Raw genomic sequence first — 125898 nt, 5'->3', positions numbered from 1 at the left:
GTATTTTTAGTAGAGATGGGGTTTCACCGTGGTCTCGATCTCCTGACCTCGTGATCCACCCGCCTCGGCCTCCCAAAGTGCTGGGATTACAAGCGTGAGCCACCGCGTCCGGCCCATTTTACATTTTCATCAGCAATGCACAAGTGTTCTAATTTCTCTACGTCCTTGCTAACAGCTGTTATTTTTCAGGATTTTGTTTAGAAAAGTGTTATAGCCATTGTAGCTGCTATGAAGTGGTATCCCTTTCTAGCTTTGATTTACACTTCCCTAATGATTAGTAATGTTGAGCAGCTTATGTGCTTATCAGCCATTTGTATATCTTGTTTGGAGAAATCTCTGTGCAAGTCCTTGCCCATTTTGGGGTTGGTTTTTTGTTGTTGTTGAGCTTTAAGAGTTCTTTATATATTCTGGATATGAAGCCCTTATCAGAGACCTGATTTGTAAATATTTTCTCCCATTCTGTGGGTTGCCTTTTCACTCTGTGAGTAGTGTCCTTTGATGCACAAAACTTTTTAATTTTGATGAAGTCTCATTTATTAATTTTTTTCTTTTCTTTCTTTCTTTTTTTTGAGACAAAGTCTTGCTCTGTTGCCCAGACTGGAGTGCAGTGGCATGACCTTGGCTCACTGCAACTTCCCTATCCACGCTCAAGAGATCCTCCCACTTTAGCCTCTGGAGTATCTGGGACTACAGGTGTGCATGCCACCATGCCCAGCTAATTTTTTTGCAGAGATGAGGTTTCATCATACTGCCCAGGCTGGTCTTAACTCGTGGGCTCAAGTGATCCTCTCACCTCAGCCTCCCAAAGTGCTGGGATTACAGGCATAAGCCACCAAGCCTGGCCAATTTTTATTCTTTTGTTGCCTGTGTTTTTGGTGTCATATCTAAGAAATTATTGCCAGATCCAATGCTATGAAGCTCTTTCCCCTACATATTTTTTCTTTAAAAAAAAATCAACTTTTATTTTAGATACAGGGGGTATCCGTGCGGGTTTGTTACATGGGTCTCCTGCATCCAGGTAGAGAGTACAGTACCCAATAGGTAGTTCTTGAAGCCATTCCCCCTCCCTCCCCCACTCCCAGTAGTCTGCAATGACTATTGTTCCCTTTTTTTTTTTTTTTTGAGATGGGGTCTCTATCTGTCACCAGGCTGGAGTGCAGTGGCGCGATCCTGGCTCACTGCAACCTCCATGTCCAGGGTTCAAGCGATTCTCCTGCCTCAGCCTCCTGAGTAGCTAGGACTACAGGCACGCATCACCACGCCCAGCTAATTTTTGTATTTTTAGTAGAGACGGGGTTTCACCATGTTGACCAGGATGGTCTCAATCTCTTGATGTCATGATCCGCCCACCTCGGTTTCCCAAAATGCTGGGATTACAGGCATAAGCCACTGCGCCTGGCCTTGTTTTGTTTTTTGAGACAGAATCAAACTCTGTTGCCCAGGTTGGAGTACAGTGGCACGATCTCAGCTCACTGCAGCCTCCACCTTCTGGGTTCAAGCTATTCTCCTGCCCCAGCCACCCAATTAGCTGGGATTACAGGTGCCTACTACCACACCCAGCTTATTTTTGTATTATTAGTAGAGATGGGGTTTCACCATGTTGGCCAGGCTGGTCTCAAACTCATGAGCTGAAGTGATCCACCCATCTCAGCCTCCCAAAATGCTGGCGTTACATGCGTGAGCTACCACGCCTGGCCTATTGTTCCCACGTTTATGTCTATGTGTGCTCAATGTCTAGCTCCCACTTAGAAGTGAGAACATGTGGTATTTGGTTTTCTGTTCCTGAGTTAATTCACTTAGGATTATAGCCTCCAGCTGCATCCTTGTTGCTGCAAAGAACATGATTTCATTCTTTTTCATGGCTGTGCTTTCTCCCCTACATTTTCTTCCAAGAGTCTTATAGTTTTTGTTCTTATGTTTAGGCCTTTTTCCCATTTCGAGTTAGGTTTTGTATATGGTATCAGGTAAGAGTCCAACTTTATTCTTTCGCGTGTGGATATCCAGTTTTCCCAGCATAATTTGTTAAAAAAAGGCTGTCTTTTCTCCGTGGAATGATTTTGGCATCTTTGTCAAAAATCATTTGACCATATATACAAGAGTTTCTATCTGGGCTCTCTATTCTACTTCATTGGTCTATGTCTATCTCTATTTCAGTACCACACTCTTTTGTTTCCTAAGGTAAGGTTCGAAATCAGCAAGTTTGAGTCCTCCAACTGTCCTTTTTCAAGATTGTTTTGGCTATTCAAGGACCATCAAGATTCCACGTGAATTTTAGGATGAATTTTTGTATTTCTGCAAAAAAAATCCCTGGGAATTTAATAGGGAATGCTTTCAACCTGTAGATCATTTTGGATAGTACTGACATTTTAACAATATTAAGTCTTCTTGGCTGGGTGCTGGGACTCACATCTTTAATCTCAACACTTTGGGGCACCAAGACAAGAAAGATGACTTGAGCCCAGGAGTTCAAGACCAGCGTGGGCAACATGGCAAGACCATTGTTGGCACAAAAAATTTAAAACTTAACTGGTTGTGATGGTGCACGCACCAGTGGTCCCGGCTACTCAGGAGGCTGAGGTGGGAGGATGGCTTGAGCGCAGGAGGCTGAGGCTACAGTGAGCTATGATCGCACTATTACACTCCAGCCTGGGCAAGAGAATGAGTGAGACCCCATCTAAAAAAAAAAAAAAAAAAAAAGGCTGGGTGTGGTGGCTCACGCCTGTAATCCCAGCACTTTGGGAGGCGGAGGAGAGTGGATGACTTGAGGTCAGGAGTTTGAGACCAGCCTGGCCAACATGGTGAAACCCCGTCTGTACTAAAAATACAAAAATTAGCTGGGCGTAGTGGCAGGTGCCTGTAATCCCAGCTACTCGGGAGGTTGAGGCAGGAGAATCGCTTGAACCCGGGAGGCAGAGGTTGCAGTGAGTCGAGATTGCACCTCTGCACTACAGCCTGGGTGACAGAGCGAGACTCTGTCTCAAAAATAAATAAATAAATAAATAAATAAACAAACAAACAATAAAATAAAAATAAATTAAAAATTAAAAAATTCAAAGCAAAAGCAAACAAACTAAAAAACAGTATTAAGTCTTCCAATTCATGAACATGGGATGTCCTACCACTATGTCTTCTTTAATTTTTTTCACCAATGGTTTATAATTTTCAGTGTACAAGTCTTGAAAGTCATATTTTAAATAATACCATGCCAGTACATTTGGGCCGAGGGCAGCCCTCTAACACAGGTTTGAGAATTCTGTGAGTAATGCTTCAAGTGTCATGATAGAGAAAATTTCCAGTGCTGCTGAAGCCTAACAGAATATTTATCATGTCTTGTTTTTTCCCTAGATAAAATCTGAGCTCCTTAAAGTCAAGAAAAGTGCCTTCGCTGCCTTCTCTGAGAATACCAAAGACACACCAATTAACATCCAACCAGTAGCCCCTGTGACTATTTAAAAATGCAAATTTAATCAGCTTTCCCTACTCTAAACTATTCAAAATCACTGCTGTTAGGACAGCTGGTATTAGTGTGTTCACCAAAGCCCTGTGAGACAGTTCCTGCCAAAATCTCCAATCTTAGTAGGAAGTCCCCTTCCTACTCCCTCCCCGCTCTCCAATCATTCCAGCCTTCTTTTCATCTTGCTAAAAAGATGTTTTCAAACATTTCCAAATGCAGCCCACAGTAAGAAATTTATTTTACATTGCAACCTTGTTGATATATATAATGAACAAAAGTTTTGCAAACCAGTACTTAGCTTTACTACTTTTATACACTGTATTCTAATATTTTTCTTATTTATTATTATTATTTATTTATTTTTTAGACGGAGACTCGTTCTGTCACCCAGGCTGACGTGCAGTGGTGTGATCTCAGCTCACTGCAACCTCCGCCTCCCAGGTTCAAGTGATTCTCCTGTCTCAGCCTCCTGAGTAGCTGGGATTACAGGCACGCACCACCATGCCCAGCTAATTTTTGTATTTTTAGTAGAGACAGGGTTTCACCATGTTGGTCAGGCTGGTCTCGAACTCCTGACGTCAAGTGATCCGCCCACCTCAGCCTCCCAAAGTATTGGGATTACAGGCGTAAGCCACCACGCCTGGCTATTTTTCTTATTTATTGAATAGACTTGGGGTCTCACTTTATTGGCCAGAGTGGTCTTCAAGTTCTGACCTCAAGTGATCCTCCCACCTCGACCTCCCAAAGTGCTGGGATTACCGGTGTAAGCCACCGCACCCAGCCTTTTCTCTTTTATTATTATTTTTATTATTTTAGATCACTCTTTTATTATTTTATAGAGCAATATTTTATATTTTGGGCCTGGCACAGTGGCTCACGCCTGTAATCCCAGCACTTTGGGAGGCCGAGGAGGGTGGATTGCTTCAGCCCAGGCCAACATGGTGAAATCCCCCATCTCTACTAAAAATACAAACATTATCTGGGCACGGTGATGGGCACTTGTAATCCCAGCTACTCCGGAGGCTGAGGCAGGAGAATCGCTTGAACCCCGGGGGCAGAGGTTGCAGTGAGCCGAGATCAAGCCACTGCACTCCAGCCTGGGCAACATAGTGAGACTTTGTCTTAATAAATAAATAAATAAATATAGATAGATAGATAAAATTCTAGTTCTTTATTTTAAATAAAGTTTGTATCCACTAAATTGATACTGTGACCAATTAGTGGGGTACAACATACAGTTTAAAAAACAGTGCTCTGGCCGGGGGCAGTGGCCTTTGCCTGTAATCCCAGCATTTTGGGAGGCCAAGGCGGGCGGATCACCCGAGGTCAGGAATTTGAGACCAGCCTGGCCAACATGGTGAAACCTAGTTTCTACTGAAAACACTAAAATTAGCCAGGCGTGATGGTGCACACCTGTAATCCCAGCTACTCGGGAGACTGAGGCACGAGAATCTCGAACTGGGGAGGCGGAGGTTGCAGTGAGCCGAAATCGCCCCACTGCACTCCAACCTGGGTGACAGAGTGAGACTCCATCTCAAACAAACAAAACAAAACAAAAAAAACACCAACAAAACAAAAAAGAGAAAAACAGTGCTCTAAGCATTTTCTTTGCCTCAGGGCCATTGCGAATGCTACACCGTCTGGAAAGTGTTTCTTGTATCCTCTTCACCTGGATAGATTTTTTTATTCAGCCCTTCAGAAAGTACACCTAGATAAATCTTAATCATTTTTTTAAGGTATGAAATCTAAGGATACCCCCTCTCTGGAGCTGCCTGCCTGTGTTTGAATCCTGAAGATCGTGATGGCGTGAGTTAATCCGTGCTAAGAATTCGCAACAGTGAGTAGCAAATCGTAAAGCTGCTTCTTATAGTCAAGTTAGAAATGACACGACTGTTTGTGTAACTATTAATATGTGTCTTCTCACACCTCCCACACTCGAAACACAAGAAGCCACAGAATTTGGTTAATTTCTGTTTATGTCTTTGTTTTTTTGTTTTGTTTTTGACAGGCTCTCACTGTGTCGCCCAGGCTGGAGTGCAGTGGCACGATCTCCGCTCCCTGCAACTTCGCCTCCCGGGTTCAAACAATTCTCCTGCCTTAGCCTCCCAAGTAGCTGGGATTACAGGTGCCCACCACCAGGCCCTGCTTTTTTCTTTTTTTTTTTTTTTTTTTTTTGTATTTTTTGTAGAGAACGGGGGGTTTCGCCATGTTAGCCAGGCTGGTCTGGAATTCCTGACCTCAGGCGATCTACCCGCCTCGGTCTCCCAAAGTGCTAGGAGTACATGGTGTCCAGGCTGATTCTGTTCATCTTTATATTCCTAGCGTCTCACTTGGCCTGGCATGGAAGAGGCGCTCGGAATCCAAACGGAGAGAGACTGGGAGTGGAGCCAGCTTCGGAAGTCACTGCGGAGGGGCGGGGGCGGGGGCGGGGGCGGGGCCTCGCCCACCAGGCGTGCCGTCGGTCACGCGGGGCCCAGCTGGACTGCCGCGGGGGATTCTGGGCCAAGATGGCAGCAATGAGGAAGGCGCTTCTGCGGCGACTGGTGGGCTTGGCGTCCCTCCGGGCTGTAAGTGCCCCGAGCCGCCGAGGCGGCGGCCCTGCAGGCACTCTGACTGTCACGGTCGGGGGTTTGGCCCGTGGTGGCTGCTCTCTTAGAGGCGAGGCCGGACAGCTCTCAGGCCAGAGTAGGGAGGGCGTTGGAGTCCTGGACCCTCCCTTATCCCCTCAAATCCTTTGAAGGGGTTGGGAAAACTGAGGTCCGGAGGGGTGGAGTGACTTGTCTGGGTCGTGGAGACCTGGGACGCCATCCTAGGCGTCCTGATTCCCCGCCCAGGGCCCTTTCCGATGACCCTGGCCTCTTTCTCCCTCTAATTGAACTTCAGACCTCTCCAACTCTTCATTAGTGAAAATCACGAACACCCTTCCATTTCCTTCGTCTCCATTTCCAACTCTTGTTGCTTTTAGAGATGCTTGGGGAACTATCCCACCCTGCCGAGCGGGACTTGCGTTGATTGGAGCCAAGCTGTGATTCCCTTAGAATTGCACTTTGATCCTGTTCGATCCTGATGTTTTCCCCTCTCCCATTCTTAGCGCAGAAAAAGTGTGGGAGACGTAGCTGTATGGAGCAGAAAAAATAAAAGCTGAAGCTAGGGTGTCCCAATAGTTTTGCCACTTTCTAGACTTAATGACATAGTTATTTACTTTCTCTAAACCTCAGCTCTTTCATCTGTAAAACGGACAACATTCCCTTGGGGTTGTTTTGGAAATTAGAGAAAATGTAAGTAATACATTTGGCAGTGTTCTGGCTCCTAATAAGTGATGAGTCGGGGTGGTATTTTTACCTTAGAAAGTTGAGAAGGAGTTATAGCTGTATAGAGGGAAAAATACACTCCTGGTACTGGGTCCCTCTCAGAAAGCCACGTTAATATCCTTACTTGGCCATTCACCTGCACCCCCTGCTCATGTGTAAAATGAAGATGGCAATTCCAACTTGGAAAGTTCAGAAAATTAAACGAAATAGTAGATATTAATAAGCTTTTAAGAGATATTTGGTGTAATGAGATGGCCCTCTATGGGGTTCCAAGCATAGGAACCAGTATTAGTATTAGAACCAGATATGGGTTCAAGTCCAAGCTCTGTCACTTTCTAACTGTGAATTTTGGGTAACCTTTCTGAGGCTTAATTTCTTCACCTACAGAGTTGGGATAATAATAGTCCCTGGCCTGTAGTTTAACACTGGGTTTAGTCAGTATTCGCTGTTGGTGTTGATGTAGGTACACCATACCTCAGGACACTGTGGCACAGTACTTGTGTGGTTAGGGTGACCCTCTCTGAGCGGAGCTTTACAGAGGAGGAACGGGATGTTAAACCAGGAGAAGAGAAGACTGTGGACCGAACAGTGGTAAAGAGGCAACAGTGGCCCAGAGGTTAGGAGCTTGCGCTCTAGAGCCACACTGCCAGGTTTAGATACTGCCTCAGTGACTAGCTCCCCATGTCATCTCGGGAAGGTTACTTAATCTCTTTGGGCCTCAGATTTCTTTTCTTTTTTTTTTTCCTGAGACGGTGTCTTGCTCTGTCATCTGTCACCCAGACAGGAGTGCAGTGGCGCAGTCTCAGCTCACTACAACCTCTGCCTCCCAGGTTCAAGCGATTCTTCTGCCTCAGCCTCCCAAGTGGGGCCTTAGATTTCTTACAGTAAAATGGGGATGATGATAGTTCCTACCTGATAAGATTGTTGAGGGGACAGTATGGGTTAATATATAAATGGCTCACCAGGCGTGGTGGCTCATGCCTGTAATCCTAGCACTTTGGGAGGCTGAGGTGGGTGGATCACTTGAAGTCGGAAGTTGGAGACCAGCCTGGCCAACCTGGTGAAACCCTGTCTCTACTAAAATACAAAAAATTAGCCAGGCGTGGTGGTGCGCACCTGTAGTCCTAGCTACTCGGGAGGCTGAGGCAGGGGAATCACTTGAACCTGGGAGGTGGAGGTTGCAGTGAGCCAATATCGCGCCACTGCTCTCCAGCCTGGAGACAGAATGAGACTCTATCTCAAATAAACAAATAAATATGTAAATGGCTCTTGTATGTGCCTGGCAAATATTAAGTGTTAAAAACTGTGAATTATGTGAAGAGCTGTTACGGGGAAGGAAGGAAGTGGAATTGAGTTTATAATGTTCTAATAAAAGCAACTTGGAAGCAGGTTTCAGAATCTTTTTTTTTTTTTTTTTTTTTTTTTTTTGAGATGAAGTCTTGCTCTTGTCCCCCAGGCTGGAGTACAATGGCACGATCTCAGCTCACTGCAACCTCCTCCTCCTGGGTTCAAGCAATTCTCCTGCCTCAGCCTCCCGAGTAGCTGGGATTACAGGCGCCTGCCGCCACGCCCAGCTAATTTTTTTTTTTTTTTTTTTTTTTTTTTTTTTTTGAGACGGAGTCTCGCTCTTTCACCCAGGCTGGAGTGCAGTGGCGCAATCTCGGCTCACTGCAGGCTCCGCCCCCCGGGGTTCACGCCATTCTCCTGCCTCAGCCTCCTGCGTAGCTGGGACTACAGGCGTCCGCCACCTCGCCCGGCTGATTTTTTGTATTTTTAGTAGAGATGGGGTTTCACTGTGTTAGCCAGGATGGTCTCGATCTCCTGACCTCGTGATCCGCCCACCTCGGCCTCCCAAAGTGCTGGGATTACAGGCGTGAGCCACCGCGCCCAGCCCTAATTTATGTATTTTTAGTGGAGACAGGGCTTCACCATGTTGGCTAGGCTGGTCTTGAACTCCTGACCTCCTCAGGTGATCCGCCCACCTCGGCCTCCCAAAGTGCTGGGATTACAGGTGTGAGCCACCACGCTCGGCCTGAAGCAGGTTTTAGATTATTTCAGCAACACTCAACTGTTATTTATCAAGCCCCTATTATGTCCCAGGGCCTTAGAAATACAGCATTGAATAAAACAAAGTCCCTGTCTCATGAAACTTATGTTCCAGTGAGATAGTTTTAGGGTGATATACTAGCAGAGGCTGAACATCCTTGTTGGAGGGAGATTCAAGTTGCAGGGACCTTCCAACTTAGCCTGTTGACTTCATGAAATCCAATGGCTCATTGCCTTAGTCTCTAAGAAGCCTTGTTGGCTAAAACGAGGCCAGTCAGGTGAGTTGTACATGTTCCAGCTGCTTCCTAGCAGGGAATTCCTGGGGGGCTTCAGGGGGTTGAGATCCTTAGCAGATCACACAGTGTGCCTCCCGCTTTGCCCTGTTGTAGTATATTTATCCAGATTAAATCTGTAAAACAAAGTTGATTTGAAAAGTTACAGTATCAAGACAGGTAGAGGAAAGAGGAAAAGAAAAGTATTGTGTTACTTGAGAGGGAAGACTAAGATTTTGAGCTGACTTTATATAGAGGAGACTCAGGGCATTTTGTAAAAAAATGTCTTCAGCTACTGGGGGTGTCACCTCCCCTTATTCCCATGCTTGTCATTACCCAGCCTATGACTGTAACAGAATAGAGCCCTCCTGCATCTTGTCCATACCCCGAAAAGTCCAGGACTGACTACTTCTCCCCATACTCAGTAATTGCACTCTTCTGGGACAGCTATGTCCTTCATGGTTTATGTGTTATTTTAATAACATTAAAGAGTGGCTACTTTGTATCAAACACAGTGCCAAACACTAGGGATGAAGTGGAGTTGAGACAGACAAGGTCCCTCAAAGAGCTTATGTTCTACTGGAAGAGACATTGAGTAGGCACTCTTTATCGTGCTTTGAAGGAAATAATTATAGCTCTGCAATAGAAAATAATGGGGGTGGGAGGAATGGCAGCTTTGCAAAGGGTGGTCAGAGGAAGCCTCTCTGCAACTGAAAGATGAGAGAGAGATGTGAGAGAGCCAGTTTTTTTTTTAAAAAAAAGCCAGATGAGGAACCCTGGGGCAGAGGGAAGAGAAGGCAGGGAGCTTAGCAACCTGTTGGGTGGAGGTTGGGAGTGGACAGTAGGGGCAAGTAATGATTCCAGGAGGTCAGAGGAGCCAACTCATACAGCCTTCTCCTTTTCTTAATTGGAAAGCATCAAGTGACATATAGAGTCATTTAATTTTTTTTTTTGTTACGGGGTCTCGCTCTGTTGCCCAGGCTGGAGTGTAGTAGCACAGTCATAGCTCACTGCAGCCTCAACCTTCTGGGCTCAAGCGATTCTCCCACCTCAGCCTCTTGAGTAGCTGGGACTACAGGTCCATTCCACCACGCCTGGCTAATTTTTCTATTTTTAGTAGAGACGGGGTTTCTTCATCATGTTGGCCAGGCTGGTCTTGAACCTCTGACCTCAAGTGATCTCCCTGCCTTGGCCTCCCAAAGTGCTGGGATTACAGGCATGAGCCACCGTGCCTGGCCTTTTGTTTTTTTTTTTTTTTTTTTGAAATGGAGTCTTCCTCTGTCACCCAAGATGGAGTACAGTGGCACGATCTTGGCTCATTGCAACTTCCACCTCCCTGGTTCAAGCAATTCTCCTGCCTCAGCCTCTTGAGTAGCTGGAATTACGGGCGTGCACCACCACACCTGGCTATTTTTTGTGTATTTTTAGTAGAAACAGGGTTTCACCATGTTGGTCAGGCTGGTCTCAAACTCCTGACCTCAAGCAATCGCCCACCTCGGCCTCCCAAAGTACTGGGATTACAGGCATGAGCCACTGTCCCCAGCAATACCCGGCCTTTTTAAACTACTTACATACATACAGCAGCATACGGAGTCCTATAGGCCATGGTGAATAGGTGAAAGGGATCAATGAAGTTCTGGCTTATGCAGTAGGGTACATGCGATGCCTTTTAGAGAGATGGAAAGGATGGAGTCAGACGGGCTTTAGGAGAAATTAGAGTTCTGTTTCAGGACTGCTAAATTGAAGAGATGCAAATAGAGCTGTCAGGTAGGCAGTGGAAAAGCAGTCTGGACTTCAGGGGAGAACCTCTACTGGAAGGATAAATCTCTTGCTTGTTCCTGTTACTCAGTGAAATTTTCTTTTTGTTCTTAATTCTAAAATAGACCAAATGTGAATTAAATGGTGAGAAATATTTCTTCTTGTCTCATTATTAGTGAAGATAGTTCCATTCTTTCATATTGGTCTCCCTGGGAATTGTGGCAATCTCTTCCTCATACTTTTTGTTTCCTCTTTTAAACCAAAGGTCAGCACCTCATCTATGGGCACTTTACCAAAGCGGGTGAAAATTGTGGAAGTTGGTCCCCGAGATGGACTACAAAATGAAAAGGTAAAGTTGGAAATGAGCCCAAAAAAGTTTTTCAAGCATCTGCTTTGAGTACTATGTGTGATAGGTGCAATGGCAGTGGACAGAACTATGCAAGATGTGATTCCTTTGCACAAGTTAGGGGAGAGTAGAGGAGGCCAAACAGGGACAGGTACCTGTGACAGTTAAATGGTCTAAAATGGTGGGGCAAGCTGGGTGGGTGGCTCATGCCTATCACCTCTAATTACTTGGGGGGCTGAGGTGGGAGGATGGCTTGAGCCCAGGAGTTTGAGACCAGTCTGGGCAATATAGCAAGACTCCGTCTTATTAAAAAATATATGTATATGCATAAATTGAATGGTGGTACAACAGGTTTGGTGTCCCCAGGTCCACAGCCCAGTGGGGTGGGGTAGACCCAGCAATTCCATGTAAGGAGATTTATCTTACAGGATCAATTTATAATAAATTTATTATTTAAATTTAAATAAATTTTAATTTAAAAATAAATTTAATTTATAAATTTATTTAAAAATAAAATAAATTATTATTAAAATTAAATTTTAATTTAAATTTAAATAAATAAATACTTACTGTAAGATTTATCTTACAGCAAGTCATGAAGGCCAAATGTAGAGATTTAGCCTTGGGGGTGTTCCTTACAAACCTGTTGGTAAGTGCAGAACAGTTGGAAACAACTTAAATATTTAGTATGAGGAAAGTTGGGTCAGATACATTATGGACTTTTTTTTTTTTTTTTTTTTTTTTTTGAGAGACGGAGTCTTGCTCTGTTGCCCAGGCTGGAGTGCAGTGGCGCGATCTCGGCTCACTGCAAGCTCCGCCTCCCGGGTTCACGCCATTCTCCTGCCTCAGCCTCTCCGAGTAGCTGGGACTACAGGCGCCCGCCACCACGCCCGGCTAATTTTTTGTATTTTTAATAGAGACGGGGTTTCACCATGGTCTCGATCTCCTGACCTTGTGATCCGCCCGCCTCGGCCTCCCAAAGTGCTGGGATTACAAGCGTGAGCCACCGCGCCCGGCCAATCATTATGGACTTTTTATAAAATGAAATATTATGAAGCCATTAATAACATAGGTGTATATAAAGTGACTCAAGCAGGTTATAAAATAGTGCATGTGGCTGGGCATGGTGGTGGCTCATGCCTGTAATCCCAGCACTTCAGGAGGCTGAGGCAGGTAGATCACTTGAAGCTGGGAGTGTGAGACCAGGCTGACCAATATAGTGAAACCCTGTCTCTACTGAAAAAAAAAAAAAAAAAAATAGCTGGGTGTGGTGGCACACATCTGTAATCCTAAGGCTCAGGCATGATAATTTCTTGAACCTGGGAGGCAGAGGTTGTAGTGAGTTGAGATCGTGGCATTGTACTCCAGCCTGGGTGATAGAGCACAATTCTATCTCCAAACAAAAACAAATAGTGCATGTGCGTGTGCGTGTGTGTGTGTGTGTGTGTGTGTGTATGTGTGTGTTTTGGGAGATGGCATCTCACTCTGTCACCCAGGCTGGAGTGCAATAGCGCAATCTCGGGTCACCTCAACCTCCACCTCCCCAGTTCAAGTGATTCTCCTGCCTCAGCCTCCTGACTAGCTAGGATTACAGGCCCCCGCCAATATGCCCAGCTAATTTTTGCATTTTTAGTAGAGATGGGGCTTCACCAGCTTGGCCAGGCTGGTCTTGAACTCCTGACCTCAGGTGATCCACCTGCCTCAGCCTCCCAAAGTGCTGGGATTACAGGCATGAGCCACTGCGCCCAGCCATGTATTTTTTAATCTTAAACTTTTATGTAAGAAAAAAGTTTATATACGTATGGGAGCATTTATCTAGACTAGGACCTAGGCCAGCACTTTCTGTGAAGACGGAAATATTCTGGACCTGAGCTTTTCCATGTGGCCACTACACCCATGTGGCCCTTGAGAATTTGAGATGTGACTAGTGTGGCCAAGGAATTGTATTTTTATTTTTATACAATTTTTATTAAATGTAAATAACCACATGTGACTAGTGACATATTGGGCTGCACAGATCTAGAAAGTTACACACCAGGATGTTAATAGTGTTATCAATGGGAGGTTAAGGGTAGTTTTCTTTTGTTTTTGGCATGTTTTTCTGAAAGAATCATATATTGATTATTTTTTCAATAAGAAAAGCTTTTTTCTTTTTTTTTTTTTTTTTTTTTTTTTTTTTTTTTTTTTTTTTTTTTTTTGAGACGGAGTCTTGCTCTGTCACCCAGGCTGGAGTGCAGTGGTGCAATCTTGGCTCACTGCAAGCTCCGCCTCCCGGGTTCACGCCATTCTCCTGCCTCAGCCTCTCCGAGTAGCTGGGACTACAGGCGCCCACCACCACGCCCGGCTAATTTTTTTGTATTTTTAATAGAGACGGGGTTTCACCGTGGTCTCGATCTCCTGACCTCGTGATCCGCCCGCCTCGGCCTCCCAAAGTGCTGGGATTACAAGCGTGAGCCACCGCGCCCGGCCAGCTTTTTTCTTTTTCTTTTTTTTTTTTTAGCACATCCATCTTAGCTTTAATAGTGAGTGCTTGTTGGAAACAATAGTGTGTAAGTTCCCGAAGGGCAGAATCCTGTCTGTTCTGCTTCTGCTTATTGCTATATCCCCGGCACCTAGCACAATGCCTGCAACATGGAGAGCTTTCAAAAATTATTTGACAGGCCGGGCATGGTGGCTCATGCCTGTAATACTGGCACTTTGGGAGGCTGAGGCAGGCAGATCACCTGAGGTCAGGAGTTTGAGACCAGCCTGGCCAGCATGGTGAAACCCCATCTCTACTAAAATAAATGAGCCGGGATGGTGGCATGCTCATGTAATCCCATCTACTCTGGAGGCTGAGGCAGGAGAATCGCTTGAACCCAGGAGGCAGAGGTTGCAGTGAGCCGAGATTGTGCCACTGCACTCCAGACTGGGCAACAGAGTGAGACTCCATCTCAAAAAAAAAAAATTTGTGGAATAGAGTAAGTTAGAGCAGTGGGAGAGAAACTGGGGAAGGCAGGCGAGGGGAGGACCTAGTGAGAAGGACCTGGAGTTTTTTTGTGTGTTCTTTTTGTTTGAGACAGGGTCTTGCTCTGTGTCACTTAGTGCAGTGGCACAATCATTGCTCACTGCAGCCTCGACTTCCCAGGCTCCAGTGATCCACCTCAGCCTCCTGAGTAGCTGGATCACAGACATGTGCCACCACGCCTGGCTAATTTTTGTATTTTTTTGTAGAGAGGGGTTTTCGCCATGTTGCCCAGGCTGGTCTCAAACTCCTAAGTTTAAACGATCTGCCTGCCTCAGCCTCCCAAAGTGCTGGGATTACAGGCGTGAGCCAATGTGTCTGCCTGGACCGGGAGTTCTTAGAATTTTTTGCCTAATCCTGTAAATATTAGGGAGCCATAGAAAGCTTTTGATGCAAGAGAATGGAAGATTGGAAGCTGCATTTTAGGATTCCTGTGTAGGATGAATTAGTGGCTTGAGACTGCGCCATGTTGTATACAGGATAATGATGGTAGATTTGGAAAGAGGAATCCGTAGAATCTGTTGAGCTACTGGACATGGTGGGGAGGAAGATAAAGAAGCTATACGCTGAACACATGAGGCTGAAGTCCTATGCCAGTTGGGAGACAGAAGCGAGGAGTGTGTGATACTTTGGGGGCCCTATCCCATACTCCCCAGAGGGTTAGTCATCTCTGCCCTTTCAGGCCATCACACACTGCTCTCAGTTTGTTTATGATGGGATTATAAATTAACACACATTTACTTACGGGAAAGCCTGCATGGCAGAATAATGTTTCCATGTAAATAACTCCTTTTCAGGTGAGAAGCTGCATCCACTGCAAAAAATTATCTATAGTACTTGAACTAACAGGTACTGCATTCTGAGGCTGTTTTATTACTAACTTTGCTGCCTTGGTGTTTCTCTCTCCACTATAGAATATCGTATCTACTCCAGTGAAAATCAGGCTGATAGACATGCTTTCTGAAGCAGGACTCTCTGTTATAGAAGCCACCAGCTTTGTGTCTCCTAAGTGGGTTCCCCAGGTGAGCCCTAGCCCTCAGTGAGAGGCCTTTCTCCAGGGATGAAAAGTTTTGCATTTGCCTTTGAAGCAAGTACAGAACATAGGTTTCCAAGCCCCTGGCTTTGAGAGGTCTCAGGTGATTCATAGCACTGTGTTGCAGCAAAAGAACCTGACCCAGGATTCAGGGCCTTGAGTTCAGTCTTGGCTGTGCTCTGACTTGCTCAGTGACATTGCTAAGGCCTTTCCCCTCCTCGATGTTAGAGATGACCTCTTCTAGCCCTAAAGTCTAAAACCCTGTATGCCTGTCTGTGGTTTCTTTGTTTGTAAAAGAGGAAGACTGACAACTCCTGCTTCACAAAGATAGTTAAGTGGAGAAGAAACATCCTGTTACAGAGGAGTGTTTAACACAGAGCTGAGCTCAGTGCCTGGCCCAGAGTACATTCTCAATAAATGGCTGGTAGTAGTATTCCTGCTGTTTCTGCATATGTAAAGCTGGCAGTATGGGCCATATGGAGAAATTGGGATCTCACCCAGACCAAGGGCCCTTCTGAGCCATCAGCAGTCAAACAAACAGTAAAAGTATTGGAGAGACTCAGCTCTGCAGAAGGAATTACTCGCTAAGAGTTCTGGAGAACAGAGGTTTTGTGATGAAAAGGTTTTCTCTAACTGAACTCTCTGCCCGCTCTTGGTGATGACTTGGCAATGTCTCCCTTGGTTCCTAGATGGGTGACCACACTGAAGTCTTGAAGGGCATTCAGAAGTTTCCTGGCATCAACTACCCAGTCCTGACCCCAAATTTGAAAGGCTTCGAGGCAGCGGTAAGAGGATAGCTAGTTGGTGGGGGCTTCTGAAATGAGATTGATGGCACTGGTCCCTGCCTTGTCTTGGGGCCTCAGTCCCCTGTCCTGGGATGTCCATCTGAACAGCTTGTCTGTCAGCCAGACCCTGGGGCAAACCTGGCCCTGCCAATCACTGCTCTGTGATCCTGACAAGTTGACAAGCCTATAAAATAGGGCTAAATGACAGTACCTGAAGTTGTGAGCATTTCAGAAGATAGGATGCATGTACATTGCTTAGCAAGAGCCAGATAAAAGGTAACTGCTTAATAAATGTCAGCTCTTTTGATTATCCACTTCTTTAGAGAAAGGTAACCAAACTCTCCACAAGAGTTTCAACAGTAGTTGCTGGCATCTGCCAACTTTCTTACAATTTTAGACAAGAACATCTTTGGAGATGTTGGTTCTGTATTTAGGCAAAAACCTTTTTTTGGCTGGGCACAGTGGCTAACACCTATAATCCCAGCACTTTGGGAGGTTGAGGCAGGAGAACAGCTTGAGGCCAGAAGCTTGAGATAGCCTGAACAACATAAGGAGACCTTGTCTCTACAAAAAAAAAAAAAAAAATCAATTAGCTGGCTATGATGGCATACACCTGTAGTCCTAGCTGCTCGGAAGACTGAGGCACAGGATGGCTTGAGACTAGGAGTTCGAGGCTGCAGTAAGCCATGATAATACTGCTGCACTCGCCGGGCGCGGTGGCTCACGCCCATAATCCCAGCATTTTGGGAGGCTGAGGTGGGCGGATCACAAGGTCAGGAGATCGAGACCATCCTTGCTAACACGGTGAAACCCCGTCTCTATTAAAAATACAGAAAATTAGCCGGGCGTGGTGGCAGGCGCCTGTAGTCCCAGCTACTCGGGGGGCTGAGGCAGGAGAATGGCATGAACCCGGGAGGTGGAGCTTGCAGTGAGCAGAGATCAGGCCACTGCACTCCAGCCTGGGCAACAGAGCGAGACTCCGTCTCAAAAAGAAAAAACAAAAACAAAAAAAAATACTGCTGCACTCATCCAGCCTGGGTGACAGGGCAAGAAAAGAAAAAAGCTTTTTCTCAAGAGTGACTTCCAGGGTGGTCATGGCGGTGGTGGTGGTTTCCTTGGGGAAAGTCAAAGTTTTTTTTTTTTTTTTTTTTTTTTTTTTTTTTTAAGAGAAACTACTGTGTTTGTTTCCTAGTGCTACTGTAAGAAAGTACTACAAGCCGGGCACGGTGGCTCACGCCTGTAATCCCAGCACTTTGGGAGACCAAGGTGGGTGGATCATGAGGTCAGGAGATCGAGACCATCCTGGCTAACACGGTGAAACCCCATCTCTACTAAAAATACAAAAAATTAGCTGGGCATGGTGGCAGGCGCCTGTAATCCTAGCTACTTGGGAGCCTGAGGCAGGAGAATCACTTGATCCTGGAAGGCAGAGGTTGCAGTGAGCCAAGATCATGCCACTGCATTCCAGCCTGGGCGACAGAGTGAGACTCTGTCTCAAAAAAAAGAAAAGAAAAGAAAAAAAGAAAGCACTACAAATTGGGTGGCTTAAAAACAACGGAAATTTATTCTCTCACAGTTCTGGAGGCCAGAAGTCCCAAATCAAGGTGTCAGCAGGATTGGTTCCTTCTGAGGCCTCTGGGAGAATCTGTCCCATGCCTCTCTGCTGGGGTCTGGTGGTGGCCAGCAGTCCTTGGCATTGCCTGGCTTGTAGATGCATCTCTCCAGTCTCTGCCTCCCTTTTCCCAGGGCCACGTTTTCTGTGTCTCTGTGTCTTCACATGGCCATCTTTTGTTTTTGTTTTTTTTAGACAGAGTCTTGCTCTGTCGCCCAGGCTGGAGTACAGTGGCATGATCTCGGCTCACTGCAAGCTCCGCCTCCCAGGTTCAAGTGATTCTCCCACCTCAGCCTCCCGAGTAGCTGGGACTACAGGCGTGTGCCACCACACCCAGCTAATTTTTTGTATTTTTAGTAGAGATGGGGTTTCACTGTGTTAGCCAGGATGGTCTCGATCTCCTGACCTCATGATCTGCCTGCCTCGGCCTCCCAAAGTGCTGAGATTACAGGCGTGAGCCACCGCGCCCGGCTGGCCATATTTTTTTAAGGTCACCAGTCGTATGGGATTAGGGGCCTACCCTATTCCAGTATGGCTTCATCTTAACTAATCATATCTGCAATGACGCTGTTTCCAAATAAGGTCACATTCTGAGGTGCTGGGTTTTAATCCTTCAACATATCTTTTTAGGAGGACACAATTCAACCCATAACATTCACGTAACATAAAATTTACCTTAAGATAAATTTTTTGCCATTCTCTGTCAGTATTCTTTAAAGAGAAAAGTGCTGTCCAGGCGTGATGGCTGACACCTGTAATCTCAGCACTTTGGGAGGCTGAGGCGGGTGGATCACAAGGTCAGGAGTTTGAAACCAGCCTGACCAACATGGTGAAACGCTGTCTCTACTAAAAATACAAAAATTAGCCGGACGTGGTGGTGGGCTCATATAATCCCAGCTACTCAGGAGGCTGAGGCAGGAGAATCGCTTGAACCCAGGAGGTGGAGGTTGCAGTGAGCCGAGATCGGGCCACTGCACTCCAGCCTGGGTGACAAAGCAAGACACCATCTCAAACAAAAAAAGAGAAAAGTGCTGAAAGGAATTCACCTGGATGTTGGCAGGTTGCTGCTGGAGCCAAGGAAGTAGCCATCTTTGGAGCTGCCTCAGAGCTCTTCACCAAGAAGAACATCAATTGTTCCATAGAGGAGAGTTTTCAGAGGTTTGACGCAATCCTGAAGGCAGCGCGGTCAGCCAATATTTCTGTGCGGGGGTGAGTCAGAGCACATTGGTATCCTTTCCTCTGTACCGTTCTGGAATGGGGCTAGACTCTGACTCAAGTGGTCCTCCTGCCACAAACTTCTTACCCTGGGTGGGGGCAGCTCGAGCTCCACACCTAGACATCTTTTCCCAAATAAGTGTGGTCAGAAGAAATCCTAGCAAGTACCTTCTCTCAAACCTGAATTTTGGGTCAGTTTACCAGCTAGCCATGATAGCATGCGCCTGTAGTCCTAGCAACTTGGGAGACTGAGGCAGAGGATGGCTTGAGACCGGGAGTTCGAGGCTGCAGTGAGCCACGATAGCACCACTGCTATCATGCTAAAGGAATCTAGCAGAACAGGACACTAATGGGTTTCTGGAGGTCAGTTGAGTCCTGGCTTTATCACTATCTCTTCACACATCCCTGGAGAATTACCTAGGTTTCTATGTTTCCAACATCACGTCTCTAATATCAGTGGTTCCAGGCATTGTGTGTGTATTATCTGTAATAAGCCCAGCAGGAAGTAGGTTATCCCCACTTTATAAATTACAAAACCAAGGCCCAGGAAGGGCAAATAGTCTACTGTAAGGTCACACTGCTGTGCAAATTGCAGCCAGAGGCCGGGCATGGTGGCTCACACCTGTAATCTCAGCACTTTGGGAGGACAAGGCAGGTGGATCACCTGAGGTCAAGAGTTCAAGACCAGCCTGGCCAACATGGTGAAACCCTGTCTCTACTAAAAATACAAAAATTAGCTGGGCGTGGTAGCGGATAGAAACCCTGTCTTTACTAAGAATACAAAAATTAGCTGTAATTCTAGCTACTTGGGAGGCTGAGGCAGGAGAATCACTTGAACCTGGGAGGCGGAGGTTGTTGTGAGCCGAGATCACACCACTGTACTTCCAGCCTGGGTGACAGAGCAAAACTCCGTCTCAAAAAAAAAAAAAAAATTGCAGCCAGAATGATCGTTTAAAAGTGCACATCTGGGCTGAACATGGTGGCTCATGCCTGTAATCCCAGCACTTTGGGAGGCCAAGGCAGGCAGACCACCTGAGGTAAGGAGTTCGAGACCGGCCTGGCCAACATGGGGAAACCCCATCTCTACTAAAAATACAAAAATTAGCTGGGCATGGTGGCATGCATCTGTAATCCCAGTTACTCAGGAGGCTGAGGCAGGAGAATCACTTGAACCCAGGAGGCAAAGGTTGCAGTGAGCCAAGATCACGCCACTGCACTCCAGCCTATGTGACAGAGCAAGACTGTCTCAAAAACAAAAACCAAAAAAACCCCACAAAAGTGCACATCTGATCACATCCCTCCTGGTTAAAAAGCTTTCAGTGACTAATCAAGTGCAGACTTTTTAATGAGGTTTACAAACCCTGCATGATTTGGTCCTGGCTCTTTTCTGTAGCCCTACTGTTCAAGTTCCCTTCTGGCCTCTGTTGCCTCTTCATGGTACACTCCAGCCCAACTGGAACTTCTTTCTGTTTGTCACATGCCTCCACTCTTGCCTCTGGGTCTTTGCACATGCTTTATGTAGACTCAGAACAACCTTCCTTGGGAGGCCAAGGTGGGCGGGTTGCCTCAGCCCGGGAGTTTGTGACCAGCTTGGGCCTGGGCAACATGGTGAAACCCCAGCTCTACAAAAAAAAAAAGGCCAGGTGTGGTTGCATGTGCCTGTAGTCCCAGCTACTCAGGAGGCTAAGGTGGGAAGATCACCTGAGCCTGGGAGGTCCAAGCTGAAGTGAGCCAAAATCATGCCACTGCACACTAGCATGAGTGAAAGAGTAAGACTCTGTCTCCAAAAAATAAAAAAGAACACTTCCTCCACATCATGCTTCTTGGGGATAACTCCTGCTCATCCTGGCTCTTGCGGGAGTCAGTTCCTCTGAGAAGCTGCTGCAGTCCTTCAGGTGGAGTTAGCGCCCTTCTCTGGGACCCCGTAGTGTCGGGACATCCTCTAAATGTAGCAGTTAGTGGCTTGTTAAATTCCCTCCCTGCTCTACCCCACTAGACCGTGCACTCCATGAGGGCAAAGCCCACATCTCTCCCAGTCCTTGGGGTGCTCCACTCTCCCAGCTTGGGGCCTAGCACACAGTGGGCACTCAGTCACTGACGGGCAGGCGGACGAATGGGGAAGCAGGTGCTCCAGTAACATCGGCCTGACTCCCAGATCTGTGTCTTTTTAAGCATTCTTACCTTTTTCTTGCTCAGCGGTGGTTGGAGAGTAAGTGGGAGCATCGAAATGGAAAAGTACACCGAGATCTTTGAGTCTGAAATTATTTATCTGTTGAACATTTATTATGCCTCTTAATATGCAGAATTTGCTTGACTCTAAAGGGTTTTAAAGACAGCTCCAACAGGGCGGGTGGGAATAGAAGTCACCTACATCCCAAATCCACCCTCCTTACCATAGCCCTAAGACCCATGATCAGACCTGTGCCCACCTCGCTGACGTCCTCATCTCATACTTCCTTTCCCCTTGCTCTCTCTGCCTCAGCTATCCTTTGTTCTGTCTGGCTCTTCTGTCTCAGGGCTTTCCCCAGGTCTTCTCTCTGCCAGGAATGCTCTTCTCACAGACCCCCCCGGCTTCTCTCGGCTCCAACATCCTGTCCTCAGAGGAGTCTTTCCTGGACCTTCAGTACAGTTGGCCTCCTCCACTTGTTCCTGTCATTTCCCATCTTTCCTCTGTAGCACATCACTTCTGAGATTTTCTCCATTACTTACTTGGTTGCTTTTTTATTGGTCATCTCCCTAACTTGAGATAAGCTCTGAGAGGGCAGGAACCTTATCAGTCTTGCCCACTGCTCTGTGCCAGTGCCTGGCACATAGCAGGCAATTCAGTAAACATCAGGCAAATAAATGAATGAATGAATCCTCTAGCAACTCACTGGGGCAGCTCATCCCTTGGTCCTCAGGCCAGCCCAGCCTGTTACTGACTCTTATCCAACTCAGCTCTTGTTCTGAATTTGGTTTTACCCAGTCTTTGGTCTCCTTCTGGAGTACTGGCCCCAGCTCCCCTGGCACGTAGTTTTGCTCCGTCTCCCCACCGTACAACCCAGCTGCTTACTCTCCTTGCCCTCTCTGGCTCCTCCTCCACTTATTGTAAATCCTTGGCTGCCTCTCCTGAGGCCTGTGCAACTTCTGCTTCCTCAATTGTAGGTCCATTGTCCCCCAGTTCCCTGCCATTGCTCTCTACTGCCTCCTCCTGGCACTGAGTTGTACCATCCCTGCCCTTACTCTGCCCAGCTGCAGGTGTTGATTGCACACTGATCAGAAATGTGTGTTAAACAGCCCTGCCTTAGTTCTGCTAGCCAAAAAGCTCAGGACACTGACCTCATTCCTCCCCTGTCTTCCCACAGGTACGTCTCCTGTGCTCTTGGCTGCCCCTATGAAGGGAAGATCTCCCCAGCTAAAGTAGCTGAGGTGTGTGCATGTGTCAAGGTGGGGGGTTTGGTGAGGGTTGGCCACCTTGTCTGCCCCTGAGCACATAGGTTCCTCTCCCCACCCTTTCCTGCAGGTTCCTGACTTCATTCATTCACCCAGCTCCTTCATTAAGCTCCCTGCTGTGAGCACAGCCCTGCACTTGCTCCTTAGAGGCCCCCCTCCTAGCCGAACATGTAGTCCTTGAATCCCCTGGCCTCTACCCAGCCTGAAAACCTCCGATTCAGTTTCCAGTCTGGTCATTGAGGTGATTCTCTGAGGAGGGGCTGCTTACCCAGGAGTTCCCACAGTTCCTTGTAGTGATTGAAAGGCCACAACCCTGATGTCCTCTGAACAGTCACCAGGTCAACACTGAGAAGAACACAGCACGGGAATTGAGTTTGACCAGCCCAATAACTTATGTCATTTAGTCCTCAAAACCACTGTGCAAATTTGGTATTATTATTCCATTTTACAGTTGAGGAAACTGACACTAAATAACTTGCCACACAGGTTACGAATGGTGAAATCAGGTATCAAACCCCATTTTTTCTCTCTCCAAAGCCCACTTCTTCCCAGGATACTTTGTGGCATCCAGATAGGTGGAATGGTAACAGTAGCAACTGTTTCTTTTTTTTTTTTTTTTTTTTTTTTTTGAGATGGAGTCTCCCTCTGTCGCCCAGGCTGGAGTGCAGTGGCGCAATCTCGGCTCACTGCAAGCTCCGCCTCCCGGGTTCACGCCATTCTCCTGCCTCAGCCTCCAAGTAGCTGGGACTACAGGCGCCCGCCACCACGCCCGGCTATTTTTTTTTTGTATTTTTAGTAGAGACGGGGTTTCACCGTGGTCTCGATCTCCTGACCTCGTGATCCGCCCGCCTCGGCCTCCCAAAGTGCTGGGATTACAAGCGTGAGCCACCGCGCCCGGCCAGCAACTGTTTCTTGAGAGCAGCTGCCCTGCTCCAGGTCTTAGCCTCAGTCGCCACAATCCTTGCCATGTGACCAAAGGGTCATCACCATTTTTCAGAAGCAGAAATTGAAGCTCAGAAAAGTTAAGTTCCTTGCCAAGGCCCACAGCTAGTGAGCAGCAAAACTAGGACTTTAACCCAGCATCTCATGACTTCAAAGGCCTGCTCCTTCCCCTGCACCCTGCTGCCCCCTAAAGGCCAGCCACTGCTGCCTCACACTCTGTGCAGGGCCACTGGGGAAGTGACGTCACCATTTCATTTATTTAGCAGATCATTGGTGTCTTCTGGTCCCCTTTCCCTGCCACATCCCTCTGCACCTTGTCCAGCAGCCCCGTGTGTGCTCTTTGGGTGAGGCCATCTTTTTTTAAGTTCACCAGTCGTATGGGATTAGCAGCCCACCCTATTCCAGTATGGCTTATTCTAATTGGACCCATATTGGACCTATTCCAATATGGACCCATTTTGCAGTGGTTTTAGTGATGTGCAAATGGGCTTCTAAAAATTTAAATAGTGATGTACCTCTATTAAAAAATATAACTATTGGCCAGGCGTGGTGGCTCACACCTGTAATCCCAGCACTTTGGGAGGCTGAGATGGGCGGATCACGAGGTCAGGAGATCGAGACCTTCCTGGCTAACATGGTGAAACCCCGTCTCTACTAAAAATACAAAAAATTAGCCGGGCATGGTCGTGGGCCCCTGTAGTCTCAGCTACTAGGGAGGCTGAGGCAGGAGAATGGCGTGAACCCGGGAGGCGGAGCTTGCAGTGAGCCGAGATTGCGCCACCGCACTCCAGCCTGGGCAACAGAGGGAGACTCCATTATATAAAATGATATTATATACATAATATATATTATATATTACATACTTTATATATATATATATATATACTATTAGCTGGGCATGGTGGTGCACACCTGTGGTCCAAGCTACTTGGGAGGCTGAGGTGGGAGGATTGCTTGAGTCTGAGAGACCAAGGTTGCAGTGAGCCGAGATCACACCACTGCACTCCAGCCTGAATGACAGAGTGAGACCTTGTCTCAAAAAAAAAAAAAAAAAAAAAAATATAACTAGCATCTCAGACCCATGATTTCATGGATTTTATTGCTGAGGATAAAACAACATGGAAGGAGTCGACTTCACTGATTCCAGCACCTGGGTCTGACAGTATGATGTGACGGTGGTAAGTGAAAGACTGAAGTCTGAGGGGCACCGGTAGGGAGGAAAGCACGGGAGGTGGAGCCTCAGGATTGTGGGCTGGCTCCAGCGGCTGGCGCTGCCCCTTAAGCCTCAGCCTCCTGATCATAGATTGAGGATCATCATTCCCCGTTGGAGTGGTGAGGAGCATGTAAGCCAGTAAGAATTGAGTGCTTCATACACAGAAGTGTTCTGCCCAGGCAAAGGCCCCGTGCTTCTGAGTGCATGGATCCCCTGGCTGGTGGATTCCGTATCCTCCAAGTGCCTGCTTGCTTCCTTAGGTCACCAAGAAGTTGTACTCAATGGGCTGCTACGAGATCTCCCTGGGGGACACCATTGGTGTGGGCACCCCAGGGATCATGAAAGACATGCTGTCTGCTGTCATGCAGGAAGTGCCTCTGGCTGCCCTGGCTGTCCACTGCCATGACACCTATGGCCAAGCCCTGGCCAACACCTTGATGGCCCTGCAGGTAATCGAAAGCATATGCCCATTCTCTCACAGGTCACGGTGGGCAGGACAGCTTGTTATCATTTATTCTTTCAGCAAACATTTACTGATGCCAGTATGCCAGGTTCTGAGCTGGCAATAGTGGACACCGTCATGGTGACCCTGCCCAGATGTGAAGTGTACACGTCTGTGTTGGGGAGACAGTCAAGGGAGTTACGTGGCAATCCTACTGCATTCTGACAGATGCCGTGAAGGGAGGAAGCACAGGGCTCAGGAAGCCTAGAGGGGCCCCAGCTGAGGAGATCTAGGAGCATTTGCAAAAGAGGCCTCAGTGAAGCTTGAAGGACATAAAGTAAGCTGCTGTTGAGGGAAGAGGAAAGGTGACTGGGCAGAATTGCACCTCAGGACTGATGTGGGGTTCAGGGAGGACTCATACAATATACAGGGTTTTCAGTGTGCGGGTGTGTAGCAGAAGCAGGTGAAGAGACAGGAGGTAGAGAAGCCAGCAGAGGTCACTCAGAGGGAAAGGCTTTAATGCCGTTCCCCACAGATTGAGCTAAGACCTCAGATTTAGTTTCCCTTGAGGTTTGCTTCTTGTAGGCTGGTCCAGAATGGAGATCCATTGGCTGGCAGCCAGATAGAAGGAGCATTCTTAGTGTCTGACCACAGCTACCTTGCTGTAGCATTGGCCTAACCTTCCGTCTTTAGGATAGTGATGGCAGTCCCAGCCACTTTTTTTCCCTCTCAATTATCCCCTAGAGGTTCTTGTCTAAGCCAGGTGAGTCTGTTACATTCTGGGCCGGTTTCCTCAGAGTTGTGGCTGTCAAGGTTAAGGTTCGTAGCTCTGTGGTCTCATTTCTCAGCTTACTGTGACACCCTGCCCTGGCTCCTGGGCTTTCCTTCAGCTCATGCGTTTCCCAGCCAGGCAGGCAGGGAGAGTGACTTCCTCTCCTATGCCTTGCCAGGCAGGTGAAGGGGAATTCTGCACAGCTGAGGCGAGTCTGAGGCAAAACTTCATCCTGATCAGGCTGAGGACACTCCTGCTTCTCCGTGCTTCTCTGTTTCATGGCGGTGATATCTCAGAATCCCCTTTTTGAAAATTTATCAGGGAACAGGTTGAGCTGTGTGCTGTCTGGCAGTAGCTTCCTCTGACCTCCCTCTTCCATCAGTTATTTGGGAAATATGGATTGATGTGCCAGGTTAAGTGCTGACTTAGATAATAGTAACAGGACCCAATCCCTGCCCTCTGGGCGCTCATGTCATACTGGGTGGGGAAGACGGATGGAAGATTATAGGTGTGTAAATAACACATTGTATGACCATTTATTCACTATTAAAACCTAACCTAACAGTGTTAGTGTGCTAGGCACTGTTCTCAGCATTAAGGATTCAGCTGTGACCAAAACAGAGTCTCTGACCTCACGAGGCTGACACTCTAGTACGATGAGACAGATAATAAATAAACAAACATACAGCAGGCCAGGTGTTCATAAACACTGTGGAGAAAAATGAAGCAGCTTAAGGCAGTGCCAGGCCTTTCTGTAAAGTGGCCTCACTCAGAAGGTAGCATTTGAGAGAGACCTGAGGGAAGCGAGGGAGTGAGCCCTGCGGACCCCTAGCAGGGAGGGGGAGGGAAGGGAGCCCCACCCAGAAAAGCAGGCGCAAAGCCCCTGAGGGAGGAGTGTGCTTGCTGTGTTCAGGGATCATGAGGAGGCATGTGGCGGGAGCAGTGTGACTGAGGAGAGGGGGGCAGAGATGTCAGGGTTAGAGGAAGGCCAGATCGGGGGCCTTGTAGGACTTTGACTCTTTCAGACTGAGCTGGGAAGCTAACAGAGTGTCTTGAGCAGGGGCGGGGAGGGAGATGATCTGAAATGTTCCCTTTGAGAGGCTCCTCGGCCAGGCATGGTGGCTCACACCCGTAATCCCAGCACTTTGGGAGGCTGAGGCAGGTGGATCACTTGAGGTCAGGAGTTTGAGACCAGCCTGGCCAACATGGTGAAACCCTTTCTCAACTAAAAATATAAAAATTAGCTGGGCGTGGTGGCATGAGCCTGTTATCCCAGCTATTTGCGAGGCTGAGGCATGAGAATCACTTGAGCCCGGGAGGTGGAGGTTGCAGTGATTTGCAGTGAGCTGAGATGGTGCCAGTGCACTCTAGCCTGGGCAACAGAGTGAGACTTCTTATAAAAAAAAAAAAAAAAAAAAAAAAAAAAAAGAGGCTCCTCTGGCTGCTGTGTAGAGAGTACACTGTAGAGAGACAGAAGAACCCATTTGGAGCCTACAGCAATCCAGGTGAGAGACATGGCAAGGAGGCCTGGAGGCAGAGGTGCGTGACCGCATCTCAGCAGTTCGTGTTCTGATCTGTGAAGCTCGAGACCTCTATAGGCAGGTGTGTTAACCTGGGTGCAGTTAACTGGGAGTGAGTGGAGATAGAGAAGCTGTCTGAGGAGTGAGCAGTAAGGGCTCCAGCCGAGATCAGGGAGGTGAGGAAGAGCCAGCCAAGACTGGATTGAGGCCTCGGGAGAGGCCAGAGCACTAGGAGGAAAACCAAGGGATGCAGAGCCCTGGAAGCCACGTGGAGAAGGTGTCCAAGATGATGCGGCTAGTCAAGTGCAAAGATGAAGAAAGAGACTTGACCTTTGTACTTAGCTACATGGAGGCCAACAGTGGCCTTGACTAGAGCTGTTTGAGTGGAGGAGCTGTGGGGACGCAAACCTGTTTCGAATGGGTTCAAGGAAGAATGGTAGCTGTTAAATGAGAACAGCTCTTTTGAGGGACTTTGCTTTGAATCAGGGGAAAGAAATGGGAGGTTAGAGGGTTCCAAAAAGGTTTATAAAAGATGGGAGAGATCGCAGGCTGCGTGAGGATGACCCAGTGGAGGGGAGTAACAGGTTGCAGGAGAGAGGGAGAGACTTACTGGAGCACATCCTGAAGCAGGTGGGAATGGGCCTCACGCCAAGGTGGAAGGGTTGGCCATGGCTAGGAGCTCAGGGTCCATCTCAGGCAGCATGAGGGACGGCGGGTCTGTAGGCCCAGATGTAGGCAGGTGGGTAGTTGTGACGGTGGGAGTCAATGGAGACATCTCTTTTGATTGTATCTGTTTCCATAAAGCAGCAGATGAGAATGAGGATGGGGAAGGGGGTGACAGCGGTTTAAGAAGAGAGGAGAAAGTGAAATAGCCATTTGGGAGAGTGGGAGGTGACTGACCTGGGAAGACGGGATGTGGCCCTCGTGTGGCAAGGCCCTGACTGAGTGACGGTAGCCTGGAGGTGGTGGGGGGTAAGTGGGGGGGGGGGTGATAAATGAATCACAGTAAACAACAGGGGTCTGAAATCTCAACATTGGGAGGGGGTTAGGCTGGTGATCAGAAAAGGTCTCCCTGAGCAGGTGGCTTTCAGACTGGAACCTAAAGGGTGAGAGTCCACCCTGAAAGGAAGGATACTGCTGGCACAGGAAACAGTGTAACAGAAACTAAAAGGAGAAGCACTGTCTCTTTCTGTGGGATTTTCGTGTCAACAGAATCATAAGCCAAAGCAAAGAATGACTCTAGAATTTCAGGCAACAGACCATTGGGAGGTTTGCAAGGCTCAGCTCTGTGGGCTCTTGTCCCGAGCAACAGCTGTGTTTCACCATCCTTATGTTTCCAGATGGGAGTGAGCGTCGTGGATTCTTCTGTGGCAGGACTTGGAGGCTGTCCCTACGCACAGGGGGCATCAGGAAACTTGGCCACGGAAGACCTGGTCTACATGCTAGAGGGCTTGGGCATTCACACGGTAAGCCCACCCACCCCCTGGTGGCGACAGCCCTGAACTGACCAGGGGGCCTGAAGCTGAGAACAAAAGCGGATGGGGGTATTTGGGGTTGTTAAGGTGCTGAGGAGTAAAGAGGGAAAGGGTTAGCCAGGCGCAGTGGCTCATGCCTATAATCTCAGCACTTTGGGAGGCTGAGGCAGGAGGGTCACTTGAGCCCAGGAGTTTGAGGCTGCAGTGAGCTATGATCCTGCCAGTGTACTCCAGCCTGGGTGAAACAGCAAGACCCTGTCTCTTCAAAACAAAAGAGGGGAAGGGTGCCGGGGTTTATGGATATTTGATCTAATATTTTAATGTTTGTGAGAGTAGGGTTGAGTGAGGCCACATGCATGGGCACAAGAAGGCTGGAGTGTCAGGGTGACTTTGACAGTTCAGTCCTAGGAGACACCAGGAACATGGAAGGGGCCCTGGGAAGGGTCAGGTTCATGACCTGAAATGAGTCAGTTCTGTCTTGGCTTTGTTTGGTTCTCTGTAAAATGAGGAGAGTAGCGTTAGACAGCTCACCAGGGATCCGCCAGGGTCCACCAGGGCCCTCAGTGGCGGGACGGAAGCAGAATAGCATCTGTGCTTAAAGATCAGATGGAACTGGGTTTAAAGCCTACTCCTGCCACTCACAGGCTATGAGACCTCAGACAAATTATTTCATCTCTCTCAACCTAAGAAATGGGAATAATAATGCCATATATCTCATGGAGCCATTGTGAGGATTAAGTAAGAAAACGTATGTAGAGGGCCAGGCGCACACCTGTAATCCCAGCACTTCGGGAAGCCAAGGCGGGTGGATCACCTGAGGTCAAGAGTTCGAGACCAGCCTGGCCAATATGGTGAAACCCTGTCTCCACTAATAATAGAAAAATTGCTGGGCACGGTCGCTCATGCCTGTAATCCCAGCACTTTGAGAGGCCAGGGTGGGCAGATCACCTGAGGTCAGGAGTTCGAGACCAGCTTGGCTGACATGGTGAAACCCCGTCTCTACTAAAAATACAAAAATTAGCTGGGTGTGGTGGCACACACCTGTAATCCCAGCTACTCGGGAGGCTGAGGCAGAAGAATCGCTTGAACCCAGGAGTCGGAGGTTGCAGTGAGCCGAGATCATGCCACTGCACTCCAGCCTGGTGACAGAGTGAGACTTCCTCTCAAAAAAAAAAAAAGAAAAGAAAAATTAGCCGGGTGTGGTGGCACACACCTGTACCCCAGTTACTCGGGAGGCTGAGGCAGGAGAATCACTTGAACCCGGGAGGCAGAGGTTGCAGTGAGCTGAGAGCGTGCCATTGCACTCCAGCCTGGGCGACAAGAGCAAACTCTGTCTCCAAAAAAAAAAAGAAAGAAAACTTATGTAGAACGCTTATCACAGAGCTGAGCACAGAGTGCACTTCAGCAAATATGAGCTACTGTATGAACAGAGGGTTTCTGCCTGGCCCTTTCATTTGGTGTTTTTATCCCTCCCTCTCTGCCTCACAATCCTCACTTGAATATCAGTTTTTTACCTCTGTGGGCCAGGCCCTGTGCTGGGCCCTGAAGAGGGAGTACTGAACAAGACTGGTAAGATCTGATAAGATCTGTGCCCTGGTAGTGGCACTAAAAACCATGATAGAAATTGGGCATCTTACATGAGGGGGAGTCAGAGGAATAACCCAGGTGTCAGACAGGAGCTCACAGGCAGCTGGTGCCCCACTGTCAAGGAAAAAGCCTGTTTATCTTCACCTTTTCAGTATCAGTTGTCTGTCCATGCTGATGTTTTCCCTGGTGTTGAGGGCATACCATGACTTACCGCGTCCTGTAACTTGTTTCTCAAAGGGTGTGAATCTCCAGAAGCTTCTGGAAGCTGGAAACTTTATCTGTCAAGCCCTGAACAGAAAAACTAGCTCCAAAGTGGCTCAGGCTACCTGTAAACTCTGAGCCCCTTGCCCACCTGAAGCCCTGGAGATGGTGTGGAAATAGGGGCATACACAGATGATTCATGGATGGGGACATGGAAATAAGAATAGGTTAAATGGTGCAGGTACCTCATAGCCAGCTCTACACAGAGGTCTCTCCTGGCAGAAAGCAGGCGAGGGGCAGGAGGAGCTGCTTGGCAGAAGGACCTCCTGCCCAGACCTGAGTAGGAGTAAGAGGCTTTGAGGGCTGAAGTCTCCCTTCGTTAGGGACCCTGGTCCAGGAGTTGAATGCCTGAGGACATGTGGGAACCCCATTCCCTACTTAGCATGATCCTTGAGTCTCCTCTCTGGATGGAATCTGCAGCTGGCCACCTCGCCACCCTCTACACAGCTCCACCCTGCCATGGCCTTGGGGCCCTTGCTGTCTGACTTCTCAGGACACAGGTCATGGAGGTTCTTCCCAAGCTGGCAGAGGCCATTTGTGGAAAGTGGAGAGCTTCGTGGTGGCCATCTGCCAACTCCAGCATCTCTGGAAAATCTCCACGCTGAATGTGATTTTTGAAAACAGCTTATGTAATTAAAGGTTAATGGCACATCATAATTCCAGCATTCGGTTGTGCAGCTGTGTGTATACATGAGCGTGGGGGAGTAAAATACTTTACCATGTTGCACTCTGAGAGGAAAATGGAGACTATGAACTAGTTTATTAATCTTTGGATTTCCTCCGTTTCCCCACCTGAGCCCCAAATCCATAGTGACTGGAAATCAGTGGTTTTGGGCTTACTCAGGAGGCTGCTTGCGGCAGTTGCTGGCCAGAACACCAGAGGGGGGTTGTTTCTGAGCTTTGCCTCTGTGACTGGGGCTATTGCACAAGCTCCCCTGAGGGCACACTTGCTGCTTTGGGCCTCGGTGGCCCGACTTCTCCCTGGCGCTCCCAGGCCTGGGAGCGCTCACCTGTCGGTTCCCCGGACACCTGTGCGCTCCTGCATTTAGGGCTGCTTTGCTCTGGTTTCATCACACAGGATGTCACATTTTGTGCATATTATTCTCTAGTTCTACTACTTTTCATTGTAAACAATCATTTTCTCTTTTTTTTTTTGAGATGGAGTCTTGCTCTGTAGCCCAGGCTGGAGTACAGTGGCACAATCTCGGCTCACTGCAAGCTCTGCCTCCTGGGTTCAGGCCATTCTGAACAGGTATGAACATTCTGGGCATTCAGAACGTTCAGAACATTCTGTTCTGAACATTCTGAACAGCTACAGGCCTGTAGCTGGGACTACAGGCGCCCGCCACCACGCCCGGCTCATTTTTTGTACTTTTAGTAGAAACGGGGTTTCGCCGTGTTAGCCAGGATGGTCTCGATCTCCTGACCTCATGATCCGCCCGCCTCGGCCTCCCAAAGTGCTAGGATTACAGGCGTGAGCCACCGCGCCGCGCCCAGCCCAGAATCATTTTCTAACCTGCCGTCGTGGCAGGCAGAGTGCAGACCGACCCTTCCCGGCAGGTGGGGGCCGCGGTGAGGGCTGAGAGCCAAGAGCGCTGGAACCGCTAGTGTGGCCTGACAGCTTCCTCCAGCTCCTTGGTTTATTTGCAAACTGGACTTCCAGCACCAGGCCCCCTGCGACCCCCTCCTGCTTTAGTCCCGTGGGATCGAGTAGTTCAAGATTTTTAATTCATGGTTTGGCAGACACCGGCAAATCTGAAAACCTGCGGGTCAGAGTGGGACGGAGGCGTGGGCCGCCTACCCTCTGCCCCCTGCCCCCTCGGAAGCGCGGCCCTCTTCCAGGGGTTGGGACAAGCTGGCGCGGGAACCCGGGGCACCGTCAAGGACCCACCCGCTCCTGGGACCTGGCGCCGGCGGCGCCTCTCGCGGGGTGGCACCGCCCACTTCCGCCTTCCGCGGGCGCACGCTGCGCAGTCTTCGTCACAGCGCGGAGGCCTTTTGTCCTCCCGCCGTTCCCGTAGTGGCCGTAACCCGAGTGACACGTTTCCTTGGGGGCGTGGAGGGGCGGGGTCGGGGTCGGCGTGGGCCGTCAGCACTTAAAGGGCCCGCCGGTCGGGCGCAGGAGGCGGTACCTCTGGAGCAAGCGTGGGGCGCGGGAACCGGAGCAGGTTCGGGAGGCGGAATGAAGGGCCGGGTGGGCTCGCGAGGGGCCGGGGAGTCCGCGGGGAGCGAGGGAGTTTCCGAGGGGCGGGTCGCGTTCCTGACAGCGTCCTTCCAGGGCAGGCCCGCCCCCTTTGTCCCAGTTCCCCGCTGCCTGGGCTGGGGCGGCCAGAGTTCATTCATTCCTGGCCTGGGGACTCCTAGCTTGGCCCCGCTCCGCGCTACAGCCCAAAGCCCAGCCTGAGACCCAGCCGCCTTCGAGTGCCCACGGCCTAGCTCTCCTTCCCTCCAGCAGACAGACTGGGAAAACCGAGGGGGCGACGGCTGAGCAAGGTCACTCCGCTGGTCGGGGGCGTAGCCGGCCTCAGACCAGCTTTCCTGCTTCCCAGGGCCTCTCTGCGACCACTTTCGGGGTCCGAGCCAGGCGCGAGGCGGGGGCGGGGGCGGCTTCGGCGCGGCGGGCAGAGTCCAGCGGGGAGTGGTGGGGGAAGGGCGAGCCGCCTGGGGAGGGGGCCGGGCTGCGAGCCTGGTGATCCAGATTCCAGCCCGCTGTCGCCAGCTGTGGGACCGAAGGGCAACTGTTTCACCTCTCTGACCCTAGTATCTGTATCTGTAAAGTGCCAGTGATAACACCTGTCTCACCGAGATGCTGGGGGAATTCAGGAAAATCATGCAAAAGTGCCTGGTACAGAGCCTGGCACGCAGAGGGCTCTTGGTCAAGTGGGTTGGAGCTGCCTGAGCCCAGAAGGGGATAGAGGCAGCGTGGAGGAAGGCGGCAGCGGGCCCGGTCGCTGGGAATGAAAGGCCTCAGTGTCTGGAGCTTTCTCCCCGTTCTACCCGCAGAGTTTGTTCTGGGTGGAGGTGCGCACCTGGCCAAGTCTACGTCTACACGGCCCACCCAGAGTGGCCTAAGTTGGGCGGGATTCCTAACTCCGAGCCAGGAGTGACCGGGCTGGCCCTGGTATGGGCAGAGGCTGAGCGGGGGTTGGGGTGGGGCCCCCTCCAGGACCAACCACGGTGTGGTTGCCCCTGAGCTGGCCTCAGCCTGCCTGGCAAAGGACCTCACCCTTGAGGCCATGTGATCTATTTCCTGCTTCCTCCCAGCTGACCCTTGAAGGAAAGGGGGTGGGGGCCGCCTAGAGCAGGAGGTATTAGTCACTGCGCCCAGGAGCCAGTTTACACCTAGCGAGGGCGGAGGCATCGGACAGGCCTGGGTCTCAGCAGACAGAACCCCTTCCTGGAACCCTGGAGTCCCAATCGTGCTGCCATTTTCCTTCTGCCCAGGACTCTCCAGTCCTCAGTTACCTTGGAGAAAGAAGTGTGGATCCTCAGATTCCATCTTTTCCAACTCCAAGGCAAGTGGAACTAGAAAATAAGGTGCCTATGTGTCAGTCTCCCCAGCTCTGCTGTGGTGGGCCCTTAAGATCACCTCACTGAACCCTCACGCTGCCTCTTGGAGTTTATATAATTATTAACTCCGTTTTACAGAGATAGAAACTGAGGCCAAGAGGCTAATTAATTTCCAAAGCCTAAGGCCAGAAAGTGATGGTATCCAGACTTGCCCCAGGGCTGACTTCTGAGCCAGCCTGGTACCTAGGGCACACTGCCGCCTCCTTCCAAAGTGAGCTTAGGGGGCAGGATTCCAGTGGGAAGGAAGCTCTGAGCAGGCAGCCTCAGCCACCTCTGAGACTCTGTATCCTGGGCCAGGTGCCATGGCAGAGAAGGTGCTGGTAACAGGTGGGGCTGGCTACATTGGCAGCCACACGGTGCTGGAGCTGCTGGAGGCCGGCTACTTGCCTGTGGTCATCGACAACTTCCATAATGCCTTCCGTGGTGAGCGGGGCAGTGGGGCTGGGGCTACTTGAGGGGATGGCAGAAGCAAAACCATGGGTTCCACCTCCACCACCGGGCGGGGAATGTGTGTCTGGCTAGTCCTTGGGAACACAGCACCCCATGTCGTGATGATGTGGCCTACATGTACCCTACCAGGAGGGGGGTCCCTGCCTGAGAGCCTGCGGCGGGTCCAGGAGCTGACAGGCCGCTCTGTGGAGTTTGAGGAGATGGACATTTTGGACCAGGGAGCCCTACAGCGTCTCTTCAAAAAGGTGGGTGCAGGCTGGGCATGGTGGCTCACGCCTGTAATTCCAGCACTTTGGAAGGCCAAGGTGAGGAGATCACTTGAGCCCAGGTGTTCAAGACCAGCCTGCTCAACACGGTGAAACCCCATCTCTACAGAAAAATGCAAAAATTAGCTGGGCGTGGTAGCCCATACCTGTGGTCCCAGCTACTCGGGAGGCTGGCATGGGAGGATGGCTTGAGCCTGGGAGGTGGAGGTTGCAGTGAGCTGAGATGGCACCACTGCACTCCAGCCTGGACAACAGCGAGACTGTCAAAAAAAAAAAAAAAAAAAAGGTGGGTGCAGGCAGGCAGGCCGGGGTCATTGCCAAGGACTAAGACCAATAGAGCAACCTCTGGCCATGTCCCCCCTGCAGCACAGCTTTATGTCAGTCATCCACTTTGCGGGGCTCAAGGCCGTGGGCGAGTCGGTGCAGAAGCCTCTGGATTATTACAGAGTTAACCTGACCGGGACCATCCAGCTTCTGGAGGTGAGAGGCATGGGGCAGGGCACAGACACTAGGAGGGTGCCCAGCCGGGCCCCAGCCTGGCAGGCAGTGCTAAACACAGAGCCCAAGCTGTATCATCCTGGACTCATGTCTTTACCTCCCAGTCTGTCTCCCCATCTGTAAATGAGAGTGCTGATCACCTCAGCCCCATTCTCCTGTGGAGGAGTAACAGGGTGGGAGTAATGTGTGAGGCAGAGGCCACTGATGCCACCTCTCCACGGCCAGATCATGAAGTCCCATGGGGTGAAGAACCTGGTGTTCAGCAGCTCAGCCACTGTGTACGGGAACCCCCAGTACCTGCCCCTGGACGAGGCCCACCCCACGGGTGGTTGTACTAATCCTTATGGCAAGTCCAAGTTCTTCATCGAGGAAATGATCCGGGACCTGTGCCAGGCAGACAAGGTGAGGGCCCCTTTGACAGTGCCCTGGCTCCACTGATTGATGGACTCCTCAGGGCCCACCCTGAGCCCAAGCGTGGGATTCTGAACAGCCCCACTAAGGAGGAAGCTAAGGCTCAGGCAGCAGTGGAGGGCCCCATCCCCTGCTTGTTTCTAAAGATAATAGGCAACTGGCCGGGCGCAGTGGCTCATGCCTGTAATCTCAGCACTTTGGGAGGCCCAGGTGGGCAGATCACCTGAGGTCGGGAGTTCGAGACCAGCCTGGACAACATGGTAAAACCCCCATCTCTACTAAAAATACAAACATTAGCCGGGCATGGCGGTGTGTGCCTGTGGTCCCAGCTATTCGGGAGGCTGAGGCACAAAAATTGCTTGAACCTGGAAGGCGGAGGTTGCAGCGAGCCAAATCAGGCCACTACACTCCTGCCTGGGCCATAGTGAGACTCCATCTCAAAAAAACAGAATAGGCATGGGGGAGGGCTCTGGGTTCAGCTGGGACACGCTGCTTGTGTCTCTGGCCTCACCACCTGACCCACATCCCACAGACTTGGAACGCAGTGCTGCTGCGCTATTTCAACCCCACAGGTGCCCATGCCTCTGGCTGCATCGGCGAGGATCCCCAGGGCATACCCAACAACCTCATGCCTTATGTCTCCCAGGTAAGGCAAAAGGGAAGGGGCAGAGTGGCCCTGGGGTTACAGCCGGTGCCTGGGATCTGGGACGAACCGACCTGATCTCTACCTCCAGGTGGCGATCGGGCGACGGGAGGTCCTGAATGTCTTTGGCAATGACTATGACACAGAGGATGGCACAGGTGAGCCTAGGACCAGGGGGACCCAGGAGTGGGAGCCAGGAGGGAGAGTCAGGGGGAACAGACTCCCCATCCAACACACTCCCTTCTCTGCAGGTGTCCGGGATTACATCCATGTCGTGGATCTGGCCAAGGGCCACATTGCAGCCTTAAGGAAGCTGAAAGAACAGTGTGGCTGCCGGGTAGGAAGAGAAGGGAGCAGTGAGGGAGGGGAGGGACCAGATCCAGGCAGAGAGGCCCAGAGGGGTGGTCAGTCCAGCCCCTTCCATAAACCCTGTTCTCCGCGGGGCAGATCTACAACCTGGGCACGGGCACAGGCTATTCAGTGCTGCAGATGGTCCAAGCTATGGAGAAGGCCTCTGGGAAGAAGGTAGGCCCCCCCAGCCCCACCCACCTCACCCCACCCAGCTCTCAGCAACAGAGCAGCTTTGGCCCTTCCCACTCACCTCTCCGGAGGGCACCTGGCACTGCCCAGTCTCCTCAGCCTGCCTAGCACCCGGTGCCTGGGGGCGAGCCGCTGCTCTGCACTTCCGCTTCTTAAAGACCTGGCCAGCAGCTGGGCCAGGGCCGGCTCAGCTAAGCTCCAACTACCTCCTGTCTTGCAGATCCCGTACAAGGTGGTGGCACGGCGGGAAGGTGATGTGGCAGCCTGTTACGCCAACCCCAGCCTGGCCCATGAGGAGCTGGGATGGACAGCAGCCTTAGGGCTGGACAGGATGTGTGAGTGCTGGCCTGACCCCTGCAGTTAGGGGCCAGGGAGGGGCTAAATCAGATCTGGGCATTCCCACCCAGGGCGGGCTGTGGGGTGGGGGAGGCTCTGCATTCCACCGTGGGCCCTGAGCACACACCTCGCCGTGTTGCAGGTGAGGATCTCTGGCGCTGGCAGAAGCAGAATCCTTCAGGCTTTGGCGTGCAAGCCTGAGGACCCTCCCCTACCAAGGACCAGGAAAAGCAGCAGCTGCCTGCTCTCCAGCCTCTGGCAGGAACCCAGGGCCCTGGAGCTGCTGGGGCCAACAAGCCAAGGCCTCCCCTACCTCAAACCCCAGCTGGGCCCGCTCAGCCCACCAGCCATGAGGCCAAGGGCTCCACTGACCAGGAGGCCGAGGTCTCTAACTCTTATCTTCCACGGGGTCCAAGAGTTCATCAGGCCCACCAAGAGTGAGGGGCAAGGCTCTGGAATAAAACCTCCTCCTCCCAGGCACTCATTTATACGGCTCTGAAAGAGCTTTCCAAAGTATTTAAAAATAAAAACAAGTTTCCTTACACTGGGGCAGGTTCTCACAGATGGTCACTATCCACCCCTGGAATAGAATCAGCCAGGCCTGAGCGCTGAGGAAGCAATTTCTTTAATTTTATCGGAATCCAGGACACAACAAGAAAAACACCCAAAAACCACATGGAGACAGAAGACGAGACACAACTCCTCCCCCACTGCCTCCCTGCTCTAGAGTGGGGACAAAGTGGGGGTGAGACAGCTGGGAGGAGACCTGAACCTCAGTCCAGCCCTACAGGCTCCAGGCCTGCAGGGAAGGAGGGTAACAAGGAGGCAGGGCCCAGCCCCCCAGTGTGGGAAACAGCTGAGGGAAGGCCCCCCCTCAAAAGGCTCCACCTCCTCACCAGCACTCCTGCCCAGGGACAGGGAGCCCACAGCAGCAAGGGGACCCCGGGGCCATGCCCACATTCATGACTGAGAAGCAGCTGAGTGGAGGCAGGAGACACACGATTATCTGGGCAGAATCAGTTGGGGCAGGGGCCTGGGAGGGCCCCATGGGCCAAACCCTGAGGTCACAGGAGGGGGCCCAAAGCGGGGCTAGTGAGTGAGGTCCTGAGTGAGTGGGTCAGCGGCTGGGCCCCTTTCTCCAGCTGCCTGTAGCCCCTCCAATACTGCTGCCAGGGGGGCCCGCCTCCAGGGAAATGGGGTAAGAAAGCAGCCTGCCCCTGCTGCAGACAGAGCCAGGTGGCTGAGGCCAGGAAGGAAGGCCCGGCCAGGCCTTGCCACCTGCCCCCAGAGGCCTGTGGGAAAAGGACAGGTCAGGAAGGGTGGGGACAGGGGCTCGACCGGCTCAGATCCAAGATGGTGCCACGCTTGCTTGCTGAGTCCCCCATGAGCTGGGGTACTGCACTGGGGCCAGCGACTAGTTAGACAGGAGGCAGCAGCTTCTCAAGAAATTCCTTCACAGCTGCCATCTCCTGAGGGGATTAAGAGGGGATCACGAGAGGCTCCTTGCTGGAGGCAGAGAAGTGGGAGTGGGAAATGGTCCCCCCACTGACCTGAGGACAGGAGCTGTGCATGACACCCGGGTATGTCTTGAACTGGACCCTGGCAGGTGTCACAACAGACCGGAGCTTCTCAGCCGTCAGGGCCCCAAACCGTACAGGCACCATGGGGTCCAGCTCCCCATGGCACTGGAGGATGGCCAGGTCCTTGGCACTGCCATTAGCTGCCTGGGGGCCGGACAGGGCTCAGGGCAAAGCTAGTGCTGCAGCAGTCCCCAAGCCACGAGGATGCAGACACAAAGGGTGGGGGGGTCAGTGGGGACATTCACCTGGGGGAAGGCCCGGTGCAGAGGCAGCCAGCAGCTCAACGCCACGATGCCAGCCAGAGGGTGGGGGCAGGTGAGGGCTGTGTAGAGGGACAGGGCCCCGCCCTGGAGGGAGGAGAGAGAGGGGTCATGAGGGCACAGCTCACTCACTGGCCACCCCTACCCCCACACCCCTCTCCCCTCACCTGTGAAAAGCCTCCCAGGACGATTCGATTGGCAGGGATCCCGTTCTTCATTTCATGCTCAATCAAGGCCTTGACTGGGGGGAGGGGGCATGAGTGGGTAGAGGGAAGCTGCCAAGGGGCCCAAGAAGGGAGCCAGGCTGAGGAACCGCCCAGCGCTTTCCTGGGGGGCAGGGGAAGGAGGATGCGGAGGAGGGGCTGGGGTCTTACTGTTCTCTGCTGCCTTCTTGATGCCAGCCTCGTCCTCTGGGGCATCTGGACTCAGCCCCATCAGGTCAAACCTGGGGAGTAGAGGCACTGGCAGCTATAGAAAACCCCAGCCAGCCCTCTGTAGCGCCCTCAGCCCAAGTGTCCTCGTCCCCCTGCCCACCCCCATTCCCAAACTCACCAGGAGGGCATCACCATCTTCATGTTGAGGGTCACAGGGATCCTAGGCCTGGGGAAAGAGAGCCAGAGGGCCCACCATGCTCAGGAGGAATGAGGAGGCCAGAGCCCAGAGCCTGGAGTGCGGCCGCGCCACCCCTGGCGGCCCCTCCCAGCAGGCAGGGCCTGTGTTTAAGGTGTTGCCAGGCAACCTGCCACGTGGGACTGGAGGCTGTGGTTGGGGCAAAGCGCCAGCGATGGAGAAGCAGAGCCCAGCGCTTGGTGTGACGGGGTCCCAAGTAGTCGGTGAGTACTTGGGGAAGGGGCAAAGGGAGGTGTGGGTTCTAGGAGAGCTCAGGTCTAGGAGGCCCTAGGGCTGGGGGCTGGTGCTGGACCCCACTCCTGGGGGCTCCACAGGAGCTAAGGCTGAAAATGCCACTTCTGACTGCCCTGAGCCCAAGCCCCAGGATGCAACTGACAGGAGAGAACAGGCCTGGGATGACAGGACCACCCCCAGATGATCCCCAGCCTCAGCCCCTCCCTTGCTGGGGTGACACTCACGCATGGGGACAGATGTACTTGACGTGAGGGAGCCGGATGGTGGAGAGGGCGTCAGCCCAGCTGTGCCTGTAGGAGGGACGGGAGAAAAGGCTCCGATGTGGTAGGAAGAGAAGGTCTCTCCAGTCCGCTGCTGGGCCCAGGCCCCCTCCTTAAGGAGCACCCCTCCTCAGTCACTTACCCTGTGTCTCCAAGTCCATGTAAAAAAATAACCTGGAAAAGGATGGGAAATGAGACAGGAAGGTTCCCCCTGGGTCCTCCAACTTCTGCCCACCCCTCCCCCACCCCCAAGGACCTGGGGGAACCCAGGTAGCAGCCAAACACATTACTACCCAGAGCCTCCCGGCCTCAGGATACTCCCTGCTCATCACTGCCACCTCCATTTTCCCACACACCCTCCAGCCGGTCCTCCAGCTGCTCCCACAGTGTCTGGCCATGGGTGAAAGGGGACCCTTACCGCGGCCGTTTCCCGCTCAGCTCCAGACACGGTGGCAGCATCGGTGAGCAGGGGCACAGACATGGTGTTACCACACATACACCACACGGCTCCACGGCGGGGGCCTGCACACATCGGGGCAGCGGTCAAGAGCGAAACCAGGCGCAGGACACACTCCTGGCCCAAGAGGCCACCAGGCCATCAGCCCCACACAGCACCCAGGTTCTGTCCTGGGCACAAAGAATAGTCAAGCAAGAAGTCCCAGGGCACAGGAGAAGGAAGTCTGCCTCAGTTCCAGGGCTGAAAGGCAGAGACAGCCTCCCTAGTGGCCCAGAACGTGTGTCTCTGGTTCTGGCCCAACCACAGGACCTGAGCTTGCTGGAGACAGGCAGAGGCAGGGCACAGGGACTGTAGGGCAGGGGGCAGAGGGGAGGCAGCGGCACGCCTGCTTCATTCCCCCTCTAACTCCTCGGGGGTGAGTGCCTTCCCCCTCCTCTCCAATCATCCCTGGGTCCCTGCCTCCCCAACTCCCAGCCCTATGGGAAATGGAGAGAAAAATGCCAGGGAAAGGAGCTTCCATCCCCTACTCAGTGCCGCCTCCAACCCCCATCTCAACCTCCCCCCACCCAGCCCCCATCCAGCCTTCACAGCAGTTTCTGGCCCATCCATTCCCAGACCCCCAGGGGGCTGCCCATGTCCCCAGAAAGCGTAAGAACTCCACCCACCCCCAAACTGGTGCTCCACGCCCCTCTAAACGGAGCTACCTGCTGCTGCTGCCACTGACTGCAAACGAGCCCCGGCTTGACCACGCTCTGGGACTCCCGAACACACAAAAGAATGTCAGGCTGGCTGGCCCCTCCCCATCCTCGGCGTCCTCCAAACTCGCCGGAAGCTTCCACTACCTGCCTCCAAGTGCCTGCCCACCCCTCCCAACTGGCCTCACCTTCCATTTCTGACCCCTGAGGGCAGCTCCCCACAATGGGATTGTTCACCTGTGACCCGGGGTTCCTCTTCCCATGGGGAATGCACCTCCTGCCCTGAGCTGAGATTCCCTTCCTTTTCCACCGTGGGGACTTGCACCTCCCGCCCAGGCTCCCTCCTCGAAGGGGTGCCTTCCCCCTGACCTGTCTCTCTCCACACCTTGAGAACTTCCACCCTGACCCACGATCTCCCGCTCCCCACAATGAGAACTTCTGTTCTGACCAAGGGTCACCCTCCCCAGTGACAGGACTCCCACCTGCCCACAATAGGGCTTTGTACCTTTGACTCTGGGGAAGCCCCCGCCCACAATGGGCTCTTCTACTTCCGACCCCGAAGTCTGTCTCATTATACCCAGACACCCCCTTGCCTAGCCCCGCTCCACTCCCGAAGTCCCCAAGACTGGACAGCGCCTTCGCACCTCACTCCCCACCCCCATTCCCCCCATCGCGGTTCCCCCTCCTCGCTCTCCGAGACCCTCCCGAGGCCGACCTCCCCCCACACGCCCATCCTCCGCAGCCGCCGGCTGGGTACCTCCACTCCCTGGGACTTCCGAGGCCGCTTGGGCGATTCTCCTCTTTCTCCCGCAGACACACACTCTTCCCCCTCGGCCGCCCCCGCCGGAACTTCCGTTCGAGTCCCGGGAACCCAGCCATCGCGCTGCCGGAAGTAGCCTGGCCGACAGTACGGAACCCGGAAGCGGGGACCCGGCTTCGCTGGATAGAAGCTGCCATGTTGGAGGCGGCGGAGCTACTCCCTGTCATTCAGCCGCGCAGTCGCTGGGTTCTCACCCGCTCCCACCTTGTAGATTCGAGACAGGGCACCCAAGACTCCCACTTGCTACCACCACCCATGCGCCTCCTGGAGGAGGACTGACCGGAAGGAGAGGCATCCCTCACACTATTGTTTGCATAAACTTTATCACCTTGCCATCCTCATGGGACACACCTCTTAAGGCCTCGGGTGTCTGCCACTGGCTTTCATGCCCTATTCCAGGATCATGAATGGAATGACACACTCGGAACCGAAGAGACCTTACAGATCATCTAGTTCTCCAGCCTTAAAGATGGGGAAATTGAGTCTCAAGGAAAGCATGTAAACAGCAACCTTGGGATTCCACTGAAATTCTGCCTCTCTGGATCTGCTTCCTGAGATATAAAATGGTAATAACCACCCTGCCTCCTTCACAGCTTTGTTGGTAGGCTTAAATGAGGTTGTGTGAACATGCTTTATACAGTAAAATCACAGCGTGAGGCGTTAATCACGCAAAAAAGGACCTAGGAAAAATACAAAGACCGTATCAAGAGAGCTGGACAGGCACTGGCGGTGTTAGCGCTGCCCTTCACAAGCAATGTCATGCAGACAGTGCACAAAACGCTGCCATCAAGCTGAAAAGTCAGAAGGGAGGCAAACTGAGTTGAAGGAGCATGTCCCTGAGAATGTGTGGGGATCTGCAAATAGGAAATGAGTCACACTTGCCCCTCAGCAGCTTAGGACTCACTCTCCCAGCTTAACCTATACTAGTGTTTTCTTTGAATAGAAAACAGTACAAAGTTGGAAGCTCAACAAAGCACTTTCCCCCAGGCCCAGAGGCAATTTGGTCCTAAGTACTCAACAGGTCAGGGAGCCTACAATACCAGGATTCAGGGCAGGAAACCTTTGGGCCTAGGGGACCACCGCAAGCCAAAGACCCAGGACTGAATGTCAAAAGAAAATGGAGGGTAATGTCCCCACTTATGGAAGAACGAACAGTTCCTCCTGCAACCTCGATCACCTGAGACACCATGACACTTACAACAAATTCTTCAGAGTGAAGCTTCAAATTCAGAGGCTCAGTCCCAGGAGCTGTGATTAATGCTTTAATTAGTGGACTTAGTGAAGGGCTAGTCTGCTCTTGGATTTTTAACTTTATTTTTCCCCCTACTCCAAATTTAAACATAGCCCTTCTTTTAACTCCAAAAAATGATCCAACTGAAATAAAGAGGCTGTGCCTGAGTGAATAGGACCCTTCATGCTTTTCAAGAACAGCATTTGCATTCTGGTTTATTTCAGGCTGCATTTTAGAAATTTTGAGGGCCAACAAGGTTTGGTGGTAGCAGACTTTTCCTAGGACAGGCTGGAGAAACAGTGCTATATCCTCCAAGCAAGAGCATGGGCCAATCCCTCAGAGGAATTCTCCCAAAAGGATCAGATTCAACACTAATTCCCTTTATCACCTGTTCCTGTTTTCTGCAAGGGAGAGAAGACTGACCATATCAAATCCCCTTTTTAGATACTTACATTCTCTTCAATTGCTAAACTGACTTTCAAAATTTAAGTCCAAGTCTTTGGTCCACCTGGAGACCACATGAGCTGCTCAATTACTTTCCTCACCCTCATTTCTTCTGATGAGCTCCAGAATCTGTTCTCCCTTATTTTTGTAAATGTCATTCTACAAATTACTTCCTTTTGTGCAAAATGAAATATAGGGTTTTTTGTTGTTGTTGTTTTGTGACAAGGTCTCACTCTGTTGCCTCAGGCTGGGGTGCAGTCGCGCAATCATGGCTTACTGTAGCCTCAACCTCCTGGGCTCCAGTGATCCTCCCACCTCAGCCTCCCAAGTGGCTGGGACTATAGGTGCACGCCACCATGCCCAGCTAATTTTTGTGAAATACAGGTTTTCAACCCCACCTTCTTCTTTACTATATATGGGTGTAGGAGTGTTTCTGGCCTACTGTACAAAATTAAGCTTGACCATTCCTGGAGAAATTGATCCAGTCTTAATTGTGGCACTTCCTATAATCTACCTAGTTTTTTCAAAGTAGGCCGGGCGCGCTGGCTCACGCTTGTAATCCCAGCACTTTGGGAGGCCAAGGTGGGCGGATCACGAGGTCAGGAGATCGAGACCACGGTGAAACCCTGTCTCTACTAAAAATACAAAAAAAAATTAGCCGGGCGTGGTGGCGGGCGCCTGTAGTCCCAGGTACTCGGAGAGGCTGAGGAAAGAGAATGGCGTGAACACGGGAGGCGGAGCTTGCAGTGAGCCAAGATTGCGCCACTGCACTCCAGCCTGGGCGACAGAGCGAGACTCCGTCTCAAAAAAAAAAAAAAAAAAAAAAAAAAACAATTTTTTTTCAAAGTTCAGTACAGTTCTCCATGAAATGAAAGTTGCATCGGTGCTGTCAAGAACTCAAAAGAAAATACAAACATTAAGTCTGGCAAGGATTTATTAGGAAGCTTATTAGTCACAGTGAATAAAAGCCATGAAAAGAAGAACTCAAATCTCCAAATTCTGACATTGGACTTACAACACTAGTCAGAAGCTAATAAACATTAAGGAAGTTCCAAGGGGAATCTTAACTAGTCTCAATCTTACCAACCAGATTACCCACACACACAGAAATGATCCCCACGCTCTCCCCAGACTGCTTAGCTAGGCAGTGGAAAAGACCTTCTCCCCAAGCTTAAGCTATCACGCATCAGTAGGAGACTCCTGCCCTTCTAGCTATAACCACAGGACACATGTGCGTGACAGACAACTCCAAGCTGGGCAACTTGACAAGAATGCTGAACAATGAGAGGGGAAAGGAGCAAGCAGGAACAAGTGTTTTAGTTGGAGACCCTCCTGATGGCTACTACTAACACAATCCTGAGGCGTCAGAAAGTTTCCTATAGCCCACAGATAGTTTCCTTTAAAAAAAACAAAAAACAAGTCACACAATCCTGCCACAAAGCAACATGACACTTGGAATCACACGGCCACATTAACTGGAAAAGCAAGCGTTATCCATGACTGCCAGATGCCACCCAGCCCAAGACCCAATTTCTGCAGCGCCCTAGAGAACCCCAATGGTCGTCCCCTGGCACCTACACAACCCTCCCAGTGGTGTCGTATCTTCCGTAGGCCAGGTTTCTGCAGCAAGCCCCAAAGACAAAGCTTGGCAGAGGCTGTGGCAGCCAACTCTCTCTGGAGCCTCATCCCTTTGTCCTTCCCAACAGGTAGTCGTACATCTTCACTGACACAGCGCCTCTATGGGAGCCTCGGCCAGCCCTTAGGAAATAAAGTGCGTCTGTGGGGTAACCTGATGGACCCTATGGTCTGCTGGGTTGGCAGATGCTTCGTAATTGCAGATGGTCACCTCGTGTCGGCGAAGCTGCGAGAAAATTGAGGCTGGGTCAGCCAGCCATTAAAAGAACTGTCCTTTCCCACACCACACACATTGCAGTAGTCCTTATTCAGGTTCATTTCTGGGAGTCGCCATTTAATATCTCCTTATTTTAATACTTAGAAGTCTTCATCTAATATCTCCCAATTTTGATACTTTTTAACTCCAGAAAGCTGCAAAGATCATTATCAACGATTCACCCTGTAACTCTGAAGATTCAGTCTCCCTACTATAATGGGGGTACCATGAGAACAGGAACTTGTCTATGGTATTATCTTATCCCTGGTTCATGAATAGAAAAGATTATAAAAAATACTCAACGAAAGCATTTGAAAGTAAAAAACTGTGAATTAATATAAATGACAATTTCAGGCTGGGCAAGGTGGCTCACACCTGTAATGCCAACACTTTGGGAGGCTGAGATGGGCAGATCACCTGAGGTCAGGAGTTCGAGACCAGCCTGGCCAACATGGCAAAACCCCGTCTCTACTAAAAATACAAAAAAATTAGCCGGGCGTGGGAGTGGGCACCTGTAATCCCAGCTACTCGGGGGGCTGAGGCAGGAGAATCACTTGAACCTGGGAGGCGGAGGTCACAGTGAGCTGAGATATATATATAATATATATATAAAAATAAGTTTCAACCCCCTTAAAAATACCTGTAGTTTCTCAAATGAGACGAAAAGTTTATACTGATAAAACCAAGAAAAATAATAAACTGGGAGTAATTGTGACACTTGCTCTTTTCCCTTCCCTGGAAGCTCCCATCACCACAGTGTGCAGATATGTAGACATGAGGGGAAAACCTTTCCAATCCCATCTTACCTCAGTCCACTCTCCTCTCAGGCCAATATAAAAGACCTTTGTCGTATCTGCTCCGAAGTTTTTTGAAATATGAATTGAGAGATGATAGACATTTGAAAAACGAGAAATTCTAGAGAATGACAGGAATAGAGAAAGAAGGTATGAATTATAGTTCAATGAGTATCTCACCACCATGTAAAACAACAATTCAGCTCCAGCTTGTAAAAGCCAGGCAAAGTCAGAGCTCCTGAGTTCTTCCTTCTCCTTTGGACAGGCAATTAATTCAATGACCACTTACTGAGCACCTGCCAGATCCTGTCCAAGGCAGTAGGGATAAACACTGCTCCTGCCTTCAAGGAACAGGAATGAGAAATGCTGCATAACCCAGCAGGAATTCTAAAGCACATTTAGTGTTAACCTAAACTAATGGGAGACACATCTTTCCTAAAACCACCCTAGGAGTTCATTCAGATTTGCCAATTGCTTACAAGTTAACAAGTCTGTGGCTTGCACTGAATCTCTGCCAAAATTGACCAAGCCAAAGATCGAGTCTCCTCCACTGTTTTAACTCATTTCCGATGCTAAGAGAGCAGGAGAGTGGCCAAAAATAAATGGCAAGCCCTATAAGAAGCCACAGAGAATGGAAGACAGGCCCAGTGCTTACTTTGTAGCATACTCTAATTCTCCTGTAAGATCCCGGTTCAGACTAAAGGTCTGATCTGGCTCCCTTTCTGTATCATCAAAGGACATCTGTGGAATATTCTTGTACCTGAGAAAAGAAAGGAAAGAAAAGTCAAGAAATGTGCATTATCACGTTTCAGGTTTTCAAAATTTTCTACTGGCTGCTTAAATGGCTTTGGTTCTATCAATAGGAGACTGAATTTGGGGGTCAAATTTTAGAAATGACATTTTATACAAATATCTCCAAATGTATATATATTTTTTGAGACAGAGTCTCACTGTGTCACCCAGGCTGGAATGCAATGGTGCAATCTCAGCTCACTGCAACCTCCACCTCCTGGGTTCAAGTGACTCTCATGCCTCAGCCTCCTGAGTAGCTGGGACTACAGGCGTACGCCACCATGCCCGGCTAATTTTGGTACTTTTAGTAAAGACAGGGTTTCACCATGTTGGCAATGCTGGTCTCTAAATCCCAACCTCAGGTGATCCGCCTACGTCCGTCTCCCAAAGTGCTGGAATTACAGGCATGAACCACCGCACCCAGCCTACAAATATCTTTAATCCAACAAAAAAAGAGCTGAGATCTGCAACATAACCCCATGGCATCTTTGAGTGGGTTAATATCACATGAGAAGCAATACACAAAGAGACGGCTCAAACTAGGTCACATGCAGCAAATGCATGGAGAAAATAAACAACTCAGCACATTCAGACCAAACTGAGGATGTTATTAAATAAAACAGCTTACTCAGGGGAAAAATACATACTTTGGCAGAAACATATTACACACAGTTAAGAGATAAAAGATCAGGTAACCCAATGCTCAAGCATTTTTTTGTGTCCAAAAACTACACCATACACTCAGTCACCTTACAGTTCTTAAAACATTTATAACATGGGGATTTCCATTTTGAAAGAGCACAAAAGGCTACGATCTCACATCCAAACCACTAGAGAGGGTGCAATGAGCCAAGATCACGCCACTGTACTCCAGCCTGGGTGACAGAGTGAGACTCTGTCTCAGAATAAATAAAAAGTAAACTGCTAGAGAAGAAAATGTTTTTTAAAGAGTAATCTAAAAAGCAGCTGTCTCTATAACCCACAAATTCCCAAAGACTAAGCCACATGTCCTCACCAATTCCAGGGTGTTTTATTAACACACCCACACAGAAGAGGCCTCGATATTAGCTGGGGCAAAATGCATGTAATTTAAGAAAGCTGCCCGGCGTGGTGGCTGACGCCTGTAATCCCAGCACTTTGGGAGGCCGAGGCGGGCGGATCACGAGGTCAGGAGATCGAGACCATCCTGGCTAACACGGTGAAACCCTGTCTCTACTAAAAATACAAAAAATTAGCCAGGCGTGGTGGTGGGTGCCTGTAGTCTCGGCTACTCGGGAGGCTGAGGCAGGAGAATGGCATGAACCTGGGAGGCGGAACTTGGAGTGAGCCAATATCGTGCCACTGCACCCCAGCCTGGGCGACAGAGCAAGACTCCGTCTCAAAAAAAAAAAAAAGAAAGCAAATGTTTACTTCAAAGTGTTTCTAAGAATGATGCACCACAGAATAATAATAATAGTAAACATTTATGAGCAGCATAATGAGAAGCAGTATAGCGCTGTAGTTAAAATCTAGAGCTAGACTTTCTAGGATTCAAGCCTGGCTCTGTCACTTACCAGCTGAGTAAATTTGGTCACCTGATTTAACCTGTTTCCTCATCTGTAAAATGGGAATAATAATAGTACATATTCCACACAGTTGGTATGGAGATGAAATTGAATCGATTCTAAGTAATGCATATATTGAAAAAAATTTACTATGGAAAAGTTCAAACTTACACAAAAGCAGAGATTACATAATGAATCTCCACATACTTTTCACTCATCTTCAATGATCAACATTTTGTTGATTTTGCCTATCAGCCCAATTTTGTTTAAGCTCAATATTTTAAAGCAATCCCAGACACACCATTTCACCTATAAATATTCCAGTATGGGCCAGGTGCGGTGGCTCACGCCTGTAATCCCAGCACTTTGGGAGGCGGAGGCAGGCGGATCACCTGAGGTCAGGAGTTCGAGAGCTGCCTGGTCAACATGGCGAAACCCTGTCTCTACTAAAAATAAAAAAACATTAGCCAGGCCTGGTGGTGTGTGCCTGTAATCCCAGCTACTCAGGAGGCTGAAGCAAGAGAATCACTTGACCCCAGGAGGTGGAGGTTGCAGTGAGCCAAGATTGGGCCACTGCGCTCAAGCCTAGGCAACAGAGCAGAACGCCGTCTTAAAAAAAAAAAAATATATATATATATATATACACACAAACACACACACACGTATATATACACATATATACGTGTGTGTATATATATGCATATATACATACATGTGCCTGTAATCCCAGCACTTCGGGAGGCTGAGGCGGGTGGATCACGAGGTCAGGAGATCGAGACTATCCTTGCTAACACGGTGAAACCCTCTCTCTACTAAAAAATACAAAAAATTAGCCAGGCATAGTGGCGGGCGCCTGTAGTCCCAGCTACTCAGGAGGCTTGAGGTGGGAGAATGGCGTGAACCCAGGAGGCGGAGCTTGCAGTGAGCCGAGATCGCGCCACTGCACTCCAGCCACTCTCCAGAGTGAGACTCTGTCTCAAAATAAAATAAAATAAAATACATATATGTAATACCATTTTACAATAATTGACAGTATCAACAGATAACAAAATTTAAGTTTTTTTGTTTGTTTGTTTGTTTGTTTTTTTGAGATGGAGTCTCGCTCTGTCCCCAGGCTGGAGTGCAGTGGCACAATCTTGGCTCACTGCAAGCTCCGCCTCCCGGGTTCACGCCATTCTCCTGCCTCAGCCTCCTGAGTAGCTGGGACTACAGGCACCCGCCACCATGCCCGGCTAATTTTTTTTTTTGTATTTTTAGTAGAGACGGGGTTTCACCATGTTAGCCAGGATGATCTCGATCTCCTGATCTCGTGATCTGCCCGCCTCGGCCTCCCAAAGTGCTGGGATTACAGGCGTGAGCCACCATGCCTGGCCTTACAGCAATTCTTTTTTTTTTTTTTTTTTAATTTTTTTTTGGCTGGGTGCAGTGGCTCACTCCTGTAATCTCAGCACACTGGGAGGCTCAGGTGGGCAGACTGCTTGATCCCAGGAGTTCAAGACCAGCCTGGGCAACACAGCAAAACCCCATCTCTGCAAAAATATACATAAATTAGCTGGGCGTGGTGGCACACGTCCGTATTCCCAGCTGCTTGGGAGGCTGCGGTGGGAGGACTGCTTGAGCTGAGGAGGTCGAGGCTGCAGTGAGCTATGATCACACCACTGCACTCCAGCCTAGGTGACAAAGTGAGGCCCTATCTCAAAATATATAAACAAACAATTTTTTTTTTAAGCCTTGCTCTGTTGCCCAGGCTGGGGTCCAGGATATGATCTTAGGATCTTAATTCACCATAACCTTTAATTCCTAGGCTCAAGTGATCCTTTGGCCTTGGCCTCCCCAAAGTGCTAGGATTGAGGCATGAGCCACTGTGCCCAGCCCAGTGGTAATTCTTTTTTTTTTTTCTTTTGAGACAGAGTCTTGCACTGTTGCACATGCTGAAGTGCAGTGGCATGATCTTGGCTCACTGCAACCTCCGCCTCCCAGGTTCAAGTGATTCTCCTGCCTCAGCCTCCCGAATAGCTGGGATTGCAGGCGCCTGCCACCATGACTGGCTCTTTTTTTTTTTGAGACAGAGTCTCACTCTCTCACCCAGGCTGGAGTGCAGTGGCGCGATCTCGGCTCGCTGCAAGCTCCGCCTCCCGGGTTCACACCATTCTCCTGCCTCAGACTCTCCGAGTAGCTGGGACTACAGGCACCCGCCACCACGCCCGGCTAATTTTTTTGTACTTTTAGTAGAGATGGGGTTTCACCATGGTCTTGATCTCCTGACTGCGTGATCCGCCCGCCTCAGCCTCCCAAAGTGCTGGGATTACAAGCGTGAGCCACCGTGCCCGGCCAACTGGCTAATTCTTGTGTTTTTAGTAGAGACATGTTGGCCAGGCTGGTCTTGAACTCCTGACCTCAGGTGATGTGCCTGCCTCGGCCTCCCAAAGTGCTGGGATTATAGGTGTGAGTCACTGCGCCTGGCTGAATGGTAATTCTTTAGTAACACATAACACCTCATCTGTGTTCAAACTTCCCTGATTTAATACTCTCAATCTAATTTTTCTGGATGTGTCGATGGCATGTCATAGACAGCATTTTTTCTGTATTAATTGTATATAATGGTACATTTTACAATCAATGACATCTTACATTTGATAAAGTATAATATATGTAGTGTGCTTAGAACTGAGGGCTATGTATTCGTATCTGTTCACCCAAAATTGGACACTTACTGTGTTCCAGACCTAATCTAACCTCTTTACATGTTTTATCTCATTTAAACCTCTCCACAATCTTATGAGGTATGTATGCACTGTTACCATTCCCATGTTAGATATAGAAAATCCAGGCATAGAGAAGATAAGGTCTCAAAGTCATGAAGTTAACAAATGGTACTGCCATTATTTGAACCCAGTTTACTCCAGATCCCACACTCTAAATCACAATGCAGCATGGATGCCTAATATTCTCAGGTCAGTCCATCATCTTCCAAGTAAATGAGTCTTCAAAAGCATCAAAGGTATTATTTCCTTAAAATGATTAAATACAGCCGGACGCGGTGGCTCACGCTTGTAATCCCAGCACTTTGGGAGGCCGAGGCAGGCGGATCACGTGGTCAAGAGATCGAGACCACGGTGAAACCCCGTCTGTACTAAAAATACAAAAAATAAGTAAATAAAAATAAAAATTAGCCGGGCGTGGTGGCGGGCGCCTGTAGTCCCAGCTACTCGGAGAGGCTGAGGCAGGAGAATGGCATGAACCCGGGAGGTGGAGCTTGCAGTGAGCTGAGACTGCGCCACTGCACTCCAGCCTGGGCGACAGAGCCAGACTCTGTCTCAAAAAAAAAAAAAAAAGATCAAATACATGGATTTGCTTTCAAATTCATGTTTCTAATACTCAACTATAATATATCTTAAATCTCTCCAAAGTCCTTTAATCAATTTTTCAGATGAATTTTTTTTTTTTTTTTGAGACACAGAGTCTCACTCTGTTGCCCAGGCTGGAATGCAGTGGTGCAATCTTGGCTCACTGCAACCTGCACCTCCCCGGTTCAAGTGATTCTCATGCTTCAGCCTCTCGAGTAGCTAGGATTACAGGCCTGTGCCACCGCACCCAGCTAATTTTTGTATTTTTAGTAGATACAGGGTTTCGCCATGTTGACCAGGCTGATCTTGAACTCTTGGCCTCAAGTGATCCACCCGCCTCGGCCTCCCAAAGTGCTGGGATTTGAATTTTTTTTTTTCTTTTTTTTTTTTTTTGAGATGGAGTCTTGCTCTGTCACCCAGACTGGAGTGCAGTGGCACGATCTTGGCTCACTGCAACCTCTGCCACCTGGGTTCAAGCGATTCTCCTGCCTCAGCCTCCCAAGTAGCTGGGATTACAGGCGTGTGCCACCACGCCTGGCTAATTTTTGTATTTTTAGTAGAGACGGGGTCTCAGCATCTTGGTCAGGCTGGTCTTGAACTCCTGACCTCGTGATCTACCAGTCTCGACCTCCCAAAGTGCTGGGATTACAGGTGTGAACCACCATGCTCAGCCTTTAGGATTTGAATTTTTTATTTATTTGTTTTTATTATTACTTTTGAGATGGGGTCTCATTCTGTCATCCAGGCTAGAGTGCAGTGGCGAGATCTCGGCTCACTGCAACCTCTGCCTCCCAGGTTCAAGCAATTCTCCTGCCTCACCCTCCCTAGTAGCTGGGATTACAGGCACGCACCACCAGGCCCGGATAATTTTTGTATTTTTAGTAGAGACGGGGTTTTACCAGGTTGGCCAGGCTGGTTTAGAACCTCAGGTGATCCGCCCGCCTCAGCCTCCCAAAGTGCTGGGATCACAAGTGTAAGCAACCGTGCCCAGCCTATATATCATCTTTTATTGGTTTTGTGAGATAAGCTACTGCACCTGGCCTGAATTTTTTAAATGTAACGTTCTTGTTACATGTTTCTCCAGCACTCAGAAAGCAGTTTTCCCTTTCTTTTAGGAAGGCTGTTCTGGAATAAGGTAATTGTCAAAAAGGGTACCAGCTCTGGTGGCAAAGGTCCAGTGTTGCAAGAGGTATACACAACTTTGCTAACTAAATGCCACACAAACTCAGGTGGAGTAATTCCATGTCAACAAAACACATAAGATCATTACTGTATGAAATAGCAAGGAAAAATGTTGAAGCTAACCCCAAGAATAGAATCCATAAAGATCATATGAGATCTGCAGCTAGTTATTAAGAAAACTGCAGAGTCATCAACAAGTGACATTTACACAATGCTCTCTGAATGAATCATGTCACAGTAAGCACTTTGAAATATGAGACAAGCTGTTGGGCCTAAAGATGCTTAATCTAAAAAAGTCATTAATTCAGGAAGAAATATATGTATTCCAGTGCAGAATGAGAACAGGACCAAGATATTTTAAAAGGGGAAATATTAAACCCGGTAAGAAGAAAAATGATACTATTCTGGAATAAAATGTTACCAGAAAAAGAATTAGGAGCTCCTTGAGGGCCTAAGCCTTTGCCACTTACAGTCTCATCTCAGAGGGGTGTGAGTCATCATCCTCTCCCATTATAATGATGCCTTTGAGCTTGACATTGCCCGTAAATCTGCCAGAATGCAAAAGAGAAGGTTGTCAACCAGGGTTTGAATACCTGTTTAGTTGTGTGACCCTGGGCAAGGCCCTTCCCCTGTATGGGCTTCAGTTTGCTCATCTGTCAACTTGTACTAGATAATTTCTAAGATCCTGTCTACCTCTAGCGTTCTACAATTCTAAGAAATTTACCTCAATTTCTCAGTTATTGTTCTACAAATACATCTGTTTCCAGTCTGCACCAAGAAAGCGATGATGCTTTCCTCCTCAAACCCACCAAAGTAATTTATCCCATTTCTAGAAGCAAATGTGCGCTCTTGACACCAGTGAATGAATCCATCTGAGGCAACTGGGTACAGCCTATTTAGCCTGAGGCAGGCACCAAGGAGATACTTACGGAATATTAAACAGAAGCTCTTCATCTGCATCACTTTCAACAAACTGGAGGGGATGGGGAGGGGGGAGGAGAAAGCAACAAATATTTGCTGAGAGCCTACAATTTCAGGCATCTCCCACCCTGTTCTACAACTGGGGTGCAATGGGAATAGTCACTCTCCCTTGGTTTTCCAAGACTTATTAACTTGAAGCTAATCAGTCTTATCCAGTGTCCTAACAGCCACAGGGCATCCAACTGGAAGGTTCTTAACAAAAAGCCCATGAATGAATTTCCAGGGTCGAAGAGCCTTCTGAAGTGTGAACTGAAAGGCAGGTGTTTATGTGCATTTTTCTGAGGAGAAGGTCCATTGCTTTCAAATAGATAGCAAAGGCGCCTGCGACCCCACAATGCAAAGAACCTTTGCTCTATATGGGAAACACCTTTCATCTCCCTAAGCTCGTCTTCACCAGGTAATATGATGAGGCAGCCATTAGCACCAATGGTCGAACGGCCCTCACGGCCATCCTCTCTAACCCACACAGCCCTGGAATAGAACGTTAGGCTGTGTAGCTTGACAAAACTGTCCCCGTTCCCTCTCGGCCTCAGTTTCCCTATATGCAAAATGGGGACACTCAACGCTGCTCGCCTCCCAAAGAGCTAGCAGGAGACAGACACGGAAAAGCGCTTGGCAACCACGCTGTCGTTATTTTTAACATCAAAAATGAGTAGACCGACGGCCAGAGGCCCCACGCGCACCCTGCCCCGCCCGCCCCAAGCCCCAGGCGGCCCACCTTGGAGCGGTCGGTCCGCTCCTCCCACGGCTTGAAGACGCCGCGGCCGCTGCCCTCGCGGCTCTCGTTAAGGCACTGCAGCCGCTCCAGGTCGATGCGCAGGTACAGGCCATAGGCCAGGCCGCGCTGCTCGGGCGGCTCCTCCCGTTCGGCGGCGCAGCGGCAGCCGCCCCCGCCGTGGCTGTGACCGTGCGACATGACGACGCCGCCACCTGCGCGTCCTCTCGGCCCCACCGCCGCGCTCGCTCGGTTGGGCTCAGACCAGCTCCGCGCCTCCTAGCTCCGGCCACTAAGCGCGCCGCGCCTGCCGCGTCGTAAAAGGCGCCGCTGCGCGGCGCATGCGCGCGGGGAGAACGCGGGAGTGGGGCGGATGGGGGGGGCGGGTGCGGTCGAGCGGAACTGACGTAGGACGCGCGCCTCCCCAGGTGACAGGAGTTCGTGTTGACTCCAGTCCTGACGCTGGATGCTGCTACTGTTCCAGCTTCCCAGGTGTGGAAACTGAAGGACCAAGAGATTAAACAGGTGTGCTGAGTAAACTCACAGGCTGGGATTCCAATTCTCCTCCCCCCACGAGGCTGGAGCCTGTGCCCTCTTCCTTGATCGCCACGGTTCTTTGCGAGCTGATGAAGGAAAGCGTGAGGAATGATAAGGCCCTGGAGACTGGAGAACGCGAGCTTATCGCTGTCTCACATGCGCACGGCTTAGACGTTGAGAGCTCACAGGCCCACCTGCATAACCACTTTCTTGATAGCGGAGTTACAGCTTGAGAGCACGGGGCTTTGTGCACGGCCAGACCTAGAGACTAGTCCTGGGTCTGCTACTGGCCATTGTGACACCTTAAGTCATTTCCCCTATTCCGAGACTCCGTTTCCCCGTCTGTAAGGTGGAAAGAATAGTATCTGTTTCATAGGATCACAGTGAGTATTAAATGAAATAATGCAATTAAAGAACTCAGCAGGCCGGGCGCGGTGGCTCACGCCTGTAATCCCAGCACTTTGGGAGTCCGAGGCGGGCGGATCACGAGGTCAAAAGATCGAGACCATCCTAGCCAACATGGTGAAACCCCGTCTCTACTAAAAATACAAAAATTAGCTAGGCGTGGTGGCGCGAGCCTGTAGTCCCAGCTACTCGGGAGGCTGAAGCAGGAGAATCGCTTGAACCCGGGAGGCAGAGGTTGCAGTGAGCCGAGATCGCGCCACTGCACTCCAGCCTGGGCGACAGCGAGACTCTATCTCAAAAAAAAAAAAAAAAGAGTGAGAGAGCTAGGTGCTATTACCTACTGTTATCTCCAATTTGAAGATGAGGAAAACTGAGGCTGAAAGAGGTAAATTAACTTGCCCGAGACCAGGTAAAGTTAGGAGGTAACCAGGCTTTGAACACATCCTGTAGTGTTCTGGTAACACGTCAGTAGTTTCCTGGTTAGGGTGGGGAGGTTGAGGCGGGAGGTGCACACAAAGTAAATATGCTGTATCAATTAGCTTATGCTGTGTAACAAATTACCCTAAAACTTTGATAGCTTTAAACAACAAACATTGATTAATTCTCATGATCCTGTGGATTAGCTTCTCTGGGCCAGTTCAGCTTGGGCTGGAAAGTTTGGGATGGTCTCACTCTCGTCTGCTTGATGCTGGCTCTTAGCTGGGATGATAGGACCATATGTCTCCAGCAGACAAGCCTAGCTAAATTACATGGTGATAATTGCAGGGTTCCCAGGAGCAAGAGAGGGCAAGACTCAATTGCACAAGCACCTTTTTTTTTTTTTTTTCTGAGATGGAGTCTTGCTCTGTCACCCAGGCTGGAGTGCAGTGGCATGATCTCAGCTCACTGCAACCTCCGCCTCCCAGGTTCAAGCGATTCTCCTGCCTCAGCCTTCCGAGTAGCTGGGATTACAGGCGCCTGCCACCATGCCTGGCTAATTTTTGTATTTTTAGTAGAGACGGGGTTTCACCATGTTGGGCAGGCTGATCTTGAACTCCTGACCTCAGGTGATCCGCCCACCTCGGCCTCCCAAAGTGCTAGGATTACAGGCATGAGCCACCGCGCCCTGCCAGCACAAGCACTTTTTAAGTCTTACATCTATAATCTTTCTATAATGACCCACCAGCCAAATCCAAATTCTGGAGTGGAGAGCTAGACTGTAGACTTCACCTCCTGATTGGAAGAACTACAAAACACTGTGGCTCCTCCCCTCCCAATAGGTCTGTATTAGTTGTCTTTTGTTGTGTAACAAATTATTCCCAAACTTAATGGCTTAAAACTGTAGCAGGACAAGCTGCAGACAAAACCTGTCAGACACCGGGTTAAAGAAGGAAGAGACTTTATTGGGCCAGGAGCGTCGGCAGAGTTGCGTCTCAAGAACGAAGCTCTCCAAAGAAAAAGTTCCTGGCCCTTTTAAGGGCTTACAACTCTAAGGGGGTCCACGTGAAAGGGTTGTGATAGATTGAGCAAGTGATTTATAGGTAACACATGTGGTTAGAGTGGGGGCATTAATCTTTAACCTCAGGCCTGGTCAGTGGCATCAGCTGGTCTTGCCACTGACATTTCATTCCTGTTGTTTTTCAGCTTTTACTTCTTCCTTCTCTTCAGAGACAGTAAGAGAAATGGCCTCTCTCCTCAAAACAACAATTAACATTTATCATCTCACAGTTTCTGTGAGTTAGGAATTTGAGAGCGTCCTAGCTGGGTGGTTCTGGCTTGGGGTCTCTCATGAGCCTGAAATCATATGAAGGCTTGGCCAGGGCTGGAGAAGCCCCGGCTGGCAAGTTTGTGCAGGCTGTTGGCAGGAGGCCCCTGTTCCTTACCACATGGACCTCTCAATAGTACTGTTTGAGTGTCCTCATGATACAGCAGCTGGTTTTTAGCAGAGCAGGTGATCTAAGGGCAAGGTGGAAACCACCAATGTCTTTTATGACCTGGCCACAGAAGCCCCGTATTGTCAATGTTGCAACATCCCATGGTTTCACAGGTCAGCCATACTCAGTGTGTGCGGAAACTTCGTAAGAGTGCAGATACCAGGAGGTAGAAATCATTAGAGGCCACCTTAGTGGCTGGCTACTGTGCTGCTATACATGTTAAGTGGCACTGAAAATGGCTTTATTCTACTGTATTTAATTAGTAGTTTGGCTGTGGATAGAATTCTTTCATAATTGTGAAGATATTGCTCTGGTTTTTTTTCTGACTTTGATAAATACAATTCTGACTCCTGATTCTTTGTATGGATTTTCCCCCCACCCCCACCCCGTTTTCTGGAAGCTTTTAAGATCTCCTCTTGGTATTCTAGAATGTGATGATTTTTGTTGTGCTTTGGTCTCTTTTGTCATTCATTGTGCTGGATACCTGAGGGACCTTTTCAATTTAGAACCCCTAGAACAAAGCGTGAGCACTCAGGTTAGGACCTCTGCATGCGTGGACACAAGGCCCTGCCAGGCAAACAGATTTAGAGATATGGAGAAAACGGGGCAGGGCTGGGGTCCTGTTCTCTGCCTCCCACCGCCTTCTAGTACAGAACTCTGAGAGGCCCAAAAATGTGAATGTGGTCTTCCAGGTCATTGTGAAGGTTTATTTATTGACATAGCAGAATAGATTGTCTTTAATAGTTCATTAGGGTCATTTATAACTTTTTAAGTATGCATTCAGCTGTATTCTTGCCCCTGTCCTGCAAATATTAGGTTTGGCCTGCTAGGCAAATTGCTTAACCTCTCCAGGTCTCAGATTTTTTTCTTTTTTCTTTTTATTTATTTTTTTTCTAGGCCTCAGATTTGTCTTACATAAAATGGGAATAATAAGAGTACCTATGTTGTGGAGTGTTATGACAGTAATGTGAAATAACACATGAAAGTGTTTGGTATAACATCTGGTCCACAGGGAAAGGCTGTTACTGTAGCTGCCCCCCTCCCCTGCCCCCAACTCTGTTTTGCTTTCTGTGGTTTCAGTTACATGCAGTCAACCACTGTCCAAAAATATTAAATGGAAATTTTCAGAAATAAACCATCTGCAAGTTTTAAATTGCATGCTGTCCTGAGTAGCGTGATGAAGTCTTGTGCTGTCCTGCTCTGTCCACCTGGGGAACCTGAATCGTCCTTTTGTCTAGTGCCTCCACACTGTATACACTCCCTGTTCGTTAGTCACTTACTAAGTAAGTGCCCTGTTCCTTATCGGATCGACTGCCGTGGTATTGCAATGCTTGTGTTCAAGTCATCCTTATTTGACTTAATAATGGCCCCAAAGTGCAAGAGTAGTGATGCTAGCAATTTGGATATGCCAAAGAGAAGCCATAAAGTTCTTTCTTTAAATGAAAAAGGTAAAAGTTATCATAAGGAAAGAAAAAATAAAGTATGCTGAGGTCGCTAAGGTCTGTAGTAAGAATGAATCTTCTATCTTTGAAATTACGAAGAAGGAAAAAGAAATACCTGCTAGTTTTGCTGCCACACATGAAACTGCAAAAGTTATGACCACAGTGCCTGATAACTGTATTACATCATATTGCTATAATTATTCAATTTTATTATTAGTTGTTAATCTCTTATCGTGCCCAATTTATAAATTAAATGTAATCATAGGTATGTATGTATAGAAAAAAACATAGTACTGTATATATAGGGTTCAGTACTATTCAGTCATCCCCTGAGGGTCTTGGAACATATCGCCCACAGATAAGGGGGGGACTGCGGATAATCCCCAGTTTATGGTGGTTCGACTTATGACTTTGTGACTTTACAATGGTGCAAAAGTGATAAGAATTCAGCATGCTCCTCGACAAGTGGACGAGCATCTACTCTGCTTTCACAGCGGCTATCACTATAGCCAGCAGCAAGACTGTCAGCTCAGCGCCCTCGTCTGGTTGGATGGGAAACTGCAGTTGCTAAGGGAGCTGGGTTTGGAAGGAACTGGCCATGGTTGCAGGGTGGTTTAGCTGTGATTTGGAAGTAATGCCTTGTGCCTCTGCTTACTGTCTCCTCTCTTGCACTCCTATGTTGCAGGAATCTCTGAGGACAAATGGGAATTCTCACTGATTTCTAGGACTACCCTGGGGCAGGTAAGAAAAGCATCCAAGATTTTCCCATTGCTCCATTTATAAACTTTTTTTTTTTTTTTGAGATAGGGTCTCACTCTGCCACCCAGGCTGGAGTGTAGTAGCACAATCTTGGCTCACTGCAACCTCTGCCTCCTGGGCTCAACCAGTCCTCCCACTTCAGCCTCCTGAGTAGCTGGGACTACAGGTGCATGCCACCATGCCCAAGTAATTTTTGTATTTTTTGTAGAGATGGGGTTTCATCATATTGCCTAGGCTGGTCTCGAAATCCTGGACTCAAGTGATCTGCTGGCCTCAGCCTCCCAAACTGCTGGGACTACAGGCCTGAGCGACCACCCCTGTAGCTCAAGGATTGCTGAATTTGTATCCATTTTCTTCTCTCCTATCTCAATTGGGTTGGGTGAAATGATACTGTTAACTGTTTTCTGTTACTTTCGAATGCTTCTTTGTGGCCAACTGAGGGCATAGTAATACTGTAGCAGCTAACAACCATATGGGTCCCGAGGGCTTTACTAATGTTATTTTTTAGTCTTCCTAATTGCAGGTGTTTCATTATTAGCTGCATTTTATAGATGAGAAAACTGGGCACAGAGAGGCTGAGTTACTTGCTCAAGTTCATACAGGTGGTCAGTAGTAGAGCTAGGATTTGAACCTGGCGGTCAGCCTCCAGAGTTCATGTTATTTTTATTTATTTATTTTTTGAGACAAGGTCTTGCTCTGCCACCCAGACTAGAGTGCAGTGTCGTGATCTCAGCTCACTGCAGCCTTGACACCCCTGGGCTTAAGTGACCCTCCTGCCTCAGCCTCTTGAGTAGCTGGGACTACAGGCACACATCACCATGCCTGGCTAATTTTTATATATTTTGTAGAGACGGAGTTTTGCCATGTTGCCGAGGCTGGTCTCAAACTCCTGGGATCAAAGGATGCGCCCATGTTAGCGTCCCAAAATGCTGGGATTATAGGTGTGAGCTGCCGAGTCCATGTTCTTAACCACACTAAACCTCCTCCAAATATTATTTAATATTTATGATTTACGATGTGCCACAGCTTAGGCTCTTCTCCACCATGCTTCACTTACCAGCTGTGTTACCTTGGACAAGTCATTTTCCTCAGAGCTTAGGTTATAACAACAACTGTGTACTAAACGCCCACTCTGTGATGGGCGCCTGGCCTAATCCATCATCACCATCATCCCGGCTGACATGTCCTGGCTCTTTCTGTGTGCTAGGCACTGTTCTAAGCATTTTAACACTGCAAGGTTGACTTATTTTCCCTTTTTTTTTTTTTTGAGATGGAGTCTCACCCTGTGGCCCAGGCTGGAGTGCAGTGGCGTGATCTCGGCTCACTGCAAGCTCCGCCTCCTGGGTTCACGCCATTCTCCTGCCTCAGCCTCCCGAGTAGCTGGGACCACAGGCGCCCACCACCATGCCCGGGTAATTTTTTGTATTTTTAGTAGAGACGGGGTTTCACCATGTTAGCCAGGATGGTCTCGAAATCCTGACCTCATGATCTGCCCACCTTGGCCTCCCAAAGTGCTGGGATTACAGGCGTGAGCCACCGTGCCCGACCTTTTTTTTTTTTTTTTTTTTTTTGAGACAGAGTCTCACTCTGTCACCTAGGCTGGAGTGCAGTGGCATAATCTACCTCCCAGGTTCAAGCAATTCTCCTGCCTCATCCTCCTGAGTAGCTGGGATTACAGGCTCACACCAGCACGCCTGGCTAATTTTTGTATTTTTAATAAAGACAGGGTTTCACCATGATGGTCAGGCTGGTCTGGAACTCCTGGCCTCGTGATCCGCCTTCCTTGGCCTCCCAAAGTGCTGGGATTACAGGCGTGAGCCACCGCATCCGGCCTAATTTTTGTATTTTTAGTAGAGACGGGGTTTCGCCATATTGGCCAGGCTGGTCTCAAGCTCCTGACCTTGTAATCCACCTGCCTGGGCCTCCCAAAGTGCTGGGATTACAGGTGTGAGCCACCACGCCCAGCCTATTTTCCTCATTTTTAGAGAAAGAAACTGAGTAAGAGATTAAGTGACATGCTCAAGGCCACATGGCTAGAAAGTGTGGAAGCCAAGTCTGACGTCTGACTCCACAGCCTGTACCCTTAACTGCCCTTCTTCTCCGAGCCTTGTGGATTACCTAGAGCCCAGGCTGTCATGGTTACCTTTGGAGGTTGTTTTTTTTTTTTTTGGTCAGCGTACATTTTTTTCTGGATTTTTATTTTTTTCCAATAAGTTTTGGGGGAACAGGTGGTGTTTGGTTACATGAATAAGTTTCTTTAGTGGTGATCTCTGAGGTTTTGGTACACCCAACCTTTGGAGTCTTTAATGCTGTTAGCAAATATTCCCAATTCTCTGCATCCAGGAATATGGATGGATTGTGCTTCCTTGACCCCATGAATTAAGGTGCAGCCAATGCAATATGATGGCAATGATACATGTCACTTCTAGACATAACTTACAGTTATATCAATATTGTAATTAATATATTTTTATTATTATAATTAATGTTAATAATATATTAATATTCTCCACTTGCCTCGAAAATCTTACAAGCATGGAGATGGCACCTCCCTTAGCCTGGGCCCCTGAGTGAGGATGACATAAAGCAGATCCACACAGTGGACAGGCAGTGGGACCTCTGTTGTTGCAAGCCCCTGAGATGTGGGGGTTGTTGCTGCAACAGAACCGTGTCCAAGGCTTCTCAACCTTGGCTCTATTTACGTTTTCGGCCAGAAAATTCTTTGTTGGGGGAGGGGCGCTGTCTTGCGCGTTGCAGCATGGATAGCAACATCCCTGGCCTCTGCCCACTAGATGTCCATAGCTCCCCCACAACAGCGACAACCAAAATGTCTCCAGACGTTGCCAAGTGTCATACTGGGAACAAACTCACCTCTAGTTGAGAACTACTGCTGAGCTTATTCCCTTTTTCCTTTTTTTTTTTTTTTTTTTTTGAGACAGGGTCTCACTTTGTCACCCAGGCTGGAGCTTTGTCACTCACTGCAACCTTTGCTTCCCAGGTTCAAGCGATTTTCCCACCTCAGCCTCCCAAGTAGCTGGGGCTGCAGGCACACGTCACCACACCTGGCTAATTTTTGTCTATTTTGGTAGAGACGGGGTTTCACCATGTTGGCAGGCTGGTCTCAAACTCCTGACCTCAAGTGATCCACCTGCCTTGGCCTCCAAAGTTCTGAGATTACAGGCATGAGCCACCGCACCTGGCCAGCCGTTTGCTTTAAATCCAGAAGAGGTGGCAACACTGAGCCCTGTCTCCTACCTGGAAGCAATAAAGTGGAGCTGTGTGAATAGCTCCATTTTCTTTCTGTTCCCATCACAGCCTGCTGTCACATACCAAACCCCTGGTATTTGAGTTTGTGGCCCTAATAAGAAATTAGGTGGTCTTCCTTTTTAGTGGTTGTTAGAAGCTACAGTTTAAGGGAACTGAAAAAATTAGAGTGGGGCCCCAAAACAGAAAAGTCAAACTAACTGTCTGCGGAAGCAGGCACTAAGATTTCAGTTATCAGGAAGGACTTGTTGACCTCAAAATAGTTCTTAGCTTGTGACCCTAAAATTTGAATTCCCATCAGTAAAAAGCAAAACCTTTTTCTTTCATTCCACATTTAGACGGAAAGAAGGAAGGACACTAAAATGTGGCTCCCCTTGTGTCATTGAATCCTTATAAGAATTCCTGCGGAGTGTCATAATTCCCATTTTACCAATGAGGAAACTGAGGCTCAGAGGTGTGGAAGTGGTGGAGGCAGGATTTGAACCTGGGTCTCATTCCAAAGGTCATGCATGCTTTTTCCACACTAGGCATTCCCAAACCAGGCCGCTCATTGAGTTCATTGGGGGAGGCCTACAAAAGAGTACCTGTTTCCAGATCCTACTTTTCATCTATTCAACCGTATTTCTTCAGTAGGGCCCAGAAACCTGTACTTTAAAGAATTATTTGTGGCCAGGTGCCGTGGCTTACGCCTGTAATCCCAGCACTTTTGGAGGCCGAGGCGGGTGGATCACGAGGTCAGGAGATTGAGACCATCCTGGCTAACACGGTGAAACCCTGTCTCTACTAAAAATACAAAAAATTAGCCAAGCGTGGTGGCAGGCGCCTGTAGTCCCAGCTACTTGGGAGGCTGAGGTAGGAGAATGGCCTGAACCCGGGAGGCGGAGCTTGCAGTGAGCGGAGATCGCGCCACTACACTCCAGCCTGGGCGACAGAGCAAGACTTCGTCTCAAAAAAAAAAAAGCTGGGCGCGGTGGCTCACGCCTGTAATCCCAGCACTTTGGGAGGCCGAGGCAGGCGGATCACGAGGTGAAGAGTGCGAGACCATCCTGGCCAACATGATGAAACCCCATGTCTACCAAAAATACAGAAATTAGCTGGGCATGGTGGTACACACTCGTAGTCCCAGATTCTTGGGAGCCTGAGGCAGGAGAATTGCTTGAATCCAGGAGGTGGAGGTTGCAGTGAGCCAAGATCGTGTCACTGCACTCCAACCTGCCAATAGAGCAAGACTCCGTCTCAAAAAAAAAAAAAAAAAAAGAATTATTTGTGCAGTTATTTGATAACTGTCTCCCTACTAGATGAAAGCTTCATGGGCAATGTCTTTTTTTTTTTTTTTTTTGAAATGTAGTTTCGCTCTTGTTGTCCAGACGGGAGTGCAATGGCGCAATCTCAGCTCACCGCAACCGCCACCTCCTGGGTTCAAGCAATTCTCCTGCCTCAGCCTACTAAGTAGCTGGGATTACAGGCATGCACCACCATGCCCAGCTAATTTTGTATTTTTAGTAGAGATGGAGTTTCTCCATGTTGGTCAGACTGGTCTTGAACTCCTGGCCTCAGGTGATTCATCTGCCTTGACCTCCCAAAGTTGGGATTACAGGCGTGAGCCACCATGCCCGGCCTTTTTTTCCTTTTTCTTTTTTGAGACAGGGTCTTGCTCTTTCACCCAGGCTGGTGCGCAGTGGGATGATCTTGGCTCACTGCAGCCTCAACCTCCCCGAGTTCAAGCAATCCTCCCAGGGGCCTCCTGAGTAGCTGGAACTACAGGTTCATGCCACCATGCCCAACTAATATTTTATTTTATTTTGTTTTGTTTTTATTTTATTTTATTTCAAGACGGAGTTTCACTCTTGTTGCCCAGGCTGGAATGCAATGGCATGATCTTTTTTTTTTTTTTTTTGAGACGGAGTCTCGCTCTGTCACCCAGGCTGGAGTGCAGTGGCGCGATCTCGGCTCACTGCAAGCTCCGCCTCCCGGGTTCACGCCATTCTCCTGCCTCAGCCTCTCCGAGTAGCTGGGACTACAGGCGCCCGCCACCACGCCCGGCTAATGTTTTTGTATTTTTAGTAGAGACGGGGTTTCACTGTGGTCTCGATCTCCTGACCTCGTGATCCACCCGCCTCGGCCTCTCAAAGTGCTGGGATTACAAGCGTGAGCCACCACGCCTGGCCGGCATGATCTTGGCTCACTGCAACCTCCACCTCCCAGGTTCAAGCTATTCTCCTGCTTCAGCCTCCTGAGTAGCTGGGATTACAGGCATGTACCACCATGCCCGGCTAATTTTGTATTTTTAGTAGAGACGGGGTTTCTCCATGTTGGTCAGGCTGGTCTTGATCTCCTGACCTCAGGTGATCCACCCGCCTCAGCCTCCCAAAGTGCTGGGATTACAGGCATGAGCCACCACACCTGGCCTAATATTTTATTTTTTTAGAGACGAGATCTCACTATGTTGCCCAGGCTAGTTTCGACCTCCTGGACTCAAGCAATCTCTCACAGTGCTGGGATTACAGCTGTGAGCCACTGTCCCCAGCCTGCCATGTCTGACTTAGTCAGTGACACAGAGTGGGAGGCAATGCAAGTATTTGCTTAGTACTAAATCAATAAGCTTCCTAGTCCTGACCTAGGGACCTGCTGTGAAAGAGCTATTCCACTGTGGCAAATTCTCTGGAGCAGTTCTCAAACTTCAGTGTATATTTTAAGAATTGCTTAGTGTCAGCCGGGTGTGTGGTAGCTCATGACTGTAATCCCAGCACGTTGGGAGGCAGAGGCAGGTGGATCATTTGAGGTCAGGAGTTCAAGACTAGCCTGGCCAACATGGTGAAACCCCGTCTCTACTAAAAATACAAAAACTAGCCGGGTCGTAGTGATGCATGCCTATAATCCCAGCTACTTGGGAGGCTGAGGCAGGAGAATTGCTTGAGCCTGGGAGGCAGAGGTTGCAGTGAGCTGAGATCACGCCACTGCACTCCAGTCTGGCAGTCTGGGGAACACAGCAAGACTCCATCTCAAAAAAAAAAAAAAAAAAGTGCTTAGTGTTAGGCCAGGCACAATGGCTCATGCCTGTAATCCCAGCACTTCGGGAGGTTGAGGCAGGTGGATCTCACCTGATCTCACCTGAGGTCAGGAGTTCAAGACCAGCCTAGCCAACATGGTGAAACCCATCTCTACTAAAAATACAAAAGTTGGTGGTGCACGCCTGTAGTCCCAGCTACTAGGGAGGCTGAAGCAGGAGAATCACATGAACCTGGGAGGCGGAGGTAGCAGTGAGCCGAGAGTGATCCAGCTACTGCATTCCAGCCTGGGTGACAGAGTGAGACTTCACCAAAAAAAAAAAAAAAAAAATTGCTTAGTGTCTCAGTCAGTTCAGGCTGCTTTACCAACTTACCATAAACTGGCTTAGGCAACAAACATTTACTTCTCACAGTTCCAGAGGCTGGAAGTCCAAGATCAAGGTGCTGGCCAATTCTGTGTCTGGTGAGGGCCCTCTTCCTGGTTTGCAGACTGCCGTCTTCTCATTTCCTCACATGGTGGAGAACAAGGAGCAAGAGCAAACTCTCATTTCTCTTATGAGGGAGAATCCTATTCATGAAGCCTCTACCCATGTGACCTGATTACCTCCAAAGGCCCATCTAATACTGTCACATTGGGTCTTAGGATTTCAGCATAGGAATTTTGGGGGGACACAAACATTTAGTCCATAACACTTGAGTTGCGTCTTTTTAAATGCATATTCTGAGACCCCAACCCAAGACTCTGTGCTTGAGAGACAGATACAGTGATAGTAAAATTTGGTGGCTGGAACTTTCCTTAGTCTATGAAAAGAGTTGAGACAATAGACATCATAGAGAAGTTCAGGGGACTGGGCGAGGTGCCCCTTGCCTGTAATCCCTGCACTTTGAGAGGCCAAGGTAGACTGATTGAGCTTGAGTTCGAGACCAGCCTGGGCAACACGGCAAAACTCCATCTCTTCCAAAAAAAATACCAAAAAATTAGCTGGGAGTGGTGGTGCACATCTGTAGTCACAGCTACTTGGGAGGCTGAGGTGGGAGGAACACTTGAGCCTGGGAGGTTGAGGCTGTAGTGAGCCAAGATCCCACCACTGCACTCCAGCCTGGGTGACAGAGTGAGACTGTCTCAAAAAGAAAAAAAGAGTGAGAGAAAGAAGTCCAGGAGCCTCTGAAGACAAACTGTTTCACCATTTAGCAAATAACCAGAAAGAGATGAAAGTGGATGAGAAACCCTGTGATGGGGGCATCTGTCAAGTTGATAAGCCAGGTAGGATTCTGCTGGGCATCAGTTACATGAAGCAGACAAAAGATAACATTCTTAGAAATGACTGTTGAACTTCAGGGTAAAGAATTTTTAGGCTGGGCACGGTGGCTAACACCTGTAATCCCAGCACTTTGGGAGGCCAAAGCAGGCAGATGGCTTGAGGTTGGGAGTTCGAGACCAGCCTGGCCAACATGGTGAAACCCTGTCTCTACTAAAAATATAAAAATTAGCTGGGCGTGGTGGCACATGTCTGTAATCCCAGCTACTCGGGAGGCTGAGGCTGCAGTGAGCCGAGATCATGCCACTGCACACCAGCCTGGGCAACAGAGCAAGACTCTGTCACAAAAAAAGAATTAAAAAAAAAAAAAAAAAAGAAAAGCGACTGTGGCCTTGGCTCAGGCATCTTTTGTTTTGGAGGTCGGCTTTGCTTCAGAGGCCAAATTGGGTATGTGTGTCAGTGTATGAGATGGTAAATGTGACTGAGCGCATGTGTTTTGGAGTCAGGCCAATACATAGCACCACTGCTCACTGATTCTGTGACCTTAGGCAAGTTCTTCATCTCTCTGTGCTTTGGTTTTCTCATTTTCATTAAAACAATTTTTAAAAATTTATTTCTACAGACACTATGGTGACTTAAGTTCTCATTTTTATTTTTTAATCCCCTGGATTTACCAAGATTAAGTTGTCATTTTTAAAATGGGGCCATGACTGTTTACCTCACAGGATCATTGTGATAACAGAGGCAGTGTACACAAGAAGGAATGGTGGCACCTAGTAGGTGCATAATCAATAAAGTCAGTTACTCCTCCCCAACTGTAAGTGTCAGAGTCTATTACTCCATATCCTAAGGTCTAATACAGGTCCTGGCTCAGCAAATGTTTAATTAATCGATAAAGGACAGATTTGTATGTTTGATGGAAGGTCCAATCCACTGGCTGTATGCAGGGTTGAAGCCAAATCTGTGGCTCCATTAGCAAGTGCTAAAGCTCCTGCAGCTCAGCCAGAGCCACCACAGCAGGTTCTCATTAAGTCCTTGCTGGCACGACTTTCCTGTACTCATGCTCCTTCTGTTCTCATTAGAACGCCCGTGTAAGCTGAGACCTACTGGTCCCTCACAGCCCCTGGAAACTGAAAGGCAGAGTGGCACAAACCTTGCAGTTAGAGAATCATGGTGTCAAATCCTTCTTTTTGCCACTTTATTAGCTACGCAACTTGGCCATGTTAATTTCACTCCTTCCCCCCACCCCCCGTTTGTTTTTTGCTTTTTTTTTTTTTTTTTGGAGACAGGGTCTTGCTCTGTCGCCCATGCTGGAGTGCAGTGGCAATAATGGCTTATTGCAGCCTCAACCTCCTGGGCTCAAGCCATCCTCCCACCTCGGCCTCCTGAGTGGCTGGGACTAAAGGTGTGTGCCACCACACCCAGCTAGTTTTTTTTGTATCTTTTGTAGAGAGAGAGTTTCGCCATGTTGCCAAGGCTGGTCTCGAACTCTTGAACTTCAGCAATCCACCCGCCTTGGCCTCCCAAAGTGCTGGGATTACAGGTATGAGCCACAGTCCCTCCTAACCCCCTACCTGTTTTTTTTTGAGACAAAAAAAGAGATGGGGTTTTGCCATGTTGCCCAGGCTGGTCTTGCTCTGTCACCTAGACTGGAGTGCAGTGGCATAATCACAGCTCACTGTAGCCTCAACCTCCCAAGCTCAAGTGATCCTCCCACCTCAGCCTCCCACGTGGCTGGGACTATAGGTGCACTATCACACCTGGCTAATTTTTAATCTTTTTCTAGAGACAGGGTCTCAATATGTTGCTCAGGCTGGTCTTAAACTCTTGGGCCCAAGCAATCCTCCTGCCTCCGCCCTTCACAGTGTTGGGATTACAGGTATGAACCACCATGCCTGGCCCCATTTCACCCCTTTGAACCAGTTTCTGATTTTAAGATGGGGTTACCAGGGTTCCAAGTATAATAAGGGACAGTGCCTGTTCCCTGCAAATGCTGAGTTCTCTCCCTTTGCTCACAGAATTCTTTCCCCCTGAAATTCCTCTTTCCTCTTCCTACTATGTTACCAACAGAAATTCGGCATCGTTTAAGGCCCAGCCCAAGGATGCTGACTAAGATCTCTGCCTTAGGAGCTTGCGGTGAGCCGAGATCACCTCCTCCAGACGTCAGCCTAGGCAACAAGAGCGAAACTCCATCTCAAAAAAAAAAAAAAAAAAAAAAAAATTCTCTGCCTTAAACAGTCCAAGAATCAGGCATTTTCTAACTTCTTTCCACTGACACTGTAAGCAAGGAAGACACAGTATATGGAGTTTGTTTTTTATTTAGACATGGAATTTTCCTTTTCATATAACTTATCTAATTAAAATATTCATCTCGGTAGTTACCACAAAAAAGTAACATAGAAAATTGTATTTACATTTTGGGACCAAAATACAAATGAAGAGCAGGAAGACACCTTGCTCCTTTCCCTCCCGCTTCCCAGAAAGAAAAAGCCCCAAAGGAACTGCTCAGTACACCAAGGATCACAAAGGGGTAATTTGTAATTTGGTGATTTGTATGTAGTGTAGCACAGAAAAAAAATTGCACAAGTGTTTCCATTAATGAGACCAAAGGTTCAAATTCATCCTGTGTCAGGTTCAAATTCATCCTGTGTCTGCTCTGCAGCCATTTTAGTAAGCTGGGCAAGGAGGTCATTTAGAAATTGGGTTTTTCCTCTTTCCCCTGACTCTTCACACCAAGTCACATCCCTGATGTAGATACTCTTGGGGGAGGGGAAAACATGTGGCTCTATGCAAACAGCATTCATCAAAAATCTTTATGTGCCGAAATGGATACTGACATTGCTATGAACAAATCTGTCTTTTCTTCCCTCCCTGCCTAAAGACTCCTAATAAGGGAAATTAAATCATACACAACTGAATCTAAGATATGAAAAACTAGTTTCAATGACAAAGACTTGAACACACAGTTAAGAGACAAATTCAAGGTGGTAGACACCTAGAAAAAGCTATTCTAGGCAGCAGACATCTGGCACCTGACCCAAATGTTCATTTGGTTTCAGGTAAGAGGCTTCCTAATATTAGATTTGTGGGGCGGGCTAGGGATAGGGGTGGAATGGTGGTACAAATGACCAAGAGAAGTAATGCTTTACCCATTCAAAAATACAGCAAGTTAAAACAGTAACGTCTGTGTCTTGTCACAATAGGCACCCTGCACAGCAATACACACTGAATGATGTCGAGTTTCTGCTGAATAGACTTCCTAGGTTGCTCTGGAATTCAAAGTTGGCCTAACTGAGGTCTCCAGTTACAGAAAACACTGGCTCTGTATCTTGGGCTTTGAGAAAACTTGTCAGGCTGTCACACTTACCATCCCCTCAGTCTGCTTTTCAGGTTCCTTAAGGACGCATATCTCAAATGTATGGCATCTACCTCTACACCTCGGTCACAACCAAGTGGGTTTCTACTAGATCAGTGTTCCTTGACAGCCAACAAGGGAGCTGACACTGCCCTCCTAAGTTCTGATCTTGCTCCTGTTCAACTGGAACTTGATGGATCCCGTGTGGTTTCCCCCATCCTGACGCTGTGGCTCAGACACTCTCCCTAAGCTGGTCCTTCCCTCCAAATCTTGCCTTAAACACTCAGAAGGTAGAAAACACTTCAACAGCAAAGTTCTCTTCCCAAGCCAACAGTTGTGTTCTTCCAATCACATGATCTTACCTTTTCAATAAAAGGCAAAACAAACCAATTTCCAACATAGCATTACAGCTTTTAAAACCATTCACTTCTCATAGTGATTCACAGAGAACAAGAGATTAAAGTGCTGGCTTTTAAATGTCTAAAGTTGCATTCAGGGCTACAAACAGCCCTGCCATGTGTGTGTTTTTCCTTCATGCTGTTGAGGGGAAGGAAAGATAGGGAAGGGCAGTGGGGGGAAACCCTAAAATTTTCAATCAGAAACTGGAAATTGTAAAAGTGGGAGGTGGGGAGTTCTGTGCAAATCAGTCTCCCAAGGTTCTGTGTCCTCTAGTGAGCTTCAAAGAAAAAAAAAAAAAAAAGGTGGAGACTCGAAAAAAGGATGAGGGAAAGGCTCCAGACCTACAGAGCACCTCCCTTAATAAATACCAGTTAGTGAGTAAGAAAGAGATGCACCTGCACAGGAATACGCAGTGACACTGGGGAGGGCCTGAGGTGGAGTCCGCCGAGCACCCTGTCGCCCCACTGAGGCTCCCTTGGGGACGGGCGGTCTAGTGCTCATTCCTTGCCCTATGTGCAGCAGGTACTGTGCAGGCTCTGGAGATGCCCAGTCCTCTGTCTGGACCAGAGTCCACTCAGAGCTGAGCTGGGGCAGGAGAATGGCTTTCACTAGGCTTTCATCTGATTTTAATAAGGACCTGGAAGATAAAAGGCTAAATGTGTGGTAGAGGACAAAAAAACAAAAAACAAAAACAAACCTGGGGGATAATATAAATACAATCTGGGGGCAATATTTATTAATTAAAACTATGTCTTATAGTTTACAAAGATGCTAATGAACAACAAAAGTATAATTGACCTTTAAAATCCTCAGTGAGACAGAGGCTTCACATCTTCTTCAGAATTCCGAAGTGTGCTCCAGGCAGGAAGGCGGGGCTGCGGCACGCAGGTTCCCAGGGGCAGCACCTGCAGACTGCAGGATCCACAAAGCAAGACTCCAGTCTCCTGTAGAATTCCATTCCCCAACCCCCACTGTCCTTGTACTCCTGCCTCCCCAGATTCCATTTCCAAGGCAAGTCCTCAGTTTATCGTCGGGAGAATCTGTTCTTGAAGGCTTTAATCGTCTTGGCCATCATTGGGGCAATTTCTGTGAAAAGAGAAACAAGGCAGCCGTCTCAGAGCTGTGGAGGCTCAGACACACCCCCAGTGGTTTACAGTCAAAGCCAGCTCTGCTATTCTTGGCTGTGCACCACCAGGCAGAGATACAAGTAGTAACTATCTCCTCTGTTCACAATGCAATAAAAGCAACAGCACAGAGCAGACACTTTCGGAGGACCTGCCAGGGGCATAACAACCACTCTCTCTAACCACCTGCACCAAGGCTCAGAGAGCCCGGCCAACTTGCCCATGGTTGTACAGTAAGGTACAGAATTACAATTCAATCTTTGTCAGACTTTCTTGTTTTTATTTTTGTAAAGAAAGTGTCTCACTCTGTCACCCTGGCTAGGGTGCAGTGGCACAATCACAGCACACTGTAGCCTCTACCTCCTAGGCTCCAGAGTAGCTGAGACTACAGGAGTGTGCCACCATGCCTGGATAATTTTTTTTTTCTGTAGAGTCAGGGTCTCACCATGTTGCTAAGGCTGGTCTCAATCTCCTGGGCTCAAGCACCCTCCTACCCCAGCCTCCCAAAGTGCTGGGATTACAGGTGTGTGTGAACCACTGCGCCCGGGCCCTTGGCAGACTCTAAAGGCCATACTCAGTCATAACTTAACTTTGCCTCACAAATAGCCAAACCAGTAAACAGCACGTCTACCCCCAATCTGTCCAGTGTAGAAACAGGTCTAAGGTGGCTATGCAAGTACTGCCTAAGGAAGGCCAGCCTGCCTCCTGAATGGTTAATCTGAGCATAGCTGCAGCTCAAGCCAGGACTCCCACCCTCCCATGGGCCCTGCAATTAATACAGAATAAGACTTAAGTTAGGACATCCCCTTAGGATACTGGGGATAGTCTATGGTAATAAAGTTAACAAAATACAAAATAGACGCAACTAGATATAAAGAATAAATATTTGGAAGACGGCCGGGCATGGTGGCTCACGCTTGTAATCCCAGCACTTTGGGAGGCTGAGGCAGGCGAAACAAGGTCAGGAGTTCGAGACCAGCCTGGCCAACATGGTGAAACCTCGTCTCTACTAAAAATACAAAAAATTAGCTGGGCGTAGTGGCGGGCAACTGTAATCCCAGCTACTTGGGAGGCTGAGGCAGGAGAATCGCTTGAATCCGGGAGGTGGAAGTTGCAGTGAGCCGAGATCACGCCACTGTACTCCAGCCCAGGTGACAGAGTGAGACTCTGTCTCAAACAAACAAACAAAAAAAAATGGAAGACCCAATTAGATATAAAGAATAAATATTTGGAAGCTAGAGTTATAAGATTATAGAAAAACAGTAAGAGGGCCTGTCATTTAGCTGTTAATATTAGTAATTATGAACACTGTGGTACTGCCTAGAGAAGTAAGTTTACATTTAGGTGAAAAAAGAAGAGTGCCAAAATGGTCATTCACAATGATATTTATTGATTTATTTAGAGACAGTGTCTCACTCTGTCATCCAGGCTGGAGGGCAGTGGCACAATCCTGGCTCACCGCAACCTCTGCCTCCCGGGTTTAAGCAATTCTCCTGTCTCAGCCACCCAAGTAGCTGAGATTATAGGCACGTGCCACCATGGTGGGCTAATTTTTCTATTTTTAATAGAGACGGGGACCATGCCTGGCTAGATACTATTTTCTACTTTCACTTTTTTTTTTTTTCCAGAGACAGGGTCGGCCGGGCGCGGTGGCTCACACCTGTAATCCCAGCACTTGGGAGGCTAAGGCGGGCAGATCATGAGGTCAGGAGATCGAGACCATCCTGGCTAACATAGTGAAACCCCATCTCTACTAAAAAATGAAAAAATTAGGTGGGCGTGGTGGTGGGCGCCTGTAGTCCTGGCTACTCGGGAGGCTGAGGCAGGAGAATGGCATGAACCCAGGAGGCGGAGCATGCAGTGAGCCGAGATCGTGCCATGCACTCCAGCCTGGGTGACAGAGCGAGACTCCATCTCAAAAAATCCTCCCACCTCAGTCTCCTGAGTAGCTGGGACTACAGGTATGTACCACTAAGCCCAATTTTTTAATTTTTTGTAGAGGGTCTCATTATGTTGTCCAGGCTGGTCTTGAACTCCTGGATTCAAGGGATCCTCCTGCCTCAGCCTGCCAAAGTGCTGAGATTACAGGCATGAGCCACTGCACCCAGACTCACTGTAATTATTTAAGAGATATAGTGCACTATGGACAAAGCAGGGGAAGGAGGGACTGACATTCAGACCAGCTATGTGCAAGGCATCATGCACATGCAATATGCAGTCCACAAAATGTAATACAGTGAATAATGACATTGAGAGTTAAAAACTAGTTCTGAAGTAATATTTGAGCAGGAACTCCAAGTTACTTACTCTTCACAGTGGGTTTCCTAGGATCATAGGAAACAGTGCTGCTGACCACTGGTGCCAAGTGGGCACTGCTGGTGCTTGGGCCATCATAGGCCGGCTCCTCAGGGCTGGGGTTAAAGCTGTTGCTACTGGCGGAAGCATGGCTGCTTCCCGTGGGGTACGGGGCTGGCTTAATCCTGCAACACAGGACAACACTAGTTAGCCATAAGCACAAGAAATCTGCCCTGACCATGAACAGCCTGAAGTAGGCCTGTGTGAGGATGACTCACCCTGTTTGTGGCTTTGACCAGTGGACCCTATCACCCTGGATTCTGGTGGTGGCTCAGAGATGTTTGCATTATCCTTTCAGAATAAATGATAATCTCAACTAACTTTTCACTGTTTTGGTATAAATCTGTATTTTGAAAAGGCTAATGTGGCTTAGACAAAATAACAGTCATTGCAGAAATGTGTTTTTTGTTTAGATGGGAAAAGGGAAAGCATAAGGGAATGTTTCCCATAAGCCAGGCTTTGCTCTCCACTTAATCTTGACTACCCTAAGGCAGGGGTAATTATCACCTTGCACTGCAGTCCAAGAAGCGGAGGCTGAGGGAGGTGAGGGAAGTGCTGAGCTGATGAGGTTTGCCTCCAGAGCCCACAGTCTGCACTGCCTCACTTTCACCAAAAGCAATTTGCTTCCTGCCGCCATGGCTACCTCTAAGGGTTGATAGCACACAAAAGCCAGGTAAAAACCCAGATCTTACTTGATTTTCTCAGGGACAGCTGCTCCTCCCGTTCCAAACTTTTCCTGCCTCCTCCGGACGTCACGAGGTGGCTTGGCCACAGAGTTGACAAAGGCCATCTTTGCTTGTCGGCCTGTGGAATTATGGAGATGAACATCTGCCTTCTTGAGCAGAGATGCTCCTGTTATTTAAACAATCCACGGGCTTTTCGAGTGCCCTGAAACCCCACTGTAGGGTAGAATGGGCGGTGGCAGAAGAAATACCCACCCTGCTACCTGATGTAGGGGCGAGCAGTCCTACACCAGCCAAGCCCACCAATACCCTGCTATTGACCAGAACACTCATCCTGCCAGTTCTCCCCCAGCTCTCCCGTCTCCGTTACCTTTGGGCTTATTGGCATGTGCGAACTGGATATTCTTTGTTAGTACTCGTAGCCGCTGCTCTCGGGCGTCCTGAAGCCGCAGGTACATCTCTCGCCACGACTCATACTCTTCGGGTCTTTCTTCCTTAAAGTCTCGGTGACAATGAACTTTCCATAATTGATCTGTTTCTTCAATTAATACCTGAAACCAGAACCAGGACATCATTTGTGTACAAGCACTTTTCCATATTTCTTTTTTTTTTTTTTTTTTTTGAGACAGAGTCTTGCTCCGTCGCATAGACTGCAGTGCAGTGGTCCAATTTCAGCTCACTGCAACCCTTGCCTCTTGGGTTCAAGCGATTCTCGTGCCTCAGCCTCCCAAGTAGCCAGGACTACAGGTGCTTACCACCACGCCCAGCTAATTTTTTATATTTTTAGTAGAGATGGGGTTTTGCCATGTTGTCCAGGCTGGTCTCAAACTCCTGACCTCAGGTGATCTGCCTGCCTTGGCCTCCCAGAGTGCTGGGATTACAGGCGTGTGTCACCATGCCCAGCCCCATATCTTTTTCTGATTATTTAATTACCTAGGAGTGACCAGTTTCCCAATAATTTTTTGGTCTTCATCTTAGTAGTACGTTAAAATACCCCAATTCTAGGAAAAAAAAAATAACTCACTAAATTTTAAAAATGCTAAGTGCGAGGCACTATGCTAGTTGCTTTTGGTGGCTATGACAGGATATCACAAAAATTAGTGTAAGATCAGTCTTTTCCTTTAGCAAATCAGCAAAGGGTAGAACTGTGATCAAGTCAAATCAGGTACTTCCCAACACTACGCTGAACTGTGATGGCAAAGGGGCAACCTAAGAAGGATGTTAAGTTATTGGCCAGGCGCGTTGGCTCATGCTTGTAATCCCGGCACTTCCAGAAGCCAAGAGTCTGAGAATCCATCTCTCCAAAAAATAAAAATATTAGCCAGGTGTGGTGTTATGTGCCTGTAGTCCCAGCTACTGGGAGGATCACTTAAGCCCAGGAGTTCAAGGATGCAGTGAGCCATGACTAGGCCACTGTACTGCAGAGTCTAAGCAACAGAGGTAGACCCTGTCTCCAAAAAAAAAAAAAAAGGTGTTAGGTCATAGAACTTTCAGAATTAAAGAGAGACAGCTGATGCAATCAAATGTGTATACCCTACATCCTAAGGAGGATTTCTGGATAAATCTTGATGTCTCTTAAAGAGACATCCAGCCAATCACCAGATGTCACAAAGTGCTTTCCCCGCCCTGGGTCCCAGCTACTCTGCTGCCAGAATTCTCCCTTTACCTTCATGACTAGGCAAGCTCAAGGGAGGTGTTAAAAGTGTTTTTCTGGCCGGGCGCGGTGGCTCACGCTTGTAATCCCAGCACTTTGGGAGGCCGAGGCAGGCGGATCACGAGGTCAGGAGATCGAGACCACGGTGAAACCCCGTCTCTACTAAAAATACAAAAAATTAGCCGGGCGTGGTGGCGGGCGCCTGTAGTCCCAGCTACTCAGAGAGGCTGAGGCAGGAGAATGGCGTGAACCCGGGAGGCGGAGCTTGCAGTGAGCCGAGATCGCGCCACCGCACTCCAGCCTGGGTGACAGAGCAAGACTCCGTCTCAAAAAAAAAAAAAAAAAAAGTGTTTTTCTTCTCCCTTTGAATCCCACCCTGCCTAGCCCAAGAGGCCCACTTAAGGTGCCAGGAGCAAGTGCTAATAACATGCTTGTTTAAAGGCCCAGTGGCAAACCAAATATACCCAGAACAATGTTCTGACCACCGATCTGCCCTTCAGCCACAGCGGAGTCACAGGGACAAAGCTATTTCTGGAGGTACAAGCCAGAAAACTGCCCTCTTCCCACCCAAACAGAATACTCACATGATTGCATTCCTCTATGCGATACAGCTGATCAGGTGTACACCTCTCCAAAACAGGCTCAAGAACAGAGTATGGGACTCCTCCCACTTCAAAGATTGCTGCAGAGAAACCAAAGGTGAAGACACTGAGTAGCAGCCAAGCCACCCAGTGATAAGCTCCAAGTGCTACAATGTGCTTGAGAGCTAGAGAGAAGCACGTGACTTACAATCGATGTTGTTTTTAAGTACTCGGATGCATTGCTGGTGCAAGGTCATCATTTTAGGGAGATAGGCACACTTGGAACCAGAATACACCTGCATCTTGGAATTCATTCTGCGCCCAGTAAATCCAGCTTCTTCTTCTTCCTGGGGTGAAGAGAACGCTACAGGACAAGAAAAACCCAAAAGGGAATTACAAAAGGCCCTAAGTGATCCAGTGAAAACTCTCCTTCTACCCCCTTCAGCCTCCCACTTCCCTTTCCCAGTGGCAATCCACGCTACAGATTTTTGTAGATCCTTCCAGAGAATTTAAAAATAAGCTCCTGTAATCCCAGCACTTTAGGAGACCAAGGCAGACGAATCATCTAAGGTCAAGAGTTTGAGATCAGCCTCCCCAACATGTACCTGTAGTCCCAGCTACTCAGGAGGCTGAGGCAGAGGAATTGCTTGAACCTAGGAGGTGAAGGCTGCAGTGAGCCAAGATGGAGCTACTGCACTCCAGCCTGAGCAACACAGCAAGACTCTCAACAGCAACAACAACAACAAAAAGCAAATGTATCTTATTCCTTTTAAGCCAATTATTCAATTAATAACATACTACATACATTGCTTTTTTTCAATTGCCACATGTGAGAGATCATTCCATGTCAGTGCATAGACTTTCCACGTTTTTTTTTTTTACTGTGGCATAGGATGCCACTGTGTAGATGAACCATGATTTATCTGTTAGTCTCCTGCTGATGGACCCTTATGTGGCTTCTACTTCTTTTGCTATGAAAATTAGACATTTTTTTCTTTCAGACAAAAATCCTATGTAACACATAGGATAAAGGGCTGCTAATAACAGCAGCAGCAATTTACTGAACAATTACTATGTGATAAACTCAGAGCAAAAAGGCATCACTTCTGAATTCATAAACTGAGCCCTATGGGGCAGATACCATTATAACTCCCATTTACACAATATATATAACTAAGGTCCAAAGAAATTAAGATATTTCTCAAGGTCATATAACTTGCAGAAACCAGAGTTGGGATTCAAACCCAAGCCATCAAACTTCAGAGTCTATGCACTTAGGAAATGCATCAAAAATCTGATGTTATGGTGATAGAAATTTGTTTGTTTTTGAAAGTCTTGCTCTGTCACCCAAGCTAGAGTGCAGTGATGCAATCATAGCTCCCTGCAGCCTTGAACTCCTGGGCTCAAGTGATCCTCCCGCTTCAGCCTACTGAGTACCTGGGATGTGCCTGGCTACCTTTTTTCTCTTGTAGAGACAGCATCTTGCTGTGTTGACCAGGGGGGTTTAGAACTCTTTTTTTTTTCAAATGGAGTTTCGCTCTTGTCGCCCAGGCTTCAGTGCAATGGCGTAATCTCGGCCCACTGCAACCTCCACCTCCCAGGTTCAAGCGATTCTCCTGCCTCAGCCTCTGGAGTAGCTGGGATTACAGGAACGCGCCACCATGCCTGGCTAATTTTTGTATTTTTAGTAGAGACAGGGTTTCACCACGTTGGCCAGGCTGATCTCAAACTTCTTACCTAAGGTGATCCGCCCGCCTCGGCCCCCCAAAGTGCTGGGATTACAGGAGTGAGCCACCACGCCCGGTTGGTTTAGAACTCTTGGCCGCAAGCAATCCTCTTGCCTCAGCCTCCCAAAGTGCTGGGATTATAGGTGTGAGCCACTGCAACCTGCCTTAAATGAATTTTTAAATCTTTTTCCCATTAAGAAAAAGAAGATATAGAAAATTACCTTTTCGCTTTGGCTGGAAGGAGGATATCAGCTCAAGGGAAGGCAGTGGACGGTAATTGGCCTGTATCGCGGGTAACGGGAGGTCTGGCAACACCGGCAACACATCAGGCACCTGTAGGGGACAGACCCATGGGTGGAGAGTCAGTGAGTACAAGCACAGCTCTCTTTCCTACAGTCTATTCCCGGGAGCATTAACTGGACATCTTGCACAGGAAGATCCAAGTTGGAGGGGGCCACAGTCACGTCTGACACCACCTCAGTCAGGAAATAAATACAGATGGGCCCATCACAAGAGAATAACGCAGAAAATTCTTATTTAGGGTACAATATACCCTGACAACCAGTGAAGCCCAGAGGAAATTACTGCACACTGAAATTCAACAGGCCCCCAAAAGCAAGCTAAAGACAACAGTGGTAGGGCAATCCTCTGAGCTCTGCAGGGCCAGGTGCTGTGAGTGGGAAGCCACCAAGGGGCTGAAGGGGTTACCTTTCTCAGCTTGGCTGAATCAGCTCCAGCCGGCTTCTCTGACTTGGTTTTGTTCACCTTGGGTAATTTCTGAACTGAGTCCAAGTTTTTACTAGTGCTTTTAGAGTCATTTTTTTTAAGTCCTTTATCTCCAAGTGCTGTGGCTGAAGTTTTCACAATCTTTTTCTTTTTCTTCCGGGGCTGGTCATAGCTGAGGTAGGATTCGAAAGACATGGTTGGCTGCTCAAATTCATCCTCCATATCTGTCTCCTCAACTTTAGGGAGGGAGCCCAGTGACTTTCTGTCTGAATTAGTTTTGACTTTCCCTTCTGGAGTCTTTAGGTTGTTAGAACCCTTCTCTTTCACCTTGGGCAACAGGTCTCCTGCTCCTTTTCCTGTGTCAAAGCTGTCCAGACCTTGCTTGCTTTTGTCCAATTTGGCTTTCTCTGGGTCTCTGTGCTTTGGCTTTTTCAGGTGGTTGTCTGAAGCTGCCTCTGAGGGAGGCAAACACTTCTTCTTCAGGCTGCTGCCCTCTCTGTCCTTCTCTTTCTTTACGCCACTAGAGGGCGGTTTCTCCCTTGCACTGTCCCCTGAGGGTGGCCTTCGGTTCTCCTCTTTGGAGAGGGCCTTGTGTGATTTCTCTCTGCTCACCACGGAGGCCTTCTCATCACTCTTGGCATCCACAGGGCGTTTGTCCTTGTGGGAAGATTTGTGCTCCTTGTTTTGACTCACAACCCCTTTCCCATGGGGTTCACCTAGGTGTCGTTCTTGGCTGGCCCCCAGTCTGTCCTGAAAGGCATTGCTGTGGCCTTTCCCAGGCTTCTGGTGTGAAACAATGGGCTCCTGGTCCTCCTCCAGGGATCTGTAGTGGTCGACATACATCTGATGAGGACTGGTACAAGATGGAGGGGATTGAACATGGCCATAATCAGAAGACTCAGGGTCTGAGGAGTAAGTTGGTGACATTCTGTGACATCTCTTTCTCTCGTCTCTCCTCTCATGACCATGAGACACTTTGTGAGGTCTCTCGAGCTCCGAGAGTTTCCTATGTTTCTTCTGCCTGTGGTCAGGGCTATAGGATCGGCTCCCCGTGGCTTTCCAGGTTTCTTGGTAGTCCCCCTCCATCTCCTCCTCCTTCTGCAGGGCATCCCGAGGGCGCTTTCGGGAATTGCTCTTCTCAAAGTCCTGTTCATCAGGCTCAGCATTTCTAAAATAAAAGAAAAAGCAGACAAAGTAGGTCTAAGTCTTGCTTCTTGAGGGACAAAGTCACAGAACCTCAACTCACCAAAGAAGTGAAGATGCAGAGTTAGAAACAACAAGGTCTTAAGAAGAAGATAAGTGGGTTATGCTTAAAGATACTCAAGTCTTAAAACTGGGAAAACCCAAATGAGAAATGGTGAGTTTAACTACAAGATGCAAAAATCAAATATCTCATATACATGAAAATGTGAAGATTTATTAAAACATGAGGACATGTTTAATTTGTTATATAAAATGGGGGCTGCTCGTTATTTATCTAGTTCACAACTAAAAAAAATGCCATTTAAGGAGCGGTTAGAAAGAAACATACCAAAATGTTCATAACGTTTGTCTTTGCATGATAGAAATACGAAATTTTGATTTCTATTTTTAATATTTTCTAATATTCTACAATGATCATGGATTATTTTTATAATTGAGGCAAAACAGTTTCAGAAGGCAAAAGAGAAATAATAAAGAAAATATTTTCTATCTGTAAATTTAACCATGAAATTGAACAAACCTAAAGAGAAATGTTCTTACCGTTCCACAGGAACCAGCTTCTTCCACTGGGCCACTAGGTCCCTGGCAAAGCTTCCAACATGCTCGTGTTTTCGCAAGCTATTTACTGTTTTCCCAACCCCAGTCTCCTAAAATTTGACAAAGTAATTGTTAGAGGGGTCTGGAACTAGGCCAATTTTTTTTCTAAAAAAATAAGGCCTTCTACTTTGAGAAACTCAACAAGCAATACTTCCTTCCTACAACATACCCTGCAAATCTTAACACTAAATTACTTTGTGTCTATGCCCCAAATCTCTAATGACACAGTAGCAAACCTCTTGGTACACAGTAGCAAAGCGTACCAAGTTCAGAACTTTCATAACAAGAGTGATTAGGGCAGGTGTTAGGCACTAAGATAAGAGCTTTCGGCCGGGCGCGGTGGCTCACGCTTGTAATCCCAGCACTTTGGGAGGCCGAGGCGGGCGGATCACGAGGTCAGGAGATCAAGACCATGGTGAAACCCCGTCTCTACTAAAAATACAAAAAATTAGCCGGGCGCGGTGGCGGGCGCCTGTAGTCCCAGCTACTCGGAGAGGCTGAGGCAGGAGAATGGCGTGAACCCGGGAGGCGGAGCTTGCAGTGAGCCGAGATTGCGCCACTGCACTCCAGCCTGGGTGACAGAGCAAGACTCCGTCTCAAAAAAAAAAAAAAGAGCTTTGCATACAGTTCTGAATCAGTCTTTACAGTAACTCTGTGAAGCAGGATTCAGACCCATTTTACATAGGAACAGCCTAAAGTCACAGAACTCAGATTTGAATCTGGGACTAGGTGATGCCAAAGTCAATGTTCTTTTAATTCTAATTTTGAAATAAAGTCACATGACAATATTCACCATTTTAACTCAAGTACATAATTCAGTGGTTTCCAGAACATTCACAATATTGTATAACCATTATAACCATCTAATTCCAGAACATTTACATTACCCTAAAAAGAAATCCTGTTCCTCCCAATTCTCCTAGCCCCTGGCAACCACTAATCTACTTTCTGTCTATGGATTTGCCTATTCTGGACATTTCATATAAATGGAATCAGACAATATATGGCCCTTTGTGTCTGGTTTCTTTCACTTCCAAAGCCCATACTTGTAACCTTATTCTACACACTCTCTAATGAGAAGGGAATGGGATATCATTATATAATATTTAAAGTCACACACTTCTTACCGCAAGAATGTCTACTGTGATAGGCAGGGTGGAGAGTTTCTTCAAATATTTCAATAGCTGCAGAGAAGAAAACATTAATTTCAATAGTCATACTCACTTTAACAAGAATATCTGATTATTAAGTGCTTAGTGCTAACCATTTACAGTAATGAGTATAAGTATTATGCCTATTTACAGTAATAAGTAATATCCCTATTTTACAAGTATGAAAATAGGCTCATAAAAGTTATGTTTCTTGTCCCAAGATGCAAGTGGGGCAAGATTCACTCAGGTCTGTGGCTTTAGACTCCCTGCTTTCAACCACTGTGCTACACCAAGGGGAAATAAGATGTAGAGAAGAGAATCAAAACTTACCAACTCTGATAAAAGCCATCAACAACTATCATTTTTGCCCTAGTTTTGATAGAATTTATGAGAAAGGTACCAATTTTAGGAGAATTACCCACGGACCTGGCACAGAGGAAGTAAAAGGAAGAAAAGCCTCTACAGGAAAAGACCATCATGTTTCCAGAAGGGCCACAGTGTTTTAACAGAATTGTTTTCTTCTATATAAGTGTAAAGTCAAGAGCAATTTCGAGTTGTCAGAATCAGAGCTTTGATGTTAATGGTGGACACAAAATGCCTGGGTAGATTAGAAAAGTGATCTGGGTTTGACCACATTTCCTTCCTATATTTCCTAAAACTAGGTCAAAATCAGTACAGCAGAGCTGTTAAGATGGAGTTCTGGAGTCAGAGACAGGCTTCACAGTCTGGCTGTCACTCCTTGATGGGTGATCTTGAATAAGTTAAAAACCTCCCCAAACTTCAGTTACTTCATCTGCAAAATAGGAACTTGATCCTGTCTCTACTTCACAAACCATGAGGATTCACTGAGACAAACCATGTGCAGTCCTTAGTCATAGTGTCTAGAACACTATGAAAGCTCGCTAAATACTTATCATTTCATTCATCGACTGACAGCTTTTAGCGTTCTGCCCTTGATCTTCAACCAGATATTCCTCAGCCAATTCCTACTTGCTCTAACAAAAGTTATGACTGGCCATACCTTTCTCTAGGAAATGTCTATGTGTATCTAAACATACTTACCATACAAGGAGTGCTTCAAAATACAAGTAGTTTAAAATAGATAACTGTAGTTACCTTTGCATTTAAATATTATATAACAAGATCTGCTCTTTTACCATGTGTGGCCCAGATATAATTGGTATGCCATATTGCTATTAGGTGGAGTAACAAGTCTGTTTTTCTGGTCATTCCACTTCAGTCATTACTTAACATGGTCACCAGACACAGCAATTGGATTACAAGTGATAATCTTGAGATCAAGTAAGAGGCCAAGTGGCATATCTAGGGAGTTTCACCTTCATAGTTGAGTGAAAATTATCCCCCACTTCAAATGCTGTCACCACCACCATCCAACTCAGGAAAAATTTTGTGTTTCTTGCCACCCAAGCTATGGGTGCAAAGACTAATACCAATTCCTTCACTTAAAGGAAAATTTTAAATCACTGAAAAGGTCAAAAACAAGTGGTTCTCTCATAATGCCATTCCTTGGAAGGGGTAGGTTGGGAACATTCACATGCCATCTACTGTGTGTCAGCTACTGCACTAAGTTCTTACGTGTGTTACCTCATTTCATCCCCACTAACCAACTTTATAAAGTGGATGTTATTCTCCCCATTTTACAGATATTGCAACTGAACCCAATCAGGTTAGGTAACTTGCTTAACAAGCTGGAAAGTCAAATGTGTCTACTACAGTAAGTAAAGCCAGGAGAAGCATCCAACATCAGAACACCGTCCTTAGGAAAAGAAAATAGAGCGGCAGCACATGTACTTCTTAGCATACTTGCAAGAAAGCAGAAAAACTCCTCCTGTGATGTGATTAGACAGTTCAGAACCCACATAGTAAAGGAGGTCACCAAGGGGACAAAGGTGTCCCAGGACCTCTACAAAGCCAACATTTAAGGATGAGGCTGGAAGTCACTGTGGGTGTGTTTATCTCAAAGCCTAGCACTGACTGGAAGAACAAATGCTGTCTTTCTGCTTTACTTTGGGTTATTAGGGGTGATTTAGAAGGAGATAAAACTAAAATCCTCAAGATTTTCAGACTCATTTAGTCTAACACAAGAGAAAAAAGGACTTCACAACCCCTCTATTTTCAGTAAATTTCAAGAAAGAACAAAGCAATAACAAGGCAAAGGCACATTGGGCATCCTCAGGTGCATCGAAACTTGCTGTTATCAAACAAGGTACCAACTGTAGAGCTTGTAAGAACTGATAACAGGCAATTGAGAAATATCAAACATTTGCGGGGTACATGTTGAGGCATCTCAGTTGTCCCCTGCACAATCCTTTACCCCAAAAAAGCAAAAAATATTTTTAATGTCACCTGCCATTAAAATGTTCTTGGTAGCTTTCACAGGCAAAATGTAACACAGGACAAGTAACTTTTTTTTTTTGGAGATGGAGTTTTGCTCGTTTTCCAGGCTGGAGTGCAATGGTGCCATCTTGGCTCACTGCAACCTCCGCCTCCTGGGTTCAAGCGATTCTCCTGGCTCAGCCTCCCGAGTAGCTGGGATTACAGGCACCACCACCAGGACCAACTAATTTTTGTATTTATTTGTTTGTTTGTTTGTTTGTTTTTGAGACGGAGTCTCGCTCTGTCACCCAGGCTGGAGTGCAGTGGCGCGATCTCGGCTCACTGCAAGCTCCGCCTCCCGGGTTCACGCCAGTCTCCTGCCTCAGCCTCTCCGAGTAGCTGGGACTACAGGCGCCCGCCACCGCGCCCGGCTAATTTTTTGTATTTTTAGTAGAGAGGGGGTTTCACCGTGGTCTCGATCTCCTGACCTCGTGATCCACCCGCCTCTGCCTCCCAAAGTGCTGGGATTACAAGCGTGAGCCACCGCGCCCGGCCTGTAATTTTTGTATTTTTAGTAGAGACAGGGTTTCATCATGTTGGCCAGGCTGGTCTCGAACTCTTTACCTCAGATGATCCACCGCCTTGGCCTCCCAAAGTGCTGTGATTACAAGCGTGAGCCACTGCGCCCGGCCAACTGTGTTGTTTTTGGTTTTTTTGTTTTTTTTTTTTTTGAGACGGGGTTTCACTCTTGTTGCCCAGGCTGGAGTGCAATGGCGCAATCTCGGCTCACTGCAACCTCTGCCTCCTGGGTTCAAGTGTTCTCCTGCCTCAGCCTCCCGAGCAGCTGGGATTACAGGTGCCTGCCCGGCTAATTTTCGTACTTTTAGTAGAGAAGGGGTTTCACCATGTTGGCCAGGCTGGTCTCGAACTCCTGATCTCAGGTGATCCACTCACCTCGGCCTCCCAAAGTGCTGGGATTACAGGCGTGAGCCACTGCACTCGGCCTAAGGACAGGTAACTTTTACCGGCCATGAACTATGAAACATAAAAACAGAAACCAAGTGGCCCTAGACTGCTGATACCTTCTCCCTCAAGTGAGCCAAGATAATAGATGAAAAAGTGAAAACAGAGTTACAGCAATGTCTAATACCAAAAAATCCATGAACATAGGTGTGGAATCAAACCCTTGGCTAATAATGGTTTGAAAGCAAGATCTGGTTGTAAATTCAACAGTGCTATATAATCATCTTGCAATTTCACATACAACCTGTAGGAGCTTGTTAGGTTACCAGAAGGTTGAGAGGAACAAGGCCAACATGACAGCTTGCAATCTTCCCTCTGCAGTTAACTCATTTCTGAATGCCAACTATTATGCCCTTGGCAAAAATGATCTCCCAACATTTTATCATCTTCATGATGCTCACTTCACAATGCAAAGCTAGAAGTTCAGGGTGATTTTCTATCTAGAAAGAGCCCAAATCCTCAAAAAAAAAAAAAAAAATCACTAATAGTTCAACTAGGTTGAGGTGGAATAAGCCTTTTCCTAATTTTGTATTTCATGCAAATCAACTAATAGAAAAACTACTTCCAAATCTAAATTCTAGTTAAAAAAAAAGGGCCGGGCGCGGTGGCTCACGCTTGTAATCCCAGCACTTTGGGAGGCCGAGGCGGGCGGATCACGAGGTCAGGAGATCGAGACCATGGTGAAACCCCGTCTCTACTAAAAATACAAAAAATTAGCCGGGCGTGGTGGCGGGCGCCTGTAGTCCCAGCTACTCGGAGAGGCTGAGGCAGGAGAATGGCGTGAACCCGGGAGGCGGAGCTTGCAGTGAGCCGAGATCGCGCCACTGCACTCCAGCCTGGGCGACAGAGCGAGACTCCGTCTCAAAAAAAAAAAAAAAATGACTGTAGACACTACATAGAACATTTGTATCTGACAGAAATAAAGAACAAATAGTGGGTAGTTATTATATGGCATTGCTTTAAGGTACCAAAAGTCAGTCACAGATCTTACAGTGTTCAGGAAAACAAACTAGTACTAAAAAATAATGACCATTTATTAGATGCCCACAAGGGGTTACTGTAAAAAGAAACTTGTAGGTATGCCTGACCACTAGGTACGGTACTGAAGCTGCAACAGAAAACATGGCACAATGAAAGCATTTTAAGTTTTCCCAGATTTGTAACTAAAATGGCTTCCTGAAGAAGTGAATCTTCGAGCTAGGTATGAACGAGGAGCCTTAAAAAGTGGTCTGATGGTAAGAGGCTGTGTACGGCCTTTGGAATTGGAGAAACCCTATCTCCAACAGGCTAGAACAAGGTAAAGAGAAAGTGGCTCTTCAAGGAAAAAACCCCCAAAGAACGACGATTGGTTTTCTGAGCACTGACTTTCAGCCTAGTACTTTAGCCTTTCAGGTTAGTCCTAGGAAGCAGCAGGTGAGGAAGAGGTTCAGCAGAGCAGTTCCCCCACGGCCCTAGCGCTCCCTCCACGACTTCCTTTTCCACCAGGACTGAGCTCCAACTCCTAGAACTGCCCGCCCCGGCCAGAATGATGACGGAGAATGCCAAACACATAAGTGCTTTCATCGTTGTGTTTCCACTTAAAAAATCCTGACAACTGAGTTCAAGACCAGCCTGGCCAAGATGGTGAAACCCTGTCTCTACTAAAATTACAAAAATTAGCCAGGCATGGTGGCGGGCGCTTATAATCCCAGCTACTCGAGAGGCTGAGGCAGAGAACTGCTTGAACCCGGGAGGCGGAGGTTGCAGTGAGCCGAGATCGCGCCACTGCACTCCAGCCTGGGCGACCAGAGCAAGACTCGTCTCAAAAACAAAAAAAAAATCCTGACAACCACCAGACTGTCTCCTGGAGACTAGAGAAGTGAGTGACAGAAAGATGGAAAGGTACAAGAACGCGTTTAACTTAATGTTCAGTTTGTACAATAAACAACAAAAACTACTTAACTACAATTAAAAATGGTTGCCCATCACTCGAACAACGAGAAACGGTAGCTCTTACCTTCCTATTAATGGCCAAAAGGAAACCTAGCTGCGACTTCCAACCCCGGGCCCCCGCCTCTTTTTCAATTCCAACCTGTTTTCAGGAGTATGCCTAGGTGACGTGAGGCTTTATTCTGCTTTGAAAGGGATTCACTGAGAGAGCGAAAGGTCCACGCGCTGATATCCAGCCGGAGAGTAGTAACCGCGTCTCCGAGAGGCGCGGACCACACCGCGAGCCCAGGCTCCGCAGCGTTCGGGCGCCCAGTCTCCTCTTCCCAGCGAACACGCACCCGCTGGGAAGTCCGCGCCGCCCCGCGGGGAGCCGGGCACCAGCGCAGGCACCGAGAGGCCAGCGAGACGGCGGCCAGCGCCCTCCCGCCCCGGGCACGCTCTCCCGCAGGAAACAGCTGGCTCGGGACGCCACGGAGCGCCTCTGGGAGGAAGCGCTGGGCACGCGGTGTCCGCACCGGGCGCGCCCCCGTCCCGGGCGCGTGAGGGAGGGGGAGCGGCCGGGGCCCCGCGTCCCGACGCCCGACGTACGGGGTCCCAACGCGCGGGCAGCGGTCAATAGCCGCGAACTTCACGACCCCAGCCCCGCGGGGCCTGGCTCAGGGTCCCAGCCCCCGAACCCCGCTGCGCTCGGGCCGCGACCGTTACGGGGCCCTCACCGACCCAACGCCCACCCCGCTACGCGCCGCCGCCTTGCTCACCTTCTTAGGGTCCGGGTTCGCGGCCAGGCGCGCCTGCAGCTTCTCCACAACTTGGAGCGCCGACTCCGCCGCCATCGCTGTCACTGGCGCGGCCTCCTCGCCGGAACTGGACTCGCGTCGCGTCCTCGGGCCGCAGCTCCGCCCTCCGTGCATCCCCGGCGGAGACGGAAGCGCGCCTGGCCCCTTCCGGGCCTCGGCTGGGGTGTGTGGGGGGCGGCAGGCTGCAGGCTCCGCCCCCAGGGCCCAGTACCCGGCGCCCACCCGGCGGCCGCGTACGCCTCGCGCCCCGGGCCCAAGTGTGCGCGCTGGGGGCTGGGGGCTGGGGGCTGCTCGGGCCGTACGCGCCTCCGACGCCGGCACCCTCGCTCCTAGTGCTCGCGCGCTGAGCCCAAGCCTGGAAGACCTCTCCAGGGTCTAGTTCAAGACGGAATGAGGCCACCGCGCCAGACCCTGGCCTTATAAATCCCAACGCTTTCTCCCGCCCGGGGCTTAGCCACGCCCTAATCAACACCCTGTCTGCGGTCCCGGGCTGGTGCCCGTCCTAGGAGTCCGCAGGTACACGCGGTAGCAGCCACCCTAGGCTGAGCACACGATGCGTCAGTAGTTAGACTATCTTTTCCAGCCTCAGTACAACCTGATGAAACGAGTTGTATGATCTTAATTTGACAGATGAGGAAACTGAGGTTCAGGGAGACCAAATTAACTTGCAGATGGCCGCAGGACAGGAAAGAACTGAAAATGGAACCTGAATCTAAGATGTCTAGGACCATTGTGAGCGCACATTTCTTAACAGGTCGAGGAACTGAGGCCCAGAGAAAGGGATTTTTCAAAATCCAAACAGCTTAGTTCCTTCCATGAGGCAATAATAGCCCATGTGTCTTGTTTTCCCCACAAACAGTGTCTGGCACATAGGTACTAAATAAATACTTCTCGAATGGATGTATGGATAGATAGATGTTTCCTCTGATGACCTGCCAATGAGCCGTAGGGCTTGAATCAGAAGAGCCCAAGATGCTATTCTTCAGGCCGTCTACTCTCATCCTAAAAGCACTAAGTTTTACCATTACTAATATTACTACTAAAAAGAGCAACTAAATAGTTGCAAACTCACTTAAAGTACCAGCATTGATTACATCTCATTTGATCAGATCAAAGTAGAACCTAATCAGATCTTCAGCAGCAAATTGGCAATGCACCTAGCCTGATCTCTCCCTCAAAGCAGGAAAGCCCAGAGATTCTTCCAGATTCCAGCTCTGGAAGAAACAAACCTTAAACACAAGTTGTTTCTTCAAACGAGCATTCATTCACTCACTATGCTGAAAAGCCCTCCCTACCATGTCCCCACTTCTCCATTTGGCGCCCCTCCCCCAGTTCCCTGAGCAACTGACCACCTTTTCAGGGTGTAAATGGTCAGTTTATTTATCTGTCTTGCCACTGGGCTGTTTATTTATCAAGTACAGTAACCGACCTGTCCAACTTTGAATCTCTGCCACCTAGCATCATCTAGACCTTATAATCAGCATTGGATGTAAAGTCCATACAAGACTAATGACCATCCACTTGGTGCCCTAAGGCTCAAATGAGGTATGTTGTAGAAAAGGCATTGAACTGGGTGTGAGAAAACTTCGATTCTAGTCCCAGCAGTAGCATCTCCCTCCTCTGCATAGCAAATACTTTTACATTTCATATTCCTCCCATTTTGAAAATGTAGCACTGTTGTAATGGAATACAGACTGATTCTTGAAGCAGAATTGCTGAGTAATTGGCCTGGCACATACTCGGGACACATGGAACATTCTGCAGATGTTACCCAGAGAGAGCTCAATAACCAAAATGAAAAGAAACAACGAGGCTGGGCACAGTGGCTCACGCCTGTAATCCCAGCACTTTGGGGGTCAAGACGGGGGACTGCTTGAGCCCAGGAGTTTGAGACCAGCCTGGGTAACGTAGTAAGACCCAGCCTCTACAAAAAATACAAAAAATTTAAAATTAGCGAGGCATGGTGGTGCGTGCCTGTGGTCCCAGCTACTTGGGAGGCTGAGTTAGGAGAACCACTTGAGCCCAGGAGATCAAGACTGCAGTGAGCCATGATCGCACCACTGCTCCAGCCTGGCAACAGAAAAAAACAAAAAAACAGAAAGAAAGAAAAAATGAATGCTTCTGGGGGATCCTGGAGTGGGTGCGCTGCTCCCACACAGCCACCCCTATGTCAGCCTGAGTCAGGCTTACCTGCAAAGTACTCTTACATTTGGATATATGACTTTTTTTGTTTTTTTTTTTTGAGACAGAGTCTCACTCTGTCACCCAGGCTGGAGTGCAACGGCGAGATCTGGGCTCACTGCAACCTCTGCCTCCCAGGTTCAAGCAATTCTCCTGCCTCAGCCTCCCGAGTAGCTGAGACTACAGGCATGCGCCACTATGCTCGGCTAATTTTTGTATTTCTAGTAAAGACGGGGTTTCACCATGTTGGCCAGGCTGGTCTCGAACTGCTGACCTCAAGTGATCCACCCGCCTCAGCCTCCCAAAGTGCTGTGATTACAGGCATGAGCCACCACGCCCGGTCTGGATATATGACTTCTAGGACGAGCAGCTAATTATACATGTGTAATTCTCTGTTTTTTTTGTTTTTGTTTTTTTTTGTTTTTGAGACGGAGTCTCGCTCTGTCGCCCAGGCTGGAGTGCAGTGGCGCAATCTCGGCTCACTGCAAGCTCCGCCTCCCGGGTTCACGCCATTCTCCTGCCTCAGCCTCTCTGAGTAGCTGGGACTACAGGCGCCCGCCACCACGCCCGGTTAATTTTTTGTATTTTCAGTAGAGACAGGGTTTCACCATGGTCTCGATCTCCTGACCTCATGATCCGCCTGCCTCGGCCTCCCAAAGTGCTGGGATTACAAGCGTGAGCCACCGCGCCCGGCCAATTCTCTGATTTTTTTTAAAAACTTTTCAACCACTTCTAAAATTCGTACTCTGTATGTATTCACTGGGGGATTACCATTGAAATCCTTGGTTTACACACGGGTGATCAACACAGGAATGAGATTCCTAAGGTCAGAGGCTGTTTACCCATCTTTGATTAGCAACATTTAGCACATAGGTGAGATTCAGTAAGTTTCTTGAAAACTGAAATAATTATTATTAAATTTAAATTATTAAATTTAGGGCTAGCCTGACGTGTCATCTGAAAACCTAAGAGGGCCTCCTCAGCTCTCTTATCAGCACCACAGAGCCCTCTGTGAGAGTAACTAAAAGACCCATCCTATTCTGTTCAGGAGATGAGTTCAAGGCTATACTAGGGGAAAAGGATGGGCAAGGAGGCTCTCATCTGCTCCATACACTTTTTTGAATTTTTGCAGCAAGTATAGTCTACTCAGTATAGTCTCACTCAGTCGCCCAGGCTGGAGTGCAGTGGCACAATCTCGGCTCACTGCAAGCTCTGCCTCCTGGGTTCACGCCATTCTCCTGCCTCAGCCTCCCGAGTAGCTGGGACTACAGACTCCCGCCACTACACCCGGCTAATTTTTTTGAATTTTTAGTAGAGACGGGGTTTCACTGTTAGCCATGCTGGTCTCGATCTGACCTCGTGATCCACCTGTCGCGGCCTCCCAAAGTGCTGGGATTACAGGCATGAGCCACCGCACCTGGCCTTTTTTTTTTTTTTTTTTTTTTTGAGACAGGGTCTCACTCTGTTGCCTGGGCTGGAGTGCCCTGACACATTCACGGCTCACTGTCAGTCTTGACCTCCTGGGCTCAAGTAATCCTCTTGCCTCAGCCTGGGACTACAGGTGAATGCCACCATGCCCCGCTAATTTTTTTATTTTTATTTTTTGTAGAGAAAAGGTCTCACTAGGTTGCCCACACTAGTCTTGAACTCCTGGGCGCAAGTGATCCTCCCACCTCAGCCTCCCGAAGTGTTGAGATTACAGGCATGAGCAACTGGTCTATTTTTATAATGAAAATAACTTAAAGGTATTTTAATTTTGGAAAAGAGTAATCCTAGGCTGGCTAGCATTAGAGAGATTTAAAACACCGAAAGACAAGTTAAAAAAATTTTCAGGCCAGGCGCAGTGGCTCATGCCTGTAATCTCAGCACTTTGGGAGGCCGAGGCGGGCGGATCACCTGAGGTTCGGAGTTCGAGACCAGCCTGGCCAACATGGTGAAACCCCGTCTCTACTAAAAACACGAAAATTAGCCCGATGTGGTGGCACCTATCTGTAATCATAGCTACTCAGGAGGCAGAGGCAGGAGAACTGCTTGAACCCGGGAGGTGGAGGTTGCAGTGAGCCAAGATTGCGCCATTGTACTCCAGCCTGGGCAACAACTATCTCAAAAAAAAAAAAAAAAATTGGCCGGGTGTGGTGGCGGGTGCCTGTAATCCCAGCTACTTGGGAGGCTGAGGCAGGAATGGAGGTTGCAGTGACTGAGATGCACCATCCACCCACCAGAAACACAAAACAAAATGTCTCAAAAAAAAAAAAAAAAAAAAAAATCAACGAGGAGCCCTTTCATAAAGCAGTCTAAGATTCTGCGGGCCTGACAGTGTGCTAAGTGAGGCATACTGGCTCAAGTGGGCTTCCTCTTTGGACCTCTTCTGCCGAGAGGTCTGCCACTCTATCTTAGCAAGTAGGCAGCATCTGAAGTTGCTTGGATGGTGGTGTAAAGAACAAAGGTTGGAGCTTAGTGACAACCTGGGCTCCAATCTCAATTCCACCAATGCTAGCCATGGCTCCTGAACAAGTTACTTAAACTTGCTGAAATTTTTTCCTCCTACTGTATAGATATCCTGAGGCTTATTAATATGTCAAGTAATTGGCATATAATAGGTCTTTTTGAAAAGGCAGCAATTATTAGGGAAAATGCATTGCCTTGGTGAAGAAAATATAGTGTGCTGCTGTAAAGCAAGATATAAAATCCTCCATCTGGCAAGTTTGTTTTTTTTGAGACAGACTCTTGCTCTGTCAGCCAGACTAGAGTGCATTGGCACGATCTCGGTTCACTACAACCGCTGCCTCCTGGGCTCAAGCAATTCTCCTGCCTCAGCCTCCCCAGTAGCTGGGATTACTGGTGTGTGCCACCACGCCTGGCTAATTTTTGTATTTTTAGTAGAGACAGGGTTTCACCATGTTGGCCAGGCTGGTCTCGAACTCCTGACCTCAGGTGATCCACCCGCCTTGGCCTCCCAAAATGCTGGGATTATAGGTGTGAGCCACCGTGCCTGGCCCATCTGGCCAGTTTTATTCTGCACAGCTGTGGCCACTGTTCTCTTCCCCCATGGGTTCATGTTTCTGAATTGACTACACTCATCTTTGTTTCACATCCTTCAACCAACATTCAGTTGGTTATTTACTTACGGATGGCATCTTTTTGGGTTTCACAAACTGAATTCACCCTCTTCAAATATAGTAATGGCATGTGGAGACTGCCAGCTCCAGGGTGTAGTGTTTGAGATTCAAAGTCCACAACTTTCACAGAATGTCTTGAAAGGTGGATGAAACTTTCCACTAACAATTTAAAGATATCAGACCTAGATACCCTCTGAGGCCTTTTGTCAAAAGAGGGTAGAACACAGCCTTCTCTCTGCTCATGAAGAGCAGTCTACTGAGAATCTGTATTTACTAGGGGGAAAAAAGCTAACATTAAAATTAAAAAGTAGGTCGGGCACAGTAGCTCACGCCCATAATCCCAGCACTTTGGAAGGCTGAGGCGGGTGGATCACCTGGGGTCAGTAGTTCGAGATCAGTCTGGTGAAACCCCATTTCTATTAAAAATAACAAAAATTAGCCCGGCTTGGTGGTACACGCCTGTAGTCCCAGCCAGTCGGGAGGCTGAGGCAGGAGAATCACTTGAGCCCGGGAGGCGGAGGTTGTAGTGAGCCGAGATAGTGCCACTGCACTCCAGCCTGGGCGACAGAGCAAGTACTCTGTCTCAAAAAAATAAATAAATAAAAATAAAAAGTAACAAGTATACTTTGATACTGTTAAACTTTATGGATTTATATAAATTGTATCCAGGTGGAAGCCTGTCTGCAGGCCTTCCCTTAGCTCTTTATCTTGTTTTATTTTTGTTACAGCACTTAGACGATTTGAAATTACCTTACTTAAGTGGCACATAGTGCACTTAAGAGGCACTTTTTAAAGTCTGTTCCCAATATGTAAGCTCCTTGAGACATCACTGTAGCTAAAACAGTGCCTGGTTACCTAATAGGCAGCCATAATTTTTTTTTTTTTTTTTTTTTTTTTTTGAGACAGGAGTTTCACTCTTGTCATCCAGGCTGGAGTGTAATGGCACAATCTTGGCTCACTGCAACCTCCACCTCCCGGATTCAAGCTATCCTCCTGCTTCAGCCTCCGGAGTAGCTGGGATTACAGGCACCTGCCACCACACCCAGCTAATTTTTGTATTTTTAGTACAGACGGGGTTTCACCATGTTGGCCAGGCTGGTCTTGAACTCATGACCTCAGGAGATCTGCCCACCTCGGCCTCCCAAAGTGCTGGGATTACAGGCATGAGCCACCACGCCTGGCCAGCACTCCATAAATATTGACTGAGTGGAATGAAAACTTTGCCTTCCAGCATTGTTGTACAGATCACATGAGAAAACACTTGGCAAAGTGCTATAAACAATGCTCACTTTACTGATGAGTAAACTGATACTTAGAGAAACAAGTGACACCGTGCCCTCAGCCCCAGAAACTGAGAATGTGGTTGTGGTCTTTGCTGCGAGTGCCCTTCTTGGAACAAAGTTGTTAGACAAAGTGTGAGCTGCTAGGCATGGTGGCATGCACCTGTAGTCCCAGCTATCCTGGAGGCTGAGGCAGGAGGATCGCCTGAGCCTGGGAGTTCTGGGCTGTAGTGCACTATACCAATCAGGTGTCCGCACCAAGTTTAGCATCAATAAGGTATACCCCCAGGGAGCTGGGGACCACCAGGTTGCCTAAGAATGGGTGAATTGGGCCAAGTCGGAAATGCAGCAAGTCAAAGTTCCCATGCGGATCAGCAGTGGGATCATGCCTACGTACAGCCACTGCGCTCCAGCCTGGGCAACATAGTGAGACCCTGTCTCAAAACAAAACAGATGTGTGAGCTAAAGGCAACTAGCCTAGAAATGATGGGGATAACAGGAAAAAGCAAAAAAGGAGAGTGGGGAGAGAGAGGAAGAAGGAGCAACTGACTGATCTGATCGATTAAGTTTTCATCCCCCATATTGGCAGATGTCTCTGAACTCTGTGAATTTGAGTGTCCACAGATCACAAATTCTCAAAGGGGTCTATGTCTCTCTCCTGTCTTAAAAAAATAAAAGATTGGGCTGGGCATGGTGGCTCACACCTGTAATCTCAGCACTGTGGGAGGCCGAGGTGGGCAGATCACGAGGTCAGGAGATCGAGACCATCCTGGCTAACACGGTGAAACCCCATCTCTACTAAAATACAAAAAATTAGCCAGGTGTGGTGGTGGGCGCCTGTAGTCCCAGCTACTCGGGAGGCTGAGGCAGGAGAATGGTGTGAACCTGGGAGGCGGGGCTTGAGGTGAGCCAAGATTGCGCCACTGCACTCCAGCCTGGGCGACAGAGTGAGACTCCGTCTCAAAAAAAAATAAAAATAAAAATAAAAGAGTAAAGACTACTGAGTTAAGCAGGGAAGAAGAAAGCAACAGCACGAAAGGGGTTGGGAATGCCTGCCATCTGTGAGGCTCCTCTCAGTGGCTCAGCTCTGTGTTGCCTTTATATACTTTTTTTTTTTTTTTTTTTTTGAGATAAAGTCTTGCTCTGTCATCCAGGCTGGAGTACAATGGCATGATCTTGGCTCACTGCAACCTCTGCCTCCTGGGTTCAAGCGATTCTCCTGCCTCAGCCTCCTGAGTAGCTAGGATTACAGGCGCATGCCACCACACCTGGCTAATTTTTGCATTTTTAGTAGAAATGGGGTTTCACCATGTTGGCCAGGCTGGGCTCGAACTCCTGACCTCGTGATCCACCCACTTTGGCCTCCCAAAGTGCTGGGATTACAGGCGTGAGCCACTGTGCGAGGCCTACATACATCATTTTAAGAACAGAGCACTCGAAGTTCAGATAGGTTAAGTAACTCGCCTCAAATTTGGGAAATGACTAACTCAAAATGTGAGCCAAGTCTGCTCAGCTCCAAAGCCCACACTAGCCTACTCTGTGTCTGAACACCTGGGTGCAGGTCACCCCTCCTCCATCCCTAACTCACTGTATGACTCTGGCCATCTGTTAACAGAGGAGGGTTGACTGGTCAAAGTAATGATAACGACAACAATGATGATGCTAACACTACTAATTCTTGAGTGCTTATAATGTGCCAGGCACTGTGCTAAGAAATTTGCAGTAATTCTCAACTTTATCCTTAAAATAATCCTCAGTATAGACATATAGTCTCCATTGCACATTTGAGGAAGCTGAGACTCGCTGAGGCTATATGACCTACACAAGGTCAAAGAGCTTGTAAGCAGCACAGCCAGGACCCAAGCCAGATTTGTCTGGCATAAACACGCAAGCTCTTTGACCGTAAGCTGTCTTGCTTCCTGTTGCCCAAGAAGCCACCTGGGAAGATACTTCCAACACTTCATTCGTTCATTCAATCCAGCTTTGGTGCACGTGGCTGGAGCGGAATAAGAAAGGGGAAGGGTGGTATCAGATGAACTTGGCAAGAAAGGCAGAGGTAGATTACAGGGTCTCGGAACCTTATGTAGGATCCATGATAAGGAATTTGTATTTTATTGTAAAGTTCTGTGGATTCTAAGTAGAGGAGTAGCAAAATGTACAATTATCTTAACACTGAAGACAGTATATCAAGAATTAAGAGCTGAGCACAGTGGCTCATGCCTGTAATCAAAGTGCTGCCTGTAATCCCAGCACTTTGGGAGGCCAAGGCCGGCAGATCACTTGAGGTCAGGAGTTCAAGACCAGCCTGGCCAACATGGCAAAACTCCGTCTCTACTGAAAATACAAAAATTAGCCAAGTGTGGTAGCGCATACCTGTAATCCCAGCTACTAGGGAGGCTGAGGCAGGAGAATTGCTTGAACCAGGGGGCAGAGGTTGCAGGGAGCCGAGATCGTGCCAATGCACTTCAGCCAGGGAGACAGAGAAAGACTCTGTGTCAAAAAAAAAAAAAAAAAAGAATTAAGGACTACAGTCTATCTGATACTGTACTTTAAAACAAACTCAACAATCCCTTGTAAAAGTCACCTGATCACAGAGACCTTTCCTAATCACCCTATGCAAAATAGCTTTTCTTCAAAGTACTTAACACTAACTTGTATATTTTGTATAGTTTCTCTCTCCACCCCTAGAATATAAGCTCTGTGAAAGCAGGAACGTTAGTTTTGGTGTTTAAATTTTTTTTTTTTTTTTTAAGAGTTTCACTCTTGTTGCCCAGGCTGGAGTGCAGTGGCACGATCTCAGCTCACCACAACCTCCGCCTCCTAGGTTCAAGCGACTGTCCTGCCTCAGCCTCCTGAGTAGCTGGGATTACAGGCATGTGCCACCACACCTGACTAATTTTGTATTTTTAGCAGAGACGGGGTTTCTCCATGTTGGTCAGGCTAGTCTTGAACTCCCGACCTCAGGTGATCTGCCCACCTTGGCCTCCCAAAGTGCTGGGATTACAGGCGTGAGTCACAGTGCCCAGCCAAAAAATTTTTTATTTTTTAATAGAGATGGGGTCTAGATGTTGCCCAGCCTGGTCTCAAACCTCTGAGCTCAGGCAATCCACCTGCCTCAGCCTTCCAAAATGCTGGAATTAACATGAGCCATGGTGCCTGGCTGGACTTTGTTTCTGTTCATTGCTTTGTTCATCATCACCTAGTACAGGGCCAGATAGGCCATCAATAATTTTTTTTTTTTTTTTTTTTGAGACAGTCTCACTCTGTCACCCAGGCTGGAGTGCAATGGCACCATCTCAGCTCATTGTAACCTCTGCCTCCCAGTTTCAAGCGATTCTCATGCCTCAGCCTCTCAAGCAGCTGGGATTACAGGCATGTGCCACCGCATCTGGCTAATTTTTGTAATTTTAGTAGAGACAGGTTTTCACCATATTGGCCAGGCTGGTTTTGAACTCCCGACCTCAGGTGATCCACCCACCTCAGCCTCCCAGAGTGCTCCGATCACAGGCATAAGCCACCACACCTGGCCAATAAATCTTTATTGAATGAATAAACAAAGGTATATTATACTTCCCCCAAATAACAGTCTATGCTCACTGTCTATGCTTGTCTCTCAGCCATCCCTCAGTGCAATCTGAATTTTGGTTTCCATTCTCACCACTCTACTGGAAAAAACTTTTCTAAGGTCACCAGTGAAATCCCAATGACAACACGTGAAGGTGTTTTTGTTGTGTCAGATCTGTGCTATATCTGACATTTGTGATGACTCCACTCCATGAAATTCCATTCTGTTGGCTTCCATGACACTTTACTCTCCTGAACAACTTCCAAAGTTTCTGACTATTGGCTGGGCGCAGTGTCTCACGCCTGTAATCCCAGCCCTTTGAGAGACCAAGGTGGGCGGATCACCTGAGGTCAGGAGTTTGAGACCAGCCTGGTCAACATGGTGCAACCCCATCTCTACTAAAAATACAAAAATTAGCTAGGCATGGTGGCGTGAGCCTGTAGTCCCAGCTACTTGGGAGGCTGAGGCATGAGAATCACTTGAGCCCGGGAGGTGGAGGTTGCAGTGATTTGCAGTGAGCTGAGATGGTGCCAGTGCACTCCAGCCTGGGCGACAGAGCGAGACTCCGTCTCAAAAAAAAAAAAGGTTCTGACTATTCCCTCTGTCACCTTTATGCTCTCCTTTTTTGCTACTTCTCTACCTTGAATGCTGTAGTTCTTCAGGATGTAGTCCTGGGTGCATGACTTTTATGATAATACACACTCTTTTTGGGCATTCTCATCTACTCTCATGGTTGCTACCACCATCTATAGGCTGGTACTACTCAAATCTATAGGTCTAGTCCCAGGCTTTCAGTTGTCCGGATAGAGTTCAGAATCCATCTGAATGGACACTTCCCCATTGGTACTCCCCCGTCTCTATGACTCAGCAGGTTAGAGATGGAATGTGTCATCTTCTTAAATTTCCTCTCTTCTGGTGAGCTAGAAGCTGTTGAGACAGAGAGGACTAAGCACCTTGCTGCCCTCAAGACCTCCATCTACTCCATAAGGGAAGGCAAAAATCTACTCTTAGGCTGGGAGGATTTGCAGCAAAACACTCATCAAAATGGCTGCTTCCTTAGCTCCTCTGTTGGAGGGCTGATACCCCAGTCTTGAGGACTATCTACATTTCTTGTTTCCATTTTCTCTTCTATATTCTTATTGCCATGAACCTTCTTAGCCTCTTAACTGATGTTTGTGCTCTCAAAATGTCCAATTACCTGCTTCTTCTTTTTTCTTTTTTTTTTTTTTTGACACAGAGTTTCACCCTTGTTGCCCAGGCTGGAGTGCAATGGCATGATCTCGGCTCACTGCAACCCCTGCCTCCTGGATTCAAGCAATTCTCCTGCCTCAACATCCCGAGTCACTGGGATTAAAGGCACCTGCCACCACGCCCAGCTAATTTTTATTATTTTTAGTAGAGATGGGGTTTCGCCATGTTGGCCAGGCTCGTCTCGAACTCCTGACCTCAGGTGATCCACCTGCCTTGGCCTCCCGAAGTGCTAGGATTACAGGCGTGAGCCACTGCACCCGGCTGACATGCTTCTTCTTGAAACGGAGTCTCACTGTGTCACCCAGGCTGGAGTGCAGTGGCTCGATCTCTGCTCACTGCAACCTCCACCTCCCAGGTTCAAGCGATTCTCCTGCCTCGGCCTCTTGAGTAGCTGGGACTGCAGGCACACGCCACTACACCCAGCTAATTTTTGTATTTTTAGTAGAGACAGGGTTTCACCATGTTGGCCAGGATGGTCTCCATCTCCTGACCTTGTGATCCACCCGCCTCAGCCTCCCAAAGTGCTGAGATTACAGGTGTGCCTCACCACGCCCAGCCAACATGCCTCTTTAATAATTTCTTAGACTTCTATTGTTTGTGGAAGGGGAAATTTATAGGCAGAGGTTGGTGGGCAACAGAATCTAGCAAGAGATTTGTTTTTATTGAATTTCTTTTTACAATTACCTTCTTTATATGGCAGGTGATAATGCTTTTTAAATTTTTGACCTAAACTTTCTTTCCAAAATAAATTTAAGTTAGAAAAGTGAGTCTTGGCTGGGCGCAGTGGCTCATGCCTGTAATCCCAGCACTTTGGGAGGCCAAGGCAGGTGGATCATGAGGTCAGAAGTGTGAGACCAGCCTGGCCAACATGGTGAAACCCCATCTCTACTAAAAATACAAAAATTAGCTGGGCATGGTGGCATATGCCTGTAATCTGAGCTACTCAGGAGGCTGAGGCAGAAGAATTGCTTGAATCCAGGAGGTGGAGGTTACAGTGAGCCGAGATTGCACCATGGCACTCCAACCTGGGGGACAGAGCAAGACTCTGTCTCAGAAAAAAAAAAAAAAAGAAGAAGAAGAAGAAAAGGAAGTGAGTTTCTCTGAATAAAAATTAAGTGGATCATAGTAGGTAGGTAGGAACTCAGAGAAGGTAAAAATCATGAGGATGGATAAAAAATGACAGAAGTTAGCTGGGCATGATGGTGGCGCCTGAAGGCTCAGCTACTCAGGAGGCTGAAGCAGGAAGATCACTTGAGCCCAGGAGTTCGAGGCTGCAGTGAGCCTTGATTGCACCACTGCACTCCACCCTGGGAGACAGAGTGAGATCCTATCTCAAATAATAATAATAATAATAATAATAATAACAACAGAAGTTTGGGAAACAATATAAAGTCCAAAACTCTTAGGGTGACATATTAGCTTGAAACCCCATGAAATTGATGATATCTATTTTGATATACAAAAAATGGTCGTGGCCGGGCATGATGGCTCACGCCTGTAATCCCAGCACTTTGGGAAGCTAAGGCAGGCGGATCACCTGAGGACAAGAATTCGAGACCAGCCTGGCCAACATGGTGAAACCCTGTCTCTACTAAAAATACAAAATTAGCCAGGTGTAGTGGGTGCCTGTAATCCCAGCTACTTGGGAGGCTGAGGCAGGAGAATCGCTTGAATCTGGGAGGTGGAGGTTGCAGTGAGCTGAGATCATGCCACTGCACTCCAGCCTGGGCAACAAGAGTGAAAACACCATCTCCGGGAAAAAAAAAATGACAGTTTTAGGTCCGGCACGGTGGCTCACACCTGTAATCCCAGCACTTTGGGAGGCTGAGGCAGGTGGGTCATCTGAGGTCAGGAGTTCATGACCAGCCTGGCCAACATAGTGAAACTCCGTCTCCATAAAAATAAAAATACAAAAATTAGCTAGGCATGATGGTGCATGCCTGTAGTCCCAGACGGGAGGCTGAGGCAGGAAAATCGCTGGAACCTGGGAGGCGGAGGTTGCAGTGAGCTGAGATCATGCCACTGCACTCCAGCCTGGGTGACAGAGTGAGACTCGATCTCAAAAAAAAAAAAAAAAAAAAAAAAAAAGCAGTTTCATATGGGTCAATATAATAGACAGTCCTACATTTTCAGGCCCCTATGTTCCAGCAAAACCAACTGCTTGTCATTGTTGTGCACCTGCAACATTATTTGTTTCCTCTGTGCCTTTGCCCAAGCCAGTTCCTTATCTGGATACCCACACACTCTTAGGATTCAGGTGTCCCCACCTTCTGGAACCTTCCCTGTCATCTGTCCCCCAAGGCAGGTGAAGTGCTCCTCCTCAGTGCTTCCCTAATGCAGTCAGCATGGCTGTCTAAATGTTTAGGTTTGTCTACCCCACTAGCCTATGAACTCCTCTAGGGCAAGGACAATTTTTTGGTAGCTAATCAAGTATGTGAGTTAATGAATATCTACAAAGAAGGGAGGCCTAACTCTGCCGGGAGAGCCACAGAAGGTTTCAGAAAGGGACCATCTGACCTAGATCTTGAAGGAGGACGAGGAAGGAATTTGCCAGATGAGAAGTGAGTGGAAGGGTACTCCAGGTGAGGTGACAGCAGGTGTAAAGGGGCTGCAGTTCCGATGGAGTCTGCAGTGTTAGAGGAAATGTAGGCATGGCTTGAGAAGGGTGCATGAAGGAGAGCCAGGAGAAAAAGGCCATCTTCACAGGGGATACCCTCCCTCCTGAATCTTGGTCAAGACACCCTGAAACTGACAAACACATCCACAAATACTCCCCAGTGGGCACTGATTAAAGGGGCTGTGGGACTGGAGTGTTCTTCTACCTTGAAGACAAAAACAAAAAACAAAAACAAAAAAAAAAACATCTGAGCACAGATGTAAAACCAGCCACATGGAACCACTATGCTCAAACTAGCATGACCTTCTGCAGCCCTCAAGGAACTACTCTCTAGAGAAGTCACTGTAGGCCGGGTGTGGTGACTCACGCCTGTAATCCCAGCACTTTGGGAGGCTGAGGTGGGTGGATCACCTGAGGTCAGAAGTTCCAGGCTAGCCTGGCCAACATGGTGAAACCCCATCTCTACTAAAAATACAAAAATTAGCCGGGCGTGGTAACGGGCACCTCTAATTCCAGCTACTTTGGGAAGCTGAGGCAGGATAATTACTTGAACCTGGGAGGCGGAGATTGCAGTGAGCTGAGATTGTCCCACTGCACTCCAGCCTAGGCGGCAGAACAAGACTCCATCTCAAAAAAAAAAAAAAAGAAAAGAAAAAGAAAAGAAAAAAGAATCATTGTTCCCTTAAGGCCAGCAGGTTCCCCTTTCACTTCCTGGTTTGAATGGGGCAGGACACAGGCAAACCTCTAGAAGTGTGTTTCCTCACCAAAGTGGGGAGTTGTGATTGTTGAATACGCTGATAACTAAATCAATAATACTTGTGCCAAGAACTAGAGAATAAAGAAGAAATATGCTCTTGAAATAGGAATAAAGATTCATTCAAATATTTATTGAACCCCTCCTCTGTGGCAGTACTGGGCTTGATGCTTGGCGTCCTGAGATGTGCAGACAGCCCCAAACCTAAACAAGAGTCCAGGCTAGTGGATGTGATGTTATTCAAAAGAAATATTTCACTAGGGAAGCCCTAAATCTCTCCATACCTGAAGGATGATCTGAAGACTTAAAACAAAAATTCTACTGAGGGAGAAGAAAGTTCTATAGATGTATTTTTTTGAAATGTTCAATCTCAGCAGTAACCAGGAAATGCAAATTGCATTTTAATTTGAATTGAAACACCATTTCAAGCCCACTAAACTGATTTAGTACCTGATAGGATGACTGAGCCAGCACGCCTGAGGTGGCAGAACAGTAAACATGACCAGGCACTGAGGAGCTACAGGTACAGCAGGCGCTTAGTAAATATTTTGCTAAGTCAAGCGCAGAAAGCCTAGAACATAGATAGCAAACTGGCAGCTTGTGGGCTAAATACAGCCTACCGACACGTTTTGTTTGCTCTCCCAATGTTTACAAAAATGAAATAATTGCCGAGAGTTTAAAATGAGGAGATTTCACAACTTCTCTTGAGAAACAGTAAGATCTAGCAGCTCCTGGCCCAGTCTCCATGGGACACCACATGGCTGCAGCTGAGAGCAACAGAGAGAGCCCTACGTCTTTCACCACATCCCCACTACAGCCCCGGCCTCCCACGCTGGGGCTGCTGCACCATCTTCCGTTCTGTCTAGCCCTAGAAGCACAGAAGTGTGCTCCTCCTTGGCTAGAGATTTAATGGGATCCACTCTCAGGGAGAAAATTCAGAGACTGGTATTACCAACTCTGCAATGGAGCCAGGAACTACAGCCAGGGACAGTTTCTTCAGTGAGATACTGACATCCTATTATCCCAAATCCTTAAAACCCTACAGGGTTGATGCTATCATCAGCATTGTTCATTCACAATTGGAAATGGAGGCTCAAAGAAGTTAAGAAATTTGCCCAATGGGTGGCAAAACTGGAATGGAAACTCAAGAATTTCTGACTTAGCTAATATTAATTAAGCATATTCATATGCTAAGCACCTAAATATATCACGTGAGCTAAATAATTTGATTCTCACTTCAACCCTGTGGGATAGAAACAATTACTAAACCCATTTTACTTGTGAGGAAACTATGGCATAGAAGGTTAATGACTAGTCAAAGGCCACACAGTTAATTGGAGGCAGAACTGAGATTTGAATCCAGCAGTGTTACAACACAGCTTGAATCTCAGCAAGGCAGGTGGCTGCCTGCCTCTAGTAGCTTCTGCAGAGTGAGTCCCCACTTCACCAACCCCACCAATTCCCTCTTCATGCTCACCACTGTTAACAGTTCAGTGCCTTTTTTTCAAGACAGAAGCACTGTCTATGGTGGCTTTTAATACCCCAATGGGATGCCACACACCATCCTGCAATGTGCTTATACCCTTCTCTTTTTTTTTTTTTGAGATGGAATTTCGCTCTTATTGCCCAGGCTGGAGTGCAATGGCATGATCTTGGCTCACTGCAACTCCTGCCTCCTGGATTCAAGTGATTCTCCTGCCTCAGCATCCCAAGTAGCTGGGATTACAGGTATGCGCCACCACGCCCAGCTAATTTTTTTATTTTTAGTAGAGACGGGGTTTCTCCATATTGGTCAGGCTGGTCTTGAACTCCCGACCTCAGGCGATCCACCCACCTTGGCCACCCAAAGTGCTGGGATTACAGGTGTGAGCCAGTGCACCCGGCCCGCTTATCCTCCTCTTAACAGTACACTGTGGCGCACCTTCCATATCAGCATGCTATTCCACTCTGTAGACTTACTGTAATTTATTTAACTTATAAATATTTAAGGCAGGGTAAGGTGGATCATGCGTATTATCCCAGCACTTTGGGAGGCCAAGGCAGGAGAAGCACTTGAGCCTAGGAGTTTGAGACCAACCCAGGTAACAGCGAGCGAGACCCAGTCTCTACAAAAAAAAATTTTTAGGCCGGGTGCGGTGGCTCACGCCTCTAATCCCAGCACTTTGGGAGGCGAAGACAGGTGGATCACCTGAGATCAAGAGTTTAAGACCAGCCAGGCCAACATGGGGAAACCCCATCTCTACTAAAAATACAAAAATTAGCCAGGCGTGGTGGCGGGTGCCTGTAATCCCAGCTACTCGGGAGGCTGAGGCGGGAGAATCGCTTGAACCTGGGAGGTGGAGGTTGCAGCCAGCCTGGGGACAGACAAGTTCCATCTCAAAAAAAAAAAAAAAAAAAGAATAAAATAATAATAATATGGCCATAATCCCAGCACTTTGGGAGGCTGAGGCGGGTAGATCATGAGGTCAGGAGATGGAGATCAGCCTGGCGAACATGGTGAAACCCTGTCTCTACTAAAAATATAAAAATTAGCCAGGTGTGGTGGCACATGCCTGTAGTCCCAACTACTCAGGAGGCCGAGGCAGGAGAATTGCTTGAACTCAGGAGGCGGAGGCTGCAGTGAGCCGAGATCATGCCACTGCACTCCAGCCTGGGCGACATAGTGAGACTCCATCTCAAAATAAATAAATAAATAAATATATATACATATATATATATATAGATATATATAGATATAGATATATAGATATGTTGTCCTCTCTTTTTTTCTTTTTCTTTTTTTTTGAGACGGAGTCTTGCTCTGTCGCCCAGGCTGGAGTGCAGTGGCGCAATCTCGGCTCACTGCAAGCTCTGCCTCCTGGGTTCACGCCATTTTCCTGCTTCAGCCTCCTGAATAGCTGGGACTACAGGTGCCTGCCACCACACCTGGCTAATTTTTTTTTTTTTTTGTATTTTTAGTAGAGACGGGGTTTCATCATGTTAGCCAGGATGGTCTCGATCTCCTGACCTTGTGATCCGCCCGCCTCGGCCTCCCAAAGTGCTGGGATTACAGGCATGAGCCACCGCGCCCAGCCTTTTTTTTTTTTTTTTGAGATGGAGTATTGCTCTGTCACCCAGGCTAGAGTACAGTGGTGCAGTCTTGGCTCACTGCAACCTCCATCTCCTGGGTTCAAGCAGTTCTCCTGCCTCAGCCTCCCAAGTAGCTGGGATTACAGGCGCATGCCACCATGCCCGACTAATTTTTTTTTTTTTTTTGAGATGGAGTCTTTCTCTGTCCCCCAGCTGGAGTGCAGTGGCGCGATCTTGGCTCACTGCAAACTCCGCCTCCTGGGTTCACGCCATTCTCCTGCCTCAGCCTCCCAAGTAGCTGGGACTACAGGCACCCACCAACATGCCCGGCTAATTTTTTGTATTTTTAGTAGAGATGGGGTTTCACCATGTTGGCCAGGCTGGTGTCGAACTCCTGACCTCAAGTGAGTCCGCCCGCCTCAGACTCCCAAAGTGCTGGGATTACAGGCGTGAGCCACTGTGCCCGGCCTAGTTTTTCCTTCTTTAAAAAACAACTGATGCATTCACCTAAATTTGTGCAGTTGGACACTGTAGGATAATTCTAAGTAGAATTCTGGAGTCAAAGTCATGCATCTATAAGATTTTGATAAATACTGTAAAATTCTCCTCCAGAAAGGCTCTGCCAATGTACATTTCCACCAACACGTAAGAAGTGCCTGTTTTCCATGCCCTTGCCTGTGATGGGTATATTTTTCTGTACCACACATAAACTGCCTCCCTTAAGCTGCCTTCTTGTTTTTATAATCTGTTCAGTTTCACCAGCATGATTACAACTATAAAAGGAACAAAACAAAATAGTCTACGTCTAGGAAACACATCAAAATGATGGCAGTGATTGGATTTATATGGGTATGACATAAGTGGTTTTTTTTTTTTTTTTTTGAGATGGAGTTTCGGTCTTGTTGCCCAGGCTGGAGTGCAATGATGCAATCTTGGCTCACTGCAACCTCCGCCTCCCAGGTTCAAGCAATTCTCCTGTCTCAGCCTCCCAAGTAGCTGGGAATACAGGCATGCGCCACCCTGCCTGGCTAATTTTGTATTTTTAGTAGAGATGGGGGTTTCTCCATGTTGGTCAGGCTGGTCTCGAACTCCTGACCTCAGGTGATCTGCCTGCCTCGGCCTCCCAAAGTGCTGGGATTACAGGTGTGAGCCACGGAGCCCAGCCTATAAGTGATTTTTTTTTTTTTTCAGTATTTTCCAAATGTTCTTAAGTGAGTATTGCAGAAATTTTCTCCCTATTCCCCCACCCATCCTTTTATTTTTTATTTAAAAGAAGAAAAAGGGCCAGAGTGTTAATCTTCAGGGCAACATGGAGGAGAGTGGCTAAAGAGACTGTTGCCCTGCAGTGCAGTCTGGTTTTGTAGGAAAACTGATGCCTCCCATGCTGCCCTCCACAACTCTCACAAGTGGATGGACTGAATAGGGAAGGTGGTAAAGAAGAAATGAAAGTAGCTGGAACTACTCAGGGCCTGAGGCAAGGTGAAAAAGAGTAAGAAGCCCAAAAAGGGGCCAGGTGCAGTGGCTCATGCCTGTAATCCCAGCACTTTGGGAGGCTGAGGCAGGGCGGATCATGAGGTCAGGAGTTAGAGCCCAGCCTGACTAGCATGGTGAAACCCTGTCTCTACTAAAAATACAAAAATTAGCTCGGCATGGTGGTGGGCAGCTGTAATCCCAGCTACTCAGGAGGCTGAGGCAGGGGAATAGCTTGAACCCAGGAGGCAGAGGTTGCAGTAAGCCGAGATCACACCACTGCACTCCAGCCTGGGTGACAGAGCGAGACTCCATCTAAAAAAAAAAAAAACCAAAAAAGCCCAAAAAGAGATCAGACAGCTGTTTATAGAGGCCAGTTAGAACTTTACTCAGCAAGAAGCAGGGCACGGTGGCTCACGCCTGTAATCCCAGCACTTTGGCAGGCCGAAGCAGGTGGATCAAGAGGTCAGGAGATGGAGACCATCCTGACTAACGTGGTGAAACCCTGTCTCTACTAAAAATACAAAAAAAATTAGCTGGGCATGGTGGTGGGTGCCTGTAGTCCCAGCTATTCGGGAGGCTGAGGCAGGAGACTGGCGTGAATCTGGGAGGCAGAGCTTACAGTGAGCCGAGATCGCGCCACTGCACTCCAGCCTGGGCGACAGAGCAAGACTCCGTCTCAAAAAAAAAAAAAAAAAGAACTTTACTCAGCAAGGAAACCCTCCCTAAACCTGTTTCTGCCCCTACTTCCCACTCCAGGAAAGGGAACCATTATTTGCCAAGTGGCTCAAGTCTGAAGTCAAGGGGCTATCCTGGACTCTGACATACCTACCCACCCACCTCCATTCACCAGATCCTGTTGATGGTATCTTCCTGAACTCCCTCAAAACCTCTTTGCTTCTTCCATCTCATTCTCTCTCACCTGGTTTAAGCTGCAACTGGGGCTGGGCGTGGTGGCTCACGATTGTAATCCCAGCACTTTGGGAGGCCGAGGCGGGCTGATCACGAGGTCAGGAGCTCGAGACCACGGTGAAACCCCGTCTCTACTAAAAATACAAAAAAATAAATTAGCTGGGCGTGGTGGCGGGCGCCTATAGTCCCAGCTACTTGGGAGGCTGAGGCAGGAGAATGGTGTGAAGCCGGGAGGTGGAGCTTGCAGTGAGCCGAGATTGCGCCACTGCACTCCAGCCTGGGCGACAGAGCGAGACTCCGTCTCAAAAAAAAAAAAGAAAAAAAAAGCTGCAACTGCCTCTCCACAACTGCTCTCTGCACCCTGCCCCACTCATCTCCTGCAGAGCTGTCAATTCAAATTGACTCTGATATGCAAATCTGATTTCGAGTAAAACCCTTCAATGCTCCCCTGTGGCCTGCAGTCCTGGTACTCAACCCTGGCTACACATTAGAGTCACTTGGGGAGCTTTAAAACTGATCCCAACACCAAGTCCCCATATGTTAAGAGACTCAGACCAAGTGTTTTTAGGTTTTTTTTTTTTTTTTTTTGAGATGGAGTTTTGCTCTTGTTGCCCAGGCTGGAGTGCAATGGCGCCATCTCAGCTCACTGCAACCTCCACCTCCCGGGTCCAAGCGATTCTCCTGCCTCAGCCTCCCGAGTAGCTGGGATTACAGGCACGTGCCACCACGCTCGGCTAATTTTGTATTTTCAGTAGAGACAGGATTTCTCCATATTGGTCAGGCTGGTCTCGAACTCCTTACCTCAGGTGATCTGCCCACCTTGGCCTCCTAAAGTGTATTACAGGCATGAGCCACTGCACCCAGCATTTTTTTTTTTTTAAGACAGAGTCTTGCTCTGTCACCCAGGCTAGAGTGCAGTGGCACAATCTCAGCTCACTGCAACCTCCACATCCCAGGTTCAAGTGATTCTCATGCCTCAGCCTCTTGAGTAGCTAGGATTACAGGCGCCCACCACTGTGCCCGGCTAATTTTTGTATTTTTAGTAGAGACGGGGTTTCACCATCTTGGCCAGGCTGGCCTCGAACCCCTGACCTCGTGATCCACCCGCCTCAGCCTCCCAAAGTGCTGGGATTACAGGCGTGAGCCACCGCGCCCAGCCCATGTCATTCCTTTTCTTTTTTGAGACAAGGTCTTGCTGCCACTTAGGCTGCAGTGCAGTGGTGTGATCACAGCTCACTACAGCCTCAACCTCTCATCTACCTCTCAAGTAGCTAGGACTACAGGTGCACGCCACCATGCCCACCTTATTTTTTTATTTTTTGTAGAGATGGGGTTTCACTATGTTGCTCAGGCTGGTCTCGAACTCCTGGGCTCAAGCAATCTGCTTGCCTCAGCCTCCCAAAGTGCTGGGATTACAGGCATGAGCCACAGTGCCTAGCCTGTCATTCATCATTCTTTTTTTTTTTTTTTTTTTTTGAGATGGAGTCTTGCTCTGTCACCCAGGCTGGATAGCAGTGGTACAATCGCAGCTCACAGCAACCTCTGCCTCCTGGGTTCAAGCGTTTCCCCTGCCTCAGCCTCCCGAGTAGCTGGGATTATAGGCACACACCACCACGCCCAGCTAATTTTTGTATTTTTAGTAGAGACATCGTTTCACCATGTTGGCCAGGCTGGTCTTGAACTCCTGAACTCAAGTGATCTGCCCGCCTCGGCCTCCCAAAGTGCTGAGATTACAGGTGTGAGCCACTGTGCCTGGCCCTGTCATTCATTCTTTCAGCAAAAATTTACTAAGCACCTACTATGTGCCTTGCTTGCACTGATGTGCCGGTACATAGGCGCAGTATAAACAGTAACATTTAGGCCCCTCACAAAGCCTACAGCCTGTTAGGGTCAATGAGGCTCTTAGTGTTTTTTGGGTTTTTTTGTTTTTTTTTTTTTTTTGAGACGGAGTCTCGCTCTGTCGCCCAGGCTGGAGTGCAGTGGCGCAATCTCGGCTCACTGCAAGCTCCGCCTCCCGGGTTCACGCCATTCCCCTGCCTCAGCCTCCCGAGTAGCTGGGACTACAGGCGCCCCCCACTACGCCGGCTAATTTTCTGTATTTTTAGTAGAGACGGGGTTTCACCGTGGTGTTGATCTCCTGACCTCGTGATCCGCCCACCTCGGCCTCCCAAAGTGCTGGGATTACAAGCGTGAGCCACTGCGCCCGGCCTTTTTTTTTTGAGACAGAGTCTGTCGCCGAGGCTGGAGTGCAATGGCACAATCTTAGCTCACTGCAACTTCCGCCTCCCAGGTTCAAGCGATTCTCCTGTCTGAGCCTCCCTAGTAGCTGGAATTACAGATGTGTGCCACCATGCCTGCCTAATTTTTTTTGTATTTTTTAGGAGAGACGGGGTTTCACCATGTTGGCCAGACTGGTCTCGAACTCCTGACCTCAGGTGATCCACCTGCCTCGGCCTCCCAAATTGCTGGGATTACAGGCGTGAGCCACCATTCCTGGGCTGAGGCTCTTAAGTGTTTTTGTTTGCTTTTTTTTTTTTTTTTTTTGGCTCAGTGTTTTTAAGCCTTACTTCTGGCCCCTCTCACCTCTTACTCTTTGTTCTAGTCATCCTGACAGAGTTGGGATTTCCCAAACTTGCCCCATTGCAGCCTCAGGGTCTATAAATATGCCAACCCAAAATTCCAGCCCTCAGCCTCCTGGCCTCATTAAGACTCAGTTTGAGAATCACTTCCTCTGAGCAGCCTGTACCTAACCCCACCCCAGATCTGCCCCAGATTATCACGCACCCATCACTGGAAGAGTCTCTCGTGTGGTCGTCACTGTCCATTTCATTGCGAGGTGTCCTCACTAGACTGTGAGCTCCTTGCAAGCAGGGACTGTGACTAAACCATCTCTGTATCCCTGCTGGGGGCACTAACTAGCTGGTGAACCCATAAGTACGTGGACTTGAACGGCCCAATGTAGGGTCTGTATGAGAGGTATCCGCATAGAACAATACACGGTATGAGAGAAGAACTGCAGCTTCAGAAGGGCTAGGAGGCCAGGTTCTCAGCAGGAGTTTCCAGAGCACATAGCCGGTAACTACCAGGAAACAGGCAGAGATACAGAGCCTTGAAGCTGAGAAAGACAGTGCCTTACTTCTCCTTGAAGAGGGGCCTTGTGTGGTGAAAGTAACACATCTGTGTTCTAATTTGAATCCTCACCAGCTATGTGACTTTGGGTTAGACAGACCTCTAGTATTTGCATGGCTGATGGCAAAAGCGTATACAGAGGCCCACATACCATTTATCTAAATATTTAAAAGTTAAAAACTATCAAACCATTAAATACAGTTTCTACTCTATCCTATCCTATTCTGTTCTCTTACTTTGATGAATATACCTTCATAATGACCTGGGGCTAGGTTTAAATTTAACGTTCTCAGATTCCTAAAAGTTCTTGGGGATGTGGTGGCACAAGGAGAACTAGCCCCTGACCTACATGCTGTTCTTCCCACCTGCATTAGGCAGAATAATGTCCCCTCCCCATCCCAGATGTCCATACCCTGATCCCAGGAACCTGTGAATATGTTATCTTACACGGCAAGGGGGAATTAAAATTGCTAATCAGGCCAAGCATGGTGGCTCACACCTGTAATCCCAGCACTTTGGGAGGCCGAGGCAGGAGGATCACTTGAGCTTAGGGGTTTGATACCAGCCTGGGCAACATTGCAAGACCTCATTTCAATTTATATTACAAATTTATTTATTTTAATACAATAAAAATTGCTAATCAACTGACCTTAAGATAGGGAGATTATCCTGGATTATTGGGGTGGCCCAAAGTAATCACAAGGGTGCTTCTAAGTGAAAGCGAGAGGCATGATTCAGAGTCAGAGAGGATGTGATGACAGAGGCAAAAGCTGGAGTGATGGGATTGCTGGCTTTGAAGGTGGCCACCAGCCAAGGAACACAGGTGGCCTCTAGAAGCTGGAAAAGGCAAGCAAACAGATTCTCCCCAGAGCCTCCAGGAAGGACACAGCCACGGCTATGCCTTGATTATAGCCCAGTGAGACCCATTTTGGACTTCTGGCCTCCATAAATGTCAGATAGTAAGTTTGCGGTAATTTTTTTACAGCAGAATTAGGAAATGAATACACTGCCCTGGTCTCTGTCCTGCACCACAGGGCCTCACATTCAGCCCAGGGGTCACACCAGCTCCTAAGTGCAAAGTCACACTCACAAACAGATGCCCCTTGGCCACCCCTTAGGCCTAGGGGTACACACACCAGTGTTCTGGGGAGGAGGCACCGAGGGAAGAGGCTCTGGAAAACAGCAGGGAAATCTGGGGTTGTGACATGTGTAGCATGGTCTAGAAGGGGGTATGGGCTCAGGGTTGGCACAGCTCCTAGGCTGCAAGGCCTCCTCACCTGCTCACTTGGGTCAAATGGCTTCACCTCCCTGAGCCTCATCTGTAAAATCAACCACATGGATCATTATTGAGCACGTCATCTGTGCCAAGTGTCCTACTTAGTATCAGAGATTTGAGAATGCTGGATCCTTGTCCTCAAGGAACTCATCTCCTAGTAATTCTGATCTCACAGGGTTTCTACCCAACAAGGGAATAGTAGGTAAAGCAGCTGACACATAGAAACCCCTCAATAAACTTTGTTTTCCATCCCTTTCTACTTAACCAAATCAAGGGGCTTACCAATTAAAAATAAAAATCCCTTGCCCAAACTCTTTGATGGATTCCATTTGCTCCTAGGAGGAGCCTAAAATCCTTTGCAAGCCCAACCTCCACTCCCCCTGTGTTCCACATTCAAACCTTGTAATTCCTCAACTCCACCAAAGGGGCGCTCCTGCTTCTGTTCCTTGCTGTTCCTGCTGCCTGGAATGTCTTGTCTTCCACAAACACCCACCCCTTCTCACCAAGCTTTCTCTTTCAGGGCTTAGTTGAAATGCCATTCTCCTGATGAAGCCCTTCTCGGTTTCAGAACCCCACTAACCTGTGCAAGTTTACCTGCCATCTTCTCTCCCAACACCAGGTAGGACTCTCTGTAGCACTGACCACGATGGCTATTATACGACTACTATTTGTATTACCTTTTGTTGGTTAAATATAAAATGAACTTATTTTCATAATTTTTCATTTCATTTTCTTCAAGACAAAGTCTCAAATGTATTACTTTTTTGTGTTGTGGTAAAATAAATATATATATCTAACATTTAGGTATGCTATTCAGTCAGTGGCATTATGTAGATCCAAACTGCAACCATCACCAGTATCCATCTTATCTATCTCCAGGACTTTTTCCATCCCATGCTCAAACTCTGCACCCATTAAACAATAACTCCCTATTTTTTCCTCCCCCAGCCCCTGGCAACAATAGTTCTATTTTTATCTCTATGACTATGACTACTCTAGGCATCTCACATAAGTGGAATCATAGAATATTTGTCCTGTTCTGATTGGCCTATTTCACTTAGTGCAGTGTTTTCGAGGTTCACCCAAATGGTAGCACGTATCAGGATTTCATTCCTTTTTTTTTTTTTAAGGCCGAGTAATATTTCATTGTATGGACAGACCACGTTTTGTTCATCTATTCATTTGCTGATGGATATTTGGGTTGTTTCCACCTTTGGCTATTATGAATGGGGTGCTATGAACGTCAGTGTACACATATTGGTTCCTGGACTTTCCATTCTTTTGGGAATATGCCCAGAAGTGGAATTGCTGGATCAAATGGTAATTCTATACTTAATATGTATTACTTTTTGTCCACTTTTTATTGGTTTATGCTCCCTCCCCACTTCCTCCACTGCAGTCCAGCACCATGAGGGTAGAAGCCACGTCTGTCTTCCTCTGTGTTTCATTGTGTGGTACCCTCACTAGACTGTGAGCTCCCTGCCGGCACGGATTGTGACTAAACCATCTCTGTATCTCTGGTGGGGGCACTAAATAGCTGGTGAACCCATAAGTAAGTGAACTAGAACAAAGCACCTAGAATAAAGGCGAGATACATCGCTGGGTCCAGCATGGGCTTGGCCCTTCAATCAACATTTGTTAAATTAATGAAACAATGGCAATTTAGCTGACTTGGGTGAAGGCTGGAAGCCTGAAGCAGATGTCACAGAAGAAAAGTGACAGCAATTCCTGACAGGGATTTTCACTCCCAGAGGTCCCAAAGAGACTGACTGCCCATAGATCTGCCTGGTTTTCTCCCTTTCTTTTTCTTTCTTTTTTTTTTTTTTCTGAGACGGAGTCTCAGTCTGTCGCCCAGGCTGGAGAGCCATGGCGCGATCTTGGCTCACTGCAACCTCCACCTCCTGGATTCAAGAGATTCACCTGCCTTAGCCTCCTGACTGAGTAGCTGGGATTACAGGTGCACACCACTATACCCGGCTGATTTTTGTATTTTCAGTAGAGATAGGGTTTCACCATGTTGGTCAGGCTGGTCTCGAACTCCCTCGTGATCCGCCTGCCTCGGCCTCCCAAAGTGCTGGTATTACAGGCGCGAGCCACCACGCCCAGAGATGAGCTCTCGCCATGCTGCCCGGCTGAAATGCAGTGGATTCACAGGTTCCATCACAGCATGCTATGGTCTTCAACTCCTGGGCTCAGCCTCCCATGTAGCCGGGACTACAGATGCAAGCCATGCTTTTGTTTCCTTAAGTTTTCTGACATTCATGCCTTTACATGGGGTTTCATCCTCCCTATGTTCTTATCTGAAGCTATTTGGTAGAATCATATAAAACTGAGCCAGGCACTGTGGCACATGCCTGCAATACCAGCTACTTGGGAGAATGAGTGGGAGGATTGCTTGAGCCCAGGAGTTTGAGAACAGCCTGGGCAACATAGCAAGACCCCGTCTCAAAAACCAAACCAAACAAAATTGAGCCCACAGATCTATGCTTCGTATCTCCTCTTGGGGCAACAGAGCACAGTGTGAGGGGTCACTGTGAATCAGAAGGATCAGGGTTAGAATTCAAGTTCCACCACTTCCTGGTGGTGACTCTGAGGCTCTCTTTTCTCTTGTAAAATAGGAATGTTATATATAATTCATAGGACAACTGTAAAGATGATCTCAAATATGTCAAACACCTAGAATAGAGGAGATACATACTGGCCATAAGTGTGAGTTCTCCCTTACCTCCTCCTCCTCCTGTCTTTCTCCATTCCTCTCAATCCCCCTGTGTGTGCTCAGCTGATAGACATGATAATATCTTTTTTTCACATCAGCAGGAGGGAAATTTCTAAAACAAGGACCGAAGGAATATACCCTAGAGCACAGAGGAATTCATTATACACACATTCTCTCCATAGAGGTTCAGTCCACAATTAAAGCTGAGAGATTCTGGCCCGGCGCAGTGGCTCATGCCTGTAATCCCAGCACTTTGGGAGGCTGAGGTGGGCAGATCACCTGAGGTCAGGAGTTCGAGACCAGCCTGGCCAACATGGCAAAACCCCATTTCTACTAAAAATACAAAAATTAGCCGGGCGCGGTAGTGGGCACCTGTAGTCCCAGCTACTCGGGAGGCTGAGGCAGGCGAATCACTTGAACCTGGGAGGCGGAGGTTGCAGTGAGCCGAGATCGTGCCATTCACTTCAGCCTGGGCAACAGAGCAAGACTCTGTCTTAAAAACAAAACAAAACAAAAAAAACCTGAGAGATTCTTTACTATTCCCAGATAAGAAATGTTAGACACATTGACAAACACTGACCACATGACCACATGTATGACGGCAGCAACTCGCAGGTTTACACTGTGGTGGGGTTTGCCTGGCACTCTCACATACATGATCTCTCTTGAACCAGGCAGGAAACAGATGGAAAGTATAAAGATTTACCTAACGTTACACGGCCTGCATAAGGCAGTAGGGTATAATGCAAAGCATTCGGGAGATTTGGGTTCAAATTCTGACTCTGTCATTCCCTCATTCTGTGACTTAAGGCGATATAAAGTAAATGAGACTCCGGTTATCTGTTTAAAAAAAGATAATTACTTGAGGCATCTGATTTTTAGACACTTGTCCTCTACAGTATGATACTGTACCTTCTTTGAGAGACAGAAAGGACAAATTGAATGCAGAGGGGGAAAGGCCAGCATCAAGTTCCACCCAAAGGATGCTTGGGGAGAGGTACTGGGAGGGTGGTGTGTCGAGGGAGGGCATGGAATCTGTGTCCTCTCCCCCATACCTTGCCTTTGCATCTCGTCATCTGGCTGTTCAGAAACGTAAGTGTCTCCCTGTGTTCTGTGAGCCATTCTAGGCAAATTAATTGAACCCAAGGAGGGGTAGTGGGAACCGTGATTTATAGTCCGTTGGTCAGAAGTGTAAGTGATAACCAAATTGTGATTGGCATCTGAAGTGGGGGCAGTCTTATGGGACTGAGCCCTCTATGGAAAAGAGCAGGACACCAGGCAGAACGGCGCCTAGAGACCTTTAAAAGTAAGCCAACGTCATAGTAACCATACAAGGGTTGATCCCTACAGGAGACTTGGTGCTCACCGCATAAGCCCAAGCAAGCCTAAGCCTTAGCATCTTGATGCAACTATGACCAAAGCTTCCACCTGGTTTCTCTGCTTCTGCCATACCCACCCCTGCAACCCATTCTCCACACTGCCACTACAGTCACCTTTTCAAAATCGAAAATGGGGGCTGGGCACTGTGGTCCATGCCTGTAGGTAGTCCCAGCTACTGGAGAGGCCCAGGAAGGAGGATCGCTTGAGGTCAGGGGTTCAAAACCAGGCTAAGCAATATAGCAAGATCTCATATTTAAAACTTAAATAAAAGAAAATGCAGTCATATGCCTTCCACAGCTGAAAACTCTCTAACAGCTCCTGATCTCACTTCATAAACAAACAAACAAACGAATACATAAATAATGCTTAGAAGACCAGTGGCATCAGCATCACCTGGGAACTTGTTAGAAATGCAAATTTTTTTTTTTTCTTTTTTTGAGACAGAGTTTTGCTCTTGTTGCCCAGGCTGGAGTGCAATGGCGCGATCTCGGCTCACTGCAACCTCCACCTCCCGGGTTCAAGTGATTCTCCTGCCTCAGCCTCCCAAGTAACTGGGATTACAGGCATGCACCACCACGCCTGGCTTATTTTGTATTTTTAGTAGAGACAGGGTTTCACCATGTTGGTCAGGCTGATCTCGAACTGCTGACCTCAGGTGATCCACCTGCCTTGGCCTCCCAAAGTGCTGGGATTACAGGCGTGAGCCACCATGCCAGGCCTAGAAATGCAAATTTTCATCCCCATTTGAGATCTACTGAATCAGAATCCCTAGGGGGCCACCAGGAGTCTACGTTCTACACGACGCTCTTCCGATCTAGTAGAGACAGGGTCGCTCTCTTTTGCCCAGGCTGGAGTGCAGTAGCGCAATCTCGGCTCACTGCAAGCTCTGCCTCCCAGTTCAAGCGTTTCTCCTGCCTCAGACTCCTGAGTAGCTGGGGGGACTACAGACACCCGCCACCACACCCGGCTAATTTTTGTATTTTGGGTAGATACAGGGTTTCACCAAGTTGGCCAGGTTGGTCTTGAACTCCTGGCCTCAAGTGATCCACCCACCTCGGCCTCCCAAAGAGCTGAGATTACAAGTGTGAGCCACTGCACCCGGCCTGGACCTTGCTTTAATATGTCAACTTCCCTCTTAAAATATAAACCTCCGAACTGACCATAGTCTTCTAGATATGCTCTGATCAGTGGCAGGTACTTTGAAAGACTGGACCAGGATGCTAGATTAAGATTAACGTATCTCAAGCCAAGCTCCTTATTCTGTAATTGCTTTACAGAATCTACACTAGATAACTTCAAATTTGTTGTTACCATCTTCAAAAACATGAGAAAAGTATTGACTTGAAAATTATAGACCAACGCTTGTCAATTCTACTGAAAACACTTGATATTCTAGAGGATAAAAGACTTTTGAGAATTCCCAAGTATATGCCTCCATATAACTGTCTCTAGAATATGAAATAAAATATAACTAGAAAAAGACCCTTGGATACCCACTGATCATATAAATCCAGGACTACAGTGCTTTATAGAGTTAATTAAATTATCTTTCCAACTTTTGCCTGACCTTTTCTTCTTTGATAAGTAATTTTTATACTGGATGAAAATGATGAGAACAAATGGCTTTTCCTTTGCTGCAGAATAAACAGTACTGTCTATACAGCGGCTGCCTCCCATCATGGATCCAAGTCTCTGATGAATCTGACCTCTATCTCCAGCTGGTTTCCATCTCAGAAATCGTTTTCTTTAGATTGCCTCATTTTCTCTCTTCCATCACCTTCACTAGCAGATGACTTTCACACAGACATCGGTTAGGGTATCTCAGCAAAATTATAAATTAAAATTTGCTATGGACTTTCAGGGTTGCATGTAGACAGCAGTAATTAACACCAGATGTCACTCAACTATCTTTACTTGCCACCCCCTCTCCAACTGCCTCAATTAGGCCAAATCATCTCTCATCAGGAATATGGCAAAATGTTCCTGCTTCTTCTGCCTCTGCCCTGTACACTGCCCTTGTCCCCTGTACAGTTGCTAGGATGAGCTTTCTAAACATATAGGTAACTGATACTAGTTATGACCATTTCTGTCATAGTTATATGCCAGGTACTTACATTATTTTTGCTCCCCATAATAACCAAGTCAGATAGGAATATTTATTTCTATTTACCCAAGAAACTGAATTCAGATAAATTAAGAAAGTCATGATGATCACAAGGTTATTAAGAGCCAGAACTAGGATTCCATCCCAGATCTCTATGGCTGCAGAGCCCATGCCCTTCCCATTGCAGCTGACTGGTTCAAGATCAGGCTCAGGCTCTTTAGGTTGATGTTCAAGGCCCTTCAAAAATCTAGTCAATTCAGTCCCATTTCCTGTGAGGCCCCCAACACTCTCTCAACTCCAGGCATACCAAATACTTAATATCCTTCTTGCTTCCATAACTTAGTGATCCCTATTGCCTTGCCTGAGATGACTTTTCTCCAAACTCTTTTCTTTGCCTGGTTTGCTCATGATAATAGATTTAAATCAAATGGGGTTTTTTGTAATCCGCCCCCCCCACCCCCCGCCCCACCACTCCTTCACACAGTGCTCACAGAACTACTTAAGCAAACTCCTGCCACACCATATGTCACCCTGTGTTCTAACCTGCTGTATCCTACAGTGTGGGGTGGCACTACTGGCAGCACAAATGATTTTAGATGGCACATGGATACCACATCACTTAACAGTGAATCACAAAGTGAGAAAGTCATTCTCTTTCCAGTTCTCTTTCAATCTCTCTGACGACAATGAGGAAGGGTCAGTATGGTGCTGGTGTATTAAGGTGGTGATTAACAGCATGGCCTCTGGAGCCAGACTGCCTGGGTTCAATCTCTGCTATACCACTTAACAGCTGAATGGATTCTCTGTGCTGTATCCCCCAGATCCCAACACACAGCCAGGCTCACAATAAAAATTTGCCGAATGAATGAGCTCAGCAAACATTCTTAGAACAGAATCAATGGGAGGCACTCCTAAGGCTTGACAGAGGACAGATGCCTTCCGAGTTCATGAACCTGAATCCAAGAGAGATGTATATAGTCTACCACAGTTCCTTCACGAACCTGAATCCAAGAGGGATGTATATAGTCCAACACAGTTCCTTCACAGACCTGAATCCAAGAGAGATATTTATAGTCTAACACAGTTCCTTCATGAACCTGAATCCAAGAGGGATGTATATAGTCTAACACAGTTCCTTCACGGACCTGAATCCAAGAGGGATGTATATAGTTTAACACAGTTCCTTCACGAACCTGAATCCAAGAGGGATGTATATAGTTTAACACAGTTCCTTCACATACCTGAATCCAATAGGGATGTATATAGTCTAACACAGTTCCTTCACAAACCTGAATCCAATAGGGATGTATATAGTCTAACACAGTTCCTTCACAAACCTGAATCCAATAGGGATGTATATAGTCTAACACAGTTCCTTCACAAACCTGAATCCAATAGGGATGCATACAGTCTAACACAGTGCTTCTCAAAGCTTGGTTCCGGGATCAGCCTCAGCATCACCTGAGAACTTCCTAGACATGCAGATTCTCAGACACCCCAGATTTACTGAATCAGAGATTCTGAGGGTGGGGGTCCAATAATCCAGCTTTTACAAGACGATACAGGAGATTCTAATGTACTCTCAAGTTTGAGCATCACTGATCTCATAGGACAAAGATGCAGAGCAGCTGGACGGCAGGCAAGGCAGAACCCAGAAAGCACAGACAGAGAGGAAAGAGCTGCTTGCAGGACATCTCTGTATCAGAACAGACCTGCAGATTGAGACACTACTAGGAAGAGCCACGAGAGTTCAACCTTGTCAAGACGGTGAAATGATTTGTCTCTTATAGATCTGTCAGATGCTAGGCAGGAAACCAGGCCATCTGGGTTAGGCTTGGCTCTGCTACTAACCAGCTGTGTGATCTTGAGCATGGCCCTTTACCTCTCAAACCTATGTCTTTACCCATAGAGGCTGCACTGAGGGTCCTGCCCTCAGGTTGAGTTCCCCACACGTGGCGCAGGACTCTCCCAGTGACTCATCCCTACCTTTATTTCTACTTCACTGAGAAAATGAAAGCAATGCGAAGAGAAATGAAGAGAACTGAACCCAGGACTGAATCTTAGGGTACTTCAGCATTAAGAGGCCTGAGAGGCGGCTGGGCACATCCACAGAACCCCATCCCATATCTACCACCAGCCAACATGTGCACTCACACGCTCAGGCTCCCAACTTATCACCAACACCCCAGCCACGCTTCTATCCAAGTCTAAACCCCCTCTGTGTGCTACAAGCCAACCCTTCTCACCCACTCAAGGATATTGCTACTGCAGGTCTCCCTTCTCCCACATCAATTTTTCTCTCTACTTTCTTCCCATAGAGTTTTTTTTTCCCCACTTTTGTTCCCTTTGACAGCAGAACTCCTTGGAAGCATTGTCTACCAGTTGTCCCCAGTCACTCTCCTCACCTTCTCTCTGAAGCCCACTATACTCAGGCTTTCTGGCCTATCACCCTGGCAGCACTGCTCCAGGGAGGCCACAAGAGGCCTTCCTGCTGTGAAGTCCAATGCCTAATTCAAAGTCCTCATTTTACTGGACACTTTGGGAGCACTCACCTCAGTTCATCATCCCTCCTCCTTCACACACCCTCACTTTACTTCCAGGTTACCAGGCACTTGGTTTTTCTCCTACTTTACTGGTCCCTCCTTCTTAGTCTCCTCTGCCAATTCCTCTTGTTTTCTCACAACTCTTTTTATTACTATTATTATTCTTATTTTTTGAGTTGAGACAGGGTCTTGTTCTTTTTTTTTTTTTGAGATGGAGTCTCGCTCTGTCGCCCAGGCTGGAGTGCAATGGTGTGATCTCGGCTCACTGCAAGCTCTGCCTCCCAGGTTCACGCGATTCTCCTGCCTCAGCCTCCTGAGTAGCTGGGACTACAGATGCCCGCCACCATGCCCGGCTAATTTTTTGTATTTTTTGTAGAGACGGGGTTTCACTGTGTTAGCCAGGATGGTCTCAATCTCCTGACCTCGTGATCCGCCCGCCTCGGCCTCCCAAAGTGCTGGGATTACAGGCGTGAGCCATCGCGCCCGGCCAAGACAGGGTCTTGTTCTTTTGCTGAGGCTGGAGTCCAGTGGTGTGATTTCAGCTCAGTGCAGTGTTGTACTGCTGGACTCAAGCAATCCTCCTGTCTCGGCCTCCCAAGTGGCTAGGACTACAGGTATGCACCACCATGCCTGGTTAGTTTTTTTAAAACAATTTTAATAGAGACTCACTATGAGGCTTTGCTATGTTGCCCAAGCTGGTCTCGAATGCCTGGCCTCAAGCAATCCTCGCACTTTGGCCTCCCAAAGTGCTGAGATTACAGGTGTGAGACACTGTGCCCGACCGCCTCTCAGGCCTCTTAATGCTGAAGTACCCTAAGGTTCAGTCCTGGGTCCTTTTCTCTTTTTGTGATACTCACTCCCCTATGACTTCATCCAGTCTCAAGACTGTAAATATGGACCTCCCTATGATGAGGACCTCCAAACAGGTATCTACAGCCCAGCCTCCAGAATGCCTACTCAACATCTTCCTTTAGATGATAGATTTTAAGTTACACATGTTCAAGATGGAATTCCTAACTGTCAAATCTGTTCCATGCTACCTTCTCCATCGAAATTAACAGCAACTCCATACTTCTTTTGCTAGGGGCCAGAAACTTGAGTCATTCTCAACTTCACTTTCTCTCTTATCTTTCCTCCAGTTGTCCATGGAAATCTTGCTGGTTTACCTTCAAGATGTGTCTATCATCTGCCCATGTCTCACCACCTCCAACGCTGCCATGACGTCTGGACCAGCATGAATGCCTGGCCTCAACCTCCTGGGCTCAAGCCATCTTCCTGCCTCAGCCTCCCAAGCAGATAGGACTACAGTTGCACAAGGGCGCTCAGCTTACAATACTTTCCGATAGGTCTTCCTGCTTCCACCCTTGCCCCCATATTCTGTTTTTAATATGGAGTTAGTTTTAAAATGGAAGTCAGATCATGTGATGCCTCTGCCAACCTAGCAAGGAGTGATTCATTTCGCTCACAGTAAAGGCCATAGTCTTTCTAACAGCCTACACAGCCTGCACAGCGGTTGCCCATCACCTCTGACCCCCTCCTCTTGCCCTCTCACACTGCCTAGCTGTAGTGGGCTCAGTGCTATAATGCACCTCTGCCTGAAGGCCTTTGCTCTAGCTCTTCCATCCCTCCGAAAGCTCCTCCTCACAGATCCAAGTGCCCAACCCTTACCCACTTCAAATCTCATCTTCTCAGTGAGGCCTCCTCTGACCAGCCTTTCCTCACCCCCTCACCCCACTCTACTTTTTCCCAACACACATACCATCTTATAACATTCTCTGTAATTTACTCGTGGAGTGGATTGCTTATTGTCTGTCTCCCTCCGCTAGAGTGTAAGCTCCAAGGCAGGGATCTTTGTCTTTGTTCACTGATGTATCCTATGCCCCTTAAACAGTGCCCAGTACATGGTAGACACTCAAAAAAAAGTTACTGAATAAGCGACTTTAGTGGACACACTTTTTAAAAATTTTTCTTTTTGTTTTTTCTCTTTTTTTGAGACAAAGGCTTGCTGGCTCTGTCTCCCAGGCTGGAGTGCAGTGGTGTGATCTTGGCTCACTGCAACCTCCGCCTCCCAGGTTCAAGCAATTCTCCTGCAGTAGTTGGGACTACAGGTGCCCGCCACCATGCCTGGCTAATTTTTGTGGTAGAAACAGGGTTTCACCGATGTTGCCCAAGCTGGTCTCCTGAGCTCAAGCGATCCACCTGCCTCAGCCTCCCAAAGTGCTGGGATTACAGGCGTGAGCCACCGTGCCTGGCTTTTCTTTTTTTTTTTTTAAGAGACAGGTGTCTCACTCTCACCCAGGATGAAGTACAGTGGTGTGATCACAGCTCACTGCAGGCTTGAACTCCTGAGATCAAGCGATCCTCCTGCCTCAGCCTCCCAAGTAGCTGGGACCAAAGACGTGGACTACTACACCTGGCTAATTTTTTTTATCTTTAATTTTTTCAGACGGAATCTCACTCTGTCACCCAGGCTGGAGTGCAGTGGCACAATCTTGGCTCACTGCAACCTCTGCCTCCCAGGTTCAAGCTATTCTCCTGCCCCAACCTCCTGAGTAGCTGGGACTACAGGCGCCCATCATGCCCAGCTAATTTTTTTGTATTTTTAGTAGAGACGGGGTTTCATCATGTTCGCCAGGTTGGTCTCGATCTCTTGACCTTGTGATCTGCCCGACTCGGCTTCCCAAAGTGTTGGGATTACAGGTGTGAGACACCACGCCCGGGCTATTTTTAATTTTTATTTATTTGTTTGTTTGTTTGAAACGGAATCTCACTCTGTTACCCAGGCTGGAGTGCAATGGCGCAATCTCGGCTCACTGCAACCTCTGCCTCCTGGGTTCAAGCGATTCTCCTGTCTCAGCCTCCCGAGCAGCTGGGATTACAGGCACCTGCCACCACACCCTGCTAATTTTTGTATTTTCAGTAGAGACAGGGTTTCACCATATTTGTCAGGCTGGTCTCAAACTCCTGACCTCAGGTGACCCACCCGCCTCAGCCTTCCAAAGTGCTGAGATTACAGGCATGAGCCACTGCACCCGGCCAGCTAATTCAGATAAAAAAATTTGTAGCAATGGGGGTCTTGCTATGTTGCCCAGGCTGGTCTCAAACTTCTGGCTTCAAGCAATCCTTCCAAATGAGCCAGGACACCCAGCCAGTCACATTTTTTAAACAGTTACATCTTTTAGTATACTAGAAAGTAATACAATAAACATGTCAAACCTGCTAATTCAGTAGTGAGAGTTCTTTTATGACTTTT

At 48.2% G+C, this 125898-nt stretch overlaps 5 protein-coding genes and 1 long non-coding RNA gene across 14 annotated transcripts; 3 read left to right on the top strand and 3 right to left on the bottom strand.

The window, feature by feature from the left end:
• Window positions 1-5916: 5916 nt before the first annotated feature.
• On the top strand, window positions 5917-31137 carry HMGCL (3-hydroxy-3-methylglutaryl-CoA lyase). 4 transcript variants are annotated; one of them, XM_032759284.2, is made up of 10 exons: window positions 5950-6021; window positions 6673-6732; window positions 11107-11190; window positions 15106-15213; window positions 15914-16009; window positions 18682-18830; window positions 22181-22244; window positions 24684-24872; window positions 28498-28623; window positions 30457-31137. In XM_032759284.2, the coding sequence occupies exons 3-10, from the start codon at window positions 11122-11124 to the stop codon at window positions 30556-30558; spliced, it is 903 nt and encodes a 300-aa protein (XP_032615175.1). In that variant the 5' UTR covers window positions 5950-6021; window positions 6673-6732; window positions 11107-11121; the 3' UTR covers window positions 30559-31137. The 4 variants fall into 4 exon arrangements, with proteins under 4 accessions (XP_032615176.1, XP_032615173.1, XP_032615175.1 ...); XM_032759285.2 differs by lacking the exon at window positions 6673-6732 and having other exon boundaries at window positions 5917-6021; window positions 24792-24872; XM_032759282.2 differs by lacking the exon at window positions 6673-6732 and having other exon boundaries at window positions 5917-6021.
• A 1428-nt stretch (window positions 31138-32565) lies between these two features.
• GALE (UDP-galactose-4-epimerase) lies at window positions 32566-37738 on the top strand. Of its 6 annotated transcripts, XM_058444397.1 has the most exons (13): window positions 32867-32973; window positions 33242-33501; window positions 33925-33995; window positions 34348-34473; window positions 34630-34745; window positions 35133-35246; window positions 35490-35666; window positions 36208-36321; window positions 36410-36476; window positions 36570-36655; window positions 36766-36843; window positions 37079-37193; window positions 37337-37738. In XM_058444397.1, the coding sequence occupies exons 4-13, from the start codon at window positions 34353-34355 to the stop codon at window positions 37393-37395; spliced, it is 1047 nt and encodes a 348-aa protein (XP_058300380.1). In that variant the 5' UTR covers window positions 32867-32973; window positions 33242-33501; window positions 33925-33995; window positions 34348-34352; the 3' UTR covers window positions 37396-37738. The 6 variants fall into 6 exon arrangements, with proteins under 6 accessions (XP_032615170.1, XP_032615172.1, XP_032615171.1 ...); XM_032759279.2 differs by lacking the exons at window positions 32867-32973; window positions 33242-33501 and adding an exon at window positions 32566-32648; XM_032759280.2 differs by lacking the exon at window positions 33242-33501 and having other exon boundaries at window positions 32842-32973.
• Window positions 37739-37803: 65 nt separating this feature from the next.
• LYPLA2 (lysophospholipase 2) lies at window positions 37804-42515 on the bottom strand. Its single transcript, XM_032759288.2, has 10 exons — window positions 42068-42515; window positions 40577-40680; window positions 40301-40332; window positions 40123-40188; window positions 39587-39634; window positions 39409-39479; window positions 39202-39275; window positions 39020-39121; window positions 38745-38918; window positions 37804-38663 (listed from the first exon to the last, which is right to left on the bottom strand). Exons 2-10 carry the CDS (start codon window positions 40652-40654, stop codon window positions 38613-38615), a joined length of 696 nt encoding a protein of 231 aa, XP_032615179.1. The 5' UTR covers window positions 40655-40680; window positions 42068-42515; the 3' UTR covers window positions 37804-38612.
• A 2206-nt stretch (window positions 42516-44721) lies between these two features.
• PITHD1 (PITH domain containing 1) lies at window positions 44722-55376 on the bottom strand. Its single transcript, XM_032759274.2, has 6 exons — window positions 55055-55376; window positions 54285-54328; window positions 53826-53903; window positions 47146-47250; window positions 46503-46611; window positions 44722-45666 (listed from the first exon to the last, which is right to left on the bottom strand). The coding sequence occupies exons 1-6, from the start codon at window positions 55250-55252 to the stop codon at window positions 45565-45567; spliced, it is 636 nt and encodes a 211-aa protein (XP_032615165.1). The 5' UTR covers window positions 55253-55376; the 3' UTR covers window positions 44722-45564.
• Window positions 55377-55476: 100 nt separating this feature from the next.
• Window positions 55477-71123, top strand: LOC131384259 (uncharacterized). The gene is made up of 4 exons (XR_009214928.1): window positions 55477-55576; window positions 60034-60089; window positions 69089-69181; window positions 71029-71123. It is a non-coding gene; the product is annotated as an uncharacterized LOC131384259 (long non-coding RNA).
• ELOA (elongin A) lies at window positions 69941-89526 on the bottom strand. The gene is made up of 11 exons (XM_032759273.2): window positions 89241-89526; window positions 83170-83226; window positions 81986-82092; window positions 80225-81410; window positions 79738-79849; window positions 77998-78153; window positions 77793-77890; window positions 75925-76105; window positions 75564-75675; window positions 74824-74996; window positions 69941-72478 (listed from the first exon to the last, which is right to left on the bottom strand). Exons 1-11 carry the CDS (start codon window positions 89391-89393, stop codon window positions 72417-72419), a joined length of 2397 nt encoding a protein of 798 aa, XP_032615164.1. The 5' UTR covers window positions 89394-89526; the 3' UTR covers window positions 69941-72416.
• Between the last annotated feature and the right edge of the window lie 36372 nt (window positions 89527-125898).

The sequence above is a fragment of the Hylobates moloch genome, unplaced genomic scaffold (assembly GCF_009828535.3).
Source record: "Hylobates moloch isolate HMO894 unplaced genomic scaffold, HMol_V3 SCAFFOLD_9, whole genome shotgun sequence".
Lineage (NCBI taxonomy): Eukaryota > Metazoa > Chordata > Mammalia > Primates > Hylobatidae > Hylobates > Hylobates moloch.
The sequence above is the reverse complement of the archived record's forward strand: the minus strand, read 5'-3'. Positions and strand labels throughout refer to the sequence as shown.

Coding starts and splice junctions, on each gene's coding strand:
- HMGCL (XM_032759282.2), top strand. CDS start 5,962: ATGGCAGCAATGAGGAAGGCGCTTCTGCGGCGACTGGTGGGCTTGGCG. Junction 6,022..11,106: donor GCTTGGCGTCCCTCCGGGCT/GTAAGTGCCCCG, acceptor TTTAAACCAAAG/GTCAGCACCTCATCTATGGG. Junction 28,624..30,456: donor AGGGCTTGGGCATTCACACG/GTAAGCCCACCC, acceptor TGTTTCTCAAAG/GGTGTGAATCTCCAGAAGCT.
- GALE (XM_032759279.2), top strand. CDS start 34,353: ATGGCAGAGAAGGTGCTGGTAACAGGTGGGGCTGGCTACATTGGCAGC. Junction 35,667..36,207: donor ACCTGTGCCAGGCAGACAAG/GTGAGGGCCCCT, acceptor CACATCCCACAG/ACTTGGAACGCAGTGCTGCT. Junction 36,477..36,569: donor TGACACAGAGGATGGCACAG/GTGAGCCTAGGA, acceptor CCTTCTCTGCAG/GTGTCCGGGATTACATCCAT.
- LYPLA2 (XM_032759288.2), bottom strand. CDS start 40,654: ATGTGTGGTAACACCATGTCTGTGCCCCTGCTCACCGATGCTGCCACC. Junction 38,919..39,019: donor TGCACCGGGCCTTCCCCCAG/GTGAATGTCCCC, acceptor TCCGGCCCCCAG/GCAGCTAATGGCAGTGCCAA. Junction 38,664..38,744: donor TGCACAGCTCCTGTCCTCAG/GTCAGTGGGGGG, acceptor TAATCCCCTCAG/GAGATGGCAGCTGTGAAGGA.
- PITHD1 (XM_032759274.2), bottom strand. CDS start 55,252: ATGTCGCACGGTCACAGCCACGGCGGGGGCGGCTGCCGCTGCGCCGCC. Junction 54,329..55,054: donor AGCGGACCGACCGCTCCAAG/GTGGGCCGCCTG, acceptor CATCCCCTCCAG/TTTGTTGAAAGTGATGCAGA. Junction 53,904..54,284: donor GAGCTTCTGTTTAATATTCC/GTAAGTATCTCC, acceptor GCATTCTGGCAG/ATTTACGGGCAATGTCAAGC.
- ELOA (XM_032759273.2), bottom strand. CDS start 89,393: ATGCACGGAGGGCGGAGCTGCGGCCCGAGGACGCGACGCGAGTCCAGT. Junction 76,106..77,792: donor GCATAGAGGAATGCAATCAT/GTGAGTATTCTG, acceptor TTCTGGTTTCAG/GTATTAATTGAAGAAACAGA. Junction 75,676..75,924: donor ACATGCCAATAAGCCCAAAG/GTAACGGAGACG, acceptor ATAATTCCACAG/GCCGACAAGCAAAGATGGCC.